This window comes from Lepisosteus platostomus, chromosome 7 (assembly GCF_059453375.1).
Source record: "Lepisosteus platostomus isolate fLepPlt1 chromosome 7, fLepPlt1.hap1, whole genome shotgun sequence".
Lineage (NCBI taxonomy): Eukaryota > Metazoa > Chordata > Actinopteri > Semionotiformes > Lepisosteidae > Lepisosteus > Lepisosteus platostomus.
This window is the reverse complement of record NC_142617.1, coordinates 44,161,252-44,301,439: the sequence shown is the minus strand read 5'-3', so window position 1 is coordinate 44,301,439 and position 140,188 is coordinate 44,161,252.

Sequence of the window (140,188 nt, the reverse complement as noted above, 5' to 3'; positions counted from 1 at the left end):
GGTTAGGTTGAAAACAACACCTAGACATTTTGGGATGCCTTGGTTGTGTTTAGGGTTGCATTTGAAATTCTGGGTGAGTGTTGTTTTCTTGTTTCTCGAAAAAGAATTTTGGCCCAATTTTGTGATTTTTGATAAGCCACGCGCCTGTCAAATAGTGTCCGAGCTAGGGTTAGGGTTAGGTTGAAAATAACACCTGGACATTTTGGGATGCCTTGGTTTTGTTTAGGGTTGCATTTGAAATTCTGGGTGAGTGTTGTTTTCTTGTTTCCTCGAAAAAGAATTTTAGCCCAATTTTGTGATTTTTGCTAAGCCGCGCGCCTGTCAAAAGGTGTCCGAGCTAGGGTTAGGGTTAGGTTGATAATAACACCTGGACATTTTGGGATGCCTTGGTTGTGTTTAGGATTGCATTTGAAATTCTGGAAGAGTGTTGTTTTCTTGTTTCTAGAACAAGAAATTTGGCCCAATTTTGTGATTTTTGATAAGCCGCACGCGTGTCAAATAGTGCTCGAGCTAGGGTTAGGGTTAGGTTGAAAACAACACCTAGACATTTTGGGATGCCTTGGTTGTGTTTCAGTTTGTATTTGAATTTCTGGACGAGTGTTATTTTCTTGTTTCCTCGAATAACAAATTTTGCCCAATTTTGTGATTTTTGCTAATCCGCGCGCCTGTCAAATAGTGCTCGAGCTAGGGTTAGGGTTAGGTTGAAAATAACACCTAGACATTTTGGGATGCCTTGGTTGTGTTTAGGGTTGCATTTGAAATTCTGGGTGAATGTTGTTTTCTTGTTTCCTCAAAAAATAATTTTGGCCCAATTTTGTGATTTTTTATAAGCCGCGCGCCTGTCAGATAGTGTCCGAGCTAGGGTTAGGGTTAGGTTGAAAATAACACCTGGACATATTGGGATGCCTTGGTTGTGTTTAGGGTGGCATTTGAAATTCTGGAAGAGTCTTGTTTTCTTGTTTCCTCGAAAAAGAATTTTGGCCCAATTTTGTGATTTTTTATAAGCCGCGTGCCTGTCGAATAGTGTCCGAGCTAGGGTTAGGGTTAGGTTGAAAACAACACCTAGACATTTTGGGATGCCTTGTTTGTGTTTAGGGTTGCATTTGAAATTCTGGGTGAGTGTTGTTTTCTTGTATCCACAAAAAATAATTTTGGCCCAATTTTGTGATTTTTTATAAGCCGCACGCCTGTCAGATAGTGTAAGAGCTAAGGTTAGGTTTAGGTTGAAAACAACACCTAGACATTTTGGGATGCCTTGTTTGTGTTAAGGGTTGCATTTGAAATTCTGGAAAAGTTTTGTTTTCTTGTTTCCTCGAAAAACAAATTTGGCACAATTTTGTGATTTTTTATAAGCCGCGCGCCTGTCAGATAGTGTAAGAGCTAAGGTTAGGGTTAGGTTGAAAACAACACCTAGACATTTTGGGATGCCTTGTTTGTGTTTAGGGTTGCATTTGAAATTCTGGGTGAGTGTCGTTTTCTTGTATCCACGAAAAAGAATTTTAGCCCAATTTTGTGATTTTTGCTAAGCCGCGCGCCTGTCAAATAGTGTCCGAGCTAGGGTTAGGGTTAGGTTGAAAATAACACCTAGACATTTTGGGATGCCTTGGTTGTGTTTAGGGTTGCATTTGAAATTCTTGGTGAGTGTTGTTTTCTTGTTTCCTCGAAAAATAATTTTGGCCCAATTTTGTGATTTTTTATAAGCCGCGCGCCTGTCAGATAGTGTCCGAGCTAGGGTTAGGGTTAGGTTGAAAATAACACCTGGACATATTGGGATGCCTTGGTTGTGTTTAGGGTGGCATTTGAAATTCTGGAAGAGTCTTGTTTTCTTGTTTCCTCGAAAAAGAATTTTGGCCCAATTTTGTGATTTTTTATAAGCTGCGTGCCTGTCGAATAGTGTCCGAGCTAGGGTTAGGGTTAGGTTGAAAACAACACCTAGACATTTTGGGATGCCTTGTTTGTGTTTAGGGTTGCATTTGAAATTCTGGGTGAGTGTTGTTTTCTTGTATCCACAAAAAAGAATTTTAGCCCAATTTTGTGATTTTTGCTAAGCTGCGCGCCTGTCAAATAGTGTCCGAGCTAGGGTTAGGGTTAGGTTGAAAATAACACCTATACATTTTGGGATGCCTTGGTTGTGTTTAGGGTTGCATTTGAAATTCTGGAAGAGTTTTGTTTTCTTGTTTCCTCGAAAAACAAATTTGGCCCAATATTGTGATTTTTGCTAAGCCGCGCGCCTGTCAAATAGTGTCCGAGCTAGGGTTAGGGTTAGGTTGAAAACAACACCTAGACATTTTGGGATGCCTTGGTTGTGTTTAGGGTTGCATTTGAAATTCTGGGTGAGTGTTGTTTTCTTGTTTCCTCGAAAAAGAATTTTAGCCCAGTTTTGTGATTTTTGCTAAGCCGCGCGCCTGTCAAATAGTGTCCGAGCTATGGTTAGGGTTAGATTGAAAATAACACCTAGACATTTTGGGATGCCTTGGTTGTGTTTAGGGTTGCATTTGAAATTCTGGGTGAATGTTGTTTTCTTGTTTCCTCAAAAAATAATTTTGGCCCAATTTTGTGATTTTTTATAAGCCGCACGCCTGTCAGATAGTGTAAGAGCTAAGGTTAGGTTTAGGTTGAAAACAACACCTAGACATTTTGGGATGCCTTGTTTGTGTTAAGGGTTGCATTTGAAATTCTGGAAAAGTTTTGTTTTCTTGTTTCCTCGAAAAACAAATTTGGCACAATTTTGTGATTTTTTATAAGCCGCGCGCCTGTCAGATAGTGTAAGAGCTAAGGTTAGGGTTAGGTTGAAAACAACACCTAGACATTTTGGGATGCCTTGTTTGTGTTTAGGGTTGCATTTGAAATTCTGGGTGAGTGTCGTTTTCTTGTATCCACGAAAAAGAATTTTAGCCCAATTTTGTGATTTTTGCTAAGCCGCGCGCCTGTCAAATAGTGTCCGAGCTAGGGTTAGGGTTAGGTTGAAAATAACACCTAGACATTTTGGGATGCCTTGGTTGTGTTTAGGGTTGCATTTGAAATTCTTGGTGAGTGTTGTTTTCTTGTTTCCTCGAAAAATAATTTTGGCCCAATTTTGTGATTTTTTGCTAAGCCGCGCGCCTGTCAGATAGTGTCCGAGCTAGGGTTAGGGTTAGGTTGAAAATAACACCTAGACATTTTGGGATGCCTTGGTTGTGTTTAGGGTTGCAAATGAAATTCTGGAAGAGTGTTGTTTTCTTGTTTCCTCGAAAAAGAATTTTGGCCCAATTATGTGATTTTTGATAAGCCGCGTGCCTGTCAGATAGTGTCCGAGCTAGGGTTAGGGTTAGGTTGAAAATAACACCTAGACATTTTGGGATGCCTTGGTTGTGTTTAGGGTTGCATTTGAAATTCTGGGTGAGTGTTGTTTTCTTGTTTCTCGAAAAAGAATTTTGGCCCAATTTTGTGATTTTTGATAAGACACGCGCCTGTCAAATAGTGCTCGAGCTAGGGTTAGGGTTAGGTTGAAAACAACACCTAGACATTTTGGGATGCCTTGGTTGTGTTTCAGTTTGTATTTGAATTTCTGGACGAGTGTTATTTTCTTGTTTCCTCGAATAACAAATTTTGCCCAATTTTGTGATTTTTGCTAATCCGCGCGCCTGTCAAATAGTGCTCGAGCTAGGGTTAGGGTTAGGTTGAAAATAACACCTAGACATTTTGGGATGCCTTGGTTGTGTTTAGGGTTGCATTTGAAATTCTGGGTGAATGTTGTTTTCTTGTTTCCTCAAAAAATAATTTTGGCCCAATTTTGTGATTTTTTATAAGCCGCGCGCCTGTCAGATAGTGTCCGAGCTAGGGTTAGGGTTAGGTTGAAAATAACACCTGGACATTTTGGGATGCCTTGGTTGTGTTTAGGGTTGCATTTGAAATTCTGGGTGAGTGTTGTTTTCTTGTTTCCTCGAAAAAGAATTTTAGCCCAATTTTGTGATTTTTGCTAAGCCGCGCGCCTGTCAAATAGTGTCCGAGCTAGGCTTAGGGTTAGGTTGAAAATAACACCTGGACATTTTTGGATGCCTTGGTTGTGTTTAGGGTTGCATTTGAAATTCTGGAAGAGTGTTGTTTTCTTGTTTCCTCGAAAAAGAATTTTGGCCCAATTTTGTGATTTTTTATAAGCCGCGTGCCTGTCGAATAGTGTCCGAGCTAGGGTTAGGGTTAGGTTGAAATAACACCTAGACATTTTGGGATGCCTTGGTTGTGTTTAGGGTTGCATTTGAAATTCTGGAAGAGTGTTGTTTTCTTGTTTCCTCAAAAAAGAATTTTGGCCCAATTTTGTGAATTTTTATAAGCCGCGCGCCTGTCAAATAGTGTCCGAGCTAGGGTAAGGGTTAGGTTGAAAATAACATCTAGACATTTTGGGATGCCTTGGTTGTGTTTAGGGTTGCATTTGAAATTCTGGAAGAGTTTTGTTTTCTTGTTTCCTCGAAAAACAAATTTGGCCCAATATTGTGATTTTTGCTAAGCCGCGCGCCTGTCAAATAGTGTCCGAGGTAGGGTTAGGGTTAGGTTGAAAATAACATCTAGACATTTTGGGATGCCTTGGTTGTGTTTAGGGTTGCATTTGAAATTCTGGGTGAGTGTTGTTTTCTTGTTTCCTCGAAAAAGAATTTTGGCCCAATTTTGTGATTTTTTGCTAAGCCGCGCGCCTGTCAGATAGTGTCCGAGCTAGGGTTAGGGTTAGGTTGAAAATAACACCTAGACATTTTGGGATGCCTTGGTTGTGTTTAGGGTTGCAAATGAAATTCTGGAAGAGTATTGTTTTCTTGTTTCCTCGAAAAAGAATTTTGGCCCAATTTTGTGATTTCTTATAAGCCGCGCGCCTGTCAAATAGTGTCCGAGCTAGGGTTAGGGTTAGGTTGAAAATAACACCTAGACATTTTGGGATGCCTTGGTTGTGTTTAGGGTTGCATTTGAAATTCTGGGTGAGTGTTGTTTTCTTGTTTCCTCGAAAAAGAATTTTGGCCCAATTTTGTGATTTTTTGCTAAGCCGCGCGCCTGTCAGATAGTGTCCGAGCTAGGGTTAGGGTTAGGTTGAAAATAACACCTAGACATTTTGGGATGCCTTGGTTGTGTTTAGGGTTGCAAATGAAATTCTGGAAGAGTGTTGTTTTCTTCTTTCCTCGAAAAAGAATTTTGGCCCAATTTTGTTATTTTTGATAAGCCGCGTGCCTGTCAGATAGTGTCCGAGCTAGGGTTAGGGCTAGGTTGAAAACAACACCTAGACATTTTGGGATGCCTTGGTTGTGTTTAGGGTTGCATTTGAAATTCTGGGTGAGTGTTGTTTTCTTGTTTCCTCGAAAAACAAATTTGGCCCAATATTGTGATTTTTGCTAAGCCGCGCGCCTGTCAAATAGTGTCCGAGGTAGGGTTAGGGTTAGGTTGAAAATAACATCTAGACATTTTGGGATGCCTTGGTTGTGTTTAGGGTTGCATTTGAAATTCTGGGTGAGTGTTGTTTTCTTGTTTCCTCGAAAAAGAATTTTGGCCCAATTTTGTGATTTTTTGCTAAGCCGCGCGCCTGTCAGATAGTGTCCGAGCTAGGGTTAGGGTTAGGTTGAAAATAACACCTAGACATTTTGGGATGCCTTGGTTGTGTTTATGGTTGCATTTGAAATTCTGGAAGAGTATTGTTTTCTTGTTTCCTCGAAAAAGAATTTTGGCCCAATTTTGTGATTTCTTATAAGCCGCGCGCCTGTCAAATAGTGTCCGAGCTAGGGTTAGGGTTAGGTTGAAAATAACACCAAGACATTTTGGGATGCCTTGGTTGTGTTTAGGGTTGCATTTGAAATTCTGGGTGAGTGTTGTTTTCTTGTTTCCTCGAAAAAGAATTTTGGCCCAATTTTGTGATTTTTTGCTAAGCCGCGCGCCTGTCAAATAGTGTCCGAGCTAGGGTTAGGGTTAGGTTGAAAATAACACCTAGACATTTTGGGATGCCTTGGTTGTGTTTAGGGTTGCAAATGAAATTCTGGAAGAGTGTTGTTTTTTTCTTTCCTCGAAAAAGAATTTTGGCCCAATTTTGTTATTTTTGATAAGCCGCGTGCCTGTCAGATAGTGTCCGAGCTAGGGTTAGGGTTAGGTTGAAAACAACACCTAGACATTTTGGGATGCCTTGGTTGTGTTTAGGGTTGCATTTGAAATTCTGGAAGAGTATTGTTTTCTTGTTTCCTCGAAAAAGAATTTTGGCCCAATTTTGTGATTTCTTAAAAGCCGCGCGCCTGTCAAATAGTGTCCGAGCTAGGGTTAGGGTTAGGTTGAAAATAACACCTAGACATTTTGGGATGCCTTGGTTGTGTTTAGGGTTGCATTTGAAATTCTGGGTGAGTGTTGTTTTCTTGTTTCCTCGAAAAAGAATTTTGTGATTTTTTGCTAAGCCGCGCGCCTGTCAGATAGTGTCCGAGCTAGGGTTAGGGTTAGGTTGAAAATAACACCTAGACATTTTGGGATGCCTTGGTTGTGTTTAGGGTTGCAAATGAAATTCTGGAAGAGTGTTGTTTTCTTGTTTCCTCGAAAAAGAATTTTGGCCCAATTTTGTGATTTTTGATAAGCCACGTGCCTGTCAGATAGTGTCCGAGCTAGGGTTAGGGTTAGGTTGAAAACAACACCTAGACATTTTGGGATGCCTTGGTTGTGTTTAGGGTTGCATTTGAAATTCTGGGTGAGTGTTGTTTTCTTGTTTCTCGAAAAAGAATTTTGGCCCAATTTTGTGATTTTTAATAAGCCACGCGCCTGTCAAATAGTGTCCGAGCTAGGGTTCGGGTTAGGTTGAAAATAACACCTGGACATTTTGGGATGCCTTGGTTTTGTTTAGGGTTGCATTTGAAATTCTGGGTGAGTGTTGTTTTCTTGTTTCTCGAAAAAGAATTTTGGCCCAATTTTGTGATTTTTGATAAGCCACGCGCCTGTCAAATAGTGTCCGAGCTAGGGTTAGGGTTAGGTTGAAAATAAAACCTGGACATTTTGGGATGCCTTGGTTTTGTTTAGGGTTGCATTTGAAATTCTGGGTGAGTGTTGTTTTCTTGTTTCCTCGAAAAAGAATTTTAGCCCAATTTTGTGATTTTTGCTAAGCCGCGCGCCTGTCAAAAGGTGTCCGAGCTAGGGTTAGGGTTAGGTTGAAAATAACACCTGGACATTTTGGGATGCCTTGGTTGTGTTTAGGATTGCATTTGAAATTCTGGAAGAGTGTTGTTTTCTTGTTTCTAGAACAAGAAATTTTTCCCAATTTTGTGATTTTTACTAATCCGCGCGCCTGTCAAATAGTGCTCGAGCTAGGGTTAGGGTTAGGTTGAAAATAACACCTATACATTTTGGGATGCCTTGGTTGTGTTTAGGGTTGCATTTGAAATTCTGGGTGAATGTTGTTTTCTTGTTTCCTCAAAAAATAATTTTGGCCCAATTTTGTGATTTTTTATAAGCCGCGCGCCTGTCAAATAGTGTCCGAGCTAGGGTTAGGGTTAAGATGAAAATATCACCTAGACATTTTGGGATGCCTTGTTTGTGTTAAGGGTTGCATTTGAAATTCTGGAAAAGTTTTGTTTTCTTGTTTCCTCGAAAAACAAATTTGGCCCAATTTTGTGATTTTTTATAAGCCGCGCGCCTGTCAGATAGTGTAAGAGCTAAGGTTAGGGTTAGGTTGAAAACAACACCTAGACATTTTGGGATGCCTTGTTTGTGTTAAGGGTTGCATTTGAAATTCTGGAAAAGTTTTGTTTTCTTGTTTCCTCGAAAAACAAATTTGGCCCAATATTGTGATTTTTGCTAAGCCGCGCTCCTGTCAAATAGTGTCCGAGCTAGGGTTAGGGTTAGGTTGAAAATAACACCTGGACATTTTGGGATGCCTTGGTTTTGTTTAGGGTTGCATTTGAAATTCTGGGTGAGTGTTGTTTTCTTGTTTCCTCGAAAAAGAATTTTAGCCCAATTTTGTGATTTTTGCTAAGCCGCGCTCCTGTCAAATATTGTCCGAGCTAGGGTTAGGGTTAGGTTGAAAATAACACCTGGACATTTTTGGATGCCTTGGTTGTGTTTAGGGTGGCATTTGAAATTCTGGAAGAGTCTTGTTTTCTTGTTTCCTCGAAAAAGAATTTTGGCTCAATTTTGTGATTTTTTATAAGCCGCGTGCCTGTCGAATAGTGTCCGAGCTAGGGTTAGGGTTAGGTTGAAAATAACACCTAGACATTTTGGGATACCTTGGTTGTGTTTAGGGTTGCATTTGAAATTCTGGGTGAGTGTTGTTTTCTTGTTTCCTCAAAAAAGAATTTTGGCCCAATTTTGTGATTTTTTATAAGCCGCGCGCCTGTCAGATAGTGTAAGAGCTAAGGTTAGGGTTAGGTTGAAAACAACACCTAGACATTTTGGGATGCCTTGTTTGTGTTTAGGGTTGCATTTGAAATTCTGGGTGAGTGTTGTTTTCTTGTATCCACGAAAAAGAATTTTAGCCCAATTTTGTGATTTTTGCTAAGCCGCGCGCCTGTCAAATAGTGTCCGAGCTAGGGTTAGGGTTAGGTTGAAAATAACACCTGGACATTTTGGGATGCCTTGGTTGTGTTAAGGGTTGCATATGAAATTCTGGAAGAGTGTTGTTTTCTTGTTTCCTCGAAAAAGAATTTTGGCCCAATTTTGTGATTTTTGATAAGCCGCGTAACTGTCAGATAGTGTCCGAGCTACGGTTAGGGTTCCGTTGAAAACAACACCTAGACATTTTGGGATGCCTTGTTTGTGTTTAGGGTTGCATTTGAAATTCTGTAAGAGTTTTGTTTTCTTGTTTCCTCGAAAAACAAATTTGGCCCAATATTGTGATTTTTGCTAAGCCGCGCGCCTGTCAAATAGTGTCCGAGCTAGGGTTAGGGTTAGGTTGAAAATAACACCTAGACATTTTGGGATGCCTTGGTTTTGTTTAGGGTTGCATTTGAAATTCTGGAAGAGTATTGTTTTCTTGTTTCCTCGAAAAATAATTTTAGCCCAATTTTGTAATTTTTTATAAGCCGCGCGCCTGTCAAATAGTGTCCGAGCTAGGGTTAGGGTTAGGTTGAAAATAACACCTGGACATTTTGGGATGCCTTGGTTGTGTTTAGGGTTTCATTTGAAATTCTAGAAGAGTCTTGTTTTCTTGTTTCCTCGAAAAAGAATTTTGGCCCAATTTTGTGATTTTTTATAAGCCGCGCGCCTGTCAAATAGTGTCCGAGCTAGGGTTAGGGTTAGGTTGAAAATAACACCTGGACATTTTGGGATGCCTTGGTTTTGTTTAGGGTTGCATTTGAAATTCTGGGTGAGTGTTGTTTCTTGTTTCCTCGAAAAAGAATTTTAGCCCAATTTTGTGATTTTTGCTAAGCCGCGCGCCTGTCAAATAGTGTCCGAGCTAGGGTTAGGGTTAGGTTGAAAACAACACCTAGACATTTTGGGATGCCTTGGTTGTGTTTAGGGTTGCATTTGAAATTCTGGAAGAGTATTGTTTTCTTGTTTCCTCGAAAAAGAATTTTGGCCCAATTTTGTGATTTCTTATAAGCCGCGCGCCTGTCAAATAGTGTCCGAGCTAGGGGTAGGGTTAGGTTGAAAATAACACCTAGACATTTTGGGATGCCTTGTTTGTGTTAAGGGTTGCATTTGAAATTCTGGAAAAGTTTTGTTTTCTTGTTTCCTCGAAAAACAAATTTGGCCCAATTTTGTGATTTTTTATAAGCCGCGCGCCTGTCAGATAGTGTAAGAGCTAAGGTTAGGGTTAGGTTGAAAACAACACCTAGACATTTTGGGATGCCTTGTTTGTGTTAAGGGTTGCATTTGAAATTCTGGAAAAGTTTTGTTTTCTTGTTTCCTCGAAAAACAAATTTGGCCCAATATTGTGATTTTTGCTAAGCCGCGCTCCTGTCAAATAGTGTCCGAGCTAGGGTTAGGGTTAGGTTGAAAATAACACCTGGACATTTTGGGATGCCTTGGTTTTGTTTAGGGTTGCATTTGAAATTCTGGGTGAGTGTTGTTTTCTTGTTTCCTCGAAAAAGAATTTTAGCCCAATTTTGTGATTTTTGCTAAGCCGCGCTCCTGTCAAATATTGTCCGAGCTAGGGTTAGGGTTAGGTTGAAAATAACACCTGGACATTTTTGGATGCCTTGGTTGTGTTTAGGGTGGCATTTGAAATTCTGGAAGAGTCTTGTTTTCTTGTTTCCTCGAAAAAGAATTTTGGCCCAATTTTGTGATTTTTTATAAGCCGCGTGCCTGTCGAATAGTGTCCGAGCTAGGGTTAGGGTTAGGTTGAAAATAACACCTAGACATTTTGGGATACCTTGGTTGTGTTTAGGGTTGCATTTGAAATTCTGGGTGAGTGTTGTTTTCTTGTTTCCTCAAAAAAGAATTTTGGCCCAATTTTGTGATTTTTTATAAGCTGCGCGCCTGTCAGATAGTGTAAGAGCTAAGGTTAGGGTTAGGTTGAAAACAACACCTAGACATTTTGGGATGCCTTGTTTGTGTTTAGGGTTGCATTTGAAATTCTGGGTGAGTGTTGTTTTCTTGTATCCACGAAAAAGAATTTTAGCCCAATTTTGTGATTTTTGCTAAGCCGCGCGCCTGTCAAATAGTGTCCGAGCTAGGGTTAGGGTTAGGTTGAAAATAACACCTGGACATTTTGGGATGCCTTGGTTGTGTTAAGGGTTGCATATGAAATTCTGGAAGAGTGTTGTTTTCTTGTTTCCTCGAAAAAGAATTTTGGCCCAATTTTGTGATTTTTGATAAGCCGCGTAACTGTCAGATAGTGTCCGAGCTACGGTTAGGGTTCCGTTGAAAACAACACCTAGACATTTTGGGATGCCTTGTTTGTGTTTAGGGTTGCATTTGAAATTCTGTAAGAGTTTTGTTTTCTTGTTTCCTCGAAAAACAAATTTGGCCCAATATTGTGATTTTTGCTAAGCCGCGCGCCTGTCAAATAGTGTCCGAGCTAGGGTTAGGGTTAGGTTGAAAATAACACCTAGACATTTTGGGATGCCTTGGTTTTGTTTAGGGTTGCATTTGAAATTCTGGAAGAGTATTGTTTTCTTGTTTCCTCGAAAAATAATTTTAGCCCAATTTTGTAATTTTTTATAAGCCGCGCGCCTGTCAGATAGTGTCCGAGCTAGGGTTAGGGCTAGGTTGAAAACAACACCTAGACATTTTGGGATGCCTTGGTTGTGTTTAGGGTTGCATTTGAAATTCTGGGTGAGTGTTGTTTTCTTGTTTCCTCGAAAAACAAATTTGGCCCAATATTGTGATTTTTGCTAAGCCGCGCGCCTGTCAAATAGTGTCCGAGGTAGGGTTAGGGTTAGGTTGAAAATAACATCTAGACATTTTGGGATGCCTTGGTTGTGTTTAGGGTTGCATTTGAAATTCTGGGTGAGTGTTGTTTTCTTGTTTCCTCGAAAAAGAATTTTGGCCCAATTTTGTGATTTTTTGCTAAGCCGCGCGCCTGTCAGATAGTGTCCGAGCTAGGGTTAGGGTTAGGTTGAAAATAACACCTAGACATTTTGGGATGCCTTGGTTGTGTTTATGGTTGCATTTGAAATTCTGGAAGAGTATTGTTTTCTTGTTTCCTCGAAAAAGAATTTTGGCCCAATTTTGTGATTTCTTATAAGCCGCGCGCCTGTCAAATAGTGTCCGAGCTAGGGTTAGGGTTAGGTTGAAAATAACACCAAGACATTTTGGGATGCCTTGGTTGTGTTTAGGGTTGCATTTGAAATTCTGGGTGAGTGTTGTTTTCTTGTTTCCTCGAAAAAGAATTTTGGCCCAATTTTGTGATTTTTTGCTAAGCCGCGCGCCTGTCAGATAGTGTCCGAGCTAGGGTTAGGGTTAGGTTGAAAATAACACCTAGACATTTTGGGATGCCTTGGTTGTGTTTAGGGTTGCAAATGAAATTCTGGAAGAGTGTTGTTTTTTTCTTTCCTCGAAAAAGAATTTTGGCCCAATTTTGTTATTTTTGATAAGCCGCGTGCCTGTCAGATAGTGTCCGAGCTAGGGTTAGGGTTAGGTTGAAAACAACACCTAGACATTTTGGGATGCCTTGGTTGTGTTTAGGGTTGCATTTGAAATTCTGGAAGAGTATTGTTTTCTTGTTTCCTCGAAAAAGAATTTTGGCCCAATTTTGTGATTTCTTAAAAGCCGCGCGCCTGTCAAATAGTGTCCGAGCTAGGGTTAGGGTTAGGTTGAAAATAACACCTAGACATTTTGGGATGCCTTGGTTGTGTTTAGGGTTGCATTTGAAATTCTGGGTGAGTGTTGTTTTCTTGTTTCCTCGAAAAAGAATTTTGGCCCAATTTTGTGATTTTTTGCTAAGCCGCGCGCCTGTCAGATAGTGTCCGAGCTAGGGTTAGGGTTAGGTTGAAAATAACACCTAGACATTTTGGGATGCCTTGGTTGTGTTTAGGGTTGCAAATGAAATTCTGGAAGAGTGTTGTTTTCTTGTTTCCTCGAAAAAGAATTTTGGCCCAATTTTGTGATTTTTGATAAGCCACGTGCCTGTCAGATAGTGTCCGAGCTAGGGTTAGGGTTAGGTTGAAAACAACACCTAGACATTTTGGGATGCCTTGGTTGTGTTTAGGGTTGCATTTGAAATTCTGGGTGAGTGTTGTTTTCTTGTTTCTCGAAAAAGAATTTTGGCCCAATTTTGTGATTTTTAATAAGCCACGCGCCTGTCAAATAGTGTCCGAGCTAGGGTTCGGGTTAGGTTGAAAATAACACCTGGACATTTTGGGATGCCTTGGTTTTGTTTAGGGTTGCATTTGAAATTCTGGGTGAGTGTTGTTTTCTTGTTTCCTCGAAAAAGAATTTTAGCCCAATTTTGTGATTTTTGCTAAGCCGCGCGCCTGTCAAAAGGTGTCCGAGCTAGGGTTAGGGTTAGGTTGAAAATAACACCTGGACATTTTGGGATGCCTTGGTTGTGTTTAGGATTGCATTTGAAATTCTGGAAGAGTGTTGTTTTCTTGTTTCTAGAACAAGAAATTTTTCCCAATTTTGTGATTTTTGCTAATCCGCGCGCCTGTCAAATAGTGCTCGAGCTAGGGTTAGGGTTAGGTTGAAAATAACACCTATACATTTTGGGATGCCTTGGTTGTGTTTAGGGTTGCATTTGAAATTCTGGGTGAATGTTGTTTTCTTGTTTCCTCAAAAAATAATTTTGGCCCAATTTTGTGATTTTTTATAAGCCGCGCGCCTGTCAAATAGTGTCCGAGCTAGGGTTAGGGTTAAGATGAAAATATCACCTAGACATTTTGGGATGCCTTGTTTGTGTTAAGGGTTGCATTTGAAATTCTGGAAAAGTTTTGTTTTCTTGTTTCCTCGAAAAACAAATTTGGCCCAATTTTGTGATTTTTTATAAGCCGCGCGCCTGTCAGATAGTGTAAGAGCTAAGGTTAGGGTTAGGTTGAAAACAACACCTAGACATTTTGGGATGCCTTGTTTGTGTTAAGGGTTGCATTTGAAATTCTGGAAAAGTTTTGTTTTCTTGTTTCCTCGAAAAACAAATTTGGCCCAATATTGTGATTTTTGCTAAGCCGCGCTCCTGTCAAATAGTGTCCGAGCTAGGGTTAGGGTTAGGTTGAAAATAACACCTGGACATTTTGGGATGCCTTGGTTTTGTTTAGGGTTGCATTTGAAATTCTGGGTGAGTGTTGTTTTCTTGTTTCCTCGAAAAAGAATTTTAGCCCAATTTTGTGATTTTTGCTAAGCCGCGCTCCTGTCAAATATTGTCCGAGCTAGGGTTAGGGTTAGGTTGAAAATAACACCTGGACATTTTTGGATGCCTTGGTTGTGTTTAGGGTGGCATTTGAAATTCTGGAAGAGTCTTGTTTTCTTGTTTCCTCGAAAAAGAATTTTGGCTCAATTTTGTGATTTTTTATAAGCCGCGTGCCTGTCGAATAGTGTCCGAGCTAGGGTTAGGGTTAGGTTGAAAATAACACCTAGACATTTTGGGATACCTTGGTTGTGTTTAGGGTTGCATTTGAAATTCTGGGTGAGTGTTGTTTTCTTGTTTCCTCAAAAAAGAATTTTGGCCCAATTTTGTGATTTTTTATAAGCCGCGCGCCTGTCAGATAGTGTAAGAGCTAAGGTTAGGGTTAGGTTGAAAACAACACCTAGACATTTTGGGATGCCTTGTTTGTGTTTAGGGTTGCATTTGAAATTCTGGGTGAGTGTTGTTTTCTTGTATCCACGAAAAAGAATTTTAGCCCAATTTTGTGATTTTTGCTAAGCCGCGCGCCTGTCAAATAGTGTCCGAGCTAGGGTTAGGGTTAGGTTGAAAATAACACCTGGACATTTTGGGATGCCTTGGTTGTGTTAAGGGTTGCATATGAAATTCTGGAAGAGTGTTGTTTTCTTGTTTCCTCGAAAAAGAATTTTGGCCCAATTTTGTGATTTTTGATAAGCCGCGTAACTGTCAGATAGTGTCCGAGCTACGGTTAGGGTTCCGTTGAAAACAACACCTAGACATTTTGGGATGCCTTGTTTGTGTTTAGGGTTGCATTTGAAATTCTGTAAGAGTTTTGTTTTCTTGTTTCCTCGAAAAACAAATTTGGCCCAATATTGTGATTTTTGCTAAGCCGCGCGCCTGTCAAATAGTGTCCGAGCTAGGGTTAGGGTTAGGTTGAAAATAACACCTAGACATTTTGGGATGCCTTGGTTTTGTTTAGGGTTGCATTTGAAATTCTGGAAGAGTATTGTTTTCTTGTTTCCTCGAAAAATAATTTTAGCCCAATTTTGTAATTTTTTATAAGCCGCGCGCCTGTCAAATAGTGTCCGAGCTAGGGTTAGGGTTAGGTTGAAAATAACACCTGGACATTTTGGGATGCCTTGGTTGTGTTTAGGGTTTCATTTGAAATTCTAGAAGAGTCTTGTTTTCTTGTTTCCTCGAAAAAGAATTTTGGCCCAATTTTGTGATTTTTTATAAGCCGCGCGCCTGTCAAATAGTGTCCGAGCTAGGGTTAGGGTTAGGTTGAAAATAACACCTGGACATTTTGGGATGCCTTGGTTTTGTTTAGGGTTGCATTTGAAATTCTGGGTGAGTGTTGTTTCTTGTTTCCTCGAAAAAGAATTTTAGCCCAATTTTGTGATTTTTGCTAAGCCGCGCGCCTGTCAAATAGTGTCCGAGCTAGGGTTAGGGTTAGGTTGAAAACAACACCTAGACATTTTGGGATGCCTTGGTTGTGTTTAGGGTTGCATTTGAAATTCTGGAAGAGTATTGTTTTCTTGTTTCCTCGAAAAAGAATTTTGGCCCAATTTTGTGATTTCTTATAAGCCGCGCGCCTGTCAAATAGTGTCCGAGCTAGGGGTAGGGTTAGGTTGAAAATAACACCTAGACATTTTGGGATGCCTTGTTTGTGTTAAGGGTTGCATTTGAAATTCTGGAAAAGTTTTGTTTTCTTGTTTCCTCGAAAAACAAATTTGGCCCAATTTTGTGATTTTTTATAAGCCGCGCGCCTGTCAGATAGTGTAAGAGCTAAGGTTAGGGTTAGGTTGAAAACAACACCTAGACATTTTGGGATGCCTTGTTTGTGTTAAGGGTTGCATTTGAAATTCTGGAAAAGTTTTGTTTTCTTGTTTCCTCGAAAAACAAATTTGGCCCAATATTGTGATTTTTGCTAAGCCGCGCTCCTGTCAAATAGTGTCCGAGCTAGGGTTAGGGTTAGGTTGAAAATAACACCTGGACATTTTGGGATGCCTTGGTTTTGTTTAGGGTTGCATTTGAAATTCTGGGTGAGTGTTGTTTTCTTGTTTCCTCGAAAAAGAATTTTAGCCCAATTTTGTGATTTTTGCTAAGCCGCGCTCCTGTCAAATATTGTCCGAGCTAGGGTTAGGGTTAGGTTGAAAATAACACCTGGACATTTTTGGATGCCTTGGTTGTGTTTAGGGTGGCATTTGAAATTCTGGAAGAGTCTTGTTTTCTTGTTTCCTCGAAAAAGAATTTTGGCCCAATTTTGTGATTTTTTATAAGCCGCGTGCCTGTCGAATAGTGTCCGAGCTAGGGTTAGGGTTAGGTTGAAAATAACACCTAGACATTTTGGGATACCTTGGTTGTGTTTAGGGTTGCATTTGAAATTCTGGGTGAGTGTTGTTTTCTTGTTTCCTCAAAAAAGAATTTTGGCCCAATTTTGTGATTTTTTATAAGCCGCGCGCCTGTCAGATAGTGTAAGAGCTAAGGTTAGGGTTAGGTTGAAAACAACACCTAGACATTTTGGGATGCCTTGTTTGTGTTTAGGGTTGCATTTGAAATTCTGGGTGAGTGTTGTTTTCTTGTATCCACGAAAAAGAATTTTAGCCCAATTTTGTGATTTTTGCTAAGCCGCGCGCCTGTCAAATAGTGTCCGAGCTAGGGTTAGGGTTAGGTTGAAAATAACACCTGGACATTTTGGGATGCCTTGGTTGTGTTAAGGGTTGCATATGAAATTCTGGAAGAGTGTTGTTTTCTTGTTTCCTCGAAAAAGAATTTTGGCCCAATTTTGTGATTTTTGATAAGCCGCGTAACTGTCAGATAGTGTCCGAGCTACGGTTAGGGTTCCGTTGAAAACAACACCTAGACATTTTGGGATGCCTTGTTTGTGTTTAGGGTTGCATTTGAAATTCTGTAAGAGTTTTGTTTTCTTGTTTCCTCGAAAAACAAATTTGGCCCAATATTGTGATTTTTGCTAAGCCGCGCGCCTGTCAAATAGTGTCCGAGCTAGGGTTAGGGTTAGGTTGAAAATAACACCTAGACATTTTGGGATGCCTTGGTTTTGTTTAGGGTTGCATTTGAAATTCTGGAAGAGTATTGTTTTCTTGTTTCCTCGAAAAATAATTTTAGCCCAATTTTGTAATTTTTTATAAGCCGCGCGCCTGTCAAATAGTGTCCGAGCTAGGGTTAGGGTTAGGTTGAAAATAACACCTGGACATTTTGGGATGCCTTGGTTGTGTTTAGGGTTTCATTTGAAATTCTAGAAGAGTCTTGTTTTCTTGTTTCCTCGAAAAAGAATTTTGGCCCAATTTTGTGATTTTTTATAAGCCGCGCGCCTGTCAAATAGTGTCCGAGCTAGGGTTAGGGTTAGGTTGAAAATAACACCTGGACATTTTGGGATGCCTTGGTTTTGTTTAGGGTTGCATTTGAAATTCTGGGTGAGTGTTGTTTCTTGTTTCCTCGAAAAAGAATTTTAGCCCAATTTTGTGATTTTTGCTAAGCCGCGCGCCTGTCAAATAGTGTCCGAGCTAGGGTTAGGGTTAGGTTGAAAATAACACCTAGACATTTTTGGATGCCTTGGTTGTGTTTAGGGTTGCATTTGAAATTGTGGAAGAGTTTTGTTTTCTTGTTTCCTCGAAAAACAAATTTGGCCCAATATTGTGATTTTTGATAAGCCGCGTAACTGTCAGATAGTGTCCGAGCTACGGTTAGGGTTCCGTTGAAAACAACACCTAGACATTTTGGGATGCCTTGGTTGTGTTTAGGGTTGCATTTGAAATTCTGGGTGAGTGTTTTTTTCTTGTTTCCTCAAAAAATAATTTTGGCCCAATTTTGTGATTTTTTATAAGCCGCGCGCCTGTCAGATAGTGTAAGAGCTAAGGTTAGGGTTAGGTTGAAAACAACACCTAGACATTTTGGGATTCCTTGTTTGTGTTTAGGGTTGCATTTGAAATTCTGGAAGAGTATTGTTTTCTTGTTTCCTCGAAAAAGAATTTAGCCCAATTTTGTAATTTTTTATAAGCCGCGCGCCTGTCAAATAGTGTCAGAGCTAGGGTTAGGGTTAGGTTGAAAATAACATCTAGACATTTTGGGATGCCTTGTTTGTGTTTAGGGTTGCATTTGAAATTCTGGAAGAGTTTTGTTTTCTTGTTTCCTTGAAAAACAAATTTGGCCCAATATTGTGATTTTTGCTAAGCCGCGCGCCTTTCAAATAGTGTCCGAGCTAGGGTTAGGGTTAGGTTGAAAATAACACCTAGACATTTTGTGATGCCTTGGTTGTGTTTAGGGTTGCTTTTGAAATTCTGGAAGAGTATTGTTTTCTTGTTTCCTCGAAAAAGAATTTTAGCCCAATTTTGTAATTTTTTATAAGCTGCGCGCCTGTCAAATAGTGTCCGAGCTAGGGTTAGGGTTAGGTTGAAAATAACATCTAGACATTTTGGGATGCCTTGGTTGTGTTTAGGGTTGCATTTGAAATTCTGGAAGAGTTTTGTTTTCTTGTTTCCTCGAAAAACAAATTTGGCCCAATATTGTGATTTTTGCTAAACCGGGCGCCTGTCAAATAGTGTCCGAGCTAGGGTTAGGGTTAGGTTGAAAACAACACCTAGACATTTTGGGATGCCTTGGTTGTGTTTAGGGTTGCATTTGAAATTCTGGGTGAGTTTTGTTTTCTTGTTTCTCGAAAAGAATTTTGGCCCAATTTTGTGATTTTTTATAAGCCGCGCGCCTGTCAGATAGTGAAAGAGCTAAGGTTAGGGTTAGGTTGAAAACAACACCTAGACATTTTGGGATGCCTTGGTTGTGTTTAGGGTTGCATTTGAAATTTTGGGTGAGTGTTGTTTCCTTGTTTCCTCAAAAAAGAATTTTGGCCCAATTTTGTGATTTTTTGCTAAGCCGCGCACCTGTCAAATAGTGTCCGAGCTAGGGTTAGGGTTAGCTTGAAAATAACATCTAGACATTTTGGGATGCCTTGGTTGTGTTTAGGGTTGCATTTGAAATTCTGGAAGAGTTTTGTTTTCTTGTTTCCTCGAAAAACAAATTTGGCCCAGTATTGTGATTTTTGCTAAGCCGGGCGCCTGTCAAATAGTGTCCGAGCTAGGGTTAGGGTTAGGTTGAAAATAACATCTAGACATTTTGGGATGCCTTGGTTGTGTTTAGGGTTGCATTTGAAATTCTGGAAGAGTTTTGTTTTCTTGTTTCCTTGAAAAACAAATTTGGCCCAATATTGTGATTTTTGCTAAGCCGCGCGCCTGTCAAATAGTGTCCGAGCTAGGGTTAGGGTTAGGTTGAAAACAACACCTAGACATTTTGGGATGCCTTGGTTGTGTTTAGGGTTGCATTTGAAATTCTGGGTGAGTGTTGTTTCCTTGTTTCCTCAAAAAAGAATTTTGGCCCAATTTTGTGATTTTTTGCTAAGCCGCGCACCTGTCAAATAGTGTCCGAGCTAGGGTTAGGGTTAGGTTTAAAAATAACACCTAGACATTTTGGGATGCCTTGGTTGTGTTTAGGGTTGCATATGAAATTCTGGAAGAGCGTTGTTTTCTTGTTTCCTCGAAAAAGAATTTTGGCCCAATTTTGTGATTTTTGATAAGCCGCGTGCCTGTCAGATAGTGTCCGAGCTAGGGTTAGGGTTAGGTTCAAAACAACACATAGACATTTTGGGATGCCTTGGTTGTGTTTAGGGTTGCATTTGAAATTCTGGGTGAGTGTTGTTTTCTTGTTTCTCGAAAAGAATTTTGGCCCAATTTTGTGATTTTTTATAAGCCGCGCGCCTGTCAGATAGTGAAAGAGCTAAGGTTAGGGTTAGGTTGAAAACAACACCTAGACATTTTGGGATGCCTTGTTTGTGTTTAGGGTTGCATTTGAAATTCTGGAAAAGTTTTGTTTTCTTGTTTCCTCGAAAAACAAATTTGGCCCAATATTGTGATTTTTGCTAAGCCGCGCACCTGTCAAATAGTGTCCGAGCTAGGGTTAGGGTTAGGTTGAAAATAACACCTAGACATTTTGGGATGCCTTGGTTGTGTTTAGGGTTGAATTTGAAATTCTGGGTGAGTGTTGTTTTCTTGTTTCCTCGAAAAAGAATTTTGGCCCAATTTTGTGATTTTTGCTAAGCCGCGCGCCTGTCAAGTAGTGTCCGAGCTAGGGTTAGGGTTAGGTTGAAAACAACACCTAGACATTTTGGGATGCCTTGGTTGTGTTTCAGTTTGCATTTGAATTTCTGGACGAGTGTTATTTTCTTGTTTCCTCGAATAACAAATTTGGCCCAATTGTGTGATTTTTGCTAATCCGCGCGCCTGTCAAATAGAGCTCGAGCTAGGGTTAGGGTTAGGTTGAAAATAACACCTAGACATTTTGGGATGCCTTGGTTGTGTTTAGGGTTGCATTTGAAATTCTGGGTGAGTGTTGTTTTCTTGTTTCCTCAAAAAAGAATTTTGGCCCAATTTTGTGATTTTTTATAAGCCGCGCGCCTGTCAAATAGTGTCCGAGCTAGGGTTAGGGTTAGGTTGAAAATAACACCTAGACATTTTGGGATGCCTTGGTTGTGTTTAGGGTTGCATTTGAAATTCTGGAAGAGTATTGTTTTCTTGTTTCCTCGAAAAAGAATTTTAGCCCAATTTTGTAATTTTTTATAAGCCGCGCGCCTGTCAAATAGTGTCCGAGCTAGGGTTAGGGTTAGGTTGAAAATAACACCTAGACATTTTGGGATGCCTTGGTTGTGTTTAGGGTTGCATTTGAAATTCTGGGTGAGTGTTTTTTTCTTGTTTCCTCAAAAAATAATTTTGGCCCAATTTTGTGATTTTTTATAAGCCGCGCGCCTGTCAGATACTGTAAGAGCTAAGGTTAGGGTTAGGTTGAAAACAACACCTAGACATTTTGGGATGCCTTGTTTGTGTTTAGGGTTGCATTTGAAATTCTGGAAAAGTTTTGTTTTCTTGTTTCCTCGAAAAACAAATTTGGCCCAATATTGTGATTTTTGCTAAGCCGCGCGCCTGTCAAATAGTGTCCGAGCTAGGGTTAGGGTTAGGTTGAAAATAACACCTAGACATTTTGGGATGCCTTGGTTGTGTTTAGGGTTGCATTTGAAATTCTTGGTGAGTGTTGTTTTCTTGTTTCTTCGAAAAAGAATTTTGGCCCAATTTTGTGATTTTTTGCTAAGCCCCACGCCTGTCAAATAGTGTCCGAGCTAGGGTTAGGGTTCGGTTGAAAATAACACCTAGACATTTTGGGATGCCTTGGTTGTGTTTAGGGTTGCATTTGAAATTCTGGGTGAGTGTTTTTTTCTTGTTTCCTCAAAAAATAATTTTGGCCCAATTTTGTGATTTTTGCTAAGCCGCGCGCCTGTCAGATACTGTAAGAGCTAAGGTTAGGGTTAGGTTGAAAACAACACCTAGACATTTTGGGATGCCTTGTTTGTGTTTAGGGTTGCATTTGAAATTCTGGAAAAGTTTTGTTTTCTTGTTTCCTCGAAAAACAAATTTGGCCCAATATTGTGATTTTTGCTAAGCCGCGCGCCTGTCAAATAGTGTCCGAGCTAGGGTTAGGGTTAGGTTGAAAATAACACCTAGACATTTTGGGATGCCTTGGTTGTGTTTAGGGTTGCATTTGAAATTCTGGACGAGTGTTGTTTTCTTGTTTCCTCGAAAAACAAATTTGGCCCAATATTGTGATTTTTGCTAAGCCGCGCGCCTGTCAAGTAGTGTCCGAGCTAGGGTTAGGGTTAGGTTGAAAATAACACCTAGACATTTTGGGATGCCTTGGTTGTGTTTAGGGTTGCATTTGAAATTCTGGAAGAGTCTTGTTTTCTTGTTTCCTCGAAAAAGAATTTTGGCCCAATTTTGTGATTTTTTATAAGCCGCGTGCCTGTCGAATAGTGTCCGAGCTAGGGTTAGGGTTAGGTTGAAAATAACACCTAGACATTTTGGGATGCCTTGGTTGTGTTTAGGGTTGCATTTGAAATTCTGGAAGAGTGTTGTTTTCTTGTTTCCTCAAAAAAGAATTTGGCCCAATTTTGTGAATTTTTATAAGCCGCGCGCCTGTCAAATAGTGTCCGAGCTAGGGTAAGGGTTAGGTTGAAAATAACATCTAGACATTTTGGGATGCCTTGGTTGTGTTTAGGGTTGCATTTGAAATTCTGGAAGAGTTTTGTTTTCTTGTTTCCTCGAAAAACAAATTTGGCCCAATATTGTGATTTTTGCTAAGCCGCGCGCCTGTCAAATAGTGTCCGAGGTAGGGTTAGGGTTAGGTTGAAAATAACATCTAGACATTTTGGGATGCCTTGGTTGTGTTTAGGGTTGCATTTGAAATTCTGGGTGAGTGTTGTTTTCTTGTTTCTCGAAAAGAATTTTGGCCCAATTTTGTGATTTTTTATAAGCCGCGCGCCTGTCAGATAGTGAAAGAGCTAAGGTTAGGGTTAGGTTGAAAACAACACCTAGACATTTTGGGATGCCTTGTTTGTGTTTAGGGTTGCATTTGAAATTCTGGAAAAGTTTTGTTTTCTTGTTTCCTCGAAAAACAAATTTGGCCCAATATTGTGATTTTTGCTAAGCCGCGCACCTGTCAAATAGTGTCCGAGCTAGGGTTAGGGTTAGGTTGAAAATAACACCTAGACATTTTGGGATGCCTTGGTTGTGTTTAGGGTTGCATTTGAAATTCTGGGTGAGTGTTGTTTTCTTGTTTCCTCGAAAAAGAATTTTAGCCCAATTTTGTGATTTTTGCTAAGCCGCGCGCCTGTCAAATAGTGTGCGAGCTAGGGTTAGGGTTAGGTTGAAAATAACACCTGGACATTTTGGGATGCCTTGGTTGTGTTTAGGCTTGCATTTGAAATTCTGGAAGAGTGTTGTTTTCTTGTTTCTAGAACAAGAAATTTGGCCCAATTTTGTGATTTTTGATAAGCCGCACGCCTGTCAAACAGTGCTCGAGCTAGGGTTAGGGTTAGGTTGAAAACAACACCTAGACATTTTGGGATGCCTTGGTTGTGTTTCAGTTTGCATTTGAATTTCTGGACGAGTGTTATTTTCTTGTTTCCTCGAATAACAAATTGGGCCCAATTTTGTGATTTTTGCTAATCCGCGCGCCTGTCAAATAGAGCTCGAGCTAGGGTTAGGGTTAGGTTGACAATAACACCTAGACATTTTGGGATGCCTTGGTTGTGTTTAGGGTTGCATTTGAAATTCTGGGTGAGTGTTGTTTTCTTGTTTCCTCAAAAAAGAATTTTGGCCCAATTTTGTGATTTTTTATAAGCCGCGCGCCTGTCAAATAGTGTCCGAGCTAGGGTTAGGGTTAGGTTGAAAATAACACCTAGACATTTTGGGATGCCTTGGTTGTGTTTAGGGTTGCATTTGAAATTCTGGAAGAGTATTGTTTTCTTGTTTCCTCGAAAATGAATTTTAGCCCAATTTTGTAATTTTTTATAAGCCGCGCGCCTGTCAAATAGTGTCCGAGCTAGGGTTAGGGTTAGGTTGAAAATAACACCTAGACATTTTGGGATGCCTTGGTTGTGTTTAGGGTTGCATTTGAAATTCTGGGTGAGTGTTTTTTTCTTGTTTCCTCAAAAAATAATTTTGGCCCAATTTTGTGATTTTTTATAAGCCGCGCGCCTGTCAGATACTGTAAGAGCTAAGGTTAGGGTTAGGTTGAAAACAACACCTAGACATTTTGGGATGCCTTGTTTGTGTTTAGGGTTGCATTTGAAATTCTGGAAAAGTTTTGTTTTCTTGTTTCCTCGAAAAACAAATTTGGCCCAATATTGTGATTTTTGCTAAGCCGCGCGCCTGTCAAATAGTGTCCGAGCTAGGGTTAGGGTTAGGTTGAAAATAACACCTAGACATTTTGGGATGCCTTGGTTGTGTTTAGGGTTGCATTTGAAATTCTTGGTGAGTGTTGTTTTCTTGTTTCTTCGAAAAAGAATTTTGGCCCAATTTTGTGATTTTTTGTTAAGCCCCGCGCCTGTCAAATAGTGTCCGAGCTAGGGTTAGGGTTCGGTTGAAAATAACACCTAGACATTTTGGGATGCCTTGGTTATGTTTAGGGTTGCATTTGAAATTCTGGGTGAGTGTTTTTTTCTTGTTTCCTCAAAAAATAATTTTGGCCCAATTTTGTGATTTTTTATAAGCCGCGCGCCTGTCAGATACTGTAAGAGCTAAGGTTAGGGTTAGGTTGAAAACAACACCTAGACATTTTGGGATGCCTTGTTTGTGTTTAGGGTTGCATTTGAAATTCTGGAAAAGTTTTGTTTTCTTGTTTCCTCGAAAAACAAATTTGGCCCAATATTGTGATTTTTGCTAAGCCGCGCGCCTGTCAAATAGTGTCCGAGCTAGGGTTAGGGTTAGGTTGAAAATAACACCTAGACATTTTGGGATGCCTTGGTTGTGTTTAGGGTTGCATTTGAAATTCTTGGTGAGTGTTGTTTTCTTGTTTCCTCGAAAAAGAATTTTGGCCCAATTTTGTGATTTTTTGCTAAGCCCCGCGCCTGTCAAATAGTGTCCGAGCTAGGGTTAGGGTTCGGTTGAAAATAACACCTAGACATTTTGGGATGCCTTGGTTGTGTTTAGGGTTGCATTTGAAATTCTGGACGAGTGTTGTTTTCTTGTTTCCTCGAAAAACAAATTTGGCCCAATATTGTGATTTTTGCTAAGCCGCGCGCCTGTCAAGTAGTGTCCGAGCTAGGGTTAGGGTTAGGTTGAAAATAACACCTAGACATTTTGGGATGCCTTGGTTGTGTTTAGGGTTGCATTTGAAATTCTGGAAGAGTCTTGTTTTCTTGTTTCCTCGAAAAAGAATTTTGACCCAATTTTGTGATTTTTTATAAGCCGCGTGCCTGTCGAATAGTGTCCGAGCTAGGGTTAGGGTTAGGTTGAAAATAACACCTAGACATTTTGGGATGCCTTGGTTGTGTTTAGGGTTGCATTTGAAATTCTGGAAGAGTGTTGTTTTCTTGTTTCCTCAAAAAAGAATTTTGGCCCAATTTTGTGAATTTTTATAAGCCGCGCGCCTGTCAAATAGTGTCCGAGCTAGGGTAAGGGTTAGGTTGAAAATAACATCTAGACATTTTGGGATGCCTTGGTTGTGTTTAGGGTTGCATTTGAAATTCTGGAAGAGTTTTGTTTTCTTGTTTCCTCGAAAAACAAATTTGGCCCAATATTGTGATTTTTGCTAAGCCGCGCGCCTGTCAAATAGTGTCCGAGGTAGGGTTAGGGTTAGGTTGAAAATAACATCTAGACATTTTGGGATGCCTTGGTTGTGTTTAGGGTTGCATTTGAAATTCTGGGTGAGTGTTGTTTTCTTGTTTCCTCGAAAAAGAATTTTGGCCCAATTTTGTGATTTTTTGCTAAGCCGCGCGCCTGTCAGATAGTGTCCGAGCTAGGGTTAGGGTTAGGTTGAAAATAACACCTAGACATTTTGGGATGCCTTGGTTGTGTTTAGGGTTGCAAATGAAATTCTGGAAGAGTATTGTTTTCTTGTTTCCTCGAAAAAGAATTTTGGCCCAATTTTGTGATTTCTTATAACCCGCACGCCTGTCAAATAGTGTCCGAGCTAGGGTTAGGGTTAGGTTGAAAATAACACCTAGACATTTTGGGATGCCTTGGTTGTGTTTAGGGTTGCATTTGAAATTCTGGGTGAGTGTTGTTTTCTTGTTTCCTCAAAAAATAATTTTGGCCCAATTTTGTGATTTTTTATAAGCCGCGCGCCTGTCAGATACTGTAAGAGCTAAGGTTAGGGTTAGGTTGAAAACAACACCTAGACATTTTGGGATGCCTTGTTTGTGTTTAGGGTTGCATTTGAAATTCTGGAAAAGTTTTGTTTTCTTGTTTCCTCGAAAAACAAATTTGGCCCAATATTGTGATTTTTGCTAAGCCGCGCGCCTGTCAAATAGTGTCCGAGCTAGGGTTAGGGTTAGGTTGAAAATAACACCTAGACATTTTGGGATGCCTTGGTTGTGTTTAGGGTTGCATTTGAAATTCTTGGTGAGTGTTGTTTTCTTGTTTCCTCGAAAAAGAATTTTGGCCCAATTTTGTGATTTTTTGCTAAGCCCCGCGCCTGTCAAATAGTGTCCGAGCTAGGGTTAGGGTTCGGTTGAAAATAACACCTAGACATTTTGGGATGCCTTGGTTGTGTTTAGGGTTGCATTTGAAATTCTGGGTGAGTGTTTTTTTCTTGTTTCCTCAAAAAATAATTTTGGCCCAATTTTGTGATTTTTTATAAGCCGCGCGCCTGTCAGATACTGTAAGAGCTAAGGTTAGGGTTAGGTTGAAAACAACACCTAGACATTTTGGGATGCCTTGTTTGTCTTTAGGGTTGCATTTGAAATTCTGGAAAAGTTTTGTTTTCTTGTTTCCTCGAAAAACAAATTTGGCCCAATATTGTGATTTTTGCTAAGCCGCGCGCCTGTCAAATAGTGTCCGAGCTAGGGTTAGGGTTAGGTTGAAAATAACACCTAGACATTTTGGGATGCCTTGGTTGTGTTTAGGGTTGCATTTGAAATTCTTGGTGAGTGTTGTTTTCTTGTTTCCTCGAAAAAGAATTTTGGCCCAATTTTGTGATTTTTTGCTAAGCCCCGCGCCTGTCAAATAGTGTCCGAGCTAGGGTTAGGGTTCGGTTGAAAATAACACCTAGACATTTTGGGATGCCTTGGTTGTGTTTAGGGTTGCATTTGAAATTCTGGACGAGTGTTGTTTTCTTGTTTCCTCGAAAAACAAATTTGGCCCAATATTGTGATTTTTGCTAAGCCGCGCGCCTGTCAAGTAGTGTCCGAGCTAGGGTTAGGGTTAGGTTGAAAATAACACCTAGACATTTTGGGATGCCTTGGTTGTGTTTAGGGTTGCATTTGAAATTCTGGAAGAGTCTTGTTTTCTTGTTTCCTCGAAAAAGAATTTTGGCCCAATTTTGTGATTTTTTATAAGCCGCGTGCCTGTCGAATAGTGTCCGAGCTAGGGTTAGGGTTAGGTTGAAAATAACACCTAGACATTTTGGGATGCCTTGGTTGTGTTTAGGGTTGCATTTGAAATTCTGGAAGAGTGTTGTTTTCTTGTTTCCTCAAAAAAGAATTTTGGCCCAATTTTGTGAATTTTTATAAGCCGCGCGCCTGTCAAATAGTGTCCGAGCTAGGGTAAGGGTTAGGTTGAAAATAACATCTAGACATTTTGGGATGCCTTGGTTGTGTTTAGGGTTGCATTTGAAATTCCTGAAGAGTTTTGTTTTCTTGTTTCCTCGAAAAACAAATTTGGCCCAATATTGTGATTTTTGCTAAGCCGCGCGCCTGTCAAATAGTGTCCGAGGTAGGGTTAGGGTTAGGTTGAAAATAACATCTAGACATTTTGGGATGCCTTGGTTGTGTTTAGGGTTGCATTTGAAATTCTGGGTGAGTGTTGTTTTCTTGTTTCCTCGAAAAAGAATTTTGGCCCAATTTTGTGATTTTTTGCTAAGCCGCGCGCCTGTCAGATAGTGTCCGAGCTAGGGTTAGGGTTAGGTTGAAAATAACACCTAGACATTTTGGGATGCCTTGGTTGTGTTTAGGGTTGCAAATGAAATTCTGGAAGAGTATTGTTTTCTTGTTTCCTCGAAAAAGAATTTTGGCCCAATTTTGTGATTTCTTATAAGCCGCACGCCTGTCAAATAGTGTCCGAGCTAGGGTTAGGGTTAGGTTGAAAATAACACCTAGACATTTTGGGATGCCTTGGTTGTGTTTAGGGTTGCATTTGAAATTCTGGGTGAGTGTTGTTTTCTTGTTTCCTCAAAAAATAATTTTGGCCCAATTTTGTGATTTTTTATAAGCCGCGCGCCTGTCAGATACTGTAAGAGCTAAGGTTAGGGTTAGGTTGAAAACAACACCTAGACATTTTGGGATGCCTTGTTTGTGTTTAGGGTTGCATTTGAAATTCTGGAAAAGTTTTGTTTTCTTGTTTCCTCGAAAAACAAATTTGGCCCAATATTGTGATTTTTGCTAAGCCGCGCGCCTGTCAAATAGTGTCCGAGCTAGGGTTAGGGTTAGGTTGAAAATAACACCTAGACATTTTGGGATGCCTTGGTTGTGTTTAGGGTTGCATTTGAAATTCTTGGTGAGTGTTGTTTTCTTGTTTCCTCGAAAAAGAATTTTGGCCCAATTTTGTGATTTTTTGCTAAGCCCCGCGCCTGTCAAATAGTGTCCGAGCTAGGGTTAGGGTTCGGTTGAAAATAACACCTAGACATTTTGGGATGCCTTGGTTGTGTTTAGGGTTGCATTTGAAATTCTGGGTGAGTGTTTTTTTCTTGTTTCCTCAAAAAATAATTTTGGCCCAATTTTGTGATTTTTTATAAGCCGCGCGCCTGTCAGATACTGTAAGAGCTAAGGTTAGGGTTAGGTTGAAAACAACACCTAGACATTTTGGGATGCCTTGTTTGTGTTTAGGGTTGCATTTGAAATTCTGGAAAAGTTTTGTTTTCTTGTTTCCTCGAAAAACAAATTTATCCCAATATTGTGATTTTTGCTAAGCCGCGCGCCTGTCAAATAGTGTCCGAGCTAGGGTTAGGGTTAGGTTGAAAATAACACCTAGACATTTTGGGATGCCTTGGTTGTGTTTAGGGTTGCATTTGAAATTCTTGGTGAGTGTTGTTTTCTTGTTTCCTCGAAAAAGAATTTTGGCCCAATTTTGTGATTTTTTGCTAAGCCCCGCGCCTGTCAAATAGTGTCCGAGCTAGGGTTAGGGTTCGGTTGAAAATAACACCTAGACATTTTGGGATGCCTTGGTTGTGTTTAGGGTTGCATTTGAAATTCTGGACGAGTGTTGTTTTCTTGTTTCCTCGAAAAACAAATTTGGCCCAATATTGTGATTTTTGCTAAGCCGCGCGCCTGTCAAGTAGTGTCCGAGCTAGGGTTAGGGTTAGGTTGAAAATAACACCTAGACATTTTGGGATGCCTTGGTTGTGTTTAGGGTTGCATTTGAAATTCTGGAAGAGTCTTGTTTTCTTGTTTCCTCGAAAAAGAATTTTGGCCCAATTTTGTGATTTTTTATAAGCCGCGTGCCTGTCGAATAGTGTCCGAGCTAGGGTTAGGGTTAGGTTGAAAATAACACCTAGACATTTTGGGATGCCTTGGTTGTGTTTAGGGTTGCATTTGAAATTCTGGAAGAGTGTTGTTTTCTTGTTTCCTCAAAAAAGAATTTTGGCCCAATTTTGTGAATTTTTATAAGCCGCGCGCCTGTCAAATAGTGTCCGAGCTAGGGTAAGGGTTAGGTTGAAAATAACATCTAGACATTTTGGGATGCCTTGGTTGTGTTTAGGGTTGCATTTGAAATTCTGGAAGAGTTTTGTTTTCTTGTTTCCTCGAAAAACAAATTTGGCCCAATATTGTGATTTTTGCTAAGCCGCGCGCCTGTCAAATAGTGTCCGAGGTAGGGTTAGGGTTAGGTTGAAAATAACATCTAGACATTTTGGGATGCCTTGGTTGTGTTTAGGGTTGCATTTGAAATTCTGGGTGAGTGTTGTTTTCTTGTTTCCTCGAAAAAGAATTTTGGCCCAATTTTGTGATTTTTTGCTAAGCCGCGCGCCTGTCAGATAGTGTCCGAGCTAGGGTTAGGGTTAGGTTGAAAATAACACCTAGACATTTTGGGATGCCTTGGTTGTGTTTAGGGTTGCAAATGAAATTCTGGAAGAGTATTGTTTTCTTGTTTCCTCGAAAAAGAATTTTGGCCCAATTTTGTGATTTCTTATAAGCCGCGCGCCTGTCAAATAGTGTCCGAGCTAGGGTTAGGGTTAGGTTGAAAATAACACCTAGACATTTTGGGATGCCTTGGTTGTGTTTAGGGTTCCATTTGAAATTCTGGGTGAGTGTTGTTTTCTTGTTTCCTCGAAAAAGAGTTTTGGCCCAATATTGTGATTTTTTGCTAAGCCGCGCGCCTGTCAGATAGTGTCCGAGCTAGGGTTAGGGTTAGGTTGAAAATAACACCTAGACATTTTGGGATGCCTTGGTTGTGTTTAGGGTTGCAAATGAAATTCTGGAAGAGTGTTGTTTTCTTCTTTCCTCGAAAAAGAATTTTGGCCCAATTTTGTTATTTTTGATAAGCCGCGTGCCTGTCAGATAGTGTCCGAGCTAGGGTTAGGGCTAGGTTGAAAACAACACCTAGACATTTTGGGATGCCTTGGTTGTGTTTAGGGTTGCATTTGAAAATCTGGAAGAGTATTGTTTTCTTGTTTCCTCGAAAAAGAATTTTGGCCCAATTTTGTGATTTTTTGCTAAGCCGCGCGCCTGTCAGATAGTGTCCGAGCTAGGGTTAGGGTTAGGTTGAAAATAACACCTAGACATTTTGGGATGCCTTGGTTGTGTTTAGGGTTGCAAATGAAATTCTGGAATAGTATTGTTTTCTTGTTTCCTCGAAAAAGAATTTTGGCCCAATTTTGTGATTTCTTATAAGCCGCGCGCCTGTCAAATAGTGTCCGAGCTAGGGTTAGGGTTAGGTTGAAAATAACACCTAGACATTTTGGGATGCCTTGGTTGTGTTTAGGGTTGCATTTGAAATTCTGGGTGAGTGTTGTTTTTTTGTTTCCTCGAAAAAGAATTTTGGCCCAATTTTGTGATTTTTTGCTAAGCCGCGCGCCTGTCAGATAGTGTCCGAGCTAGGGTTAGAGTTAGGTTGAAAATAACACCTAGACATTTTGGGATGCCTTGGTTGTGTTTAGGGTTGCATTTGAAATTCTGGGTGAGTGTTGTTTTCTTGTTTCTCGAAAAGAATTTTGGCCCAATTTTGTGATTTTTTATAAGCCGCGCGCCTGTCAGATAGTGAAAGAGCTAAGGTTAGGGTTAGGTTGAAAACAACACCTAGACATTTTGGGATGCCTTGGTTGTGTTTAGGGTTGCATTTGAAATTTTGGGTGAGTGTTGTTTCCTTGTTTCCTCAAAAAAGAATTTTGGCCCAATTTTGTGATTTTTTGCTAAGCCGCGCACCTGTCAAATAGTGTCCGAGCTAGGGTTAGGGTTAGGTTGAAAATAACATCTAGACATTTTGGGATGCCTTGGTTGTGTTTAGGGTTGCATTTGAAATTCTGGAAGAGTTTTGTTTTCTTGCTTCCTCGAAAAACAAATTTGGCCCAGTATTGTGATTTTTGCTAAGCCGGGCGCCTGTCAAATAGTGTCCGAGCTAGGGTTAGGGTTAGGTTGAAAATAACATCTAGACATTTTGGGATGCCTTGGTTGTGTTTAGGGTTGCATTTGAAATTCTGGAAGAGTTTTGTTTTCTTGTTTCCTTGAAAAACAAATTTGGCCCAATATTGTGATTTTTGCTAAGCCGCGCTCCTGTCAAATAGTGTCCGAGCTAGGGTTAGGGTTAGGTTGAAAACAACACCTAGACATTTTGGGATGCCTTGGTTGTGTTTAGGGTTGCATTTGAAATTCTGGGTGAGTGTTGTTTTCTTGTTTCTCGAAAAGAATTTTGGCCCAATTTTGTGATTTTTTATAAGCCGCGCGCCTGTCAGATAGTGAAAGAGCTAAGGTTAGGGTTAGGTTGAAAACAACACCTAGACATTTTGGGATGCCTTGGTTGTGTTTAGGGTTGCATTTGAAATTTTGGGTGAGTGTTGTTTCCTTGTTTCCTCAAAAAAGAATTTTGGCCCAATTTTGTGATTTCTTATAAGCCGCGCGCCTGTCAAATAGTGTCCGAGCTAGGGTTAGGGTTAGGTTGAAAATAACACCTAGACATTTTGGGATGCCTTGGTTGTGTTTAGGGTTGCATATGAAATTCTGGAAGAGCGTTGTTTTCTTGTTTCCTCGAAAAAGAATTTTGGCCCAATTTTGTGATTTTTGATAAGCCGCGTGCCTGTCAGATAGTGTCCGAGCTAGGGTTAGGGTTAGGTTCAAAACAACACATAGACATTTTGGGATGCCTTGGTTGTGTTTAGGGTTGCATTTGAAATTCTGGGTGAGTGTTGTTTTCTTGTTTCTCGAAAATAATTTTGGCCCAATTTTGTGATTTTTTATAAGCCGCGCGCCTGTCAGATAGTGAAAGAGCTAAGGTTAGGGTTAGGTTGAAAACAACACCTAGACATTTTGGGATGCCTTGTTTGTGTTTAGGGTTGCATTTGAAATTCTGGAAAAGTTTTGTTTTCTTGTTTCCTCGAAAAACAAATTTGGCCCAATATTTTGATTTTTGCTAAGCCGCGCACCTGTCAAATAGTGTCCGAGCTAGGGTTAGGGTTAGGTTGAAAATAACACCTAGACATTTTGGGATGCCTTGGTTGTGTTTAGGGTTGCATTTGAAATTCTGGGTGAGTGTTGTTTTCTTGTTTCCTCGAAAAAGAATTTTAGCCCAATTTTGTGATTTTTGCTAAGCCGCGCGCCTGTCAAATAGTGTGCGAGCTAGGGTTAGGGTTAGGTTGAAAATAACACCTGGACATTTTGGGATGCCTTAGTTGTGTTTAGGCTTGCATTTGAAATTCTGGAAGAGTGTTGTTTTCTTGTTTCTAGAACAAGAAATTTGGCCCAATTTTGTGATTTTTGATAAGCCGCACGCCTGTCAAACAGTGCTCGAGCTAGGGTTAGGGTTAGGTTGAAAACAACACCTAGACATTTTGGGATGCCTTGGTTGTGTTTCAGTTTGCATTTGAATTTCTGGACGAGTGTTATTTTCTTGTTTCCTCGAATAACAAATTTGGCCCAATTTTGTGATTTTTGCTAATCCGCGCGCCTGTCAAATAGTGCTCGAGCTAGGGTTAGGGTTAGGTTGAAAATAACACCTAGACATTTTGGGATGCCTTGGTTGTGTTTAGGGTTGCATTTGAAATTCTGGGTGAGTGTTGTTTTCTTGTTTCCTCAAAAAAGAATTTTGGCCCAATTTTGTGATTTTTTATAAGCCGCGCGCCTGTCAAATAGTGTCTGAGCTAGGGTTAGGGTTAGGTTGAAAATAACACCTAGACATTTTGGGATGCCTTGGTTGTGTTTAGGGTTGCATTTGAAATTCTGGAAGAGTATTGTTTTCTTGTTTCCTCGAAAAAGAATTTTAGCCCAATTTTGTAATTTTTTATAAGCCGCGCGCCTGTCAAATAGTGTCCGAGCTAGGGTTAGGGTTAGGTTGAAAATAACACCTAGACATTTTGGGATGCCTTGGTTGTGTTTAGGGTTGCATTTGAAATTCTGGGTGAGTGTTTTTTTCTTGTTTCCTCAAAAAATAATTTTGGCCCAATTTTGTGATTTTTTATAAGCCGCGCGCCTGTCAGATACTGTAAGAGCTAAGGTTAGGGTTAGGTTGAAAACAACACCTAGACATTTTGGGATGCCTTGTTTGTGTTTAGGGTTGCATTTGAAATTCTGGAAAAGTTTTGTTTTCTTGTTTCCTCGAAAAACAAATTTGGCCCAATATTGTGATTTTTGCTAAGCCGCGCGCCTGTCAAATAGTGTCCGAGCTAGGGTTAGGGTTAGGTTGAAAATAACACCTAGACATTTTGGGATGCCTTGGTTGTGTTTAGGGTTGCATTTGAAATTCTTGGTGAGTGTTGTTTTCTTCTTTCCTCGAAAAAGAATTTTGGCCCAATTTTGTGATTTTTTGCTAAGCCCCGCGCCTGTCAAATAGTGTCCGAGCTAGGGTTAGGGTTCGGTTGAAAATAACACCTAGACATTTTGGGATGCCTTGGTTGTGTTTAGGGTTGCATTTGAAATTCTGGGTGAGTGTTTTTTTCTTGTTTCCTCAAAAAATAATTTTGGCCCAATTTTGTGATTTTTTATAAGCCGCGCGCCTGTCAGATACTGTAAGAGCTAAGGTTAGGGTTAGGTTGAAAACAACACCTAGACATTTTGGGATGCCTTGTTTGTGTTTAGGGTTGCATTTGAAATTCTGGAAAAGTTTTGTTTTCTTGTTTCCTCGAAAAACAAATTTGGCCCAATATTGTGATTTTTGCTAAGCCGCGCGCCTGTCAAATAGTGTCCGAGCTAGGGTTAGGGTTAGGTTGAAAATAACACCTAGACATTTTGGGATGCCTTGGTTGTGTTTAGGGTTGCATTTGAAATTCTTGGTGAGTGTTGTTTTCTTGTTTCCTCGAAAAAGAATTTTGGCCCAATTTTGTGATTTTTTGCTAAGCCCCGCGCCTGTCAAATAGTGTCCGAGCTAGGGTTAGGGTTCGGTTGAAAATAACACCTAGACATTTTGGGATGCCTTGGTTGTGTTTAGGGTTGCAATTGAAATTCTGGACGAGTGTTGTTTTCTTGTTTCCTCGAAAAACAAATTTGGCCCAATATTGTGATTTTTGCTAAGCCGCGCGCCTGTCAAGTAGTGTCCGAGCTAGGGTTAGGGTTAGGTTGAAAATAACACCTAGACATTTTGGGATGCCTTGGTTGTGTTTAGGGTTGCATTTGAAATTCTGGAAGAGTCTTGTTTTCTTGTTTCCTCGAAAAAGAATTTTGGCCCAATTTTGTGATTTTTTATAAGCCGCGTGCCTGTCGAATAGTGTCCGAGCTAGGGTTAGGGTTAGGTTGAAAATAACACCTAGACATTTTGGGATGCCTTGGTTGTGTTTAGGGTTGCATTTGAAATTCTGGAAGAGTGTTGTTTTCTTGTTTCCTCAAAAAAGAATTTTGGCCCAATTTTGTGAATTTTTATAAGCCGCGCGCCTGTCAAATAGTGTCCGAGCTAGGGTAAGGGTTAGGTTGAAAATAACATCTAGACATTTTGGGATGCCTTGGTTGTGTTTAGGGTTGCATTTGAAATTCTGGAAGAGTTTTGTTTTCTTGTTTCCTCGAAAAACAAATTTGGCCCAATATTGTGATTTTTGCTAAGCCGCGCGCCTGTCAAATAGTGTCCGAGGTAGGGTTAGGGTTAGGTTGAAAAAAACATCTAGACATTTTGGGATGCCTTGGTTGTGTTTAGGGTTGCATTTGAAATTCTGGGTGAGTGTTGTTTTCTTGTTTCCTCGAAAAAGAATTTTGGCCCAATTTTGTGATTTTTTGCTAAGCCGCGCGCCTGTCAGATAGTGTCCGAGCTAGGGTTAGGGTTAGGTTGAAAATAACACCTAGACATTTTGGGATGCCTTGGTTGTTTTTAGGGTTGCAAATGAAATTCTGGAAGAGTATTGTTTTCTTGTTTCCTCGAAAAAGAATTTTGGCCCAATTTTGTGATTTCTTATAAGCCGCGCGCCTGTCAAATAGTGTCCGAGCTAGGGTTAGGGTTAGGTTGAAAATAACACCTAGACATTTTGGGATGCCTTGGTTGTGTTTAGGGTTGCATTTGAAATTCTGGGTGAGTGTTGTTTTCTTGTTTCCTCGAAAAAGAATTTTGGCCCAATTTTGTGATTTTTTGCTAAGCCGCGCGCCTGTCAGATAGTGTCCGAGCTAGGGTTAGGGTTAGGTTGAAAATAACACCTAGACATTTTGGGATGCCTTGGTTGTGTTTAGGGTTGCAAATGAAATTCTGGAAGAGTGTTGTTTTCTTCTTTCCTCGAAAAAGAATTTTGGCCCAATTTTGTTATTTTTGATAAGCCGCGTGCCTGTCAGATAGTGTCCGAGCTAGGGTTAGGGCTAGGTTGAAAACAACACCTAGACATTTTGGGATGCCTTGGTTGTGTTTAGGGTTGCATTTGAAATTCTGGAAGAGTATTGTTTTCTTGTTTCCTCGAAAAAGAATTTTTGCCCACTTTTGTGATTTCTTATAAGCCGCGCGCCTGTCAAATAGTGTCCGAGCTAGGGTTAGGGTTAGGTTGAAAATAACACCTAGACATTTTGGGATGCCTTGGTTGTGTTTAGGGTTGCATTTGAAATTCTGGGTGAGTGTTGTTTTCTTGTTTCCTCGAAAAAGAATTTTGGCCCAATTTTGTGATTTTTTGCTAAGCCGCGCGCCTGTCAGATAGTGTCCGAGCTAGGGTTAGGGTTAGGTTGAAAATAACACCTAGACATTTTGGGATGCCTTGGTTGTGTTTAGGGTTGCAAATGAAATTCTGGAAGAGTGTTGTTTTCTTGTTTCCTCGAAAAAGAATTTTGGCCCAATTTTGTGATTTTTGATAAGCCACGTGCCTGTCAGATAGTGTCCGAGCTAGGGTTAGGGCTAGGTTGAAAACAACACCTAGACATTTTGGGATGCCTTGGTTGTGTTTATGGTTGCATTTGAAATTCTGGAAGAGTATTGTTTTCTTGTTTCCTCGAAAAAGAATTTTGGCCCAATTTTGTGATTTCTTATAAGCCGCGCGCCTGTCAAATAGTGTCCGAGCTAGGGTTAGGGTTAGGTTGAAAATAACACCAAGACATTTTGGGATGCCTTGGTTGTGTTTAGGGTTGCATTTGAAATTCTGGGTGAGTGTTGTTTTCTTGTTTCCTCGAAAAAGAATTTTGGCCCGATTTTGTGATTTTTTGCTAAGCCGCGCGCCTGTCAGATAGTGTCCGAGCTAGGGTTAGGGTTAGGTTGAAAATAACACCTAGACATTTTGGGATGCCTTGGTTGTGTTTAGGGTTGCAAATGAAATTCTGGAAGAGTGTTGTTTTTTTCTTTCCTCGAAAAAGAATTTTGGCCCAATTTTGTTATTTTTGATAAGCCGCGTGCCTGTCAGATAGTGTCCGAGCTAGGGTTAGGGTTAGGTTGAAAACAACACCTAGACATTTTGGGATGCCTTGGTTGTGTTTAGGGTTGCATTTGAAATACTGGAAGAGTATTGTTTTCTTGTTTCCTCGAAAAAGAATTTTGGCCCAATTTTGTGATTTCTTATAAGCCGCGCGCCTGTCAAATAGTGTCCGAGCTAGGGTTAGGGTTAGGTTGAAAATAACACCTAGACATTTTGGGATGCCTTGGTTGTGTTTAGGGTTGCATTTGAAATTCTGGGTGAGTGTTGTTTTCTTGTTTCCTCGAAAAAGAATTTTGGCCCAATTTTGTGATTTTTTGCTAAGCCGCGCGCCTGTCAGATAGTGTCCGAGCTAGGGTTAGGGTTAGGTTGAAAATAACACCTAGACATTTTGGGATGCCTTGGTTGTGTTTAGGGTTGCAAATGAAATTCTGGAAGAGTGTTGTTTTCTTGTTTCCTCGAAAAAGAATTTTGGCCCAATTTTGTGATTTTTGATAAGCCACGTGCCTGTCAGATAGTGTCCGAGCTAGGGTTAGGGTTAGGTTGAAAACAACACCTAGACATTTTGGGATGCCTTGGTTGTGTTTAGGGTTGCATTTGAAATTCTGGGTGAGTGTTGTTTTCTTGTTTCTCGAAAAAGAATTTTGGCCCAATTTTGTGATTTTTGATAAGCCACGCGCCTGTCAAATAGTGTCCGAGCTAGGGTTCGGGTTAGGTTGAAAATAACACCTGGACATTTTGGGATGCCTTGGTTTTGTTTAGGGTTGCATTTGAAATTCTGGGTGAGTGTTGTTTTCTTGTTTCTCGAAAAAGAATTTTGGCCCAATTTTGTGATTTTTGATAAGCCACGCGCCTGTCAAATAGTGTCCGAGCTAGGGTTAGGGTTAGGTTGAAAATAAAACCTGGACATTTTGGGATGCCTTGGTTTTGTTTAGGGTTGCATTTGAAATTCTGGGTGAGTGTTGTTTTCTTGTTTCCTCGAAAAAGAATTTTAGCCCAATTTTGTGATTTTTGCTAAGCCGCGCGCCTGTCAAAAGGTGTCCGAGCTAGGGTTAGGGTTAGGTTGAAAATAACACCTGGACATTTTGGGATGCCTTGGTTGTGTTTAGGATTGCATTTGAAATTCTGGAAGAGTGTTGTTTTCTTGTTTCTAGAACAAGAAATTTTTCCCAATTTTGTGATTTTTGCTAATCCGCGCGCCTGTCAAATAGTGCTCGAGCTAGGGTTAGGGTTAGGTTGAAAATAACACCTATACATTTTGGGATGCCTTGGTTGTGTTTAGGGTTGCATTTGAAATTCTGGGTGAATGTTGTTTTCTTGTTTCCTCAAAAAATAATTTTGGCCCAATTTTGTGATTTTTTATAAGCCGCGCGCCTGTCAAATAGTGTCCGAGCTAGGGTTAGGGTTAGGATGAAAATAACACCTAGACATTTTGGGATGCCTTGTTTGTGTTAAGGGTTGCATTTGAAATTCTGGAAAAGTTTTGTTTTCTTGTTTCCTCGAAAAACAAATTTGGCCCAATTTTGTGATTTTTTATAAGCCGCGCGCCTGTCAGATAGTGTAAGAGCTAAGGTTAGGGTTAGGTTGAAAACAACACCTAGACATTTTGGGATGCCTTGTTTGTGTTAAGGGTTGCATTTGAAATTCTGGAAAAGTTTTGTTTTCTTGTTTCCTCGAAAAACAAATTTGGCCCAATATTGTGATTTTTGCTAAGCCGCGCTCCTGTCAAATAGTGTCCGAGCTAGGGTTAGGGTTAGGTTGAAAATAACACCTGGACATTTTGGGATGCCTTGGTTGTGTTTAGGGTTGCATTTGAAATTCTTGGTGAGTGTTGTTTTCTTGATTCCTCGAAAAAGAATTTTAGCCCAATTTTGTGATTTTTGCTAAGCCGCGCTCCTGTCAAATATTGTCCGAGCTAGGGTTAGGGTTAGGTTGAAAATAACACCTGGACATTTTTGGATGCCTTGGTTGTGTTTAGGGTGGCATTTGAAATTCTGGAAGAGTCTTGTTTTCTTGTTTCCTCGAAAAAGAATTTTGGCCCAATTTTGTGATTTTTTATAAGCCGCGTGCCTGTCGAATAGTGTCCGAGCTAGGGTTAGGGTTAGGTTGAAAATAACACCTAGACATTTTGGGATACCTTGGTTGTGTTTAGGGTTGCATTTGAAATTCTGGGTGAGTGTTGTTTTCTTGTTTCCTCAAAAAAGAATTTTGGCCCAATTTTGTGATTTTTTATAAGCCGCGCGCCTGTCAGATAGTGTAAGAGCTAAGGTTAGGGTTAGGTTGAAAACAACACCTAGACATTTTGGGATGCCTTGGTTGTGTTTAGGGTTGCATTTGAAATTCTGGGTGAGTGTTGTTTTCTTGTATCCACGAAAAAGAATTTTAGCCCAATTTTGTGATTTTTGCTAAGCCGCGCGCCTGTCAAAAAGTGTCCGAGCTAGGGTTAGGGTTAGGTTGAAAATAACACCTGGACATTTTGGGATGCCTTGGTTGTGTTAAGGGTTGCATATGAAATTCTGGAAGAGTGTTGTTTTCTTGTTTCCTCGAAAAAGAATTTTGGCCCAATTTTGTGATTTTTGATAAGCCGCGTAACTGTCAGATAGTGTCCGAGCTACGGTTAGGGTTCCGTTGAAAACAACACCTAGACATTTTGGGATGCCTTGGTTGTGTTTAGGGTTGCATTTGAAATTCTGGAAGAGTATTGTTTTCTTGTTTCCTCGAAAAACAAATTTGGCCCAATATTGTGATTTTTGCTAAGCCGCGCGCCTGTCAAATAGTGTCCGAGCTAGGGTTAGGGTTAGGTTGAAAATAACACCTAGACATTTTGGGATGCCTTGGTTGTGTTTAGGGTTGCATTTGAAATTCTTGGTGAGTGTTGTTTTCTTGTTTCCTCGAAAAAGAATTTTGGCCCAATTTTGTGATTTTTTGCTAAGCCCCGCGCCTGTCAAATAGTGTCCGAGCTAGGGTTAGGGTTCGGTTGAAAATAACACCTAGACATTTTGGGATGCCTTGGTTGTGTTTAGGGTTGCATTTGAAATTCTGGACGAGTGTTGTTTTCTTGTTTCCTCGAAAAACAAATTTGGCCCAATATTGTGATTTTTGCTAAGCCGCGCGCCTGTCAAGTAGTGTCCGAGCTAGGGTTAGGGTTAGGTTGAAAATAACACCTAGACATTTTGGGATGCCTTGGTTGTGTTTAGGGTTGCATTTGAAATTCTGGAAGAGTCTTGTTTTCTTGTTTCCTCGAAAAAGAATTTTGGCCCAATTTTGTGATTTTTTATAAGCCGCGTGCCTGTCGAATAGTGTCCGAGCTAGGGTTAGGGTTAGGTTGAAAATAACACCTAGACATTTTGGGATGCCTTGGTTGTGTTTAGGGTTGCATTTGAAATTCTGGAAGAGTGTTGTTTTCTTGTTTCCTCAAAAAAGAATTTTGGCCCAATTTTGTGAATTTTTATAAGCCGCGCGCCTGTCAAATAGTGTCCGAGCTAGGGTAAGGGTTAGGTTGAAAATAACATCTAGACATTTTGGGATGCCTTGGTTGTGTTTAGGGTTGCATTTGAAATTCTGGAAGAGTTTTGTTTTCTTGTTTCCTCGAAAAACAAATTTGGCCCAATATTGTGATTTTTGCTAAGCCGCGCGCCTGTCAAATAGTGTCCGAGGTAGGGTTAGGGTTAGGTTGAAAATAACATCTAGACATTTTGGGATGCCTTGGTTGTGTTTAGGGTTGCATTTGAAATTCTGGGTGAGTGTTGTTTTCTTGTTTCCTCGAAAAAGAATTTTGGCCCAATTTTGTGATTTTTTGCTAAGCCGCGCGCCTGTCAGATAGTGTCCGAGCTAGGGTTAGGGTTAGGTTGAAAATAACACCTAGACATTTTGGGATGCCTTGGTTGTTTTTAGGGTTGCAAATGAAATTCTGGAAGAGTATTGTTTTCTTGTTTCCTCGAAAAAGAATTTTGGCCCAATTTTGTGATTTCTTATAAGCCGCGCGCCTGTCAAATAGTGTCCGAGCTAGGGTTAGGGTTAGGTTGAAAATAACACCTAGACATTTTGGGATGCCTTGGTTGTGTTTAGGGTTGCATTTGAAATTCTGGGTGAGTGTTGTTTTCTTGTTTCCTCGAAAAAGAATTTTGGCCCAATTTTGTGATTTTTTGCTAAGCCGCGCGCCTGTCAGATAGTGTCCGAGCTAGGGTTAGGGTTAGGTTGAAAATAACACCTAGACATTTTGGGATGCCTTGGTTGTGTTTAGGGTTGCAAATGAAATTCTGGAAGAGTGTTGTTTTCTTCTTTCCTCGAAAAAGAATTTTGGCCCAATTTTGTTATTTTTGATAAGCCGCGTGCCTGTCAGATAGTGTCCGAGCTAGGGTTAGGGCTAGGTTGAAAACAACACCTAGACATTTTGGGATGCCTTGGTTGTGTTTAGGGTTGCATTTGAAATTCTGGAAGAGTATTGTTTTCTTGTTTCCTCGAAAAAGAATTTTGGCCCAATTTTGTGATTTCTTATAAGCCGCGCGCCTGTCAAATAGTGTCCGAGCTAGGGTTAGGGTTAGGTTGAAAATAACACCTAGACATTTTGGGATGCCTTGGTTGTGTTTAGGGTTGCATTTGAAATTCTGGGTGAGTGTTGTTTTCTTGTTTCCTCGAAAAAGAATTTTGGCCCAATTTTGTGATTTTTTGCTAAGCCGCGCGCCTGTCAGATAGTGTCCGAGCTAGGGTTAGGGTTAGGTTGAAAATAACACCTAGACATTTTGGGATGCCTTGGTTGTGTTTAGGGTTGCAAATGAAATTCTGGAAGAGTGTTGTTTTCTTGTTTCCTCGAAAAAGAATTTTGGCCCAATTTTGTGATTTTTGATAAGCCACGTGCCTGTCAGATAGTGTCCGAGCTAGGGTTAGGGCTAGGTTGAAAACAACACCTAGACATTTTGGGATGCCTTGGTTGTGTTTATGGTTGCATTTGAAATTCTGGAAGAGTATTGTTTTCTTGTTTCCTCGAAAAAGAATTTTGGCCCAATTTTGTGATTTCTTATAAGCCGCGCGCCTGTCAAATAGTGTCCGAGCTAGGGTTAGGGTTAGGTTGAAAATAACACCAAGACATTTTGGGATGCCTTGGTTGTGTTTAGGGTTGCATTTGAAATTCTGGGTGAGTGTTGTTTTCTTGTTTCCTCGAAAAAGAATTTTGGCCCAATTTTGTGATTTTTTGCTAAGCCGCGCGCCTGTCAGATAGTGTCCGAGCTAGGGTTAGGGTTAGGTTGAAAATAACACCTAGACATTTTGGGATGCCTTGGTTGTGTTTAGGGTTGCAAATGAAATTCTGGAAGAGTGTTGTTTTTTTCTTTCCTCGAAAAAGAATTTTGGCCCAATTTTGTTATTTTTGATAAGCCGCGTGCCTGTCAGATAGTGTCCGAGCTAGGGTTAGGGTTAGGTTGAAAACAACACCTAGACATTTTGGGATGCCTTGGTTGTGTTTAGGGTTGCATTTGAAATTCTGGAAGAGTATTGTTTTCTTGTTTCCTCGAAAAAGAATTTTGGCCCAATTTTGTGATTTCTTATAAGCCGCGCGCCTGTCAAATAGTGTCCGAGCTAGGGTTAGGGTTAGGTTGAAAATAACACCTAGACATTTTGGGATGCCTTGGTTGTGTTTAGGGTTGCATTTGAAATTCTGGGTGAGTGTTGTTTTCTTGTTTCCTCGAAAAAGAATTTTGGCCCAATTTTGTGATTTTTTGCTAAGCCGCGCGCCTGTCAGATAGTGTCCGAGCTAGGGTTAGGGTTAGGTTGAAAATAACACCTAGACATTTTGGGATGCCTTGGTTGTGTTTAGGGTTGCAAATGAAATTCTGGAAGAGTGTTGTTTTCTTGTTTCCTCGAAAAAGAATTTTGGCCCAATTTTGTGATTTTTGATAAGCCACGTGCCTGTCAGATAGTGTCCGAGCTAGGGTTAGGGTTAGGTTGAAAACAACACCTAGACATTTTGGGATGCCTTGGTTGTGTTTAGGGTTGCATTTGAAATTCTGGGTGAGTGTTGTTTTCTTGTTTCTCGAAAAAGAATTTTGGCCCAATTTTGTGATTTTTGATAAGCCACGCGCCTGTCAAATAGTGTCCGAGCTAGGGTTCGGGTTAGGTTGAAAATAACACCTGGACATTTTGGGATGCCTTGGTTTTGTTTAGGGTTGCATTTGAAATTCTGGGTGAGTGTTGTTTTCTTGTTTCTCGAAAAAGAATTTTGGCCCAATTTTGTGATTTTTGATAAGCCACGCGCCTGTCAAATAGTGTCCGAGCTAGGGTTAGGGTTAGGTTGAAAATAAAACCTGGACATTTTGGGATGCCTTGGTTTTGTTTAGGGTTGCATTTGAAATTCTGGGTGAGTGTTGTTTTCTTGTTTCCTCGAAAAAGAATTTTAGCCCAATTTTGTGATTTTTGCTAAGCCGCGCGCCTGTCAAAAGGTGTCCGAGCTAGGGTTAGGGTTAGGTTGAAAATAACACCTGGACATTTTGGGATGCCTTGGTTGTGTTTAGGGTTTCATTTGAAATTCTGGAAGAGTGTTGTTTTCTTGTTTCCTCGAAAAAGAATTTTGGCCCAATTTTGTGATTTTTTATAAGCCGCGCGCCTGTCAAATAGTGTCCGAGCTAAGGTTAGGGTTAGGTTGAAAATAACACCTGGACATTTTGGGATGCCTTGGTTTTGTTTAGGGTTGCATTTGAAATTCTGGGTGAGTGTTGTTTCTTGTTTCCTCGAAAAAGAATTTTAGCCCAATTTTGTGATTTTTGCTAAGCCGCGCGCCTGTCAAATAGTGTCCGAGCTAGGGTTAGGGTTAGGTTGAAAATAACACCTAGACATTTTTGGATGCCTTGGTTGTGTTTAGGGTTGCATTTGAAATTGTGGAAGAGTTTTGTTTTCTTGTTTCCTCGAAAAACAAATTTGGCCCAATATTGTCATTTTTGCTAAGCCGCGCGCCTGTCAAATAGTGTCCGAGCTAGGGTTAGGGTTAGGTTGAAAATAACACCTAGACATTTTTGGATGCCTTGTTGTGTTTAGGGTTGCATTTGAAATTCTGGGTGAGTGTTGTTTTCTTGTATCCACGAAAAAGAATTTTAGCCCAATTTTGTGATTTTTGCTAAGCCGCGCGCCTGTCAAATAGTGTCCGAGATAGGGTTAGGGTTAGGTTGAAAATAACACCTAGACATTTTGGGATGCCTTGGTTGTTTTTAGGGTTGCAAATGAAATTCTGGAAGAGTATTGTTTTCTTGTTTCCTCGAAAAAGAATTTTGGCCCAATTTTGTGATTTCTTATAAGCCGCGCGCCTGTCAAATAGTGTCCGAGCTAGGGTTAGGGTTAGGTTGAAAATAACACCTAGACATTTTGGGATGCCTTGGTTGTGTTTAGGGTTGCATTTGAAATTCTGGGTGAGTGTTGTTTTCTTGTTTCCTCGAAAAAGAATTTTGGCCCAATTTTGTGATTTTTTGCTAAGCCGCGCGCCTGTCAGATAGTGTCCGAGCTAGGGTTAGGGTTAGGTTGAAAATAACACCTAGACATTTTGGGATGCCTTGGTTGTGTTTAGGGTTGCAAATGAAATTCTGGAAGAGTGTTGTTTTCTTCTTTCCTCGAAAAAGAATTTTGGCCCAATTTTGTTATTTTTGATAAGCCGCGTGCCTGTCAGATAGTGTCCGAGCTAGGGTTAGGGCTAGGTTGAAAACAACACCTAGACATTTTGGGATGCCTTGGTTGTGTTTAGGGTTGCATTTGAAATTCTGGAAGAGTATTGTTTTCTTGTTTCCTCGAAAAAGAATTTTGGCCCAATTTTGTGATTTCTTATAAGCCGCGCGCCTGTCAAATAGTGTCCGAGCTAGGGTTAGGGTTAGGTTGAAAATAACACCTAGACATTTTGGGATGCCTTGGTTGTGTTTAGGGTTGCATTTGAAATTCTGGGTGAGTGTTGTTTTCTTGTTTCCTCGAAAAAGAATTTTGGCCCAATTTTGTGATTTTTTGCTAAGCCGCGCGCCTGTCAGATAGTGTCCGAGCTAGGGTTAGGGTTAGGTTGAAAATAACACCTAGACATTTTGGGATGCCTTGGTTGTGTTTAGGGTTGCAAATGAAATTCTGGAAGAGTGTTGTTTTCTTGTTTCCTCGAAAAAGAATTTTGGCCCAATTTTGTGATTTTTGATAAGCCACGTGCCTGTCAGATAGTGTCCGAGCTAGGGTTAGGGCTAGGTTGAAAACAACACCTAGACATTTTGGGATGCCTTGGTTGTGTTTATGGTTGCATTTGAAATTCTGGAAGAGTATTGTTTTCTTGTTTCCTCGAAAAAGAATTTTGGCCCAATTTTGTGATTTCTTATAAGCCGCGCGCCTGTCAAATAGTGTCCGAGCTAGGGTTAGGGTTTAGGTGAAAATAACACCAAGACATTTTGGGATGCCTTGGTTGTGTTTAGGGTTGCATTTGAAATTCTGGGTGAGTGTTGTTTTCTTGTTTCCTCGAAAAAGAATTTTGGCCCAATTTTGTGATTTTTTGCTAAGCCGCGCGCCTGTCAGATAGTGTCCGAGCTAGGGTTAGGGTTAGGTTGAAAATAACACCTAGACATTTTGGGATGCCTTGGTTGTGTTTAGGGTTGCAAATGAAATTCTGGAAGAGTGTTGTTTTTTTCTTTCCTCGAAAAAGAATTTTGGCCCAATTTTGTTATTTTTGATAAGCCGCGTGCCTGTCAGATAGTGTCCGAGCTAGGGTTAGGGTTAGGTTGAAAACAACACCTAGACATTTTGGGATGCCTTGGTTGTGTTTAGGGTTGCATTTGAAATTCTGGAAGAGTATTGTTTTCTTGTTTCCTCGAAAAAGAATTTTGGCCCAATTTTGTGATTTCTTATAAGCCGCGCGCCTGTCAAATAGTGTCCGAGCTAGGGTTAGGGTTAGGTTGAAAATAACACCTAGACATTTTGGGATGCCTTGGTTGTGTTTAGGGTTGCATTTGAAATTCTGGGTGAGTGTTGTTTTCTTGTTTCCTCGAAAAAGAATTTTGGCCCAATTTTGTGATTTTTTGCTAAGCCGCGCGCCTGTCAGATAGTGTCCGAGCTAGGGTTAGGGTTAGGTTGAAAATAACACCTAGACATTTTGGGATGCCTTGGTTGTGTTTAGGGTTGCAAATGAAATTCTGGAAGAGTGTTGTTTTCTTCTTTCCTCGAAAAAGAATTTTGGCCCAATTTTGTTATTTTTGATAAGCCGCGTGCCTGTCAGATAGTGTCCGAGCTAGGGTTAGGGCTAGGTTGAAAACAACACCTAGACATTTTGGGATGCCTTGGTTGTGTTTAGGGTTGCATTTGAAATTCTGGAAGAGTATTGTTTTCTTGTTTCCTCGAAAAAGAATTTTGGCCCAATTTTGTGATTTCTTATAAGCCGCGCGCCTGTCAAATAGTGTCCGAGCTAGGGTTAGGGTTAGGTTGAAAATAACACCTAGACATTTTGGGATGCCTTGGTTGTGTTTAGGGTTGCATTTGAAATTCTGGGTGAGTGTTGTTTTCTTGTTTCCTCGAAAAAGAATTTTGGCCCAATTTTGTGATTTTTTGCTAAGCCGCGCGCCTGTCAGATAGTGTCCGAGCTAGGGTTAGGGTTAGGTTGAAAATAACACCTAGACATTTTGGGATGCCTTGGTTGTGTTTAGGGTTGCAAATGAAATTCTGGAAGAGTGTTGTTTTCTTGTTTCCTCGAAAAAGAATTTTGGCCCAATTTTGTGATTTTTGATAAGCCACGTGCCTGTCAGATAGTGTCCGAGCTAGGGTTAGGGCTAGGTTGAAAACAACACCTAGACATTTTGGGATGCCTTGGTTGTGTTTATGGTTGCATTTGAAATTCTGGAAGAGTATTGTTTTCTTGTTTCCTCGAAAAAGAATTTTGGCCCAATTTTGTGATTTCTTATAAGCCGCGCGCCTGTCAAATAGTGTCCGAGCTAGGGTTAGGGTTAGGTTGAAAATAACACCAAGACATTTTGGGATGCCTTGGTTGTGTTTAGGGTTGCATTTGAAATTCTGGGTGAGTGTTGTTTTCTTGTTTCCTCGAAAAAGAATTTTGGCCCAATTTTGTGATTTTTTGCTAAGCCGCGCGCCTGTCAGATAGTGTCCGAGCTAGGGTTAGGGTTAGGTTGAAAATAACACCTAGACATTTTGGGATGCCTTGGTTGTGTTTAGGGTTGCAAATGAAATTCTGGAAGAGTGTTGTTTTCTTCTTTCCTCGAAAAAGAATTTTGGCCCAATTTTGTTATTTTTGATAAGCCGCGTGCCTGTCAGATAGTGTCCGAGCTAGGGTTAGGGCTAGGTTGAAAACAACACCTAGACATTTTGGGATGCCTTGGTTGTGTTTAGGGTTGCATTTGAAATTCTGGAAGAGTATTGTTTTCTTGTTTCCTCGAAAAAGAATTTTGGCCCAATTTTGTGATTTCTTATAAGCCGCGCGCCTGTCAAATAGTGTCCGAGCTAGGGTTAGGGTTAGGTTGAAAATAACACCTAGACATTTTGGGATGCCTTGGTTGTGTTTAGGGTTGCATTTGAAATTCTGGGTGAGTGTTGTTTTCTTGTTTCCTCGAAAAAGAATTTTGGCCCAATTTTGTGATTTTTTGCTAAGCCGCGCGCCTGTCAGATAGTGTCCGAGCTAGGGTTAGGGTTAGGTTGAAAATAACACCTAGACATTTTGGGATGCCTTGGTTGTGTTTAGGGTTGCAAATGAAATTCTGGAAGAGTGTTGTTTTCTTGTTTCCTCGAAAAAGAATTTTGGCCCAATTTTGTGATTTTTGATAAGCCACGTGCCTGTCAGATAGTGTCCGAGCTAGGGTTAGGGCTAGGTTGAAAACAACACCTAGACATTTTGGGATGCCTTGGTTGTGTTTATGGTTGCATTTGAAATTCTGGAAGAGTATTGTTTTCTTGTTTCCTCGAAAAAGAATTTTGGCCCAATTTTGTGATTTCTTATAAGCCGCGCGCCTGTCAAATAGTGTCCGAGCTAGGGTTAGGGTTAGGTTGAAAATAACACCAAGACATTTTGGGATGCCTTGGTTGTGTTTAGGGTTGCATTTGAAATTCTGGGTGAGTGTTGTTTTCTTGTTTCCTCGAAAAAGAATTTTGGCCCAATTTTGTGATTTTTTGCTAAGCCGCGCGCCTGTCAGATAGTGTCCGAGCTAGGGTTAGGGTTAGGTTGAAAATAACACCTAGACATTTTGGGATGCCTTGGTTGTGTTTAGGGTTGCAAATGAAATTCTGGAAGAGTGTTGTTTTTTTCTTTCCTCGAAAAAGAATTTTGGCCCAATTTTGTTATTTTTGATAAGCCGCGTGCCTGTCAGATAGTGTCCGAGCTAGGGTTAGGGTTAGGTTGAAAACAACACCTAGACATTTTGGGATGCCTTGGTTGTGTTTAGGGTTGCATTTGAAATTCTGGAAGAGTATTGTTTTCTTGTTTCCTCGAAAAAGAATTTTGGCCCAATTTTGTGATTTCTTATAAGCCGCGCGCCTGTCAAATAGTGTCCGAGCTAGGGTTAGGGTTAGGTTGAAAATAACACCTAGACATTTTGGGATGCCTTGGTTGTGTTTAGGGTTGCATTTGAAATTCTGGGTGAGTGTTGTTTTCTTGTTTCCTCGAAAAAGAATTTTGGCCCAATTTTGTGATTTTTTGCTAAGCCGCGCGCCTGTCAGATAGTGTCGAGCTAGGGTTAGGGTTAGGTTGAAAATAACACCTAGACATTTTGGGATGCCTTGGTTGTGTTTAGGGTTGCAAATGAAATTCTGGAAGAGTGTTGTTTTCTTGTTTCCTCGAAAAAGAATTTTGGCCCAATTTTGTGATTTTTGATAAGCCACGTGCCTGTCAGATAGTGTCCGAGCTAGGGTTAGGGTTAGGTTGAAAACAACACCTAGACATTTTGGGATGCCTTGGTTGTGTTTAGGGTTGCATTTGAAATTCTGGGTGAGTGTTGTTTTCTTGTTTCTCGAAAAAGAATTTTGGCCCAATTTTGTGATTTTTGATAAGCCACGCGCCTGTCAAATAGTGTCCGAGCTAGGGTTCGGGTTAGGTTGAAAATAACACCTGGACATTTTGGGATGCCTTGGTTTTGTTTAGGGTTGCATTTGAAATTCTGGGTGAGTGTTGTTTTCTTGTTTCTCGAAAAAGAATTTTGGCCCAATTTTGTGATTTTTGATAAGCCACGCGCCTGTCAAATAGTGTCCGAGCTAGGGTTAGGGTTAGGTTGAAAATAAAACCTGGACATTTTGGGATGCCTTGGTTTTGTTTAGGGTTGCATTTGAAATTCTGGGTGAGTGTTGTTTTCTTGTTTCCTCGAAAAAGAATTTTAGCCCAATTTTGTGATTTTTGCTAAGCCGCGCGCCTGTCAAAAGGTGTCCGAGCTAGGGTTAGGGTTAGGTTGAAAATAACACCTGGACATTTTGGGATGCCTTGGTTGTGTTTAGGGTTTCATTTGAAATTCTGGAAGAGTGTTGTTTTCTTGTTTCCTCGAAAAAGAATTTTGGCCCAATTTTGTGATTTTTTATAAGCCGCGCGCCTGTCAAATAGTGTCCGAGCTAAGGTTAGGGTTAGGTTGAAAATAACACCTGGACATTTTGGGATGCCTTGGTTTTGTTTAGGGTTGCATTTGAAATTCTGGGTGAGTGTTGTTTCTTGTTTCCTCGAAAAAGAATTTTAGCCCAATTTTGTGATTTTTGCTAAGCCGCGCGCCTGTCAAATAGTGTCCGAGCTAGGGTTAGGGTTAGGTTGAAAATAACACCTAGACATTTTTGGATGCCTTGGTTGTGTTTAGGGTTGCATTTGAAATTGTGGAAGAGTTTTGTTTTCTTGTTTCCTCGAAAAACAAATTTGGCCCAATATTGTCATTTTTGCTAAGCCGCGCGCCTGTCAAATAGTGTCCGAGCTAGGGTTAGGGTTAGGTTGAAAATAACACCTAGACATTTTTGGATGCCTTGTTGTGTTTAGGGTTGCATTTGAAATTCTGGGTGAGTGTTGTTTTCTTGTATCCACGAAAAAGAATTTTAGCCCAATTTTGTGATTTTTGCTAAGCCGCGCGCCTGTCAAATAGTGTCCGAGATAGGGTTAGGGTTAGGTTGAAAATAACATCTAGACATTTTGGGATGCCTTGGTTGTGTTTAGGTTTGCATTTGAAATTCTGGAAGAGTTTTGTTTTCTTGTTTCCTCGAAAAACAAATTTGGCCCAATATTGTGATTTTTGCTAAGCCGCGCGCCTGTCAAATAGTGTCCGAGCTAGGGTTAGGGTTAGGTTGAAAATAACACCTAGACATTTTGGGATGCCTTGGTTGTGTTTAGGGTTGCATTTGAAATTCTGGGTGAGTGTTTTTTTCTTGTTTCCTCAAAAAATAATTTTGGCCCTATTTTGTGATTTTTTATAAGCCACGCGCCTGTCAGATAGTGTAAGAGCTAAGGTTAGGGTTAGGTTGAAAACAACACCTAGACATTTTGGGATGCCTTGTTTGTGTTTAGGGTTGCATTTGAAATTCTGGAAGAGTATTGTTTTCTTGTTTCCTCGAAAAAGAATTTAGCCCAATTTTGTAATTTTTTATAAGCCGCGCGCCTGTCAAATAGTGTCCGAGCTAGGGTTAGGGTTAGGTTGAAAATAACATCTAGACATTTTGGGATGCCTTGTTTGTGTTTAGGGTTGCATTTGAAATTCTGGAAGAGTTTTGTTTTCTTGTTTCCTTGAAAAACAAATTTGGCCCAATATTGTGATTTTTGCTAAGCCGCGCGCCTGTCAAATAGTGTCCGAGCTAGGGTTAGGGTTAGGTTGAAAATAACACCTAGACATTTTGGGATGCCTTGGTTGTGTTAAGGGTTGCATTTGAAATTCTGGAAGAGTATTGTTTTCTTGTTTCCTCGAAAAAGAATTTTAGCCCAATTTTGTAATTTTTTATAAGCCGCGCGCCTCTCAAATAGTGTCCGAGCTAGGGTTAGGGTTAGGTTGAAAATAACATCTAGACATTTTGGGATGCCTTGGTTGTGTTTAGGGTTGCATTTGAAATTCTGGAAGAGTTTTGTTTTCTTGTTTCCTCGAAAAACAAATTTGGCCCAATATTGTGATTTTTGCTAAGCCGGGCGCCTGTCAAATAGTGTCCGAGCTAGGGTTAGGGTTAGGTTGAAAACAACACCTAGACATTTTGGGATGCCTTGGTTGTGTTTAGGGTTGCATTTGAAATTCTGGGTGAGTGTTGTTTTCTTGTTTCTCGAAAAGAATTTTGGCCCAATTTTGTGATTTTTTATAAGCCGCGCGCCTGTCAGATAGTGAAAGAGCTAAGGTTAGGGTTAGGTTGAAAACAACACCTAGACATTTTGGGATGCCTTGGTTGTGTTTAGGGTTGCATTTGAAATTTTGGGTGAGTGTTGTTTCCTTGTTTCCTCAAAAAAGAATTTTGGCCCAATTTTGTGATTTTTTGCTAAGCCGCGCACCTGTCAAATAGTGTCCGAGCTAGGGTTAGGGTTAGGTTGAAAATAACATCTAGACATTTTGGGATGCCTTGGTTGTGTTTAGGGTTGCATTTGAAATTCTGGAAGAGTTTTGTTTTCTTGTTTCCTCGAAAAACAAATTTGGCCCAGTATTGTGATTTTTGCTAAGCCGGGCGCCTGTCAAATAGTGTCCGAGCTAGGGTTAGGGTTAGGTTGAAAATAACATCTGGACATTTTGGGATGCCTTGGTTGTGTTTAGGGTTGCATTTGAAATTCTGGGTGAGTGTTGTTTTCTTGTTTCTCGAAAAGAATTTTGGCCCAATTTTGTGATTTTTTATAAGCCGCGCGCCTGTCAGATAGTGAAAGAGCTAAGGTTAGGGTTAGGTTGAAAACAACACCTAGACATTTTGGGATGCCTTGGTTGTGTTTAGGGTTGCATTTGAAATTTTGGGTGAGTGTTGTTTCCTTGTTTCCTCAAAAAAGAATTTTGGCCCAATTTTGTGATTTTTTGCTAAGCCGCACACCTGTCAAATAGTGTCCGAGCTAGGGTTAGGGTTAGGTTTAAAAATAACACCTAGACATTTTGGGATGCCTTGGTTGTGTTTAGGGTTGCATATGAAATTCTGGAAGAGCGTTGTTTTCTTGTTTCCTCGAAAAAGAATTTTGGCCCAATTTTGTGATTTTTGATAAGCCGCGTGCCTGTCAGATAGTGTCCGAGCTAGGGTTAGGGTTAGGTTCAAAACAACACATAGACATTTTGGGATGCCTTGGTTGTGTTTAGGGTTGCATTTGAAATTCTGGGTGAGTGTTGTTTTCTTGTTTCTCGAAAAGAATTTTGGCCCAATTTTGTGATTTTTTATAAGCCGCGCGCCTGTCAGATAGTGTCCGAGCTAGGGTTAGGGTTAGGTTGAAAATAACACTTAGACATTTTGGGATGCCTTGGTTGTGTTTAGGGTTGCATTTGAAATTCTGGGTGAGTGTTGTTTTCTTGTTTCTAGAAAAAGAAATTTGGCCCAATTTTGTGATTTTTGATAAGCCGCGCGCCTGTCAAATAGTGTCCGAGCTAGGGTTAGGGTTAGGTTGGAAACAACACCTAGACATTTTGGGATGCCTTGGTCGTGTTTCGGTTTGCATTTGAAATTCTGGACGAGTGTTGTTTTCTTGTTTCCTCGAATAAGAAATTTTGCCCAATTTTGTGATTTTTACTAAGCCGCGCGCCTGTCAAATAGTGCTCGAGCTAAGGTTAGGGTTAGGTTGAAAACAACACCTAGACATTTTGGGATGCCTTGGTTGTGTTTAGGGTTAGGTGAGTGTTGTTTTCTTGTTTCCTCGAAAAAGAATTTTAGCCCATTTTTGTGATTTTTGAAAAGCCGCGCGCCTGTAAGATAGTGTAGAGCTAGGGTTAGGGTAAGGTTGAAAATAACACCTAGACATTTTGGGATGCCTTGTTTGTGTTTAGGTTTGCATTTGAAATTCTGGGTGAGTGTTGTTTTTCTTGTTTCCTCGAAAAACAAATTTGGCCCAATTTTGTGATTTTTGCTAAGCCGCGCGCCTGTCAAATAGTGTCCGAGCTACGGTTAGGGTTAGGTTGAAAACAACACCTAGACATTTTGGGATGCCTTGGTTGTGTTTAGGGTTGCATTTGAAATTCTGGACGAATGTTGTTTTCTTGTTTCCTCGAAAAACAAATTTGGCCCAATTTTGTGATTTTTGCTAAGCGGCGCGCCTGTCAAATAGTGTCCGAGCTAGGGTTAGGGTTAGGTTGAAAACAACACCTAGACATTTTGGGATGCCTTGTTTTTGTTTAGGGTTGCATTTGAAATACTGGAAGAGTTTTGTTTTCTTGTTTCCTCGAAAAACAAAATTGGCCCAATTTTGTGATTTTTGCTAAGCCGCGCGCCTGTCAAATAGTGTCCGAGCTAGGGTTAGGTTTAGGTTGAAAATAACACCTAGACATTTTGGGATGCCTTGGTTGTGTTTAGGGTTGCATTTGAAATTCTGGGTGAGTGTTGTTTTCTTGTTTCCTCGAAAAAGAATTTTAGCCCATTTTTGAGATTTTTGAAAAGCCGCGCGCCTGTAAGATAGTGTAGAGCTAGGGTTAGGGTAAGGTTGAAAATAACACCTAGACATTTTGGGATGCCTTGGTTGTGTTTAGGGTTGCATTTGAAATTCTGGAAGAGTATTGTTTTCTTGTTTCCTCGAAAAAGAATTTTGGCCCAATTTTGTGATTTCTTATAAGCCGCGCGCCTGTCAAATAGTGTCCGAGCTAGGGTTAGGGTTAGGTTGAAAATAACACCTAGACATTTTGGGATGCCTTGGTTGTGTTTAGGGTTGCATTTGAAATTCTGGGTGAGTGTTGTTTTCTTGTTTCTAGAACAAGAAATTTTGCCCAATTTTGTGATTTTTGCTAATCCGCGCGCCTGTCAAATAGTGCTCGAGCTAGGGTTAGGGTTAGGTTGAAAATAACACCTAGACATTTTGGGATGCCTTGGTTGTGTTTAGGGTTGCATTTGAAATTCTGGGTGAATGTTTTTTTCTTGTTTCCTCAAAAAATAATTTTGGCCCAATTTTGTGATTTTTTATAAGCCGCACGCCTGTCAGATAGTGTAAGAGCTAAGGTTAGGTTTAGGTTGAAAACAACACCTAGACATTTTGGGATGCCTTGTTTGTGTTAAGGGTTGCATTTGAAATTCTGGAAAAGTTTTGTTTTCTTGTTTCCTCGAAAAACAAATTTGGCACAATTTTGTGATTTTTTATAAGCCGCGCGGCTGTCAGATAGTGTAAGAGCTAAGGTTAGGGTTAGGTTGAAAACAACACCTAGACATTTTGGGATGCCTCGTTTGTGTTAAGGGTTGCATTTGAAATTCTGGAAAAGTTTTGTTTTCTTGTTTCCTCGAAAAACAAATTTGGCCCAATATTGTGATTTTTGCTAAGCCGCGCTCCTGTCAAATAGTGTCCGAGCTAGGGTTAGGGTTAGGTTGAAAATAACACCTGGACATTTTGGGATGGCTTGGTTTTGTTTAGGGTTGCATTTGTAATTCTGGGTGAGTGTTGTTTTCTTGTTTCCTCGAAAAAGAATTTTAGCCCAATTTTGTGATTTTTGCTAAGCCGCGCGCCTGTCAAATAGTGTCCGAGCTAGGGTTAGGGTTAGGTTGAAAATAACACCTGGACATTTTTGGATGCCTTGGTTGTGTTTAGGGTGGCATTTGAAATTCTGGAAGAGTCTTGTTTTCTTGTTTCCTCGAAAAAGAATTTTGGCCCAATTTTGTGATTTTTTATAAGCCGCGTGCCTGTCGAATAGTGTCCGAGCTAGGGTTAGGGTTAGGTTGAAAATAACACCTAGACATTTTGGGATACCTTGGTTGTGTTTAGGGTTGCATTTGAAATTCTGGGTGAGTGTTGTTTTCTTGTTTCCTCAAAAAATAATTTTGGCCCAATTTTGTGATTTTTTATAAGCCGCGCGCCTGTCAGATAGTGTAAGAGCTAAGGTTAGGGTTAGGTTGAAAACAACACCTAGACATTTTGGGATGCCTTGTTTGTGTTTAGGGTTGCATTTGAAATTCTGGGTGAGTGTTGTTTTCTTGTATCCACGAAAAAGAATTTTAGCCCAATTTTGTGATTTTTGCTAAGCCGCGCGCCTGTCAAATAGTGTCCGAGCTAGGGTTAGGGTTAGGTTGAAAATAACACCTAGACATTTTGGGATGCCTTGGTTGTGTTTAGGGTTGCATTTGAAATTCTTGGTGAGTGTTGTTTTCTTGTTTCCTCGAAAAATAATTTTGGCCCAATTTTGTGATTTTTTGCTAAGCCGCGCGCCTGTCAGATAGTGTCCGAGCTAGGGTTAGGGTTAGGTTGAAAATAACACCTAGACAGTTTGGGATGCCTTGGTTGTGTTTAGGGTTGCAAATGAAATTCTGGAAGAGTGTTGTTTTCTTGTTTACTCGAAAAAGAATTTTGGCCCAATTTTGTGATTTTTGATAAGCCGCGTGCCTGTCAGATAGTGTCCGAGCTAGGGTTAGGGTTAGGTTGAAAACAACACCTAGACATTTTGGGATGCCTTGGTTGTGTTTAGGGTTGCATTTGAAATTCTGGGTGAGTGTTGTTTTCTTGTTTCTCGAAAAAGAATTTTGGCCCAATTTTGTGATTTTTGATAAGCCACGCGCCTGTCAAATAGTGTCCGAGCTAAGGTTAGGGTTAGGTTGAAAATAACACCTGGACATTTTGGGATGCCTTGGTTTTGTTTAGGGTTGCATTTGAAATTCTGGGTGAGTGTTGTTTTCTTGTTTCCTCGAAAAAGAATTTTAGCCCAATTTTGTGATTTTTGCTAAGCCGCGCGCCTGTCAAAAGGTGTCCGAGCTAGGGTTAGGGTTAGGTTGATAATAACACCTGGACATTTTGGGATGCCTTGGTTGTGTTTAGGATTGCATTTGAAATTCTGGAAGAGTGTTGTTTTCTTGTTTCTAGAACAAGAAATTTGGCCCAATTTTGTGATTTTTGATAAGCCGCACGCGTGTCAAATAGTGCTCGAGCTAGGGTTAGGGTTAGGTTGAAAACAACACCTAGACATTTTGGGATGCCTTGGTTGTGTTTCAGTTTGTATTTGAATTTCTGGACGAGTGTTATTTTCTTGTTTCCTCGAATAACAAATTTTGCCCAATTTTGTGATTTTTGCTAATCCGCGCGCCTGTCAAATAGTGCTCGAGCTAGGGTTAGGGTTAGGTTGAAAATAACACCTAGACATTTTGGGATGCCTTGGTTGTGTTTAGGGTTGCATTTGAAATTCTGGAAGAGTTTTGTTTTCTTGTTTCCTCGAAAAACAAATTTGGCCCAATATTGTGATTTTTGCTAAGCCGCGCGCCTGTCAAATAGTGTCCGAGCTAGGGTTAGGGTTAGGTTGAAAACAACACCTAGACATTTTGGGATGCCTTGGTTGTGTTTAGGGTTGCATTTGAAATTCTGGGTGAGTGTTGTTTTCTTGTTTCTCGAAAAAGAATTTAGGCCCAATTTTGTGATTTTTGATAAGCCACGCGCCTGTCAAATAGTGTCCGAGCTAGGGTTAGGGTTAGGTTGAAAATAACACCTGGACATTTTGGGATGCCTTGGTTTTGTTTAGGGTTGCATTTGAAATTCTGGGTGAGTGTTGTTTTCTTGTTTCCTCGAAAAAGAATTTTAGCCCAATTTTGTGATTTTTGCTAAGCCGCGCGCCTGTCAAAAGGTGTCCGAGCTAGGGTTAGGGTTAGGTTGATAATAACACCTGGACATTTTGGGATGCCTTGGTTGTGTTTAGGATTGCATTTGAAATTCTGGAAGAGTGTTGTTTTCTTGTTTCTAGAACAAGAAATTTGGCCCAATTTTGTGATTTTTGATAAGCCGCACGCGTGTCAAATAGTGCTCGAGCTAGGGTTAGGGTTAGGTTGAAAACAACACCTAGACATTTTGGGATGCCTTGGTTGTGTTTCAGTTTGTATTTGAATTTCTGGACGAGTGTTATTTTCTTGTTTCCTCGAATAACAAATTTTGCCCAATTTTGTGATTTTTGCTAATCCGCGCGCCTGTCAAATAGTGCTCGAGCTAGGGTTAGGGTTAGGTTGAAAATAACACCTAGACATTTTGGGATGCCTTGGTTGTGTTTAGGGTTGCATTTGAAATTCTGGGTGAATGTTGTTTTCTTGTTTCCTCAAAAAATAATTTTGGCCCAATTTTGTGATTTTTTATAAGCCGCGCGCCTGTCAGATAGTGTCCGAGCTAGGGTTAGGGTTAGGTTGAAAATAACACCTGGACATTTTGGGATGCCTTGGTTGTGTTTAGGGTTGCATTTGAAATTCTGGGTGAGTGTTGTTTTCTTGTTTCCTCGAAAAAGAATTTTTGCCCAATTTTGTGATTTTTGCTAAGCCGCGCGCCTGTCAAATAGTGTCCGAGCTTGGGTTAGGGTTAGGTTGAAAATAACACCTGGACATTTTTGGATGCCTTGGTTGTGTTTAGGGTTGCATTTGAAATTCTGGAAGAGTCTTGTTTTCTTGTTTCCTCGAAAAAGAATTTTAGCCCAATTTTGTGATTTTTTATAAGCCGCGCGCCTGTCAAATAGTGTCCGAGCTAGGGTTAGGGTTAGGTTGAAAACAACACCTAGACATTTTGGGATGCCTTGGTTGTGTTTAGGGTTGCATTTGAAATTCTGGAAGAGTCTTGTTTTCTTGTTTCCTCGAAAAAGAATTTTACCCCAATTTTGTGATTTTTTATAAGCCGCGCGCCTGTCAAATAGTGTCCGAGCTAGGGTTAGGGTTAGGTTGAAAATAACACCTGGACATTTTTGGATGCCTTGGTTGTGTTTAGGGTGGCATTTGAAATTCTGGAAGAGTCTTGTTTTCTTGTTTCCTCGAAAAAGAATTTTGGCCCAATTTTGTGATTTTTTATAAGCCGCGTGCCTGTCGAATAGTGTCCGAGCTAGGGTTAGGGTTAGGTTGAAAACAACACCTAGACATTTTGGGATGCCTTGTTTGTGTTTAGGGTTGCATTTGAAATTCTGGGTGAGTGTTGTTTTCTTGTATCCACGAAAAAGAATTTTAGCCCAATTTTGTGATTTTTGCTAAGCCGCGCGCCTGTCAAATAGTGTCCGAGCTAGGGTTAGGGTTAGGTTGAAAATAACACCTATACATTTTGGGATGCCTTGGTTGTGTTTAGGGTTGCATTTGAAATTCTGGAAGAGTTTTGTTTTCTTGTTTCCTCGAAAAACAAATTTGGCCCAATATTGTGATTTTTGCTAAGCCGCGCGCCTGTCAAATAGTGTCCGAGCTAGGGTTAGGGTTAGGTTGAAAATAACACCTAGACATTTTGGGATGCCTTGGTTGTGTTTAGGGTTGCATTTGAAATTCTGGAAGAGTATTGTTTTCTTGTTTCCTCGAAAAAGAATTTTGGCCCAATTTTGTGATTTCTTATAAGCCGCGCGCCTGTCAAATAGTGTCCGAGCTAGGGTTAGGGTTAGGTTGAAAATAACACCTAGACATTTTGGGATGCCTTGGTTGTGTTTAGGGTTGCATTTGAAATTCTGGGTGAGTGTTGTTTTCTTGTTTCCTCAAAAAATAATTTTGGCCCAATTTTGTGAGTTTTTATAAGCCGCGCGCCTGTCAAATAGTGTCCGAGCTAGGGTTAGGGTTAGGTTGAAAATAACACCTAGACATTTTGGGATGCCTTGGTTGTGTTTAGGGTTGCATTTGAAATTCTTGGTGAGTGTTGTTTTCTTGTTTCCTCGAAAAATAATTTTGGCCCAATTTTGTGATTTTTTGCTAAGCCGCGCGCCTGTCAGATAGTGTCCGAGCTAGGGTTAGGGTTAGGTTGAAAATAACACCTAGACAGTTTGGGATGCCTTGGTTGTGTTTAGGGTTGCAAATGAAATTCTGGAAGAGTGTTGTTTTCTTGTTTACTCGAAAAAGAATTTTGGCCCAATTTTGTGATTTTTGATAAGCCGCGTGCCTGTCAGATAGTGTCCGAGCTAGGGTTAGGGTTAGGTTGAAAACAACACCTAGACATTTTGGGATGCCTTGGTTGTGTTTAGGGTTGCATTTGAAATTCTGGGTGAGTGTTGTTTTCTTGTTTCTCGAAAAAGAATTTTGGCCCAATTTTGTGATTTTTGATAAGCCACGCGCCTGTCAAATAGTGTCCGAGCTAAGGTTAGGGTTAGGTTGAAAATAACACCTGGACATTTTGGGATGCCTTGGTTTTGTTTAGGGTTGCATTTGAAATTCTGGGTGAGTGTTGTTTTCTTGTTTCCTCGAAAAAGAATTTTAGCCCAATTTTGTGATTTTTGCTAAGCCGCGCGCCTGTCAAAAGGTGTCCGAGCTAGGGTTAGGGTTAGGTTGATAATAACACCTGGACATTTTGGGATGCCTTGGTTGTGTTTAGGATTGCATTTGAAATATGGAAGAGTGTTGTTTTCTTGTTTCTAGAACAAGAAATTTGGCCCAATTTTGTGATTTTTGATAAGCCGCACGCGTGTCAAATAGTGCTCGAGCTAGGGTTAGGGTTAGGTTGAAAACAACACCTAGACATTTTGGGATGCCTTGGTTGTGTTTCAGTTTGTATTTGAATTTCTGGACGAGTGTTATTTTCTTGTTTCCTCGAATAACAAATTTTGCCCAATTTTGTGATTTTTGCTAATCCGCGCGCCTGTCAAATAGTGCTCGAGCTAGGGTTAGGGTTAGGTTGAAAATAACACCTAGACATTTTGGGATGCCTTGGTTGTGTTTAGGGTTGCATTTGAAATTCTGGGTGAATGTTGTTTTCTTGTTTCCTCAAAAAATAATTTTGGCCCAATTTTGTGATTTTTTATAAGCCGCGCGCCTGTCAGATAGTGTCCGAGCTAGGGTTAGGGTTAGGTTGAAAATAACACCTGGACATTTTGGGATGCCTTGGTTGTGTTTAGGGTTGCATTTGAAATTCTGGGTGAGTGTTGTTTTCTTGTTTCCTCGAAAAAGAATTTTTGCCCAATTTTGTGATTTTTGCTAAGCCGCGCGCCTGTCAAATAGTGTCCGAGCTAGGGTTAGGGTTAGGTTGAAAATAACACCTGGACATTTTTGGATGCCTTGGTTGTGTTTAGGGTTGCATTTGAAATTCTGGAAGAGTCTTGTTTTCTTGTTTCCTCGAAAAAGAATTTTAGCCCAATTTTGTGATTTTTTATAAGCCGCGCGCCTGTCAAATAGTGTCCGAGCTAGGGTTAGGGTTAGGTTGAAAATAACACCTGGACATTTTTGGATGCCTTGGTTGTGTTTAGGGTGGCATTTGAAATTCTGGAAGAGTCTTGTTTTCTTGTTTCCTCGAAAAAGAATTTTGGCCCAATTTTGTGATTTTTTATAAGCCGCGTGCCTGTCGAATAGTGTCCGAGCTAGGGTTAGGGTTAGGTTGAAAACAACACCTAGACATTTTGGGATGCCTTGTTTGTGTTTAGGGTTGCATTTGAAATTCTGGGTGAGTGTTGTTTTCTTGTATCCACGAAAAAGAATTTTAGCCCAATTTTGTGATTTTTGCTAAGCCGCGCGCCTGTCAAATAGTGTCCGAGCTAGGGTTAGGGTTAGGTTGAAAATAACACCTATACATTTTGGGATGCCTTGGTTGTGTTTAGAGTTGCATTTGAAATTCTGGAAGAGTTTTGTTTTCTTGTTTCCTCGAAAAACAAATTTGGCCCAATATTGTGATTTTTGCTAAGCCGCGCGCCTGTCAAATAGTGTCCGAGCTAGGGTTAGGGTTAGGTTGAAAACAACACCTAGACATTTTGGGATGCCTTGGTTGTGTTTAGGGTTGCATTTGAAATTCTGGAAGAGTCTTGTTTTCTTGTTTCCTCGAAAAAGAATTTTAGCCCAATTTTGTGATTTTTTATAAGCCGCGCGCCTGTCAAATAGTGTCCGAGCTAGGGTTAGGGTTAGGTTGAAAATAACACCTGGACATTTTTGGATGCCTTGGTTGTGTTTAGGGTGGCATTTGAAATTCTGGAAGAGTCTTGTTTTCTTGTTTCCTCGAAAAAGAATTTTGGCCCAATTTTGTGATTTTTTATAAGCCGCGTGCCTGTCGAATAGTGTCCGAGCTAGGGTTAGGGTTAGGTTGAAAACAACACCTAGACATTTTGGGATGCCTTGTTTGTGTTTAGGGTTGCATTTGAAATTCTGGGTGAGTGTTGTTTTCTTGTATCCACGAAAAAGAATTTTAGCCCAATTTTGTGATTTTTGCTAAGCCGCGCGCCTGTCAAATAGTGTCCGAGCTAGGGTTAGGGTTAGGTTGAAAATAACACCTATACATTTTGGGATGCCTTGGTTGTGTTTAGGGTTGCATTTGAAATTCTGGAAGAGTTTTGTTTTCTTGTTTCCTCGAAAAACAAATTTGGCCCAATATTGTGATTTTTGCTAAGCCGCGCGCCTGTCAAATAGTGTCCGAGCTAGGGTTAGGGTTAGGTTGAAAACAACACCTAGACATTTTGGGATGCCTTGGTTGTGTTTAGGGTTGCATTTGAAATTCTGGGTGAGTGTTGTTTTCTTGTTTCCTCGAAAAAGAATTTTAGCCCAGTTTTGTGATTTTTGCTAAGCCGCGCGCCTGTCAAATAGTGTCCGAGCTATGGTTAGGGTTAGGTTGAAAATAACACCTAGACATTTTGGGATGCCTTGGTTGTGTTTAGGGTTGCATTTGAAATTCTGGAAGAGTATTGTTTTCTTGTTTCCTCGAAAAAGAATTTTGGCCCAATTTTGTGATTTCTTATAAGCCGCGCGCCTGTCAAATAGTGTCCGAGCTAGGGTTAGGGTTAGGTTGAAAATAACACCTAGACATTTTGGGATGCCTTGGTTGTGTTTAGGGTTGCATTTGAAATTCTGGGTGAGTGTTGTTTTCTTGTTTCCTCAAAAAATAATTTTGGCCCAATTTTGTGATTTTTTATAAGCCGCGCGCCTGTCAGATAGTGTCCGAGCTAGGGTTAGGGTTAGGTTGAAAATAACACCTAGACAGTTTGGGATGCCTTGGTTGTGTTTAGGGTTGCAAATGAAATTCTGGAAGAGTGTTGTTTTCTTGTTTACTCGAAAAAGAATTTTGGCCCAATTTTGTGATTTTTGATAAGCCGCGTGCCTGTCAGATAGTGTCCGAGCTAGGGTTAGGGTTAGGTTGAAAACAACACCTAGACATTTTGGGATGCCTTGGTTGTGTTTAGGGTTGCATTTGAAATTCTGGGTGAGTGTTGTTTTCTTGTTTCCTCGAAAAAGAATTTTAGCCCAATTTTGTGATTTTTGCTAAGCCGCGCGCCTGTCAAAAGGTGTCCGAGCTAGGGTTAGGGTTAGGTTGATAATAACACCTGGACATTTTGGGATGCCTTGGTTGTGTTTAGGATTGCATTTGAAATTCTGGAAGAGTGTTGTTTTCTTGTTTCTAGAACAAGAAATTTGGCCCAATTTTGTGATTTTTGATAAGCCGCACGCGTGTCAAATAGTGCTCGAGCTAGGGTTAGGGTTAGGTTGAAAACAACACCTAGACATTTTGGGATGCCTTGGTTGTGTTTCAGTTTGTATTTGAATTTCTGGACGAGTGTTATTTTCTTGTTTCCTCGAATAACAAATTTTGCCCAATTTTGTGATTTTTGCTTATCCGCGCGCCTGTCAAATAGTGCTCGAGCTAGGGTTAGGGTTAGGTTGAAAATAACACCTAGACATTTTGGGATGCCTTGGTTGTGTTTAGGGTTGCATTTGAAATTCTGGGTGAATGTTGTTTTCTTGTTTCCTCAAAAAATAATTTTGGCCCAATTTTGTGATTTTTTATAAGCCGCGCGCCTGTCAGATAGTGTCCGAGCTAGGGTTAGGGTTAGGTTGAAAATAACACCTGGACATTTTGGGATGCCTTGGTTGTGTTTAGGGTTGCATTTGAAATTCTGGGTGAGTGTTGTTTTCTTGTTTCCTCGAAAAAGAATTTTTGCCCAATTTTGTGATTTTTGCTAAGCCGCGCGCCTGTCAAATAGTGTCCGAGCTAGGGTTAGGGTTAGGTTGAAAATAACACCTGGACATTTTTGGATGCCTTGGTTGTGTTTAGGGTTGCATTTGAAATTCTGGAAGAGTCTTGTTTTCTTGTTTCCTCGAAAAAGAATTTTAGCCCAATTTTGTGATTTTTTATAAGCCGCGCGCCTGTCAAATAGTGTCCGAGCTAGGGTTAGGGTTAGGTTGAAAATAACACCTGGACATTTTTGGATGCCTTGGTTGTGTTTAGGGTGGCATTTGAAATTCTGGAAGAGTCTTGTTTTCTTGTTTCCTCGAAAAAGAATTTTGACCCAATTTTGTGATTTTTTATAAGCCGCGTGCCTGTCGAATAGTGTCCGAGCTAGGGTTAGGGTTAGGTTGAAAACAACACCTAGACATTTTGGGATGCCTTGTTTGTGTTTAGGGTTGCATTTGAAATTCTGGGTGAGTGTTGTTTTCTTGTATCCACGAAAAAGAATTTTAGCCCAATTTTGTGATTTTTGCTAAGCCGCGCGCCTGTCAAATAGTGTCCGAGCTAGGGTTAGGGTTAGGTTGAAAATAACACCTATACATTTTGGGATGCCTTGGTTGTGTTTAGGGTTGCATTTGAAATTCTGGAAGAGTTTTGTTTTCTTGTTTCCTCGAAAAACAAATTTGGCCCAATATTGTGATTTTTGCTAAGCCGCGCGCCTGTCAAATAGTGTCCGAGCTAGGGTTAGGGTTAGGTTGAAAACAACACCTAGACATTTTGGGATGCCTTGGTTGTGTTTAGGGTTGCATTTGAAATTCTGGGTGAGTGTTGTTTTCTTGTTTCCTCGAAAAAGAATTTTAGCCCAGTTTTGTGATTTTTGCTAAGCCGCGCGCCTGTCAAATAGTGTCCGAGCTATGGTTAGGGTTAGGTTGAAAATAACACCTAGACATTTTGGGATGCCTTGGTTGTGTTTAGGGTTGCATTTGAAATTCTGGAAGAGTATTGTTTTCTTGTTTCCTCGAAAAAGAATTTTGGCCCAATTTTGTGATTTCTTATAAGCCGCGCGCCTGTCAAATAGTGTCCGAGCTAGGGTTAGGGTTAGGTTGAAAATAACACCTAGACATTTTGGGATGCCTTGGTTGTGTTTAGGGTTGCATTTGAAATTCTTGGTGAGTGTTGTTTTCTTGTTTCCTCGAAAAATAATTTTGGCCCAATTTTGTGATTTTTTGCTAAGCCGCGCGCCTGTCAGATAGTGTCCGAGCTAGGGTTAGGGTTAGGTTGAAAATAACACCTAGACATTTTGGGATGCCTTGGTTGTGTTTAGGGTTGCAAATGAAATTCTGGAAGAGTGTTGTTTTCTTGTTTCCTCGAAAAAGAATTTTGGCCCAATTTTGTGATTTTTGATAAGCCGCGTGCCTGTCAGATAGTGTCCGAGCTAGGGTTAGGGTTAGGTTGAAAATAACACCTGGACATTTTGGGATGCCTTGGTTTTGTTTAGGGTTGCATTGGAAATTCTGGGTGAGTGTTGTTTTCTTGTTTCCTCGAAAAAGAATTTTAGCCCAATTTTGTGATTTTTGCTAAGCCGCGCGCCTGTCAAAAGGTGTCCGAGCTAGGGTTAGGGTTAGGTTGATAATAACACCTGGACATTTTGGGATGCCTTGGTTGTGTTTAGGATTGCATTTGTAATTCTGGAAGAGTGTTGTTTTCTTGTTTCTAGAACAAGAAATTTTGCCCAATTTTGTGATTTTTGCTAATCCGCGCGCCTGTCAAATAGTGCTCGAGCTAGGGTTAGGGTTAGGTTGAAAATAACACCTAGACATTTTGGGATGCCTTGGTTGTGTTTAGGGTTGCATTTGAAATTCTGGGTGAATGTTGTTTTCTTGTTTCCTCAAAAAATAATTTTGGCCCAATTTTGTGATTTTTTATAAGCCGCACGCCTGTCAGATAGTGTAAGAGCTAAGGTTAGGTTTAGGTTGAAAACAACACCTAGACATTTTGGGATGCCTTGTTTGTGTTAAGGGTTGCATTTGAAATTCTGGAAAAGTTTTGTTTTCTTGTTTCCTCGAAAAACAAATTTGGCACAATTTTGTGATTTTTTATAAGCCGCGCGCCTGTCAGATAGTGTAAGAGCTAAGGTTAGGGTTAGGTTGAAAACAACACCTAGACATTTTGGGATGCCTTGTTTGTGTTTAGGGTTGCATTTGAAATTCTGGGTGAGTGTCGTTTTCTTGTATCCACGAAAAAGAATTTTAGCCCAATTTTGTGATTTTTGCTAAGCCGCGCGCCTGTCAAATAGTGTCCGAGCTAGGGTTAGGGTTAGGTTGAAAATAACACCTAGACATTTTGGGATGCCTTGGTTGTGTTTAGGGTTGCATTTGAAATTCTTGGTGAGTGTTGTTTTCTTGTTTCCTCGAAAAATAATTTTGGCCCAATTTTGTGATTTTTTGCTAAGCCGCGCGCCTGTCAGATAGTGTCCGAGCTAGGGTTAGGGTTAGGTTGAAAATAACACCTAGACATTTTGGGATGCCTTGGTTGTGTTTAGGGTTGCAAATGAAATTCTGGAAGAGTGTTGTTTTCTTGTTTCCTCGAAAAAGAATTTTGGCCCAATTATGTGATTTTTGATAAGCCGCGTGCCTGTCAGATAGTGTCCGAGCTAGGGTTAGGGTTAGGTTGAAAACAACACCTAGACATTTTGGGATGCCTTGGTTGTGTTTAGGGTTGCATTTGAAATTCTGGGTGAGTGTTGTTTTCTTGTTTCTCGAAAAAGAATTTTGGCCCAATTTTGTGATTTTTGATAAGCCACGCGCCTTTCAAATAGTGTCCGAGCTAGGGTTAGGGTTAGGTTGAAAATAACACCTGGACATTTTGGGATGCCTTGGTTTTGTTTAGGGTTGCATTTGAAATTCTGGGTGAGTGTTGTTTTCTTGTTTCCTCGAAAAAGAATTTTAGCCCAATTTTGTGATTTTTGCTAAGCCGCGCGCCTGTCAAAAGGTGTCCGAGCTAGGGTTAGGGTTAGGTTGATAATAACACCTGGACATTTTGGGATGCCTTGGTTGTGTTTAGGATTGCATTTGAAATTCTGGAAGAGTGTTGTTTTCTTGTTTCTAGAACAAGAAATTTGGCCCAATTTTGTGATTTTTGATAAGCCGCACGCGTGTCAAATAGTGCTCGAGCTAGGGTTAGGGTTAGGTTGAAAACAACACCTAGACATTTTGGGATGCCTTGGTTGTGTTTCAGTTTGTATTTGAATTTCTGGACGAGTGTTATTTTCTTGTTTCCTCGAATAACAAATTTTGCCCAATTTTGTGATTTTTGCTAATCCGCGCGCCTGTCAAATAGTGCTCGAGCTAGGGTTAGGGTTAGGTTGAAAATAACACCTAGACATTTTGGGATGCCTTGGTTGTGTTTAGGGTTGCATTTGAAATTCTGGGTGAATGTTGTTTTCTTGTTTCCTCGAAAAAGAATTTTGGCCCAATTTTGTGATTTTTTATAAGCCGCGCGCCTGTCAGATAGTGTCCGAGCTAGGGTTAGGGTTAGGTTGAAAATAACACCTGGACATTTTGGGATGCCTTGGTTGTGTTTAGGGTTGCATTTGAAATTCTGGGTGAGTGTTGTTTTCTTGTTTCCTCGAAAAAGAATTTTAGCCCAATTTTGTGATTTTTGCTAAGCCGCGCGCCTGTCAAATAGTGTCCGAGCTAGGCTTAGGGTTAGGTTGAAAATAACACCTGGACATTTTTGGATGCCTTGGTTGTGTTTAGGGTTGCATTTGAAATTCTGGAAGAGTCTTGTTTTCTTGTTTCCTCGAAAAAGAATTTTGGCCCAATTTTGTGATTTTTTATAAGCCGCGTGCCTGTCGAATAGTGTCCGAGCTAGGGTTAGGGTTAGGTTGAAAATAACACCTAGACATTTTGGGATGCCTTGGTTGTGTTTAGGGTTGCATTTGAAATTCTGGAAGAGTGTTGTTTTCTTGTTTCCTCAAAAAAGAATTTTGGCCCAATTTTGTGAATTTTTATAAGCCGCGCGCCTGTCAAATAGTGTCCGAGCTAGGGTAAGGGTTAGGTTGAAAATAACATCTAGACATTTTGGGATGCCTTGGTTGTGTTTAGGGTTGCATCTGAAATTCTGGAAGAGTTTTGTTTTCTTGTTTCCTCGAAAAACAAATTTGGCCCAATATTGTGATTTTTGCTAAGCCGCGCGCCTGTCAAATAGTGTCCGAGGTAGGGTTAGGGTTAGGTTGAAAATAACATCTAGACATTTTGGGATGCCTTGGTTGTGTTTAGGGTTGCATTTGAAATTCTGGGTGAGTGTTGTTTTCTTGTTTCCTCGAAAAAGAATTTTGGCCCAATTTTGTGATTTTTTGCTAAGCCGCGCGCCTGTCAGATAGTGTCCGAGCTAGGGTTAGGGTTAGGTTGAAAATAACACCTAGACATTTTGGGATGCCTTGGTTGTGTTTAGGGTTGCAAATGAAATTCTGGAAGAGTATTGTTTTCTTGTTTCCTCGAAAAAGAATTTTGGCCCAATTTTGTGATTTCTTATAAGCCGCGCGCCTGTCAAATAGTGTCCGAGCTAGGGTTAGGGTTAGGTTGAAAATAACACCTAGACATTTTGGGATGCCTTGGTTGTGTTTAGGGTTGCATTTGAAATTCTGGGTGAGTGTTGTTTTCTTGTTTCCTCGAAAAAGAATTTTGGCCCAATTTTGTGATTTTTTGCTAAGCCGCGCGCCTGTCAGATAGTGTCCGAGCTAGGGTTAGGGTTAGGTTGAAAATAACACCTAGACATTTTGGGATGCCTTGGTTGTGTTTAGGGTTGCAAATGAAATTCTGGAAGAGTGTTGTTTTCTTCTTTCCTCGAAAAAGAATTTTGGCCCAATTTTGTTATTTTTGATAAGCCGCGTGCCTGTCAGATAGTGTCCGAGCTAGGGTTAGGGCTAGGTTGAAAACAACACCTAGACATTTTGGGATGCCTTGGTTGTGTTTAGGGTTGCATTTGAAATTCTGGAAGAGTATTGTTTTCTTGTTTCCTCGAAAAAGAATTTTGGCCCAATTTTGTGATTTCTTATAAGCCGCGCGCCTGTCAAATAGTGTCCGAGCTAGGGTTAGGGTTAGGTTGAAAATAACACCTAGACATTTTGGGATGCCTTGGTTGTGTTTAGGGTTGCATTTGAAATTCTGGGTGAGTGTTGTTTTCTTGTTTCCTCAAAAAATAATTTTGGCCCAATTTTGTGATTTTTTATAAGCCGCGCGCCTGTCAAATAGTGTCCGAGCTAGGGTTAGGGTTAGGTTGAAAATAACACCTAGACATTTTGGGATGCCTTGGTTGTGTTTAGGGTTGCATTTGAAATTCTTGGTGAGTGTTGTTTTCTTGTTTCCTCGAAAAATAATTTTGGCCCAATTTTGTGATTTTTTGCTAAGCCGCGCGCCTGTCAGATAGTGTCCGAGCTAGGGTTAGGGTTAGGTTGAAAATAACACCTAGACAGTTTGGGATGCCTTGGTTGTGTTTAGGGTTGCAAATGAAATTCTGGAAGAGTGTTGTTTTCTTGTTTACTCGAAAAAGAATTTTGGCCCAATTTTGTGATTTTTGATAAGCCGCGTGCCTGTCAGATAGTGTCCGAGCTAGGGTTAGGGTTAGGTTGAAAACAACACCTAGACATTTTGGGATGCCTTGGTTGTGTTTAGGGTTGCATTTGAAATTCTGGGTGAGTGTTGTTTTCTTGTTTCTCGAAAAAGAATTTTGGCCCAATTTTGTGATTTTTGATAAGCCACGCGCCTGTCAAATAGTGTCCGAGCTAAGGTTAGGGTTAGGTTGAAAATAACACCTGGACATTTTGGGATGCCTTGGTTTTGTTTAGGGTTGCATTTGAAATTCTGGGTGAGTGTTGTTTTCTTGTTTCCTCGAAAAAGAATTTTAGCCCAATTTTGTGATTTTTGCTAAGCCGCGCGCCTGTCAAAAGGTGTCCGAGCTAGGGTTAGGGTTAGGTTGATAATAACACCTGGACATTTTGGGATGCCTTGGTTGTGTTTAGGATTGCATTTGAAATTCTGGAAGAGTGTTGTTTTCTTGTTTCTAGAACAAGAAATTTGGCCCAATTTTGTGATTTTTGATAAGCCGCACGCGTGTCAAATAGTGCTCGAGCTAGGGTTAGGGTTAGGTTGAAAACAACACCTAGACATTTTGGGATGCCTTGGTTGTGTTTCAGTTTGTATTTGAATTTCTGGACGAGTGTTATTTTCTTGTTTCCTCGAATAACAAATTTTGCCCAATTTTGTGATTTTTGCTAATCCGCGCGCCTGTCAAATAGTGCTCGAGCTAGGGTTAGGGTTAGGTTGAAAATAACACCTAGACATTTTGGGATGCCTTGGTTGTGTTTAGGGTTGCATTTGAAATTCTGGAAGAGTTTTGTTTTCTTGTTTCCTCGAAAAACAAATTTGGCCCAATATTGTGATTTTTGCTAAGCCGCGCGCCTGTCAAATAGTGTCCGAGCTAGGGTTAGGGTTAGGTTGAAAACAACACCTAGACATTTTGGGATGCCTTGGTTGTGTTTAGGGTTGCATTTGAAATTCTGGGTGAGTGTTGTTTTCTTGTTTCTCGAAAAAGAATTTAGGCCCAATTTTGTGATTTTTGATAAGCCACGCGCCTGTCAAATAGTGTCCGAGCTAGGGTTAGGGTTAGGTTGAAAATAACACCTGGACATTTTGGGATGCCTTGGTTTTGTTTAGGGTTGCATTTGAAATTCTGGGTGAGTGTTGTTTTCTTGTTTCCTCGAAAAAGAATTTTAGCCCAATTTTGTGATTTTTGCTAAGCCGCGCGCCTGTCAAAAGGTGTCCGAGCTAGGGTTAGGGTTAGGTTGATAATAACACCTGGACATTTTGGGATGCCTTGGTTGTGTTTAGGATTGCATTTGAAATTCTGGAAGAGTGTTGTTTTCTTGTTTCTAGAACAAGAAATTTGGCCCAATTTTGTGATTTTTGATAAGCCGCACGCGTGTCAAATAGTGCTCGAGCTAGGGTTAGGGTTAGGTTGAAAACAACACCTAGACATTTTGGGATGCCTTGGTTGTGTTTCAGTTTGTATTTGAATTTCTGGACGAGTGTTATTTTCTTGTTTCCTCGAATAACAAATTTTGCCCAATTTTGTGATTTTTGCTTATCCGCGCGCCTGTCAAATAGTGCTCGAGCTAGGGTTAGGGTTAGGTTGAAAATAACACCTAGACATTTTGGGATGCCTTGGTTGTGTTTAGGGTTGCATTTGAAATTCTGGGTGAATGTTGTTTTCTTGTTTCCTCAAAAAATAATTTTGGCCCAATTTTGTGATTTTTTATAAGCCGCGCGCCTGTCAGATAGTGTCCGAGCTAGGGTTAGGGTTAGGTTGAAAATAACACCTGGACATTTTGGGATGCCTTGGTTGTGTTTAGGGTTGCATTTGAAATTCTGGGTGAGTGTTGTTTTCTTGTTTCCTCGAAAAAGAATTTTTGCCCAATTTTGTGATTTTTGCTAAGCCGCGCGCCTGTCAAATAGTGTCCGAGCTAGGGTTAGGGTTAGGTTGAAAACAACACCTAGACATTTTGGGATGCCTTGGTTGTGTTTAGGGTTGCATTTGAAATTCTGGAAGAGTCTTGTTTTCTTGTTTCCTCGAAAAAGAATTTTAGCCCAATTTTGTGATTTTTTATAAGCCGCGCGCCTGTCAAATAGTGTCCGAGCTAGGGTTAGGGTTAGGTTGAAAATAACACCTGGACATTTTTGGATGCCTTGGTTGTGTTTAGGGTGGCATTTGAAATTCTGGAAGAGTCTTGTTTTCTTGTTTCCTCGAAAAAGAATTTTGGCCCAATTTTGTGATTTTTTATAAGCCGCGTGCCTGTCGAATAGTGTCCGAGCTAGGGTTAGGGTTAGGTTGAAAACAACACCTAGACATTTTGGGATGCCTTGTTTGTGTTTAGGGTTGCATTTGAAATTCTGGGTGAGTGTTGTTTTCTTGTATCCACGAAAAAGAATTTTAGCCCAATTTTGTGATTTTTGCTAAGCCGCGCGCCTGTCAAATAGTGTCCGAGCTAGGGTTAGGGTTAGGTTGAAAATAACACCTATACATTTTGGGATGCCTTGGTTGTGTTTAGGGTTGCATTTGAAATTCTGGAAGAGTTTTGTTTTCTTGTTTCCTCGAAAAACAAATTTGGCCCAATATTGTGATTTTTGCTAAGCCGCGCGCCTGTCAAATAGTGTCCGAGCTAGGGTTAGGGTTAGGTTGAAAACAACACCTAGACATTTTGGGATGCCTTGGTTGTGTTTAGGGTTGCATTTGAAATTCTGGGTGAGTGTTGTTTTCTTGTTTCCTCGAAAAAGAATTTTAGCCCAGTTTTGTGATTTTTGCTAAGCCGCGCGCCTGTCAAATAGTGTCCGAGCTATGGTTAGGGTTAGGTTGAAAATAACACCTAGACATTTTGGGATGCCTTGGTTGTGTTTAGGGTTGCATTTGAAATTCTGGAAGAGTATTGTTTTCTTGTTTCCTCGAAAAAGAATTTTGGCCCAATTTTGTGATTTCTTATAAGCCGCGCGCCTGTCAAATAGTGTCCGAGCTAGGGTTAGGGTTAGGTTGAAAATAACACCTAGACATTTTGGGATGCCTTGGTTGTGTTTAGGGTTGCATTTGAAATTCTTGGTGAGTGTTGTTTTCTTGTTTCCTCGAAAAATAATTTTGGCCCAATTTTGTGATTTTTTGCTAATCCGCGCGCCTGTCAGATAGTGTCCGAGCTAGGGTTAGGGTTAGGTTGAAAATAACACCTAGACATTTTGGGATGCCTTGGTTGTGTTTAGGGTTGCAAATGAAATTCTGGAAGAGTGTTGTTTTCTTGTTTCCTCGAAAAAGAATTTTGGCCCAATTTTGTGATTTTTGATAAGCCGCGTGCCTGTCAGATAGTGTCCGAGCTAGGGTTAGGGTTAGGTTGAAAATAACACCTGGACATTTTGGGATGCCTTGGTTTTGTTTAGGGTTGCATTGGAAATTCTGGGTGAGTGTTGTTTTCTTGTTTCCTCGAAAAAGAATTTTAGCCCAATTTTGTGATTTTTGCTAAGCCGCGCGCCTGTCAAAAGGTGTCCGAGCTAGGGTTAGGGTTAGGTTGATAATAACACCTGGACATTTTGGGATGCCTTGGTTGTGTTTAGGATTGCATTTGTAATTCTGGAAGAGTGTTGTTTTCTTGTTTCTAGAACAAGAAATTTTGCCCAATTTTGTGATTTTTGCTAATCCGCGCGCCTGTCAAATAGTGCTCGAGCTAGGGTTAGGGTTAGGTTGAAAATAACACCTAGACATTTTGGGATGCCTTGGTTGTGTTTAGGGTTGCATTTGAAATTCTGGGTGAATGTTGTTTTCTTGTTTCCTCAAAAAATAATTTTGGCCCAATTTTGTGATTTTTTATAAGCCGCACGCCTGTCAGATAGTGTAAGAGCTAAGGTTAGGTTTAGGTTGAAAACAACACCTAGACATTTTGGGATGCCTTGTTTGTGTTAAGGGTTGCATTTGAAATTCTGGAAAAGTTTTGTTTTCTTGTTTCCTCGAAAAACAAATTTGGCACAATTTTGTGATTTTTTATAAGCCGCGCGCCTGTCAGATAGTGTAAGAGCTAAGGTTAGGGTTAGGTTGAAAACAACACCTAGACATTTTGGGATGCCTTGTTTGTGTTTAGGGTTGCATTTGAAATTCTGGGTGAGTGTCGTTTTCTTGTATCCACGAAAAAGAATTTTAGCCCAATTTTGTGATTTTTGCTAAGCCGCGCGCCTGTCAAATAGTGTCCGAGCTAGGGTTAGGGTTAGGTTGAAAATAACACCTAGACATTTTGGGATGCCTTGGTTGTGTTTAGGGTTGCATTTGAAATTCTTGGTGAGTGTTGTTTTCTTGTTTCCTCGAAAAATAATTTTGGCCCAATTTTGTGATTTTTTGCTAAGCCGCGCGCCTGTCAGATAGTGTCCGAGCTAGGGTTAGGGTTAGGTTGAAAATAACACCTAGACATTTTGGGATGCCTTGGTTGTGTTTAGGGTTGCAAATGAAATTCTGGAAGAGTGTTGTTTTCTTGTTTCCTCGAAAAAGAATTTTGGCCCAATTATGTGATTTTTGATAAGCCGCGTGCCTGTCAGATAGTGTCCGAGCTAGGGTTAGGGTTAGGTTGAAAACAACACCTAGACATTTTGGGATGCCTTGGTTGTGTTTAGGGTTGCATTTGAAATTCTGGGTGAGTGTTGTTTTCTTGTTTCTCGAAAAAGAATTTTGGCCCAATTTTGTGATTTTTGATAAGCCACGCGCCTTTCAAATAGTGTCCGAGCTAGGGTTAGGGTTAGGTTGAAAATAACACCTGGACATTTTGGGATGCCTTGGTTTTGTTTAGGGTTGCATTTGAAATTCTGGGTGAGTGTTGTTTTCTTGTTTCCTCGAAAAAGAATTTTAGCCCAATTTTGTGATTTTTGCTAAGCCGCGCGCCTGTCAAAAGGTGTCCGAGCTAGGGTTAGGGTTAGGTTGATAATAACACCTGGACATTTTGGGATGCCTTGGTTGTGTTTAGGATTGCATTTGAAATTCTGGAAGAGTGTTGTTTTCTTGTTTCTAGAACAAGAAATTTGGCCCAATTTTGTGATTTTTGATAAGCCGCACGCGTGTCAAATAGTGCTCGAGCTAGGGTTAGGGTTAGGTTGAAAACAACACCTAGACATTTTGGGATGCCTTGGTTGTGTTTCAGTTTGTATTTGAATTTCTGGACGAGTGTTATTTTCTTGTTTCCTCGAATAACAAATTTTGCCCAATTTTGTGATTTTTGCTAATCCGCGCGCCTGTCAAATAGTGCTCGAGCTAGGGTTAGGGTTAGGTTGAAAATAACACCTAGACATTTTGGGATGCCTTGGTTGTGTTTAGGGTTGCATTTGAAATTCTGGGTGAATGTTGTTTTCTTGTTTCCTCGAAAAAGAATTTTGGCCCAATTTTGTGATTTTTTATAAGCCGCGCGCCTGTCAGATAGTGTCCGAGCTAGGGTTAGGGTTAGGTTGAAAATAACACCTGGACATTTTGGGATGCCTTGGTTGTGTTTAGGGTTGCATTTGAAATTCTGGGTGAGTGTTGTTTTCTTGTTTCCTCGAAAAAGAATTTTAGCCCAATTTTGTGATTTTTGCTAAGCCGCGCGCCTGTCAAATAGTGTCCGAGCTAGGCTTAGGGTTAGGTTGAAAATAACACCTGGACATTTTTGGATGCCTTGGTTGTGTTTAGGGTTGCATTTGAAATTCTGGAAGAGTCTTGTTTTCTTGTTTCCTCGAAAAAGAATTTTGGCCCAATTTTGTGATTTTTTATAAGCCGCGTGCCTGTCGAATAGTGTCCGAGCTAGGGTTAGGGTTAGGTTGAAAATAACACCTAGACATTTTGGGATGCCTTGGTTGTGTTTAGGGTTGCATTTGAAATTCTGGAAGAGTGTTGTTTTCTTGTTTCCTCAAAAAAGAATTTTGGCCCAATTTTGTGAATTTTTATAAGCCGCGCGCCTGTCAAATAGTGTCCGAGCTAGGGTAAGGGTTAGGTTGAAAATAACATCTAGACATTTTGGGATGCCTTGGTTGTGTTTAGGGTTGCATCTGAAATTCTGGAAGAGTTTTGTTTTCTTGTTTCCTCGAAAAACAAATTTGGCCCAATATTGTGATTTTTGCTAAGCCGCGCGCCTGTCAAATAGTGTCCGAGGTAGGGTTAGGGTTAGGTTGAAAATAACATCTAGACATTTTGGGATGCCTTGGTTGTGTTTAGGGTTGCATTTGAAATTCTGGGTGAGTGTTGTTTTCTTGTTTCCTCGAAAAAGAATTTTGGCCCAATTTTGTGATTTTTTGCTAAGCCGCGCGCCTGTCAGATAGTGTCCGAGCTAGGGTTAGGGTTAGGTTGAAAATAACACCTAGACATTTTGGGATGCCTTGGTTGTGTTTAGGGTTGCAAATGAAATTCTGGAAGAGTATTGTTTTCTTGTTTCCTCGAAAAAGAATTTTGGCCCAATTTTGTGATTTCTTATAAGCCGCGCGCCTGTCAAATAGTGTCCGAGCTAGGGTTAGGGTTAGGTTGAAAATAACACCTAGACATTTTGGGATGCCTTGGTTGTGTTTAGGGTTGCATTTGAAATTCTGGGTGAGTGTTGTTTTCTTGTTTCCTCGAAAAAGAATTTTGGCCCAATTTTGTGATTTTTTGCTAAGCCGCGCGCCTGTCAGATAGTGTCCGAGCTAGGGTTAGGGTTAGGTTGAAAATAACACCTAGACATTTTGGGATGCCTTGGTTGTGTTTAGGGTTGCAAATGAAATTCTGGAAGAGTGTTGTTTTCTTCTTTCCTCGAAAAAGAATTTTGGCCCAATTTTGTTATTTTTGATAAGCCGCGTGCCTGTCAGATAGTGTCCGAGCTAGGGTTAGGGCTAGGTTGAAAACAACACCTAGACATTTTGGGATGCCTTGGTTGTGTTTAGGGTTGCATTTGAAATTCTGGAAGAGTATTGTTTTCTTGTTACCTCGAAAAAGAATTTTGGCCCAATTTTGTGATTTCTTATAAGCCGCGCGCCTGTCAAATAGTGTCCGAGCTAGGGTTAGGGTTAGGTTGAAAATAACACCTAGACATTTTGGGATGCCTTGGTTGTGTTTAGGGTTGCATTTCAAATTCTGGGTGAGTGTTGTTTTCTTGTTTCCTCGAAAAAGAATTTTGGCCCAATTTTGTGATTTTTTGCTAAGCCGCGCGCCTGTCAGATAGTGTCCGAGCTAGGGTTAGGGTTAGGTTGAAAACAACACCTAGACATTTTGGGATGCCTTGGTTGTGTTTAGGGTTGCATTTGAAATTCTGGGTGAGTGTTGTTTTCTTGTTTCCTCGAAAAACAAATTTGGCCCAATATTGTGATTTTTGCTAAGCCGCGCGCCTGTCAAATAGTGTCCGAGGTAGGGTTAGGGTTAGGTTGAAAATAACATCTAGACATTTTGGGATGCCTTGGTTGTGTTTAGGGTTGCATTTGAAATTCTGGGTGAGTGTTGTTTTCTTGTTTCCTCGAAAAAGAATTTTGGCCCAATTTTGTGATTTTTTGCTAAGCCGCGCGCCTGTCAGATAGTGTCCGAGCTAGGGTTAGGGTTAGGTTGAAAATAACACCTAGACATTTTGGGATGCCTTGGTTGTGTTTATGGTTGCATTTGAAATTCTGGAAGAGTATTGTTTTCTTGTTTCCTCGAAAAAGAATTTTGGCCCAATTTTGTGATTTCTTATAAGCCGCGCGCCTGTCAAATAGTGTCCGAGCTAGGGTTAGGGTTAGGTTGAAAATAACACCAAGACATTTTGGGATGCCTTGGTTGTGTTTAGGGTTGCATTTGAAATTCTGGGTGAGTGTTGTTTTCTTGTTTCCTCGAAAAAGAATTTTGGCCCAATTTTGTGATTTTTTGCTAAGCCGCGCGCCTGTCAGATAGTGTCCGAGCTAGGGTTAGGGTTAGGTTGAAAATAACACCTAGACATTTTGGGATGCCTTGGTTGTGTTTAGGGTTGCAAATGAAATTCTGGAAGAGTGTTGTTTTTTTCTTTCCTCGAAAAAGAATTTTGGCCCAATTTTGTTATTTTTGATAAGCCGCGTGCCTGTCAGATAGTGTCCGAGCTAGGGTTAGGGTTAGGTTGAAAACAACACCTAGACATTTTGGGATGCCTTGGTTGTGTTTAGGGTTGCATTTGAAATTCTGGAAGAGTATTGTTTTCTTGTTTCCTCGAAAAAGAATTTTGGCCCAATTTTGTGATTTCTTATAAGCCGAGCGCCTGTCAAATAGTGTCCGAGCTAGGGTTAGGGTTAGGTTGAAAATAACACCTAGACATTTTGGGATGCCTTGGTTGTGTTTAGGGTTGCATTTGAAATTCTGGGTGAGTGTTGTTTTCTTGTTTCCTCGAAAAAGAATTTTGGCCCAATTTTGTGATTTTTTGCTAAGCCGCGCGCCTGTCAGATAGTGTCCGAGCTAGGGTTAGGGTTAGGTTGAAAATAACACCTAGACATTTTGGGATGCCTTGGTTGTGTTTAGGGTTGCAAATGAAATTCTGGAAGAGTGTTGTTTTCTTGTTTCCTCGAAAAAGAATTTTGGCCCAATTTTGTGATTTTTGATAAGCCACGTGCCTGTCAGATAGTGTCCGAGCTAGGGTTAGGGTTAGGTTGAAAACAACACCTAGACATTTTGGGATGCCTTGGTTGTGTTTAGGGTTGCATTTGAAATTCTGGGTGAGTGTTGTTTTCTTGTTTCTCGAAAAAGAATTTTGGCCCAATTTTGTGATTTTTGATAAGCCACGCGCCTGTCAAATAGTGTCCGAGCTAGGGTTCGGGTTAGGTTGAAAATAACACCTGGACATTTTGGGATGCCTTGGTTTTGTTTAGGGTTGCATTTGAAATTCTGGGTGAGTGTTGTTTTCTTGTTTCTCGAAAAAGAATTTTGGCCCAATTTTGTGATTTTTGATAAGCCACGCGCCTGTCAAATAGTGTCCGAGCTAGGGTTAGGGTTAGGTTGAAAATAAAACCTGGACATTTTGGGATGCCTTGGTTTTGTTTAGGGTTGCATTTGAAATTCTGGGTGAGTGTTGTTTTCTTGTTTCCTCGAAAAAGAATTTTAGCCCAATTTTGTGATTTTTGCTAAGCCGCGCGCCTGTCAAAAGGTGTCCGAGCTAGGGTTAGGGTTAGGTTGAAAATAACACCTGGACATTTTGGGATGCCTTGGTTGTGTTTAGGATTGCATTTGAAATTCTGGAAGAGTGTTGTTTTCTTGTTTCTAGAACAAGAAATTTTTCCCAATTTTGTGATTTTTGCTAATCCGCGCGCCTGTCAAATAGTGCTCGAGCTAGGGTTAGGGTTAGGTTGAAAATAACACCTATACATTTTGGGATGCCTTGGTTGTGTTTAGGGTTGCATTTGAAATTCTGGGTGAATGTTGTTTTCTTGTTTCCTCAAAAAATAATTTTGGCCCAATTTTGTGATTTTTTATAAGCCGCGCGCCTGTCAAATAGTGTCCGAGCTAGGGTTAGGGTTAAGATGAAAATAACACCTAGACATTTTGGGATGCCTTGTTTGTGTTAAGGGTTGCATTTGAAATTCTGGAAAAGTTTTGTTTTCTTGTTTCCTCGAAAAACAAATTTGGCCCAATTTTGTGATTTTTTATAAGCCGCGCGCCTGTCAGATAGTGTAAGAGCTAAGGTTAGGGTTAGGTTGAAAACAACACCTAGACATTTTGGGATGCCTTGTTTGTGTTAAGGGTTGCATTTGAAATTCTGGAAAAGTTTTGTTTTCTTGTTTCCTCGAAAAACAAATTTGGCCCAATATTGTGATTTTTGCTAAGACGCGCTCCTGTCAAATAGTGTCCGAGCTAGGGTTAGGGTTAGGTTGAAAATAACACCTGGACATTTTGGGATGCCTTGGTTTTGTTTAGGGTTGCATTTGAAATTCTGGGTGAGTGTTGTTTTCTTGTTTCCTCGAAAAAGAATTTTAGCCCAATTTTGTGATTTTTGCTAAGCCGCGCTCCTGTCAAATATTGTCCGAGCTAGGGTTAGGGTTAGGTTGAAAATACCACCTGGACATTTTTGGATGCCTTGGTTGTGTTTAGGGTGGCATTTGAAATTCTGGAAGAGTCTTGTTTTCTTGTTTCCTCGAAAAAGAATTTTGGCCCAATTATGTGATTTTTGATAAGCCGCGTGCCTGTCAGATAGTGTCCGAGCTAGGGTTAGGGTTAGGTTGAAAACAACACCTAGACATTTTGGGATGCCTTGGTTGTGTTTAGGGTTGCATTTGAAATTCTGGGTGAGTGTTGTTTTCTTGTTTCTCGAAAAAGAATTTTGGCCCAATTTTGTGATTTTTGATAAGCCACGCGCCTTTCAAATAGTGTCCGAGCTAGGGTTAGGGTTAGGTTGAAAATAACACCTGGACATTTTGGGATGCCTTGGTTTTGTTTAGGGTTGCATTTGAAATTCTGGGTGAGTGTTGTTTTCTTGTTTCCTCGAAAAAGAATTTTAGCCCAATTTTGTGATTTTTGCTAAGCCGCGCGCCTGTCAAAAGGTGTCCGAGCTAGGGTTAGGGTTAGGTTGATAATAACACCTGGACATTTTGGGATGCCTTGGTTGTGTTTAGGATTGCATTTGAAATTCTGGAAGAGTGTTGTTTTCTTGTTTCTAGAACAAGAAATTTGGCCCAATTTTGTGATTTTTGATAAGCCGCACGCGTGTCAAATAGTGCTCGAGCTAGGGTTAGGGTTAGGTTGAAAACAGCACCTAGACATTTTGGGATGCCTTGGTTGTGTTTCAGTTTGTATTTGAATTTCTGGACGAGTGTTATTTTCTTGTTTCCTCGAATAACAAATTTTGCCCAATTTTGTGATTTTTGCTAATCCGCGCGCCTGTCAAATAGTGCTCGAGCTAGGGTTAGGGTTAGGTTGAAAATAACACCTAGACATTTTGGGATGCCTTGGTTGTGTTTAGGGTTGCATTTGAAATTCTGGGTGAATGTTGTTTTCTTGTTTCCTCAAAAAATAATTTTGGCCCAATTTTGTGATTTTTTATAAGCCGCGCGCCTGTCAGATAGTGTCCGAGCTAGGGTTAGGGTTAGGTTGAAAATAACACCTGGACATTTTGGGATGCCTTGGTTGTGTTTAGGGTTGCATTTGAAATTCTGGGTGAGTGTTGTTTTCTTGTTTCCTCGAAAAAGAATTTTGGCCCAATTTTGTGAATTTTTATAAGCCGCGCGCCTGTCAAATAGTGTCCGAGCTAGGGTAAGGGTTAGGTTGAAAATAACACCTGGACATTTTTGGATGCCTTGGTTGTGTTTAGGGTTGCATTTGAAATTCTGGAAGAGTGTTGTTTTCTTGTTTCCTCAAAAAAGAATTTTGGCCCAATTTTGTGAATTTTTATAAGCCGCGCGCCTGTCAAATAGTGTCCGAGCTAGGGTAAGGGTTAGGTTGAAAATAACATCTAGACATTTTGGGATGCCTTGGTTGTGTTTAGGGTTGCATTTGAAATTCTGGAAGAGTTTTGTTTTCTTGTTTCCTCGAAAAACAAATTTGGCCCAATATTGTGATTTTTGCTAAGCCGCGCGCCTGTCAAATAGTGTCCGAGGTAGGGTTAGGGTTAGGTTGAAAATAACATCTAGACATTTTGGGATGCCTTGGTTGTGTTTAGGGTTGCATTTGAAATTCTGGGTGAGTGTTGTTTTCTTGTTTCCTCGAAAAAGAATTTTGGCCCAATTTTGTGATTTTTTGCTAAGCCGCGCGCCTGTCAGATAGTGTCCGAGCTAGGGTTAGGGTTAGGTTGAAAATAACACCTAGACATTTTGGGATGCCTTGGTTGTGTTTAGGGTTGCAAATGAAATTCTGGAAGAGTATTGTTTTCTTGTTTCCTCGAAAAAGAATTTTGGCCCAATTTTGTGATTTCTTATAAGCCGCGCGCCTGTCAAATAGTGTCCGAGCTAGGGTTAGGGTTAGGTTGAAAATAACACCTAGACATTTTGGGATGCCTTGGTTGTGTTTAGGGTTGCATTTGAAATTCTGGGTGAGTGTTGTTTTCTTGTTTCCTCGAAAAAGAATTTTGGCCCAATTTTGTGATTTTTTGCTAAGCCGCGCGCCTGTCAGATAGTGTCCGAGCTAGGGTTAGGGTTAGGTTGAAAATAACACCTAGACATTTTGGGATGCCTTGGTTGTGTTTAGGGTTGCAAATGAAATTCTGGAAGAGTGTTGTTTTCTTCTTTCCTCGAAAAAGAATTTTGGCCCAATTTTGTTATTTTTGATAAGCCGCGTGCCTGTCAGATAGTGTCCGAGCTAGGGTTAGGGCTAGGTTGAAAACAACACCTAGACATTTTGGGATGCCTTGGTTGTGTTTAGGGTTGCATTTGAAATTCTGGAAGAGTATTGTTTTCTTGTTTCCTCGAAAAAGAATTTTGGCCCAATTTTGTGATTTCTTATAAGCCGCGCGCCTGTCAAATAGTGTCCGAGCTAGGGTTAGGGTTAGGTTGAAAATAACACCTAGACATTTTGGGATGCCTTGGTTGTGTTTAGGGTTGCATTTCAAATTCTGGGTGAGTGTTGTTTTCTTGTTTCCTCGAAAAAGAATTTTGGCCCAATTTTGTGATTTTTTGCTAAGCCGCGCGCCTGTCAGATAGTGTCCGAGCTAGGGTTAGGGTTAGGTTGAAAATAACACCTAGACATTTTGGGATGCCTTGGTTGTGTTTAGGGTTGCAAATGAAATTCTGGAAGAGTGTTGTTTTCTTCTTTCCTCGAAAAAGAATTTTGGCCCAATTTTGTTATTTTTGATAAGCCGCGTGCCTGTCAGATAGTGTCCGAGCTAGGGTTAGGGCTAGGTTGAAAACAACACCTAGACATTTTGGGATGCCTTGGTTGTGTTTAGGGTTGCATTTGAAATTCTGGAAGAGTATTGTTTTCTTGTTTCCTCGAAAAAGAATTTTGGCCCAATTTTGTGATTTCTTATAAGCCGCGCGCCTGTCAAATAGTGTCCGAGCTAGGGTTAGGGTTAGGTTGAAAATAACACCTAGACATTTTGGGATGCCTTGGTTGTGTTTAGGGTTGCATTTCAAATTCTGGGTGAGTGTTGTTTTCTTGTTTCCTCGAAAAAGAATTTTGGCCCAATTTTGTGATTTTTTGCTAAGCCGCGCGCCTGTCAGATAGTGTCCGAGCTAGGGTTAGGGTTAGGTTGAAAATAACACCTAGACATTTTGGGATGCCTTGGTTGTGTTTAGGGTTGCAAATGAAATTCTGGAAGAGTGTTGTTTTCTTGTTTCCTCGAAAAAGAATTTTGGCCCAATTTTGTGATTTTTGATAAGCCACGTGCCTGTCAGATAGTGTCCGAGCTAGGGTTAGGGTTAGGTTGAAAACAACACCTAGACATTTTGGGATGCCTTGGTTGTGTTTAGGGTTGCATTTGAAATTCTGGGTGAGTGTTGTTTTCTTGTTTCCTCGAAAAACAAATTTGGCCCAATATTGTGATTTTTGCTAAGCCGCGCGCCTGTCAAATAGTGTCCGAGGTAGGGTTAGGGTTAGGTTGAAAATAACATCTAGACATTTTGGGATGCCTTGGTTGTGTTTAGGGTTGCATTTGAAATTCTGGGTGAGTGTTGTTTTCTTGTTTCCTCGAAAAAGAATTTTGGCCCAATTTTGTGATTTTTTGCTAAGCCGCGCGCCTGTCAGATAGTGTCCGAGCTAGGGTTAGGGTTAGGTTGAAAATAACACCTAGACATTTTGGGATGCCTTGGTTGTGTTTATGGTTGCATTTGAAATTCTGGAAGAGTATTGTTTTCTTGTTTCCTCGAAAAAGAATTTTGGCCCAATTTTGTGATTTCTTATAAGCCGCGCGCCTGTCAAATAGTGTCCGAGCTAGGGTTAGGGTTAGGTTGAAAATAACACCAAGACATTTTGGGATGCCTTGGTTGTGTTTAGGGTTGCATTTGAAATTCTGGGTGAGTGTTGTTTTCTTGTTTCCTCGAAAAAGAATTTTGGCCCAATTTTGTGATTTTTTGCTAAGCCGCGCGCCTGTCAGATAGTGTCCGAGCTAGGGTTAGGGTTAGGTTGAAAATAACACCTAGACATTTTGGGATGCCTTGGTTGTGTTTAGGGTTGCAAATGAAATTCTGGAAGAGTGTTGTTTTTTTCTTTCCTCGAAAAAGAATTTTGGCCCAATTTTGTTATTTTTGATAAGCCGCGTGCCTGTCAGATAGTGTCCGAGCTAGGGTTAGGGTTAGGTTGAAAACAACACCTAGACATTTTGGGATGCCTTGGTTGTGTTTAGGGTTGCATTTGAAATTCTGGAAGAGTATTGTTTTCTTGTTTCCTCGAAAAAGAATTTTGGCCCAATTTTGTGATTTCTTATAAGCCGCGCGCCTGTCAAATAGTGTCCGAGCTAGGGTTAGGGTTAGGTTGAAAATAACACCTAGACATTTTGGGATGCCTTGGTTGTGTTTAGGGTTGCATTTGAAATTCTGGGTGAGTGTTGTTTTCTTGTTTCCTCGAAAAAGAATTTTGGCCCAATTTTGTGATTTTTTGCTAAGCCGCGCGCCTGTCAGATAGTGTCCGAGCTAGGGTTAGGATTAGGTTGAAAATAACACCTAGACATTTTGGGATGCCTTGGTTGTGTTTAGGGTTGCAAATGAAATTCTGGAAGAGTGTTGTTTTCTTGTTTCCTCGAAAAAGAATTTTGGCCCAATTTTGTGATTTTTGATAAGCCACGTGCCTGTCAGATAGTGTCCGAGCTAGGGTTAGGGTTAGGTTGAAAACAACACCTAGACATTTTGGGATGCCTTGGTTGTGTTTAGGGTTGCATTTGAAATTCTGGGTGAGTGTTGTTTTCTTGTTTCTCGAAAAAGAATTTTGGCCCAATTTTGTGATTTTTGATAAGCCACGCGCCTGTCAAATAGTGTCCGAGCTAGGGTTAGGGTTAGGTTGAAAATAAAACCTGGACATTTTGGGATGCCTTGGTTTTGTTTAGGGTTGCATTTGAAATTCTGGGTGAGTGTTGTTTTCTTGTTTCCTCGAAAAAGAATTTTAGCCCAATTTTGTGATTTTTGCTAAGCCGCGCGCCTGTCAAAAGGTGTCCGAGCTAGGGTTAGGGTTAGGTTGAAAATAACACCTGGACATTTTGGGATGCCTTGGTTGTGTTTAGGATTGCATTTGAAATTCTGGAAGAGTGTTGTTTTCTTGTTTCTAGAACAAGAAATTTTTCCCAATTTTGTGATTTTTGCTAATCCGCGCGCCTGTCAAATAGTGCTCGAGCTAGGGTTAGGGTTAGGTTGAAAATAACACCTATACATTTTGGGATGCCTTGGTTGTGTTTAGGGTTGCATTTGAAATTCTGGGTGAATGTTGTTTTCTTGTTTCCTCAAAAAATAATTTTGGCCCAATTTTGTGATTTTTTATAAGCCGCGCGCCTGTCAAATAGTGTCCGAGCTAGGGTTAGGGTTAAGATGAAAATAACACCTAGACATTTTGGGATGCCTTGTTTGTGTTAAGGGTTGCATTTGAAATTCTGGAAAAGTTTTGTTTTCTTGTTTCCTCGAAAAACAAATTTGGCCCAATTTTGTGATTTTTTATAAGCCGCGCGCCTGTCAGATAGTGTAAGAGCTAAGGTTAGGGTTAGGTTGAAAACAACACCTAGACATTTTGGGATGCCTTGTTTGTGTTAAGGGTTGCATTTGAAATTCTGGAAAAGTTTTGTTTTCTTGTTTCCTCGAAAAACAAATTTGGCCCAATTTTGTGATTTTTGCTAAGCCGCGCTCCTGTCAAATATTGTCCGAGCTAGGGTTAGGGTTAGGTTGAAAATACCACCTGGACATTTTTGGATGCCTTGGTTGTGTTTAGGGTGGCATTTGAAATTCTGGAAGAGTCTTGTTTTCTTGTTTCCTCGAAAAAGAATTTTGGCCCAATTTTGTGATTTTTTATAAGCCGCGTGCCTGTCGAATAGTGTCCGAGCTAGGGTTAGGGTTAGGTTGAAAATAACACCTAGACATTTTGGGATACCTTGGTTGTGTTAATGGTTGCATTTGAAATTCTGGGTGAGTGTTGTTTTCTTGTTTCCTCAAAAAAGAATTTTGGCCCAATTTTGTGATTTTTTATAAGCCGCGCGCCTGTCAGATAGTGTAAGAGCTAAGGTTAGGGTTAGGTTGAAAACAACACCTAGACATTTTGGGATGCCTTGTTTGTGTTTAGGGTTGCATTTGAAATTCTGGGTGAGTGTTGTTTTCTTGTATCCACGAAAAAGAATTTTAGCCCAATTTTGTGATTTTTGCTAAGCCGCGCGCCTGTCAAATAGTGTCCGAGCTAGGGTTAGGGTTAGGTTGAAAATAACACCTGGACATTTTGGGATGCCTTGGTTGTGTTAAGGGTTGCATATGAAATTCTGGAAGAGTGTTGTTTTCTTGTTTCCTCGAAAAAGAATTTTGGCCCAATTTTGTGATTTTTGATAAGCCGCGTAACTGTCAGATAGTGTCCGAGCTACGGTTAGGGTTCCGTTGAAAACAAAACCTAGACATTTTGGGATGCCTTGTTTGTGTTTAGGGTTGCATTTGAAATTCTGTAAGAGTTTTGTTTTCTTGTTTCCTCGAAAAACAAATTTGGCCCAATATTGTGATTTTTGCTAAGCCGCGCGCCTGTCAAATAGTGTCCGAGCTAGGGTTAGGGTTAGGTTGAAAATAACACCTAGACATTTTGGGATGCCTTGGTTTTGTTTAGGGTTGCATTTGAAATTCTGGAAGAGTATTGTTTTCTTGTTTCCTCGAAAAATAATTTTAGCCCAATTTTGTAATTTTTTATAAGCCGCGCGCCTGTCAAATAGTGTCCGAGCTAGGGTTAGGGTTAGGTTGAAAATAACACCTGGACATTTTGGGATGCCTTGGTTGTGTTTAGGGTTTCATTTGAAATTCTAGAAGAGTCTTGTTTTCTTGTTTCCTCGAAAAAGAATTTTGGCCCAATTTTGTGATTTTTTATAAGCCGCGCGCCTGTCAAATAGTGTCCGAGCTAGGGTTAGGGTTAGGTTGAAAATAACACCTGGACATTTTGGGATGCCTTGGTTTTGTTTAGGGTTGCATTTGAAATTCTGGGTGAGTGTTGTTTCTTGTTTCCTCGAAAAAGAATTTTAGCCCAATTTTGTGATTTTTGCTAAGCCGCGCGCCTGTCAAATAGTGTCCGAGCTAGGGTTAGGGTTAGGTTGAAAACAACACCTAGACATTTTGGGATGCCTTGGTTGTGTTTAGGGTTGCATTTGAAATTCTGGAAGAGTATTGTTTTCTTGTTTCCTCGAAAAAGAATTTTGGCCCAATTTTGTGATTTCTTATAAGCCGCGCGCCTGTCAAATAGTGTCCGAGCTAGGGGTAGGGTTAGGTTGAAAATAACACCTAGACATTTTGGGATGCCTTGTTTGTGTTAAGGGTTGCATTTGAAATTCTGGAAAAGTTTTGTTTTCTTGTTTCCTCGAAAAACAAATTTGGCCCAATTTTGTGATTTTTTATAAGCCGCGCGCCTGTCAGATAGTGTAAGAGCTAAGGTTAGGGTTAGGTTGAAAACAACACCTAGACATTTTGGGATGCCTTGTTTGTGTTAAGGGTTGCATTTGAAATTCTGGAAAAGTTTTGTTTTCTTGTTTCCTCGAAAAACAAATTTGGCCCAATATTGTGATTTTTGCTAAGCCGCGCTCCTGTCAAATAGTGTCCGAGCTAGGGTTAGGGTTAGGTTGAAAATAACACCTGGACATTTTGGGATGCCTTGGTTTTGTTTAGGGTTGCATTTGAAATTCTGGGTGAGTGTTGTTTTCTTGTTTCCTCGAAAAAGAATTTTAGCCCAATTTTGTGATTTTTGCTAAGCCGCGCTCCTGTCAAATATTGTCCGAGCTAGGGTTAGGGTTAGGTTGAAAATAACACCTGGACATTTTTGGATGCCTTGGTTGTGTTTAGGGTGGCATTTGAAATTCTGGAAGAGTCTTGTTTTCTTGTTTCCTCGAAAAAGAATTTTGGCCCAATTTTGTGATTTTTTATAAGCCGCGTGCCTGTCAGATAGTGTCCGAGCTAGGGTTAGGGTTAGGTTGAAAATAACATCTAGACATTTTGGGATGCCTTGTTTGTGTTTAGGGTTGCATTTGAAATTCTGGAAGAGTTTTGTTTTCTTGTTTCCTCGAAAAACAAATTTGGCCCAATATTGTGATTTTTGCTAAGCCGCGCGCCTGTCAAATAGTGTCCGAGCTAGGGTTAGGGTTAGGTTGAAAATAACACCTAGACATTTTGGGATGCCTTGTTGTGTTTAGGGTTGCATTTGAAATTCTGGGTGAGTGTTGTTTTCTTGTATCCACGAAAAAGAATTTTAGCCCAATTTTGTGATTTTTGCTAAGCCGCGCGCCTGTCAAATAGTGTCCGAGCTAGGGTTAGGGTTAGGTTGAAAATAACATCTAGACATTTTGGGATGCCTTGGTTGTGTTTTGGGTTGCATTTGAAATTCTGGAAGAGTTTTGTTTTCTTGTTTCCTCGAAAAACAAATTTGGCCCAATATTGTGATTTTTGCTAAGCCGCGCGCCTGTCAAATAGTGTCCGAGCTAGGGTTAGGGTTAGGTTGAAAATAACACCTAGACATTTTGGGATGCCTTGGTTGTGTTTAGGGTTGCATTTGAAATTCTGGGTGAGTGTTTTTTTCTTGTTTCCTCAAAAAATAATTTTGGCCCAATTTTGTGATTTTTTATAAGCCGCGCGCCTGTCAGATAGTGTAAGAGCTAATGTTAGGGTTAGGTTGAAAACAACACCTAGACATTTTGGGATGCCTTGTTTGTGTTTAGGGTTGCATTTGAAATTCTGGAAGAGTATTGTTTTCTTGTTTCCTCGAAAAAGAATTTAGCCCAATTTTGTAATTTTTTATAAGCCGCGCGCCTGTCAAATAGTGTCCGAGCTAGGGTTAGGGTTAGGTTGAAAATAACATCTAGACATTTTGGGATGCCTTGTTTGTGTTTAGGGTTCCATTTGAAATTCTGGAAGAGTTTTGTTTTCTTGTTTCCTTGAAAAACAAATTTGGCCCAATATTGTGATTTTTGCTAAGCCGCGCGCCTTTCAAATAGTGTCCGAGCTAGGGTTAGGGTTAGGTTGAAAATAACACCTAGACATTTTGTGATGCCTTGGTTGTGTTTAGGGTTGCATTTGAAATTCTGGAAGAGTATTGTTTTCTTGTTTCCTCGAAAAAGAATTTTAGCCCAATTTTGTAATTTTTTATAAGCCGCGCGCCTGTCAAATAGTGTCCGAGCTAGGGTTAGGGTTAGGTTGAAAATAACATCTAGACATTTTGGGATGCCTTGGTTGTGTTTAGGGTTGCATTTGAAATTCTGGAAGAGTTTTGTTTTCTTGTTTCCTCGAAAAACAAATTTGGCCCAATATTGTGATTTTTGCTAAACCGGGCGCCTGTCAAATAGTGTCCGAGCTAGGGTTAGGGTTAGGTTGAAAACAACACCTAGACATTTTGGGATGCCTTGGTTGTGTTTAGGGTTGCATTTGAAATTCTGGGTGAGTGTTGTTTTCTTGTTTCTCGAAAAGAATTTTGGCCCAATTTTGTGATTTTTTATAAGCCGCGCGCCTGTCAGATAGTGAAAGAGCTAAGGTTAGGGTTAGGTTGAAAACAACACCTAGACATTTTGGGATGCCTTGGTTGTGTTTAGGGTTGCATTTGAAATTTTGGGTGAGTGTTGTTTCCTTGTTTCCTCAAAAAAGAATTTTGGCCCAATTTTGTGATTTTTTGCTAAGCCGCGCACCTGTCAAATAGTGTCCGAGCTAGGGTTAGGGTTAGGTTGAAAATAACATCTAGACATTTTGGGATGCCTTGGTTGTGTTTAGGGTTGCATTTGAAATTCTGGAAGAGTTTTGTTTTCTTGTTTCCTCGAAAAACAAATTTGGCCCAGTATTGTGATTTTTGCTAAGCCGGGCGCCTGTCAAATAGTGTCCAAGATAGGGTTAGGGTTAGGTTGAAAATAACATCTAGACATTTTGGGATGCCTTGGTTGTGTTTAGGGTTGCATTTGAAATTCTGGAAGAGTTTTGTTTTCTTGTTTCCTTGAAAAACAAATTTGGCCCAATATTGTGATTTTTGCTAAGCCGCGCTCCTGTCAAATAGTGTCCGAGCTAGGGTTAGGGTTAGGTTGAAAACAACACCTAGACATTTTGGGATGCCTTGGTTGTGTTTAGGGTTGCATTTGAAATTCTGGGTGAGTGTTGTTTTCTTGTTTCTCGAAAAGAATTTTGGCCCAATTTTGTGATTTTTTATAAGCCGCGCGCCTGTCAGATAGTGAAAGAGCTAAGGTTAGGGTTAGGTTGAAAACAACACCTAGACATTTTGGGATGCCTTGGTTGTGTTTAGGGTTGCATTTGAAATTTTGGGTGAGTGTTGTTTCCTTGTTTCCTCAAAAAAGAATTTTGGCCCAATTTTGTGATTTTTTGCTAAGCCGCGCACCTGTCAAATAGTGTCCGAGCTAGGGTTAGGGTTAGGTTTAAAAATAACACCTAGACATTTTGGGATGCCTTGGTTGTGTTTAGGGTTGCATATGAAATTCTGGAAGAGCGTTGTTTTCTTGTTTCCTCGAAAAAGAATTTTGGCCCAATTTTGTGATTTTTGATAAGCCGCGTGCCTGTCAGATAGTGTCCGAGCTAGGGTTAGGGTTAGGTTCAAAACAACACATAGACATTTTGGGATGCCTTGGTTGTGTTTAGGGTTGCATTTGAAATTCTGGGTGAGTGTTGTTTTCTTGTTTCTCGAAAAGAATTTTGGCCCAATTTTGTGATTTTTTATAAGCCGCGCGCCTGTCAGATAGTGAAAGAGCTAAGGTTAGGGTTAGGTTGAAAACAACACCTAGACATTTTGGGATGCCTTGTTTGTGTTTAGGGTTGCATTTGAAATTCTGGAAAAGTTTTGTTTTCTTGTTTCCTCGAAAAACAAATTTGGCCCAATATTGTGATTTTTGCTAAGCCGCGCACCTGTCAAATAGTGTCCGAGCTAGGGTTAGGGTTAGGTTGAAAATAACACCTAGACATTTTGGGATGCCTTGGTTGTGTTTAGGGTTGCATTTGAAATTCTGGGTGAGTGTTGTTTTCTTGTTTCCTCGAAAAAGAATTTTAGCCCAATTTTGTGATTTTTGCTAAGCCGCGCGCCTGTCAAATAGTGTGCGAGCTAGGGTTAGGGTTAGGTTGAAAATAACACCTGGACATTTTGGGATGCCTTTGTTGTGTTTAGGCTTGCATTTGAAATTCTGGAAGAGTGTTGTTTTCTTGTTTCTAGAACAAGAAATTTGGCCCAATTTTGTGATTTTTGAAAAGCCGCACGCCTGTCAAACAGTGCTCGAGCTAGGGTTAGGGTTAGGTTGAAAACAACACCTAGACATTTTGGGATGCCTTGGTTGTGTTTCAGTTTGCATTTGAATTTCTGGACGAGTGTTATTTTCTTGTTTCCTCGAATAACAAATTTGGCCCAATTTTGTGATTTTTGCTAATCCGCGCGCCTGTCAAATAGAGCTCGAGCTAGGGTTAGGGTTAGGTTGAAAATAACACCTAGACATTTTGGGATGCCTTGGTTGTGTTTAGGGTTGCATTTGAAATTCTGGGTGAGTGTTGTTTTCTTGTTTCCTCAAAAAAGAATTTTGGCCCAATTTTGTGATTTTTTATAAGCCGCGCGCCTGTCAAATAGTGTCCGAGCTAGGGTTAGGGTTAGGTTGAAAATAACACCTAGACATTTTGGGATGCCTTGGTTGTGTTTAGGGTTGCATTTGAAATTCTGGAAGAGTATTGTTTTCTTGTTTCCTCGAAAAAGAATTTTAGCCCAATTTTGTAATTTTTTATAAGCCGCGCGCCTGTCAAATAGTGTCCGAGCTAGGGTTAGGGTTAGGTTGAAAATAACACCTGGACATTTTGGGATGCCTTTGTTGTGTTTAGGCTTGCATTTGAAATTCTGGAAGAGTGTTGTTTTCTTGTTTCTAGAACAAGAAATTTGGCCCAATTTTGTGATTTTTGATAAGCCGCACGCCTGTCAAACAGTGCTCGAGCTAGGGTTAGGGTTAGGTTGAAAACAACACCTAGACATTTTGGGATGCCTTGGTTGTGTTTCAGTTTGCATTTGAATTTCTGGACGAGTGTTATTTTCTTGTTTCCTCGAATAACAAATTTGGCCCAATTTTGTGATTTTTGCTAATCCGCGCGCCTGTCAAATAGAGCTCGAGCTAGGGTTAGGGTTAGGTTGAAAATAACACCTAGACATTTTGGGATGCCTTGGTTGTGTTTAGGGTTGCATTTGAAATTCTGGGTGAGTGTTGTTTTCTTGTTTCCTCAAAAAAGAATTTTGGCCCAATTTTGTGATTTTTTATAAGCCGCGCGCCTGTCAAATAGTGTCCGAGCTAGGGTTAGGGTTAGGTTGAAAATAACACCTAGACATTTTGGGATGCCTTGGTTGTGTTTAGGGTTGCATTTGAAATTCTGGAAGAGTATTGTTTTCTTGTTTCCTCGAAAAAGAATTTTAGCCCAATTTTGTAATTTTTTATAAGCCGCGCGCCTGTCAAATAGTGTCCGAGCTAGGGTTAGGGTTAGGTTGAAAATAACACCTAGACATTTTGGGATGCCTTGGTTGTGTTTAGGGTTGCATTTGAAATTCTGGGTGAGTGTTTTTTTCTTGTTTCCTCAAAAAATAATTTTGGCCCAATTTTGTGATTTTTTATAAGCCGCGCGCCTGTCAGATACTGTAAGAGCTAAGGTTAGGGTTAGGTTGAAAACAACACCTAGACATTTTGGGATGCCTTGTTTGTGTTTAGGGTTGCATTTGAAATTCTGGAAAAGTTTTGTTTTCTTGTTTCCTCGAAAAACAAATTTGGCCCAATATTGTGATTTTTGCTAAGCCGCGCGCCTGTCAAATAGTGTCAGAGCTAGGGTTAGGGTTAGGTTGAAAATAACACCTAGACATTTTGGGATGCCTTGGTTGTGTTTAGGGTTGCATTTGAAATTCTTGGTGAGTGTTGTTTTCTTGTTTCTTCGAAAAAGAATTTTGGCCCAATTTTGTGATTTTTTGCTAAGCCCCGCGCCTGTCAAATAGTGTCCGAGCTAGGGTTAGGGTTCGGTTGAAAATAACACCTAGACATTTTGGGATGCCTTGGTTGTGTTTAGGGTTGCATTTGAAATTCTGGGTGAGTGTTTTTTTCTTGTTTCCTCAAAAAATAATTTTGGCCCAATTTTGTGATTTTTTATAAGCCGCGCGCCTGTCAGATACTGTAAGAGCTAAGGTTAGGGTTAGGTTGAAAACAACACCTAGACATTTTGGGATGCCTTGTTTGTGTTTAGGGTTGCATTTGAAATTCTGGAAAAGTTTTGTTTTCTTGTTTCCTCGAAAAACAAATTTGGCCCAATATTGTGATTTTTGCTAAGCCGCACGCCTGTCAAATAGTGTCCGAGCTAGGGTTAGGGTTAGGTTGAAAATAACACCTAGACATTTTGGGATGCCTTGGTTGTGTTTAGGGTTGCATTTGAAATTCTTGGTGAGTGTTGTTTTCTTGTTTCCTCGAAAAAGAATTTTGGCCCAATTTTGTGATTTTTTGCTAAGCCCCGCGCCTGTCAAATAGTGTCCGAGCTAGGGTTAGGGTTCGGTTGAAAATAACACCTAGACATTTTGGGATGCCTTGGTTGTGTTTAGGGTTGCATTTGAAATTCTGGACGAGTGTTGTTTTCTTGTTTCCTCGAAAAACAAATTTGGCCCAATATTGTGATTTTTGCTAAGCCGCGCGCCTGTCAAGTAGTGTCCGAGCTAGGGTTAGGGTTAGGTTGAAAATAACACCTAGACATTTTGGGATGCCTTGGTTGTGTTTAGGGTTGCATTTGAAATTCTGGAAGAGTCTTGTTTTCTTGTTTCCTCGAAAAAGAATTTTGGCCCAATTTTGTGATTTTTTATAAGCCGCGTGCCTGTCGAATAGTGTCCGAGCTAGGGTTAGGGTTAGGTTGAAAATAACACCTAGACATTTTGGGATGCCTTGGTTGTGTTTAGGGTTGCATTTGAAATTCTGGAAGAGTGTTGTTTTCTTGTTTCCTCAAAAAAGAATTTGGCCCAATTTTGTGAATTTTTATAAGCCGCGCGCCTGTCAAATAGTGTCCGAGCTAGGGTAAGGGTTAGGTTGAAAATAACATCTAGACATTTTGGGATGCCTTGGTTGTGTTTAGGGTTGCATTTGAAATTCTGGAAGAGTTTTGTTTTCTTGTTTCCTCGAAAAACAAATTTGGCCCAATATTGTGATTTTTGCTAAGCCGCGCGCCTGTCAAATAGTGTCCGAGGTAGGGTTAGGGTTAGGTTGAAAATAACATCTAGACATTTTGGGATGCCTTGGTTGTGTTTAGGGTTGCATTTGAAATTCTGGGTGAGTGTTGTTTTCTTGTTTCTCGAAGAGAATTTTGGCCCAATTTTGTGATTTTTTATAAGCCGCGCGCCTGTCAGATAGTGAAAGAGCTAAGGTTAGGGTTAGGTTGAAAACAACACCTAGACATTTTGGGATGCCTTGTTTGTGTTTAGGGTTGCATTTGAAATTCTGGAAAAGTTTTGTTTTCTTGTTTCCTCGAAAAACAAATTTGGCCCAATATTGTGATTTTTGCTAAGCCGCGCACCTGTCAAATAGTGTCCGAGCTAGGGTTAGGGTTAGGTTGAAAATAACACCTAGACATTTTGGGATGCCTTGGTTGTGTTTAGGGTTGCATTTGAAATTCTGGGTGAGTGTTGTTTTCTTGTTTCCTCGAAAAAGAATTTTAGCCCAATTTTGTGATTTTTGCTAAGCCGCGCGCCTGTCAAATAGTGTGCGAGCTAGGGTTAGGGTTAGGTTGAAAATAACACCTGGACATTTTGGGATGCCTTGGTTGTGTTTAGGCTTGCATTTGAAATTCTGGAAGAGTGTTGTTTTCTTGTTTCTAGAACAAGAAATTTGGCCCAATTTTGTGATTTTTGATAAGCCGCACGCCTGTCAAACAGTGCTCGAGCTAGGGTTAGGGTTAGGTTGAAAACAACACCTGGACATTTTGGGATGCCTTGGTTGTGTTTCAGTTTGCATTTGAATTTCTGGACGAGTGTTATTTTCTTGTTTCCTCGAATAACAAATTGGGCCCAATTTTGTGATTTTTGCTAATCCGCGCGCCTGTCAAATAGAGCTCGAGCTAGGGTTAGGGTTAGGTTGAAAATAACACCTAGACATTTTGGGATGCCTTGGTTGTGTTTAGGGTTGCATTTGAAATTCTGGGTGAGTGTTGTTTTCTTGTTTCCTCAAAAAAGAATTTTGGCCCAATTTTGTGATTTTTTATAAGCCGCGCGCCTGTCAAATAGTGTCCGAGCTAGGGTTAGGGTTAGGCTGAAAATAACACCTAGACATTTTGGGATGCCTTGGTTGTGTTTAGGGTTGCATTTGAAATTCTGGGTGAGTGTTTTTTTCTTGTTTCCTCAAAAAATAATTTTGGCCCAATTTTGTGATTTTTTATAAGCCGCGCGCCTGTCAGATACTGTAAGAGCTAAGGTTAGGGTTAGGTTGAAAACAACACCTAGACATTTTGGGATGCCTTGTTTGTGTTTAGGGTTGCATTTGAAATTCTGGAAAAGTTTTGTTTTCTTGTTTCCTCGAAAAACAAATTTGGCCCAATATTGTGATTTTTGCTAAGCCGCGCGCCTGTCAAATAGTGTCCGAGCTAGGGTTAGGGTTAGGTTGAAAATAACACCTAGACATTTTGGGATGCCTTGGTTGTGTTTAGGGTTGCATTTGAAATTCTTGGTGAGTGTTGTTTTCTTGTTTCTTCGAAAAAGAATTTTGGCCCAATTTTGTGATTTTTTGCTAAGCCCCGCGCCTGTCAAATAGTGTCCGAGCTAGGGTTAGGGTTCGGTTGAAAATAACACCTAGACATTTTGGGATGCCTTGGTTGTGTTTAGGGTTGCATTTGAAATTCTGGGTGAGTGTTTTTTTCTTGTTTCCTCAAAAAATAATTTTGGCCCAATTTTGTGATTTTTTATAAGCCGCGCGCCTGTCAGATACTGTAAGAGCTAAGGTAAGGGTTAGGTTGAAAACAACACCTAGACATTTTGGGATGCCTTGTTTGTGTTTAGGGTTGCATTTGAAATTCTGGAAAAGTTTTGTTTTCTTGTTTCCTCGAAAAACAAATTTGGCCCAATATTGTGATTTTTGCTAAGCCGCGCGCCTGTCAAATAGTGTCCGAGCTAGGGTTAGGGTTAGGTTGAAAATAACACCTAGACATTTTGGGATGCCTTGGTTGTGTTTAGGGTTGCATTTGAAATTCTTGGTGAGTGTTGTTTTCTTGTTTCCTCGAAAAAGAATTTTGGCCCAATTTTGTGATTTTTTGCTAAGCCCCGCGCCTGTCAAATAGTGTCCGAGCTAGGGTTAGGGTTCGGTTGAAAATAACACCTAGACATTTTGGGATGCCTTGGTTGTGTTTAGGGTTGCATTTGAAATTCTGGACGAGTGTTGTTTTCTTGTTTCCTCGAAAAACAAATTTGGCCCAATATTGTGATTTTTGCTAAGCCGCGCGCCTGTCAAGTAGTGTCCGAGCTAGGGTTAGGGTTAGGTTGAAAATAACACCTAGACATTTTGGGATGCCTTGGTTGTGTTTAGGGTTGCATTTGAAATTCTGGAAGAGTCTTGTTTTCTTGTTTCCTCGAAAAAGAATTTTGGCCCAATTTTGTGATTTTTTATAAACCGCGTGCCTGTCGAATAGTGTCCGAGCTAGGGTTAGGGTTAGGTTGAAAATAACACCTAGACATTTTGGGATGCCTTGGTTGTGTTTAGGGTTGCATTTGAAATTCTGGAAGAGTGTTGTTTTCTTGTTTCCTCAAAAAAGAATTTTGGCCCAATTTTGTGAATTTTTATAAGCCGCGCGCCTGTCAAATAGTGTCCGAGCTAGGGTAAGGGTTAGGTTGAAAATAACATCTAGACATTTTGGGATGCCTTGGTTGTGTTTAGGGTTGCATTTGAAATTCTGGAAGAGTTTTGTTTTCTTGTTTCCTCGAAAAACAAATTTGGCCCAATATTGTGATTTTTGCTAAGCCGCGCGCCTGTCAAATAGTGTCCGAGGTAGGGTTAGGGTTAGGTTGAAAATAACATCTAGACATTTTGGGATGCCTTGGTTGTGTTTAGGGTTGCATTTGAAATTCTGGGTGAGTGTTGTTTTCTTGTTTCCTCAAAAAATAATTTTGGCCCAATTTTGTGATTTTTTATAAGCCGCGCGCCTGTCAGATACTGTAAGAGCTAAGGTTAGGGTTAGGTTGAAAACAACACCTAGACATTTTGGGATGCCTTGTTTGTGTTTAGGGTTGCATTTGAAATTCTGGAAAAGTTTTGTTTTCTTGTTTCCTCGAAAAACAAATTTGGCCCAATATTGTGATTTTTGCTAATCCGCGCGCCTGTCAAATAGTGTCCGAGCTAGGGTTAGGGTTAGGTTGAAAATAACACCTAGACATTTTGGGATGCCTTGGTTGTGTTTAGGGTTGCATTTGAAATTCTTGGTGAGTGTTGTTTTCTTGTTTCCTCGAAAAAGAATTTTGGCCCAATTTTGTGATTTTTTGCTAAGCCCCGCGCCTGTCAAATAGTGTCCGAGCTAGGGTTAGGGTTCGGTTGAAAATAACACCTAGACATTTTGGGATGCCTTGGTTGTGTTTAGGGTTGCATTTGAAATTCTGGGTGAGTGTTTTTTTCTTGTTTCCTCAAAAAATAATTTTGGCCCAATTTTGTGATTTTTTATAAGCCGCGCGCCTGTCAGATACTGTAAGAGCTAAGGTTAGGGTTAGGTTGAAAACAACACCTAGACATTTTGGGATGCCTTGTTTGTGTTTAGGGTTGCATTTGAAATTCTGGAAAAGTTTTGTTTTCTTGTTTCCTCGAAAAACAAATTTGGCCCAATATTGTGATTTTTGCTAAGCCGCGCGCCTGTCAAATAGTGTCCGAGCTAGGGTTAGGGTTAGGTTGAAAATAACACCTAGACATTTTGGGATGCCTTGGTTGTGTTTAGGGTTGCATTTGAAATTCTTGGTGAGTGTTGTTTTCTTGTTTCCTCGAAAAAGAATTTTGGCCCAATTTTGTGATTTTTTGCTAAGCCCCGCGCCTGTCAAATAGTGTCCGAGCTAGGGTTAGGGTTCGGTTGAAAATAACACCTAGAGATTTTGGGATGCCTTGGTTGTGTTTAGGGTTGCATTTGAAAATCTGGACGAGTGTTGTTTTCTTGTTTCCTCGAAAAACAAATTTGGCCCAATATTGTGATTTTTGCTAAGCCGCGCGCCTGTCAAGTAGTGTCCGAGCTAGGGTTAGGGTTAGGTTGAAAATAACACCTAGACATTTTGGGATGCCGTGGTTGTGTTTAGGGTTGCATTTGAAATTCTGGAAGAGTCTTGTTTTCTTGTTTCCTCGAAAAAGAATTTTGGCCCAATTTTGTGATTTTTTATAAGCCGCGTGCCTGTCGAATAGTGTCCGAGCTAGGGTTAGGGTTAGGTTGAAAATAACACCTAGACATTTTGGGATGCCTTGGTTGTGTTTAGGGTTGCATTTGAAATTCTGGAAGAGTGTTGTTTTCTTGTTTCCTCAAAAAAGAATTTTGGCCCAATTTTGTGAATTTTTATAAGCCGCGCGCCTGTCAAATAGTGTCCGAGCTAGGGTAAGGGTTAGGTTGAAAATAACATCTAGACATTTTGGGATGCCTTGGTTGTGTTTAGGGTTGCATTTGAAATTCTGGAAGAGTTTTGTTTTCTTGTTTCCTCGAAAAACAAATTTGGCCCAATATTGTGATTTTTGCTAAGCCGCGCGCCTGTCAAATAGTGTCCGAGGTAGGGTTAGGGTTAGGTTGAAAATAACATCTAGACATTTTGGGATGCCTTGGTTGTGTTTAGGGTTGCATTTGAAATTCTGGGTGAGTGTTGTTTTCTTGTTTCCTCGAAAAAGAATTTTGGCCCAATTTTGTGATTTTTTGCTAAGCCGCGCGCCTGTCAGATAGTGTCCGAGCTAGGGTTAGGGTTAGGTTGAAAATAACACCTAGACATTTTGGGATGCCTTGGTTGTGTTTAGGGTTGCATTTGAAATTCTTGGTGAGTGTTGTTTTCTTGTTTCCTCGAAAAAGAATTTTGGCCCAATTTTGTGATTTTTTGCTAAGCCCCGCGCCTGTCAAATAGTGTCCGAGCTAGGGTTAGGGTTCGGTTGAAAATAACACCTAGACATTTTGGGATGCCTTGGTTGTGTTTAGGGTTGCATTTGAAATTCTGGACGAGTGTTGTTTTCTTGTTTCCTCGAAAAACAAATTTGGATCAATATTGTGATTTTTGCTAAGCCGCGCGCCTGTCAAGTAGTGTCCGAGCTAGGGTTAGGGTTAGGTTGAAAATAACACCTAGACATTTTGGGATGCCTTGGTTGTGTTTAGGGTTGCATTTGAAATTCTGGAAGAGTCTTGTTTTCTTGTTTCCTCGAAAAAGAATTTTGGCCCAATTTTGTGATTTTTTATAAGCCGCGTGCCTGTCGAATAGTGTCCGAGCTAGGGTTAGGGTTAGGTTGAAAATAACACCTAGACATTTTGGGATGCCTTGGTTGTGTTTAGGGTTGCATTTGAAATTCTGGAAGAGTGTTGTTTTCTTGTTTCCTCAAAAAAGAATTTTGGCCCAATTTTGTGAATTTTTATAAGCCGCGCGCCTGTCAAATAGTGTCCGAGCTAGGGTAAGGGTTAGGTTGAAAATAACATCTAGACATTTTGGGATGCCTTGGTTGTGTTTAGGGTTGCATTTGAAATTCTGGAAGAGTTTTGTTTTCTTGTTTCCTCGAAAAACAAATTTGGCCCAATATTGTGATTTTTGCTAAGCCGCGCGCCTGTCAAATAGTGTCCGAGGTAGGGTTAGGGTTAGGTTGAAAATAACATCTAGACATTTTGGGATGCCTTGGTTGTGTTTAGGGTTGCATTTGAAATTCTGGGTGAGTGTTGTTTTCTTGTTTCCTCGAAAAACAAATTTGGCCCAATTTTGTGATTTCTTATAAGCCGCACGCCTGTCAAATAGTGTCCGAGCTAGGGTTAGGGTTAGGTTGAAAATAACACCTAGACATTTTGGGATGCCTTGGTTGTGTTTAGGGTTGCATTTGAAATTCTGGGTGAGTGTTGTTTTCTTGTTTCCTCAAAAAATAATTTTGGCCCAATTTTGTGATTTTTTATAAGCCGCGCGCCTGTCAGATACTGTAAGAGCTAAGGTTAGGGTTAGGTTGAAAACAACACCTAGACATTTTGGGATGCCTTGTTTGTGTTTAGGGTTGCATTTGAAATTCTGGAAAAGTTTTGTTTTCTTGTTTCCTCGAAAAACAAATTTGGCCCAATATTGTGATTTTTGCTAAGCCGCGCGCCTGTCAAATAGTGTCCGAGATAGGGTTAGGGTTAGGTTGAAAATAACACCTAGACATTTTGGGATGCCTTGGTTGTGTTTAGGGTTGCATTTGAAATTCTTGGTGAGTGTTGTTTTCTTGTTTCCTCGAAAAATAATTTTGGCCCAATTTTGTGATTTTTTGCTAAGCCCCGCGCCTGTCAAATAGTGTCCGAGCTAGGGTTAGGGTTCGGTTGAAAATAACACCTAGACATTTTGGGATGCCTTGGTTGTGTTTAGGGTTGCATTTGAAATTCTGGGTGAGTGTTTTTTTCTTGTTTCCTCAAAAAATAATTTTGGCCCAATTTTGTGATTTTTTATAAGCCGCGCGCCTGTCAGATACTGTAAGAGCTAAGGTTAGGGTTAGGTTGAAAACAACACCTAGACATTTTGGGATGCCTTGTTTGTGTTTAGGGTTGCATTTGAAATTCTGGAAAAGTTTTGTTTTCTTGTTTCCTCGAAAAACAAATTTGGCCCAATATTGTGATTTTTGCTAAGCCGCGCGCCTGTCAAATAGTGTCCGAGCTAGGGTTAGGGTTAGGTTGAAAATAACACCTAGACATTTTGGGATGCCTTGGTTGTGTTTAGGGTTGCATTTGAAATTCTTGGTGAGTGTTGTTTTCTTGTTTCCTCGAAAAAGAATTTTGGCCCAATTTTGTGATTTTTTGCTAAGCCCCGCGCCTGTCAAATAGTGTCCGAGCTAGGGTTAGGGTTCGGTTGAAAATAACACCTAGACATTTTGGGATGCCTTGGTTGTGTTTAGGGTTGCATTTGAAATTCTGGACGAGTGTTGTTTTCTTGTTTCCTCGAAAAACAAATTTGGCCCAATATTGTGATTTTTGCTAAGCCGCGCGCCTGTCAAGTAGTGTCCGAGCTAGGGTTAGGGTTAGGTTGAAAATAACACCTAGACATTTTGGGATGCCTTGGTTGTGTTTAGGGTTGCATTTGAAATTCTGGAAGAGTCTTGTTTTCTTGTTTCCTCGAAAAAGAATTTTGGCCCAATTTTGTGATTTTTTATAAGCCGCGTGCCTGTCGAATAGTGTCCGAGCTAGGGTTAGGGTTAGGTTGAAAATAACACCTAGACATTTTGGGATGCCTTGGTTGTGTTTAGGGTTGCATTTGAAATTCTGGAAGAGTGTTGTTTTCTTGTTTCCTCAAAAAAGAATTTTGGCCCAATTTTGTGAATTTTTATAAGCCGCGCGCCTGTCAAATAGTGTCCGAGCTAGGGTAAGGGTTAGGTTGAAAATAACATCTAGACATTTTGGGATGCCTTGGTTGTGTTTAGGGTTGCATTTGAAATTCTGGAAGAGTTTTGTTTTCTTGTTTCCTCGAAAAACAAATTTGGCCCAATATTGTGATTTTTGCTAAGCCGCGCGCCTGTCAAATAGTGTCCGAGGTAGGGTTAGGGTTAGGTTGAAAATAACATCTAGACATTTTGGGATGCCTTGGTTGTGTTTAGGGTTGCATTTGAAATTCTGGGTGAGTGTTGTTTTCTTGTTTCCTCGTAAAAGAATTTTGGCCCAATTTTGTGATTTTTTGCTAAGCCGCGCGCCTGTCAGATAGTGTCCGAGCTAGGGTTAGGGTTAGGTTGAAAATAACACCTAGACATTTTGGGATGCCTTGGTTGTGTTTAGGGTTGCAAATGAAATTCTGGAAGAGTATTGTTTTCTTGTTTCCTCGAAAAAGAATTTTGGCCCAATTTTGTGATTTCTTATAAGCCGCGCGCCTGTCAAATAGTGTCCGAGCTAGGGTTAGGGTTAGGTTGAAAATAACACCTAGACATTTTGGGATGCCTTGGTTGTGTTTAGGGTTGCATTTGAAATTCTGGGTGAGTGTTGTTTTCTTGTTTCCTCGAAAAAGAATTTTGGCCCAATTTTGTGATTTTTTGCTAAGCCGCGCGCCTGTCAGATAGTGTCCGAGCTAGGGTTAGGGTTAGGTTGAAAATAACACCTAGACATTTTGGGATGCCTTGGTTGTGTTTAGGGTTGCAAATGAAATTCTGGAAGAGTGTTGTTTTCTTCTTTCCTCGAAAAAGAATTTTGGCCCAATTTTGTTATTTTTGATAAGCCGCGTGCCTGTCAGATAGTGTCCGAGCTAGGGTTAGGGCTAGGTTGAAAACAACACCTAGACATTTTGGGATGCCTTGGTTGTGTTTAGGGTTGCATTTGAAATTCTGGAAGAGTATTGTTTTCTTGTTTCCTCGAAAAAGAATTTTGGCCCAATTTTGTGATTTTTTGCTAAGCCGCGCGCCTGTCAGATAGTGTCCGAGCTAGGGTTAGGGTTAGGTTGAAAATAACACCTAGACATTTTGGGATGCCTTGGTTGTGTTTAGGGTTGCAAATGAAATTCTGGAATAGTATTGTTTTCTTGTTTCCTCGAAAAAGAATTTTGGCCCAATTTTGTGATTTTTTGCTAAGCCGCGCGCCTGTCAGATAGTGTCCGAGCTAGGGTTAGAGTTAGGTTGAAAATAACACCTAGACATTTTGGGATGCCTTGGTTGTGTTTAGGGTTGCATTTGAAATTCTGGGTGAGTGTTGTTTTCTTGTTTCTCGAAAAGAATTTTGGCCCAATTTTGTGATTTTTTATAAGCCGCGCGCCTGTCAGATAGTGAAAGAGCTAAGGTTAGGGTTAGGTTGAAAACAACACCTAGACATTTTGGGATGCCTTGGTTGTGTTTAGGGTTGCATTTGAAATTTTGGGTGAGTGTTGTTTCCTTGTTTCCTCAAAAAAGAATTTTGGCCCAATTTTGTGATTTTTTGCTAAGCCGCGCACCTGTCAAATAGTGTCCGAGCTAGGGTTAGGGTTAGGTTGAAAATAACATCTAGACATTTTGGGATGCCTTGGTTGTGTTTAGGGTTGCATTTGAAATTCTGGAAGAGTTTTGTTTTCTTGTTTCCTCGAAAAACAAATTTGGCCCAGTATTGTGATTTTTGCTAAGCCGGGCGCCTGTCAAATAGTGTCCGAGCTAGGGTTAGGGTTAGGTTGAAAATAACATCTAGACATTTTGGGATGCCTTGGTTGTGTTTAGGGTTGCATTTGAAATTCTGGAAGAGTTTTGTTTTCTTGTTTCCTTGAAAAACAAATTTGGCCCAATATTGTGATTTTTGCTAAGCCGCGCTCCTGTCAAATAGTGTCCGAGCTAGGGTTAGGGTTAGGTTGAAAACAACACCTAGACATTTTGGGATGCCTTGGTTGTGTTTAGGGTTGCATTTGAAATTCTGGGTGAGTGTTGTTTTCTTGTTTCTCGAAAAGAATTTTGGCCCAATTTTGTGATTTTTTATAAGCCGCGCGCCTGTCAGATAGTGAAAGAGCTAAGGTTAGGGTTAGGTTGAAAACAACACCTAGACATTTTGGGATGCCTTGGTTGTGTTTAGGGTTGCATTTGAAATTTTGGGTGAGTGTTGTTTCCTTGTTTCCTCAAAAAAGAATTTTGGCCCAATTTTGTGATTTTTTGCTAAGCCGCGCACCTGTCAAATAGTGTCCGAGCTAGGGTTAGGGTTAGGTTTAAAAATAACACCTAGACATTTTGGGATGCCTTGGTTGTGTTTAGGGTTGCATATGAAATTCTGGAAGAGCGTTGTTTTCTTGTTTCCTCGAAAAAGAATTTTGGCCCAATTTTGTGATTTTTGATAAGCCGCGTGCCTGTCAGATAGTGTCCGAGCTAGGGTTAGGGTTAGGTTCAAAACAACACATAGACATTTTGGGATGCCTTGGTTGTGTTTAGGGTTGCATTTGAAATTCTGGGTGAGTGTTGTTTTCTTGTTTCTCGAAAAGAATTTTGGCCCAATTTTGTGATTTTTTATAAGCGGCGCGCCTGTCAGATAGTGAAAGAGCTAAGGTTAGGGTTAGGTTGAAAACAACACCTAGACATTTTGGGATGCCTTGTTTGTGTTTAGGGTTGCATTTGAAATTCTGGAAAAGTTTTGTTTTCTTGTTTCCTCGAAAAACAAATTTGGCCCAATATTTTGATTTTTGCTAAGCCGCGCACCTGTCAAACAGTTTCCGAGCTAGGGTTAGGGTTAGGTTGAAAATAACACCTAGACATTTTGGGATGCCTTGGTTGTGTTTAGGGTTGCATTTGAAATTCTGGGTGAGTGTTGTTTTCTTGTTTCCTCGAAAAAGAATATTAGCCCAATTTTGTGATTTTTGCTAAGCCGCGCGCCTGTCAAATAGTGTGCGAGCTAGGGTTAGGGTTAGGTTGAAAATAACACCTGGACATTTTGGGATGCCTTGGTTGTGTTTAGGCTTGCATTTGAAATTCTGGAAGAGTGTTGTTTTCTTGTTTCTAGAACAAGAAATTTGGCCCAATTTTGTGATTTTTGATAAGCCGCACGCCTGTCAAACAGTGCTCGAGCTAGGGTTAGGGTTAGGTTGAAAATAACATCTAGACATTTTGGGATGCCTTGGTTGTGTTTAGGGTTGCATTTGAAATTCTGGAAGAGTATTGTTTTCTTGTTTCCTCGAAAAAGAATTTTAGCCCAATTTTGTAATTTTTTATAAGCCGCGCGCCTGTCAAATAGTGTCCGAGCTAGGGTTAGGGTTAGGCTGAAAATAACACCTAGACATTTTGGGATGCCTTGGTTGTGTTTAGGGTTGCATTTGAAATTCTGGGTGAGTGTTTTTTTCTTGTTTCCTCAAAAAATAATTTTGGCCCAATTTTGTGATTTTTTATAAGCCGCGCGCCTGTCAGATACTGTAAGAGCTAAGGTTAGGGTTAGGTTGAAAACAACACCTAGACATTTTGGGATGCCTTGTTTGTGTTTAGGGTTGCATTTGAAATTCTGGAAAAGTTTTGTTTTCTTGTTTCCTCGAAAAACAAATTTGGCCCAATATTGTGATTTTTGCTAAGCCGCGCGCCTGTCAAATAGTGTCCGAGCTAGGGTTAGGGTTAGGTTGAAAATAACACCTAGACATTTTGGGATGCCTTGGTTGTGTTTAGGGTTGCATTTGAAATTCTTGGTGAGTGTTGTTTTCTTGTTTCCTCGAAAAAGAATTTTGGCCCAATTTTGTGATTTTTTGCTAAGCCCCGCGCCTGTCAAATAGTGTCCGAGCTAGGGTTAGGGTTCGGTTGAAAATAACACCTAGACATTTTGGGATGCCTTGGTTGTGTTTAGGGTTGCATTTGAAATTCTGGGTGAGTGTTTTTTTCTTGTTTCCTCAAAAAATAATTTTGGCCCAATTTTGTGATTTTTTATAAGCCGCGCGCCTGTCAGATACTGTAAGAGCTAAGGTTAGGGTTAGGTTGAAAACAACACCTAGACATTTTGGGATGCCTTGTTTGTGTTTAGGGTTGCATTTGAAATTCTGGAAAAGTTTTGTTTTCTTGTTTCCTCGAAAAACAAATTTGGCCCAATATTGTGATTTTTGCTAAGCCGCGCGCCTGTCAAATAGTGTCCGAGCTAGGGTTAGGGTTAGGTTGAAAATAACACCTAGACATTTTGGGATGCCTTGGTTGTGTTTAGGGTTGCATTTGAAATTCTTGGTGAGTGTTGTTTTCTTGTTTCCTCGAAAAAGAATTTTGGCCCAATTTTGTGATTTTTTGCTAAGCCCCGCGCCTGTCAAATAGTGTCCGAGCTAGGGTTAGGGTTCGGTTGAAAATAACACCTAGACATTTTGGGATGCCTTGGTTGTGTTTAGGGTTGCATTTGAAATTCTGGACGAGTGTTGTTTTCTTGTTTCCTCGAAAAACAAATTTGGCCCAATATTGTGATTTTTGCTAAGCCGCGCGCCTGTCAAGTAGTGTCCGAGCTAGGGTTAGGGTTAGGTTGAAAATAACACCTAGACATTTTGGGATGCCTTGGTTGTGTTTAGGGTTGCATTTGAAATTCTGGAAGAGTCTTGTTTTCTTGTTTCCTCGAAAAAGAATTTTGGCCCAATTTTGTGATTTTTTATAAGCCGCGTGCCTGTCGAATAGTGTCCGAGCTAGGGTTAGGGTTAGGTTGAAAATAACACCTAGACATTTTGGGATGCCTTGGTTGTGTTTAGGGTTGCATTTGAAATTCTGGAAGAGTGTTGTTTTCTTGTTTCCTCAAAAAACAAATTTGGCCCAATATTGTGATTTTTGCTAAGCCGCGCGCCTGTCAAATAGTGTCCGAGGTAGGGTTAGGGTTAGGTTGAAAATAACATCTAGACATTTTGGGATGCCTTGGTTGTGTTTAGGGTTGCATTTGAAATTCTGGGTGAGTGTTGTTTTCTTGTTTCCTCGAAAAAGAATTTTGGCCCAATTTTGTGATTTTTTGCTAAGCCGCGCGCCTGTCAGATAGTGTCCGAGCTAGGGTTAGGGTTAGGTTGAAAATAACACCTAGACATTTTGGGATGCCTTGGTTGTGTTTAGGGTTGCATTTGAAATTCTGGGTGAGTGTTGTTTTCTTGTTTCCTCGAAAAAGAATTTTAGCCCAATTTTGTGATTTTTGCTAAGCCGCGCGCCTGTCAAATAGTGTGCGAGCTAGGGTTAGGGTTAGGTTGAAAATAACACCTGGACATTTTGGGATGCCTTGGTTGTGTTTAGGCTTGCATTTGAAATTCTGGAAGAGTGTTGTTTTCTTGTTTCTAGAACAAGAAATTTGGCCCAATTTTGTGATTTTTGATAAGCCGCACGCCTGTCAAACAGTGCTCGAGCTAGGGTTAGGGTTAGGTTGAAAACAACACCTAGACATTTTGGGATGCCTTGGTTGTGTTTCAGTTTGCATTTGAATTTCTGGACGAGTGTTATTTTCTTGTTTCCTCGAATAACAAATTTGGCCCAATTTTGTGATTTTTGCTAATCCGCGCGCCTGTCAAATAGTGCTCGAGCTAGGGTTAGGGTTAGGTTGAAAATAACACCTAGACATTTTGGGATGCCTTTTTTTGTGTTTAGGGTTGCATTTGAAATTCTGGGTGAGTGTTGTTTTCTTGTTTCCTCAAAAAAGAATTTTGGCCCAATTTTGTGATTTTTTATAAGCCGCGCGCCTGTCAAATAGTGTCCGAGCTAGGGTTAGGGTTAGGTTGAAAATAACACCTAGACATTTTGGGATGCCTTGGTTGTGTTTAGGGTTGCATTTGAAATTCTGGAAGAGTATTGTTTTCTTGTTTCCTCGAAAAAGAATTTTAGCCCAATTTTGTAATTTTTTATAAGCCGCGCGCCTGTCAAATAGTGTCCGAGCTAGGGTTAGGGTTAGGTTGAAAATAACACCTAGACATTTTGGGATGCCTTGGTTGTGTTTAGGGTTGCATTTGAAATTCTGGGTGAGTGTTTTTTTCTTGTTTCCTCAAAAAATAATTTTGGCCCAATTTTGTGATTTTTTATAAGCCGCGCGCCTGTCAGATACTGTAAGAGCTAAGGTTAGGGTTAGGTTGAAAACAACACCTAGACATTTTGGGATGCCTTGTTTGTGTTTAGGGTTGCATTTGAAATTCTGGAAAAGTTTTGTTTTCTTGTTTCCTCGAAAAACAAATTTGGCCCAATATTGTGATTTTTGCTAAGCCGCGCGCCTGTCAAATAGTGTCCGAGCTAGGGTTAGGGTTAGGTTGAAAATAACACCTAGACATTTTGGGATGCCTTGGTTGTGTTTAGGGTTGCATTTGAAATTCTTGGTGAGTGTTGTTTTCTTGTTTCCTCGAAAAAGAATTTTGGCCCAATTTTGTGATTTTTTGCTAAGCCCCGCGCCTGTCAAATAGTGTCCGAGCTAGGGTTAGGGTTCGGTTGAAAATAACACCTAGACATTTTGGGATGCCTTGGTTGTGTTTAGGGTTGCATTTGAAATTCTGGGTGAGTGTTTTTTTCTTGTTTCCTCAAAAAATAATTTTGGCCCAATTTTGTGATTTTTTATAAGCCGCGCGCCTGTCAGATACTGTAAGAGCTAAGGTTAGGGTTAGGTTGAAAACAACACCTAGACATTTTGGGATGCCTTGTTTGTGTTTAGGGTTGCATTTGAAATTCTGGAAAAGTTTTGTTTTCTTGTTTCCTCGAAAAACAAATTTGGCCCAATATTGTGATTTTTGCTAAGCCGCGCGCCTGTCAAATAGTGTCCGAGCTAGGGTTAGGGTTAGGTTGAAAATAACACCTAGACATTTTGGGATGCCTTGGTTGTGTTTAGGGTTGCATTTGAAATTCTTGGTGAGTGTTGTTTTCTTGTTTCCTCGAAAAAGAATTTTGGCCCAATTTTGTGATTTTTTGCTAAGCCCCGCGCCTGTCAAGTAGTGTCCGAGCTAGGGTTAGGGTTCGGTTGAAAATAACACCTAGACATTTTGGGATGCCTTGGTTGTGTTTAGGGTTGCATTTGAAATTCTGGACGAGTGTTGTTTTCTTGTTTCCTCGAAAAACAAATTTGGCCCAATATTGTGATTTTTGCTAAGCCGCGCGCCTGTCAAGTAGTGTCCGAGCTAGGGTTAGGGTTAGGTTGAAAATAACACCTAGACATTTTGGGATGCCTTGGTTGTGTTTAGGGTTGCATTTGAAATTCTGGAAGAGTCTTGTTTTCTTGTTTCCTCGAAAAAGAATTTTGGCCCAATTTTGTGATTTTTTATAAGCCGCGTGCCTGTCGAATAGTGTCCGAGCTAGGGTTAGGGTTAGGTTGAAAATAACACCTAGACATTTTGGGATGCCTTGGTTGTGTTTAGGGTTGCATTTGAAATTCTGGAAGAGTGTTGTTTTCTTGTTTCCTCAAAAAAGAATTTTGGCCCAATTTTGTGAATTTTTATAAGCCGCGCGCCTGTCAAATAGTGTCCGAGCTAGGGTAAGGGTTAGGTTGAAAATAACATCTAGACATTTTGGGATGCCTTGGTTGTGTTTAGGGTTGCATTTGAAATTCTGGAAGAGTTTTGTTTTCTTGTTTCCTCGAAAAACAAATTTGGCCCAATATTGTGATTTTTGCTAGGCCGCGCGCCTGTCAAATAGTGTCCGAGGTAGGGTTAGGGTTAGGTTGAAAATAACATCTAGACATTTTGGGATGCCTTGGTTGTGTTTAGGGTTGCATTTGAAATTCTGGGTGAGTGTTGTTTTCTTGTTTCCTCGAAAAAGAATTTTGGCCCAATTTTGTGATTTTTTGCTAAGCCGCGCGCCTGTCAGATAGTGTCCGAGCTAGGGTTAGGGTTAGGTTGAAAATAACACCTAGACATTTTGGGATGCCTTGGTTGTTTTTAGGGTTGCAAATGAAATTCTGGAAGAGTATTGTTTTCTTGTTTCCTCGAAAAAGAATTTTGGCCCAATTTTGTGATTTCTTATAAGCCGCGCGCCTGTCAAATAGTGTCCGAGCTAGGGTTAGGGTTAGGTTGAAAATAACACCTAGACATTTTGGGATGCCTTGGTTGTGTTTAGGGTTGCATTTGAAATTCTGGGTGAGTGTTGTTTTCTTGTTTCCTCGAAAAAGAATTTTGGCCCAATTTTGTGATTTTTTGCTAAGCCGCGCGCCTGTCAGATAGTGTCCGAGCTAGGGTTAGGGTTAGGTTGAAAATAACACCTAGACATTTTGGGATGCCTTGGTTGTGTTTAGGGTTGCAAATGAAATTCTGGAAGAGTGTTGTTTTCTTCTTTCCTCGAAAAAGAATTTTGGCCCAATTTTGTTATTTTTGATAAGCCGCGTGCCTGTCAGATAGTGTCCGAGCTAGGGTTAGGGCTAGGTTGAAAACAACACCTAGACATTTTGGGATGCCTTGGTTGTGTTTAGGGTTGCATTTGAAATTCTGGAAGAGTATTGTTTTCTTGTTTCCTCGAAAAAGAATTTTGGCCCAATTTTGTGATTTCTTATAAGCCGCGCGCCTGTCAAATAGTGTCCGAGCTAGGGTTAGGGTTAGGTTGAAAATAACACCTAGACATTTTGGGATGCCTTGGTTGTGTTTAGGGTTGCATTTGAAATTCTGGGTGAGTGTTGTTTTCTTGTTTCCTCGAAAAAGAATTTTGGCCCAATTTTGTGATTTTTTGCTAAGCCGCGCGCCTGTCAGATAGTGTCCGAGCTAGGGTTAGGGTTAGGTTGAAAATAACACCTAGACATTTTGGGATGCCTTGGTTGTGTTTAGGGTTGCAAATGAAATTCTGGAAGAGTGTTGTTTTCTTCTTTCCTCGAAAAAGAATTTTGGCCCAATTTTGTTATTTTTGATAAGCCGCGTGCCTGTCAGATAGTGTCCGAGCTAGGGTTAGGGCTAGGTTGAAAACAACACCTAGACATTTTGGGATGCCTTGGTTGTGTTTAGGGTTGCATTTGAAATTCTGGAAGAGTATTGTTTTCTTGTTTCCTCGAAAAAGAATTTTGGCCCAATTTTGTGATTTCTTATAAGCCGCGCGCCTGTCAAATAGTGTCCGAGCTAGGGTTAGGGTTAGGTTGAAAATAACACCTAGACATTTTGGGATGCCTTGGTTGTGTTTAGGGTTGCATTTGAAATTCTGGGTGAGTGTTGTTTTCTTGTTTCCTCGAAAAAGAATTTTGGCCCAATTTTGTGATTTTTTGCTAAGCCGCGCGCCTGTCAGATAGTGTCCGAGCTAGGGTTAGGGTTAGGTTGAAAATAACACCTAGACATTTTGGGATGCCTTGGTTGTGTTTAGGGTTGCAAATGAAATTCTGGAAGAGTGTTGTTTTCTTGTTTCCTCGAAAAAGAATTTTGGCCCAATTTTGTGATTTTTGATAAGCCACGTGCCTGTCAGATAGTGTCCGAGCTAGGGTTAGGGCTAGGTTGAAAACAACACCTAGACATTTTGGGATGCCTTGGTTGTGTTTATGGTTGCATTTGAAATTCTGGAAGAGTATTGTTTTCTTGTTTCCTCGAAAAAGAATTTTGGCCCAATTTTGTGATTTCTTATAAGCCGCGCGCCTGTCAAATAGTGTCCGAGCTAGGGTTAGGGTTAGGTTGAAAATAACACCAAGACATTTTGGGATGCCTTGGTTGTGTTTAGGGTTGCATTTGAAATTCTGGGTGAGTGTTGTTTTCTTGTTTCCTCGAAAAAGAATTTTGGCCCAATTTTGTGATTTTTTGCTAAGCCGCGCGCCTGTCAGATAGTGTCCGAGCTAGGGTTAGGGTTAGGTTGAAAATAACACCTAGACATTTTGGGATGCCTTGGTTGTGTTTAGGGTTGCAAATGAAATTCTGGAAGAGTGTTGTTTTTTTCTTTCCTCGAAAAAGAATTTTGGCCCAATTTTGTTATTTTTGATAAGCCGCGTGCCTGTCAGATAGTGTCCGAGCTAGGGTTAGGGTTAGGTTGAAAACAACACCTAGACATTTTGGGATGCCTTGGTTGTGTTTAGGGTTGCATTTGAAATTCTGGAAGAGTATTGTTTTCTTGTTTCCTCGAAAAAGAATTTTGGCCCAATTTTGTGATTTCTTATAAGCCGCGCGCCTGTCAAATAGTGTCCGAGCTAGGGTTAGGGTTAGGTTGAAAATAACACCTAGACATTTTGGGATGCCTTGGTTGTGTTTAGGGTTGCATTTGAAATTCTGGGTGAGTGTTGTTTTCTTGTTTCCTCGAAAAAGAATTTTGGCCCAATTTTGTGATTTTTTGCTAAGCCGCGCGCCTGTCAGATAGTGTCCGAGCTAGGGTTAGGGTTAGGTTGAAAATAACACCTAGACATTTTGGGATGCCTTGGTTGTGTTTAGGGTTGCAAATGAAATTCTGGAAGAGTGTTGTTTTCTTGTTTCCTCGAAAAAGAATTTTGGCCCAATTTTGTGATTTTTGATAAGCCACGTGCCTGTCAGATAGTGTCCGAGCTAGGGTTAGGGTTAGGTTGAAAACAACACCTAGACATTTTGGGATGCCTTGGTTGTGTTTAGGGTTGCATTTGAAATTCTGGGTGAGTGTTGTTTTCTTGTTTCTCGAAAAAGAATTTTGGCCCAATTTTGTGATTTTTGATAAGCCACGCGCCTGTCAAATAGTGTCCGAGCTAGGGTTCGGGTTAGGTTGAAAATAACACCTGGACATTTTGGGATGCCTTGGTTTTGTTTAGGGTTGCATTTGAAATTCTGGGTGAGTGTTGTTTTCTTGTTTCTCGAAAAAGAATTTTGGCCCAATTTTGTGATTTTTGATAAGCCACGCGCCTGTCAAATAGTGTCCGAGCTAGGGTTAGGGTTAGGTTGAAAATAAAACCTGGACATTTTGGGATGCCTTGGTTTTGTTTAGGGTTGCATTTGAAATTCTGGGTGAGTGTTGTTTTCTTGTTTCCTCGAAAAAGAATTTTAGCCCAATTTTGTGATTTTTGCTAAGCCGCGCGCCTGTCAAAAGGTGTCCGAGCTAGGGTTAGGGTTAGGTTGAAAATAACACCTGGACATTTTGGGATGCCTTGGTTGTGTTTAGGATTGCATTTGAAATTCTGGAAGAGTGTTGTTTTCTTGTTTCTAGAACAAGAAATTTTTCCCAATTTTGTGATTTTTGCTAATCCGCGCGCCTGTCAAATAGTGCTCGAGCTAGGGTTAGGGTTAGGTTGAAAATAACACCTATACATTTTGGGATGCCTTGGTTGTGTTTAGGGTTGCATTTGAAATTCTGGGTGAATGTTGTTTTCTTGTTTCCTCAAAAAATAATTTTGGCCCAATTTTGTGATTTTTTATAAGCCGCGCGCCTGTCAAATAGTGTCCGAGCTAGGGTTAGGGTTAGGATGAAAATAACACCTAGACATTTTGGGATGCCTTGTTTGTGTTAAGGGTTGCATTTGAAATTCTGGAAAAGTTTTGTTTTCTTGTTTCCTCGAAAAACAAATTTGGCCCAATTTTGTGATTTTTTATAAGCCGCGCGCCTGTCAGATAGTGTAAGAGCTAAGGTTAGGGTTAGGTTGAAAACAACACCTAGACATTTTGGGATGCCTTGTTTGTGTTAAGGGTTGCATTTGAAATTCTGGAAAAGTTTTGTTTTCTTGTTTCCTCGAAAAACAAATTTGGCCCAATATTGTGATTTTTGCTAAGCCGCGCTCCTGTCAAATAGTGTCCGAGCTAGGGTTAGGGTTAGGTTGAAAATAACACCTGGACATTTTGGGATGCCTTGGTTTTGTTTAGGGTTGCATTTGAAATTCTGGGTGAGTGTTGTTTTCTTGATTCCTCGAAAAAGAATTTTAGCCCAATTTTGTGATTTTTGCTAAGCCGCGCTCCTGTCAAATATTGTCCGAGCTAGGGTTAGGGTTAGGTTGAAAATAACACCTGGACATTTTTGGATGCCTTGGTTGTGTTTAGGGTGGCATTTGAAATTCTGGAAGAGTCTTGTTTTCTTGTTTCCTCGAAAAAGAATTTTGGCCCAATTTTGTGATTTTTTATAAGCCGCGTGCCTGTCGAATAGTGTCCGAGCTAGGGTTAGGGTTAGGTTGAAAATAACACCTAGACATTTTGGGATACCTTGGTTGTGTTTAGGGTTGCATTTGAAATTCTGGGTGAGTGTTGTTTTCTTGTTTCCTCAAAAAAGAATTTTGGCCCAATTTTGTGATTTTTTATAAGCCGCGCGCCTGTCAGATAGTGTAAGAGCTAAGGTTAGGGTTAGGTTGAAAACAACACCTAGACATTTTGGGATGCCTTGGTTGTGTTTAGGGTTGCATTTGAAATTCTGGGTGAGTGTTGTTTTCTTGTATCCACGAAAAAGAATTTTAGCCCAATTTTGTGATTTTTGCTAAGCCGCGCGCCTGTCAAATAGTGTCCGAGCTAGGGTTAGGGTTAGGTTGAAAATAACACCTGGACATTTTGGGATGCCTTGGTTGTGTTAAGGGTTGCATATGAAATTCTGGAAGAGTGTTGTTTTCTTGTTTCCTCGAAAAAGAATTTTGGCCCAATTTTGTGATTTTTGATAAGCTGCGTAACTGTCAGATAGTGTCCGAGCTACGGTTAGGGTTCCGTTGAAAACAACACCTAGACATTTTGGGATGCCTTGTTTGTGTTTAGGGTTGCATTTGAAATTCTGTAAGAGTTTTGTTTTCTTGTTTCCTCGAAAAACAAATTTGGCCCAATATTGTGATTTTTGCTAAGCCGCGCGCCTGTCAAATAGTGTCCGAGCTAGGGTTAGGGTTAGGTTGAAAATAACACCTAGACATTTTGGGATGCCTTGGTTTTGTTTAGGGTTGCATTTGAAATTCTGGAAGAGTATTGTTTTCTTGTTTCCTCGAAAAATAATTTTAGCCCAATTTTGTAATTTTTTATAAGCCGCGCGCTTGTCAAATAGTGTCCGAGCTAGGGTTAGGGTTAGGTTGAAAATAACACCTGGACATTTTGGGATGCCTTGGTTGTGTTTAGGGTTTCATTTGAAATTCTAGAAGAGTCTTGTTTTCTTGTTTCCTCGAAAAAGAATTTTGGCCTAATTTTGTGATTTTTTATAAGCCGCGCGCCTGTCAAATAGTGTCCGAGCTAAGGTTAGGGTTAGGTTGAAAATAACACCTGGACATTTTGGGATGCCTTGGTTTTGTTTAGGGTTGCATTTGAAATTCTGGGTGAGTGTTGTTTCTTGTTTCCTCGAAAAAGAATTTTAGCCCAATTTTGTGATTTTTGCTAAGCCGCGCGCCTGTCAAATAGTGTCCGAGCTAGGGTTAGGGTTAGGTTGAAAACAACACCTAGACATTTTGGGATGCCTTGGTTGTGTTTATGGTTGCATTTGAAATTCTGGAAGAGTATTGTTTTCTTGTTTCCTCGAAAAAGAATTTTGGCCCAATTTTGTGATTTCTTATAAGCCGCGCGCCTGTCAAATAGTGTCTGAGCTAGGGTTAGGGTTAGGTTGAAAATAACACCAAGACATTTTGGGATGCCTTGGTTGTGTTTAGGGTTGCATTTGAAATTCTGGGTGTGTGTTGTTTTCTTGTTTCCTCGAAAAAGAATTTTGGCCCAATTTTGTGATTTTTTGCTAAGCCGCGCGCCTGTCAGATAGTGTCCGAGCTAGGGTTAGGGTTAGGTTGAAAATAACACCTAGACATTTTGGGATGCCTTGGTTGTGTTTAGGGTTGCAAATGAAATTCTGGAAGAGTGTTGTTTTTTTCTTTCCTCGAAAAAGAATTTTGGCCCAATTTTGTTATTTTTGATAAGCCGCGTGCCTGTCAGATAGTGTCCGAGCTAGGGTTAGGGTTAGGTTGAAAACAACACCTAGACATTTTGGGATGCCTTGGTTGTGTTTAGGGTTGCATTTGAAATTCTGGGTGAGTGTTGTTTTCTTGTTTCCTCGAAAAAGAATTTTGGCCCAATTTTGTGATTTTTTGCTAAGCCGCGCGCCTGTCAGATAGTGTCCGAGCTAGGGTTAGGGTTAGGTTGAAAATAACACTTAGACATTTTGGGATGCCTTGGTTGTGTTTAGGGTTGCAAATGAAATTCTGGAAGAGTGTTGTTTTCTTGTTTCCTCGAAAAAGAATTTTGGCCCAATTTTGTGATTTTTGATAAGCCACGTGCCTGTCAGATAGTGTCCGAGCTAGGGTTAGGGTTAGGTTGAAAATAACACCAAGACATTTTGGGATGCCTTGGTTGTGTTTAGGGTTGCATTTGAAATTCTGGGTGAGTGTTGTTTTCTTGTTTCCTCGAAAAAGAATTTTGGCCCAATTTTGTGATTTCTTATAAGCCGCGCGCCTGTCAAATAGTGTCCGAGCTAGGGTTAGGGTTAGGTTGAAAATAACACCAAGACATTTTGGGATGCCTTGGTTGTGTTTAGGGTTGCATTTGAAATTCTGGGTGTGTGTTGTTTTCTTGTTTCCTCGAAAAAGAATTTTGGCCCAATTTTGTGATTTTTTGCTAAGCCGCGCGCCTGTCAGATAGTGTCCGAGCTAGGGTTAGGGTTAGGTTGAAAATAACACCTAGACATTTTGGGATGCCTTGGTTGTGTTTAGGGTTGCAAATGAAATTCTGGAAGAGTGTTGTTTTTTTCTTTCCTCGAAAAAGAATTTTGGCCCAATTTTGTTATTTTTGATAAGCCGCGTGCCTGTCAGATAGTGTCCGAGCTAGGGTTAGGGTTAGGTTGAAAACAACACCTAGACATTTTGGGATGCCTTGGTTGTGTTTAGGGTTGCATTTGAAATTCTGGGTGAGTGTTGTTTTCTTGTTTCCTCGAAAAAGAATTTTGGCCCAATTTTGTGATTTTTTGCTAAGCCGCGCGCCTGTCAGATAGTGTCCGAGCTAGGGTTAGGGTTAGGTTGAAAATAACACTTAGACATTTTGGGATGCCTTGGTTGTGTTTAGGGTTGCAAATGAAATTCTGGAAGAGTGTTGTTTTCTTGTTTCCTCGAAAAAGAATTTTGGCCCAATTTTGTGATTTTTGATAAGCCACGTGCCTGTCAGATAGTGTCCGAGCTAGGGTTAGGGTTAGGTTGAAAATAACACCAAGACATTTTGGGATGCCTTGGTTGTGTTTAGGGTTGCATTTGAAATTCTGGGTGAGTGTTGTTTTCTTGTTTCCTCGAAAAAGAATTTTGGCCCAATTTTGTGATTTTTTGCTAAGCCACGTGCCTGTCAGATAGTGTCCGAGCTAGGGTTAGGGTTAGGTTGAAAATAACACCTAGACATTTTGGGATGCCTTGGTTGTGTTTAGGGTTGCAAATGAAATTCTGGAAGAGTGTTGTTTTTTTCTTTCCTCGAAAAAGAATTTTGGCCCAATTTTGTTATTTTTGATAAGCCGCGTGCCTGTCAGATAGTGTCCGAGCTAGGGTTAGGGTTAGGTTGAAAACAACACCTAGACATTTTGGGATGCCTTGGTTGTGTTTAGGGTTGCATTTGAAATTCTAGAAGAGTATTGTTTTCTTGTTTCCTCGAAAAAGAATTTTGGCCCAATTTTGTGATTTCTTATAAGCCGCGCGCCTGTCAAATAGTGTCCGAGCTAGGGTTAGGGTTAGGTTGAAAATAACACCTAGACATTTTGGGATGCCTTGGTTGTGTTTAGGGTTGCATTTGAAATTCTGGGTGAGTGTTGTTTTCTTGTTTCCTCGAAAAAGAATTTTGGCCCAATTTTGTGATTTTTTGCTAAGCCGCGCGCCTGTCAGATAGTGTCCGAGCTAGGGTTAGGGTTAGGTTGAAAATAACACTTAGACATTTTGGGATGCCTTGGTTGTGTTTAGGGTTGCAAATGAAATTCTGGAAGAGTGTTGTTTTCTTGTTTCCTCGAAAAAGAATTTTGGCCCAATTTTGTGATTTTTGATAAGCCATGTGCCTGTCAGATAGTGTCCGAGCTAGGGTTAGGGTTAGGTTGAAAACAACACGTAGACATTTTGGGATGCCTTGGTTGTGTTTAGGGTTGCATTTGAAATTCTGGGTGAGTGTTGTTTTCTTGTTTCTCGAAAAAGAATTTTGGCCCAATTTTGTGATTTTTGATAAGCCACGCGCCTGTCAAATAGTGTCCGAGCTAGGGTTCGGGTTAGGTTGAAAATAACACCTGGACATTTTGGGATGCCTTGGTTTTGTTTAGGGTTGCATTTGAAATTCTGGGTGAGTGTTGTTTTCTTGTTTCTCGAAAAAGAATTTTGGCCCAATTTTGTGATTTTTGATAAGCCACGCGCCTGTCAAATAGTGTCCGAGCTAGGGTTAGGGTTAGGTTGAAAATAAAACCTGGACATTTTGGGATGCCTTGGTTTTGTTTAGGGTTGCATTTGAAATTCTGGGTGAGTGTTGTTTTCTTGTTTCCTCAAAAAATAATTTTGGCCCAATTTTGTGATTTTTTATAAGCCGCGCGCCTGTCAAATAGTGTCCGAGCTAGGGTTAGGGTTAGGATGAAAATAACACCTAGACATTTTGGGATGCCTTGTTTGTGTTAAGGGTTGCATTTGAAATTCTGGAAAAGTTTTGTTTTCTTGTTTCCTCGAAAAACAAATTTGGCCCAATTTTGTGATTTTTTATAAGCCGCGCGCCTGTCAGATAGTGTAAGAGCTAAGGTTAGGGTTAGGTTGAAAACAACACCTAGACATTTTGGGATGCCTTGTTTGTGTTAAGGGTTGCATTTGAAATTCTGGAAAAGTTTTGTTTTCTTGTTTCCTCGAAAAACAAATTTGGCCCAATATTGTGATTTTTGCTAAGCCGCGCTCCTGTCAAATAGTGTCCGAGCTAGGGTTAGGGTTAGGTTGAAAATAACACCTGGACATTTTGGGATGCCTTGGTTTTGTTTAGGGTTGCATTTGAAATTCTGGGTGAGTGTTGTTTTCTTGATTCCTCGAAAAAGAATTTTAGCCCAATTTTGTGATTTTTGCTAAGCCGCGCTCCTGTCAAATATTGTCCGAGCTAGGGTTAGGGTTAGGTTGAAAATAACACCTGGACATTTTTGGATGCCTTGGTTGTGTTTAGGGTGGCATTTGAAATTCTGGAAGAGTCTTGTTTTCTTGTTTCCTCAAAAAAGAATTTTGGCCCAATTTTGTGATTTTTTATAAGCCGCGTGCCTGTCGAATAGTGTCCGAGCTAGGGTTAGGGTTAGGTTGAAAATAACACCTAGACATTTTGGGATACCTTGGTTGTGTTTAGGGTTGCATTTGAAATTCTGGGTGAGTGTTGTTTTCTTGTTTCCTCAAAAAAGAATTTTGGCCCAATTTTGTGATTTTTTATAAGCCGCGCGCCTGTCAGATAGTGTAAGAGCTAAGGTTAGGGTTAGGTTGAAAACAACACCTAGACATTTTGGGATGCCTTGGTTGTGTTTAGGGTTGCATTTGAAATTCTGGGTGAGTGTTGTTTTCTTGTATCCACGAAAAAGAATTTTAGCCCAATTTTGTGATTTTTGATAAGCCGCGTAACTGTCAGATAGTGTCCGAGCTACGGTTAGGGTTCCGTTGAAAACAACACCTAGACATTTTGGGATGCCTTGTTTGTGTTTAGGGTTGCATTTGAAATTCTGTAAGAGTTTTGTTTTCTTGTTTCCTCGAAAAACAAATTTGGCCCAATATTGTGATTTTTGCTAAGCCGCGCGCCTGTCAAATAGTGTCCGAGCTAGGGTTAGGGTTAGGTTGAAAATATCACCTAGACATTTTGGGATGCCTTGGTTTTGTTTAGGGTTGCATTTGAAATTCTGGAAAAGTTTTGTTTTCTTGTTTCCTCGAAAAACAAATTTGGCCCAATTTTGTGATTTTTTATAAGCCGCGCGCCTGTCAGATAGTGTAAGAGCTAAGGTTAGGGTTAGGTTGAAAACAACACCTAGACATTTTGGGATGCCTTGTTTGTGTTAAGGGTTGCATTTGAAATTCTGGAAAAGTTTTGTTTTCTTGTTTCCTCGAAAAACAAATTTGGCCCAATATTGTGATTTTTGCTAAGCCGCGCTCCTGTCAAATAGTGTCCGAGCTAGGGTTAGGGTTAGGTTGAAAATAACACCTGGACATTTTGGGATGCCTTGGTTTTGTTTAGGGTTGCATTTGAAATTCTGGGTGAGTGTTGTTTTCTTGATTCCTCGAAAAAGAATTTTAGCCCAATTTTGTGATTTTTGCTAAGCCGCGCTCCTGTCAAATATTGTCCGAGCTAGGGTTAGGGTTAGGTTGAAAATAACACCTGGACATTTTTGGATGCCTTGGTTGTGTTTAGGGTGGCATTTGAAATTCTGGAAGAGTCTTGTTTTCTTGTTTCCTCGAAAAAGAATTTTGGCCCAATTTTGTGATTTTTTATAAGCCGCGTGCCTGTCGAATAGTGTCCGAGCTAGGGTTAGGGTTAGGTTGAAAATAACACCTAGACATTTTGGGATACCTTGGTTGTGTTTAGGGTTGCATTTGAAATTCTGGGTGAGTGTTGTTTTCTTGTTTCCTCAAAAAAGAATTTTGGCCCAATTTTGTGATTTTTTATAAGCCGCGCGCCTGTCAGATAGTGTAAGAGCTAAGGTTAGGGTTAGGTTGAAAACAACACCTAGACATTTTGGGATGCCTTGGTTGTGTTTAGGGTTGCATTTGAAATTCTGGGTGAGTGTTGTTTTCTTGTATCCACGAAAAAGAATTTTAGCCCAATTTTGTGATTTTTGATAAGCCGCGTAACTGTCAGATAGTGTCCGAGCTACGGTTAGGGTTCCGTTGAAAACAACACCTAGACATTTTGGGATGCCTTGTTTGTGTTTAGGGTTGCATTTGAAATTCTGTAAGAGTTTTGTTTTCTTGTTTCCTCGAAAAACATATTTGGCCCAATATTGTGATTTTTGCTAAGCCGCGCGCCTGTCAAATAGTGTCCGAGCTAGGGTTAGGGTTAGGTTGAAAATATCACCTAGACATTTTGGGATGCCTTGGTTTTGTTTAGGGTTGCATTTGAAATTCTGGAAGAGTATTGTTTTCTTGTTTCCTCGAAAAATAATTTTAGCCCAATTTTGTAATTTTTTATAAGCCGCGCGCCTGTCAAATAGTGTCCGAGCTAGGGTTAGGGTTAGGTTGAAAATAACACCTGGACATTTTGGGATGCCTTGGTTGTGTTTAGGGTTTCATTTGAAATTCTAGAAGAGTCTTGTTTTCTTGTTTCCTCGAAAAAGAATTTTGGCCCAATTTTGTGATTTTTTATAAGCCGCGCGCCTGTCAAATAGTGTCCGAGCTAAGGTTAGGGTTAGGTTGAAAATAACACCTGGACATTTTGGGATGCCTTGGTTTTGTTTAGGGTTGCATTTGAAATTCTGGGTGAGTGTTGTTTCTTGTTTCCTCGAAAAAGAATTTTAGCCCAATTTTGTGATTTTTGCTAAGCCGCGCGCCTGTCAAATAGTGTCCGAGCTAGGGTTAGGGTTAGGTTGAAAATAACACCTAGACATTTTGGGATGCCTTGTTGTGTTTAGGGTTGCATTTGAAATTCTGGGTGAGTGTTGTTTTCTTGTATCCACGAAAAAGAATTTTAGCCCAATTTTGTGATTTTTGCTAAGCCGCGCGCCTGTCAAATAGTGTCCGAGCTAGGGTTAGGGTTAGGTTGAAAATAACATCTAGACATTTTGGGATGCCTTGGTTGTGTTTAGGGTTGCATTTGAAATTCTGGAAGAGTTTTGTTTTCTTGTTTCCTCGAAAAACAAATTTGGCCCAATATTGTGATTTTTGGTAAGCCGCGCGCCTGTCAAATAGTGTCCGAGCTAGGGTTAGGGTTAGGTTGAAAATAACACCTAGACATTTTGGGATGCCTTGGTTGTGTTTAGGGTTGCATTTGAAATTCTGGAAGAGTATTGTTTTCTTGTTTCCTCGAAAAAGAATTTAGCCCAATTTTGTAATTTTTTATAAGCCGCGCGCCTGTCAAATAGTGTCCGAGCTAGGGTTAGGGTTAGGTTGAAAATAACATCTAGACATTTTGGGATGCCTTGTTTGTGTTTAGGGTTGCATTTGAAATTCTGGAAGAGTTTTGTTTTCTTGTTTCCTTGAAAAACAAATTTGGCCCAATATTGTGATTTTTGCTAAGCCGCGCGCCTGTCAAATAGTGTCCGAGCTAGGGTTAGGGTTAGGTTGAAAATAACACCTAGACATTTTGGGATGCCTTGGTTGTGTTTAGGGTTGCATTTGAAATTCTGGAAGAGTATTGTTTTCTTGTTTCCTCGAAAAAGAATTTTAGCCCAATTTTGTAATTTTTTATAAGCCGCGCGCCTGTCAAATAGTGTCCGAGCTAGGGTTAGGGTTAGGTTGAAAATAACATCTAGACATTTTGGGATGCCTTGGTTGTGTTTAGGGTTGCATTTGAAATTCTGGAAGAGTTTTGTTTTCTTGTTTCCTCGAAAAACAAATTTGGCCCAATATTGTGATTTTTGCTAAGCCGGGCGCCTGTAAAATAGTGTCCGAGCTAGGGTTAGGGTTAGGTTGAAAACAACACCTAGACATTTTGGGATGCCTTGGTTGTGTTTAGGGTTGCATTTGAAATTCTGGGTGAGTTTTGTTTTCTTGTTTCCTCGAAAAACAAATTTGGCCCAATATTGTGATTTTTGCTAAGCCGCGCGCCTGTCAAATAGTGTCCGAGCTAGGGTTAGGGTTAGGTTGAAAATAACACCTAGACATTTTGGGATGCCTTGGTTGTGTTTAGGGTTGCATTTGAAATTCTGGGTGAGTGTTTTTTTCTTGTTTCCTCAAAAAATAATTTTGGCCCAATTTTGTGATTTTTTATAAGCCGCGCGCCTGTCAGATAGTGTAAGAGCTAAGGTTAGGGTTAGGTTGAAAACAACACCTAGACATTTTGGGATGCCTTGTTTGTGTTTAGGGTTGCATTTGAAATTCTGGAAGAGTATTGTTTTCTTGTTTCCTCGAAAAAGAATTTAGCCCAATTTTGTAATTTTTTATAAGCCGCGCGCCTGTCAAATAGTGTCCGAGCTAGGGTTAGGGTTAGGTTGAAAATAACATCTAGACATTTTGGGATGCCTTGTTTGTGTTTAGGGTTGCATTTGAAATTCTGGAAGAGTTTTGTTTTCTTGTTTCCTTGAAAAACAAATTTGGCCCAATATTGTGATTTTTGCTAAGCCGCGCGCCTGTCAAATAGTGTCCGAGCTAGGGTTAGGGTTAGGTTGAAAATAACACCTAGACATTTTGGGATGCCTTGGTTGTGTTTAGGGTTGCATTTGAAATTCTGGGTGAGTGTTGTTTTCTTGTTTCCTCGAAAAAGAATTTTGGCCCAATTTTGTGATTTTTTGCTAAGCCGCGCGCCTGTCAGATAATGTCCGAGCTAGGGTTAGGGTTAGGTTGAAAATAACACCTAGACATTTTGGGATGCCTTGGTTGTGTTTAGGGTTGCAAATGAAATTCTGGAAGAGTGTTGTTTTCTTGTTTCCTCGAAAAAGAATTTTGGCCCAATTTTGTGATTTTTGATAAGCCACGTGCCTGTCAGATAGTGTCCGAGCTAGGGTTAGGGCTAGGTTGAAAACAACACCTAGACATTTTGGGATGCCTTGGTTGTGTTTATGGTTGCATTTGAAATTCTGGAAGAGTATTGTTTTCTTGTTTCCTCGAAAAAGAATTTTGGCCCAATTTTGTGATTTCTTATAAGCCGCGCGCCTGTCAAATAGTGTCCGAGCTAGGGTTAGGGTTAGGTTGAAAATAACACCAAGACATTTTGGGATGCCTTGGTTGTGTTTAGGGTTGCATTTGAAATTCTGGGTGAGTGTTGTTTTCTTGTTTCCTCGAAAAAGAATTTTGGCCCAATTTTGTGATTTTTTGCTAAGCCGCGCGCCTGTCAGATAGTGTCCGAGCTAGGGTTAGGGTTAGGTTGAAAATAACACCTAGACATTTTGGGATGCCTTGGTTGTGTTTAGGGTTGCAAATGAAATTCTGGAAGAGTGTTGTTTTCTTGTTTCCTCGAAAAAGAATTTTGGCCCAATTTTGTGATTTTTGATAAGCCACGTGCCTGTCAGATAGTGTCCGAGCTAGGGTTAGGGTTAGGTTGAAAACAACACCTAGACATTTTGGGATGCCTTGGTTGTGTTTAGGGTTGCATTTGAAATTCTGGGTGAGTGTTGTTTTCTTGTTTCTCGAAAAAGAATTTTGGCCCAATTTTGTGATTTTTGATAAGCCACGCGCCTGTCAAATAGTGTCCGAGCTAGGGTTCGGGTTAGGTTGAAAATAACACCTGGACATTTTGGGATGCCTTGGTTTTGTTTAGGGTTGCATTTGAAATTCTGGGTGAGTGTTGTTTTCTTGTTTCTCGAAAAAGAATTTTGGCCCAATTTTGTGATTTTTGATAAGCCACGCGCCTGTCAAATAGTGTCCGAGCTAGGGTTAGGGTTAGGTTGAAAATAAAACCTGGACATTTTGGGATGCCTTGGTTTTGTTTAGGGTTGCATTTGAAATTCTGGGTGAGTGTTGTTTTCTTGTTTCCTCGAAAAAGAATTTTAGCCCAATTTTGTGATTTTTGCTAAGCCGCGCGCCTGTCAAAAGGTGTCCGAGCTAGGGTTAGGGTTAGGTTGAAAATAACACCTGGACATTTTGGGATGCCTTGGTTGTGTTTAGGATTGCATTTGAAATTCTGGAAGAGTGTTGTTTTCTTGTTTCTAGAACAAGAAATTTTTCCCAATTTTGTGATTTTTGCTAATCCGCGCTCCTGTCAAATAGTGCTCGAGCTAGGGTTAGGGTTAGGTTGAAAATAACACCTATACATTTTGGGATGCCTTGGTTGTGTTTAGGGTTGCATTTGAAATTCTGGGTGAATGTTGTTTTCTTGTTTCCTCAAAAAATAATTTTGGCCCAATTTTGTGATTTTTTATAAGCCGCGCGCCTGTCAAATAGTGTCCGAGCTAGGGTTAGGGTTAGGATGAAAATAACACCTAGACATTTTGGGATGCCTTGTTTGTGTTAAGGGTTGCATTTGAAATTCTGGAAAAGTTTTGTTTTCTTGTTTCCTCGAAAAACAAATTTGGCCCAATTTTGTGATTTTTTATAAGCCGCGCGCCTGTCAGATAGTGTAAGAGCTAAGGTTAGGGTTAGGTTGAAAACAACACCTAGACATTTTGGGATGCCTTGTTTGTGTTAAGGGTTGCATTTGAAATTCTGGAAAAGTTTTGTTTTCTTGTTTCCTCGAAAAACAAATTTGGCCCAATATTGTGATTTTTGCTAAGCCGCGCTCCTGTCAAATAGTGTCCGAGCTAGGGTTAGGGTTAGGTTGAAAATAACACCTGGACATTTTGGGATGCCTTGGTTTTGTTTAGGGTTGCATTTGAAATTCTGGGTGAGTGTTGTTTTCTTGATTCCTCGAAAAAGAATTTTAGCCCAATTTTGTGATTTTTGCTAAGCCGCGCTCCTGTCAAATATTGTCCGAGCTAGGGTTAGGGTTAGGTTGAAAATAACACCTGGACATTTTTGGATGCCTTGGTTGTGTTTAGGGTGGCATTTGAAATTCTGGAAGAGTCTTGTTTTCTTGTTTCCTCGAAAAAGAATTTTGGCCCAATTTTGTGATTTTTTATAAGCCGCGTGCCTGTCGAATAGTGTCCGAGCTAGGGTTAGGGTTAGGTTGAAAATAACACCTAGACATTTTGGGATACCTTGGTTGTGTTTAGGGTTGCATTTGAAATTCTGGGTGAGTGTTGTTTTCTTGTTTCCTCAAAAAAGAATTTTGGCCCAATTTTGTGATTTTTTATAAGCCGCGCGCCTGTCAGATAGTGTAAGAGCTAAGGTTAGGGTTAGGTTGAAAACAACACCTAGACATTTTGGGATGCCTTGGTTGTGTTTAGGGTTGCATTTGAAATTCTGGGTGAGTGTTGTTTTCTTGTATCCACGAAAAAGAATTTTAGCCCAATTTTGTGATTTTTGCTAAGCCGCGCGCCTGTCAAATAGTGTCCGAGCTAGGGTTAGGGTTAGGTTGAAAATAACACCTGGACATTTTGGGATGCCTTGGTTGTGTTAAGGGTTGCATATGAAATTCTGGAAGAGTGTTGTTTTCTTGTTTCCTCGAAAAAGAATTTTGGCCCAATTTTGTGATTTTTGATAAGCTGCGTAACTGTCAGATAGTGTCCGAGCTACGGTTAGGGTTCCGTTGAAAACAACACCTAGACATTTTGGGATGCCTTGTTTGTGTTTAGGGTTGCATTTGAAATTCTGTAAGAGTTTTGTTTTCTTGTTTCCTCGAAAAACAAATTTGGCCCAATATTGTGATTTTTGCTAAGCCGCGCGCCTGTCAAATAGTGTCCGAGCTAGGGTTAGGGTTAGGTTGAAAATAACACCTAGACATTTTGGGATGCCTTGGTTTTGTTTAGGGTTGCATTTGAAATTCTGGAAGAGTATTGTTTTCTTGTTTCCTCGAAAAATAATTTTAGCCCAATTTTGTAATTTTTTATAAGCCGCGCGCTTGTCAAATAGTGTCCGAGCTAGGGTTAGGGTTAGGTTGAAAATAACACCTGGACATTTTGGGATGCCTTGGTTGTGTTTAGGGTTTCATTTGAAATTCTAGAAGAGTCTTGTTTTCTTGTTTCCTCGAAAAAGAATTTTGGCCTAATTTTGTGATTTTTTATAAGCCGCGCGCCTGTCAAATAGTGTCCGAGCTAAGGTTAGGGTTAGGTTGAAAATAACACCTGGACATTTTGGGATGCCTTGGTTTTGTTTAGGGTTGCATTTGAAATTCTGGGTGAGTGTTGTTTCTTGTTTCCTCGAAAAAGAATTTTAGCCCAATTTTGTGATTTTTGCTAAGCCGCGCGCCTGTCAAATAGTGTCCGAGCTAGGGTTAGGGTTAGGTTGAAAACAACACCTAGACATTTTGGGATGCCTTGGTTGTGTTTATGGTTGCATTTGAAATTCTGGAAGAGTATTGTTTTCTTGTTTCCTCGAAAAAGAATTTTGGCCCAATTTTGTGATTTCTTATAAGCCGCGCGCCTGTCAAATAGTGTCCGAGCTAGGGTTAGGGTTAGGTTGAAAATAACACCAAGACATTTTGGGATGCCTTGGTTGTGTTTAGGGTTGCATTTGAAATTCTGGGTGTGTGTTGTTTTCTTGTTTCCTCGAAAAAGAATTTTGGCCCAATTTTGTGATTTTTTGCTAAGCCGCGCGCCTGTCAGATAGTGTCCGAGCTAGGGTTAGGGTTAGGTTGAAAATAACACCTAGACATTTTGGGATGCCTTGGTTGTGTTTAGGGTTGCAAATGAAATTCTGGAAGAGTGTTGTTTTTTTCTTTCCTCGAAAAAGAATTTTGGCCCAATTTTGTTATTTTTGATAAGCCGCGTGCCTGTCAGATAGTGTCCGAGCTAGGGTTAGGGTTAGGTTGAAAACAACACCTAGACATTTTGGGATGCCTTGGTTGTGTTTAGGGTTGCATTTGAAATTCTGGGTGAGTGTTGTTTTCTTGTTTCCTCGAAAAAGAATTTTGGCCCAATTTTGTGATTTTTTGCTAAGCCGCGCGCCTGTCAGATAGTGTCCGAGCTAGGGTTAGGGTTAGGTTGAAAATAACACTTAGACATTTTGGGATGCCTTGGTTGTGTTTAGGGTTGCAAATGAAATTCTGGAAGAGTGTTGTTTTCTTGTTTCCTCGAAAAAGAATTTTGGCCCAATTTTGTGATTTTTGATAAGCCACGTGCCTGTCAGATAGTGTCCGAGCAAGGGTTAGGGTTAGGTTGAAAATAACACCAAGACATTTTGGGATGCCTTGGTTGTGTTTAGGGTTGCATTTGAAATTCTGGGTGAGTGTTGTTTTCTTGTTTCCTCGAAAAAGAATTTTGGCCCAATTTTGTGATTTTTTGCTAAGCCACGTGCCTGTCAGATAGTGTCCGAGCTAGGGTTAGGGTTAGGTTGAAAATAACACCTAGACATTTTGGGATGCCTTGGTTGTGTTTAGGGTTGCAAATGAAATTCTGGAAGAGTGTTGTTTTTTTCTTTCCTCGAAAAAGAATTTTGGCCCAATTTTGTTATTTTTGATAAGCCGCGTGCCTGTCAGATAGTGTCCGAGCTAGGGTTAGGGTTAGGTTGAAAACAACACCTAGACATTTTGGGATGCCTTGGTTGTGTTTAGGGTTGCATTTGAAATTCTAGAAGAGTATTGTTTTCTTGTTTCCTCGAAAAAGAATTTTGGCCCAATTTTGTGATTTCTTATAAGCCGCGCGCCTGTCAAATAGTGTCCGAGCTAGGGTTAGGGTTAGGTTGAAAATAACACCTAGACATTTTGGGATGCCTTGGTTGTGTTTAGGGTTGCATTTGAAATTCTGGGTGAGTGTTGTTTTCTTGTTTCCTCGAAAAAGAATTTTGGCCCAATTTTGTGATTTTTTGCTAAGCCGCGCGCCTGTCAGATAGTGTCCGAGCTAGGGTTAGGGTTAGGTTGAAAATAACACTTAGACATTTTGGGATGCCTTGGTTGTGTTTAGGGTTGCAAATGAAATTCTGGAAGAGTGTTGTTTTCTTGTTTCCTCGAAAAAGAATTTTGGCCCAATTTTGTGATTTTTGATAAGCCACGTGCCTGTCAGATAGTGTCCGAGCTAGGGTTAGGGTTAGGTTGAAAACAACACGTAGACATTTTGGGATGCCTTGGTTGTGTTTAGGGTTGCATTTGAAATTCTGGGTGAGTGTTGTTTTCTTGTTTCTCGAAAAAGAATTTTGGCCCAATTTTGTGATTTTTGATAAGCCACGCGCCTGTCAAATAGTGTCCGAGCTAGGGTTCGGGTTAGGTTGAAAATAACACCTGGACATTTTGGGATGCCTTGGTTTTGTTTAGGGTTGCATTTGAAATTCTGGGTGAGTGTTGTTTTCTTGTTTCTCGAAAAAGAATTTTGGCCCAATTTTGTGATTTTTGATAAGCCACGCGCCTGTCAAATAGTGTCCGAGCTAGGGTTAGGGTTAGGTTGAAAATAAAACCTGGACATTTTGGGATGCCTTGGTTTTGTTTAGGGTTGCATTTGAAATTCTGGGTGAGTGTTGTTTTCTTGTTTCCTCAAAAAATAATTTTGGCCCAATTTTGTGATTTTTTATAAGCCGCGCGCCTGTCAAATAGTGTCCGAGCTAGGGTTAGGGTTAGGATGAAAATAACACCTAGACATTTTGGGATGCCTTGTTTGTGTTAAGGGTTGCATTTGAAATTCTGGAAAAGTTTTGTTTTCTTGTTTCCTCGAAAAACAAATTTGGCCCAATTTTGTGATTTTTTATAAGCCGCGCGCCTGTCAGATAGTGTAAGAGCTAAGGTTAGGGTTAGGTTGAAAACAACACCTAGACATTTTGGGATGCCTTGTTTGTGTTAAGGGTTGCATTTGAAATTCTGGAAAAGTTTTGTTTTCTTGTTTCCTCGAAAAACAAATTTGGCCCAATATTGTGATTTTTGCTAAGCCGCGCTCCTGTCAAATAGTGTCCGAGCTAGGGTTAGGGTTAGGTTGAAAATAACACCTGGACATTTTGGGATGCCTTGGTTTTGTTTAGGGTTGCATTTGAAATTCTGGGTGAGTGTTGTTTTCTTGATTCCTCGAAAAAGAATTTTAGCCCAATTTTGTGATTTTTGCTAAGCCGCGCTCCTGTCAAATATTGTCCGAGCTAGGGTTAGGGTTAGGTTGAAAATAACACCTGGACATTTTTGGATGCCTTGGTTGTGTTTAGGGTGGCATTTGAAATTCTGGAAGAGTCTTGTTTTCTTGTTTCCTCAAAAAAGAATTTTGGCCCAATTTTGTGATTTTTTATAAGCCGCGTGCCTGTCGAATAGTGTCCGAGCTAGGGTTAGGGTTAGGTTGAAAATAACACCTAGACATTTTGGGATACCTTGGTTGTGTTTAGGGTTGCATTTGAAATTCTGGGTGAGTGTTGTTTTCTTGTTTCCTCAAAAAAGAATTTTGGCCCAATTTTGTGATTTTTTATAAGCCGCGCGCCTGTCAGATAGTGTAAGAGCTAAGGTTAGGGTTAGGTTGAAAACAACACCTAGACATTTTGGGATGCCTTGGTTGTGTTTAGGGTTGCATTTGAAATTCTGGGTGAGTGTTGTTTTCTTGTATCCACGAAAAAGAATTTTAGCCCAATTTTGTGATTTTTGATAAGCCGCGTAACTGTCAGATAGTGTCCGAGCTACGGTTAGGGTTCCGTTGAAAACAACACCTAGACATTTTGGGATGCCTTGTTTGTGTTTAGGGTTGCATTTGAAATTCTGTAAGAGTTTTGTTTTCTTGTTTCCTCGAAAAACAAATTTGGCCCAATATTGTGATTTTTGCTAAGCCGCGCGCCTGTCAAATAGTGTCCGAGCTAGGGTTAGGGTTAGGTTGAAAATATCACCTAGACATTTTGGGATGCCTTGGTTTTGTTTAGGGTTGCATTTGAAATTCTGGAAGAGTATTGTTTTCTTGTTTCCTCGAAAAATAATTTTAGCCCAATTTTGTAATTTTTTATAAGCCGCGCGCCTGTCAAATAGTGTCCGAGCTAGGGTTAGGGTTAGGTTGAAAATAACACCTGGACATTTTGGGATGCCTTGGTTGTGTTTAGGGTTTCATTTGAAATTCTAGAAGAGTCTTGTTTTCTTGTTTCCTCGAAAAAGAATTTTGGCCCAATTTTGTGATTTTTTATAAGCCGCGCGCCTGTCAAATAGTGTCCGAGCTAAGGTTAGGGTTAGGTTGAAAATAACACCTGGACATTTTGGGATGCCTTGGTTTTGTTTAGGGTTGCATTTGAAATTCTGGGTGAGTGTTGTTTCTTGTTTCCTCGAAAAAGAATTTTAGCCCAATTTTGTGATTTTTGCTAAGCCGCGCGTCTGTCAAATAGTGTCCGAGCTAGGGTTAGGGTTAGGTTGAAAATAACACCTAGACATTTTGGGATGCCTTGTTGTGTTTAGGGTTGCATTTGAAATTCTGGGTGAGTGTTGTTTTCTTGTATCCACGAAAAAGAATTTTAGCCCAATTTTGTGATTTTTGCTAAGCCGCGCGCCTGTCAAATAGTGTCCGAGCTAGGGTTAGGGTTAGGTTGAAAATAACATCTAGACATTTTGGGATGCCTTGGTTGTGTTTAGGGTTGCATTTGAAATTCTGGAAGAGTTTTGTTTTCTTGTTTCCTCGAAAAACAAATTTGGCCCAATATTGTGATTTTTGGTAAGCCGCGCGCCTGTCAAATAGTGTCCGAGCTAGGGTTAGGGTTAGGTTGAAAATAACACCTAGACATTTTGGGATGCCTTGGTTGTGTTTAGGGTTGCATTTGAAATTCTGGAAGAGTATTGTTTTCTTGTTTCCTCGAAAAAGAATTTAGCCCAATTTTGTAATTTTTTATAAGCCGCGCGCCTGTCAAATAGTGTCCGAGCTAGGGTTAGGGTTAGGTTGAAAATAACATCTAGACATTTTGGGATGCCTTGTTTGTGTTTAGGGTTGCATTTGAAATTCTGGAAGAGTTTTGTTTTCTTGTTTCCTTGAAAAACAAATTTGGCCCAATATTGTGATTTTTGCTAAGCCGCGCGCCTGTCAAATAGTGTCCGAGCTAGGGTTAGGGTTAGGTTGAAAATAACACCTAGACATTTTGGGATGCCTTGGTTGTGTTTAGGGTTGCATTTGAAATTCTGGAAGAGTATTGTTTTCTTGTTTCCTCGAAAAAGAATTTTAGCCCAATTTTGTAATTTTTTATAAGCCGCGCGCCTGTCAAATAGTGTCCGAGCTAGGGTTAGGGTTAGGTTGAAAATAACATCTAGACATTTTGGGATGCCTTGGTTGTGTTTAGGGTTGCATTTGAAATTCTGGAAGAGTTTTGTTTTCTTGTTTCCTCGAAAAACAAATTTGGCCCAATATTGTGATTTTTGCTAAGCCGGGCGCCTGTAAAATAGTGTCCGAGCTAGGGTTAGGGTTAGGTTGAAAACAACACCTAGACATTTTGGGATGCCTTGGTTGTGTTTAGGGTTGCATTTGAAATTCTGGGTGAGTTTTGTTTTCTTGTTTCCTCGAAAAACAAATTTGGCCCAATATTGTGATTTTTGCTAAGCCGCGCGCCTGTCAAATAGTGTCCGAGCTAGGGTTAGGGTTAGGTTGAAAATAACACCTAGACATTTTGGGATGCCTTGGTTGTGTTTAGGGTTGCATTTGAAATTCTGGGTGAGTGTTTTTTTCTTGTTTCCTCAAAAAATAATTTTGGCCCAATTTTGTGATTTTTTATAAGCCGCGCGCCTGTCAGATAGTGTAAGAGCTAAGGTTAGGGTTAGGTTGAAAACAACACCTAGACATTTTGGGATGCCTTGTTTGTGTTTAGGGTTGCATTTGAAATTCTGGAAGAGTATTGTTTTCTTGTTTCCTCGAAAAAGAATTTAGCCCAATTTTGTAATTTTTTATAAGCCGCGCGCCTGTCAAATAGTGTCCGAGCTAGGGTTAGGGTTAGGTTGAAAATAACATCTAGACATTTTGGGATGCCTTGTTTGTGTTTAGGGTTGCATTTGAAATTCTGGAAGAGTTTTGTTTTCTTGTTTCCTTGAAAAACAAATTTGGCCCAATATTGTGATTTTTGCTAAGCCGCGCGCCTGTCAAATAGTGTCCGAGCTAGGGTTAGGGTTAGGTTGAAAATAACACCTAGACATTTTGGGATGCCTTGGTTGTGTTTAGGGTTGCATTTGAAATTCTGGGTGAGTGTTGTTTTCTTGTTTCCTCGAAAAAGAATTTTGGCCCAATTTTGTGATTTTTTGCTAAGCCGCGCGCCTGTCAGATAGTGTCCGAGCTAGGGTTAGGGTTAGGTTGAAAATAACACCTAGACATTTTGGGATGCCTTGGTTGTGTTTAGGGTTGCAAATGAAATTCTGGAAGAGTGTTGTTTTCTTGTTTCCTCGAAAAAGAATTTTGGCCCAATTTTGTGATTTTTTGCTAAGCCGCGCGCCTGTCAGATAGTGTCCGAGCTAGGGTTAGGGTTAGGTTGAAAATAACACCTAGACATTTTGGGATGCCTTGGTTGTGTTTAGGGTTGCAAATGAAATTCTGGAAGAGTGTTGTTTTCTTGTTTCCTCGAAAAAGAATTTTGGCCCAATTTTGTGATTTTTGATAAGCCACGTGCCTGTCAGATAGTGTCCGAGCTAGGGTTAGGGCTAGGTTGAAAACAACACCTAGACATTTTGGGATGCCTTGGTTGTGTTTATGGTTGCATTTGAAATTCTGGAAGAGTATTGTTTTCTTGTTTCCTCGAAAAAGAATTTTGGCCCAATTTTGTGATTTCTTATAAGCCGCGCGCCTGTCAAATAGTGTCCGAGCTAGGGTTAGGGTTAGGTTGAAAATAACACCAAGACATTTTGGGATGCCTTGGTTGTGTTTAGGGTTGCATTTGAAATTCTGGGTGAGTGTTGTTTTCTTGTTTCCTCGAAAAAGAATTTTGGCCCAATTTTGTGATTTTTTGCTAAGCCGCGCGCCTGTCAGATAGTGTCCGAGCTAGGGTTAGGGTTAGGTTGAAAATAACACCTAGACATTTTGGGATGCCTTGGTTGTGTTTAGGGTTGCAAATGAAATTCTGGAAGAGTGTTGTTTTTTTCTTTCCTCGAAAAAGAATTTTGGCCCAATTTTGTTATTTTTGATAAGCCGCGTGCCTGTCAGATAGTGTCCGAGCTAGGGTTAGGGTTAGGTTGAAAACAACACCTAGACATTTTGGGATGCCTTGGTTGTGTTTAGGGTTGCATTTGAAATTCTGGAAGAGTATTGTTTTCTTGTTTCCTCGAAAAAGAATTTTGGCCCAATTTTGTGATTTCTTATAAGCCGCGCGCCTGTCAAATAGTGTCCGAGCTAGGGTTAGGGTTAGGTTGAAAATAACACCTAGACATTTTGGGATGCCTTGGTTGTGTTTAGGGTTGCATTTGAAATTCTGGGTGAGTGTTGTTTTCTTGTTTCCTCGAAAAAGAATTTTGGCCCAATTTTGTGATTTTTTGCTAAGCCGCGCGCCTGTCAGATAGTGTCCGAGCTAGGGTTAGGGTTAGGTTGAAAATAACACCTAGACATTTTGGGATGCCTTGGTTGTGTTTAGGGTTGCAAATGAAATTCTGGAAGAGTGTTGTTTTCTTGTTTCCTCGAAAAAGAATTTTGGCCCAATTTTGTGATTTTTGATAAGCCACGTGCCTGTCAGATAGTGTCCGAGCTAGGGTTAGGGTTAGGTTGAAAACAACACCTAGACATTTTGGGATGCCTTGGTTGTGTTTAGGGTTGCATTTGAAATTCTGGGTGAGTGTTGTTTTCTTGTTTCTCGAAAAAGAATTTTGGCCCAATTTTGTGATTTTTGATAAGCCACGCGCCTGTCAAATAGTGTCCGAGCTAGGGTTCGGGTTAGGTTGAAAATAACACCTGGACATTTTGGGATGCCTTGGTTTTGTTTAGGGTTGCATTTGAAATTCTGGGTGAGTGTTGTTTTCTTGTTTCTCGAAAAAGAATTTTGGCCCAATTTTGTGATTTTTGATAAGCCACGCGCCTGTCAAATAGTGTCCGAGCTAGGGTTAGGGTTAGGTTGAAAATAAAACCTGGACATTTTGGGATGCCTTGGTTTTGTTTAGGGTTGCATTTGAAATTCTGGGTGAGTGTTGTTTTCTTGTTTCCTCGAAGAAGAATTTTAGCCCAATTTTGTGATTTTTGCTAAGCCGCGCGCCTGTCAAAAGGTGTCCGAGCTAGGGTTAGGGTTAGGTTGAAAATAACACCTGGACATTTTGGGATGCCTTGGTTGTGTTTAGGATTGCATTTGAAATTCTGGAAGAGTGTTGTTTTCTTGTTTCTAGAACAAGAAATTTTTCCCAATTTTGTGATTTTTGCTAATCCGCGCTCCTGTCAAATAGTGCTCGAGCTAGGGTTAGGGTTAGGTTGAAAATAACACCTATACATTTTGGGATGCCTTGGTTGTGTTTAGGGTTGCATTTGAAATTCTGGGTGAATGTTGTTTTCTTGTTTCCTCAAAAAATAATTTTGGCCCAATTTTGTGATTTTTTATAAGCCGCGCGCCTGTCAAATAGTGTCCGAGCTAGGGTTAGGGTTAGGATGAAAATAACACCTAGACATTTTGGGATGCCTTGTTTGTGTTAAGGGTTGCATTTGAAATTCTGGAAAAGTTTTGTTTTCTTGTTTCCTCGAAAAACAAATTTGGCCCAATTTTGTGATTTTTTATAAGCCGCGCGCCTGTCAGATAGTGTAAGAGCTAAGGTTAGGGTTAGGTTGAAAACAACACCTAGACATTTTGGGATGCCTTGTTTGTGTTAAGGGTTGCATTTGAAATTCTGGAAAAGTTTTGTTTTCTTGTTTCCTCGAAAAACAAATTTGGCCCAATATTGTGATTTTTGCTAAGCCGCGCTCCTGTCAAATAGTGTCCGAGCTAGGGTTAGGGTTAGGTTGAAAATAACACCTGGACATTTTGGGATGCCTTGGTTTTGTTTAGGGTTGCATTTGAAATTCTGGGTGAGTGTTGTTTTCTTGATTCCTCGAAAAAGAATTTTAGCCCAATTTTGTGATTTTTGCTAAGCCGCGCTCCTGTCAAATATTGTCCGAGCTAGGGTTAGGGTTAGGTTGAAAATAACACCTGGACATTTTTGGATGCCTTGGTTGTGTTTAGGGTGGCATTTGAAATTCTGGAAGAGTCTTGTTTTCTTGTTTCCTCGAAAAAGAATTTTGGCCCAATTTTGTGATTTTTTATAAGCCGCGTGCCTGTCGAATAGTGTCCGAGCTAGGGTTAGGGTTAGGTTGAAAATAACACCTAGACATTTTGGGATACCTTGGTTGTGTTTAGGGTTGCATTTGAAATTCTGGGTGAGTGTTGTTTTCTTGTTTCCTCAAAAAAGAATTTTGGCCCAATTTTGTGATTTTTTATAAGCCGCGCGCCTGTCAGATAGTGTAAGAGCTAAGGTTAGGGTTAGGTTGAAAACAACACCTAGACATTTTGGGATGCCTTGGTTGTGTTTAGGGTTGCATTTGAAATTCTGGGTGAGTGTTGTTTTCTTGTATCCACGAAAAAGAATTTTAGCCCAATTTTGTGATTTTTGCTAAGCCGCGCGCCTGTCAAATAGTGTCCGAGCTAGGGTTAGGGTTAGGTTGAAAATAACACCTGGACATTTTGGGATGCCTTGGTTGTGTTAAGGGTTGCATATGAAATTCTGGAAGAGTGTTGTTTTCTTGTTTCCTCGAAAAAGAATTTTGGCCCAATTTTGTGATTTTTGATAAGCTGCGTAACTGTCAGATAGTGTCCGAGCTACGGTTAGGGTTCCGTTGAAAACAACACCTAGACATTTTGGGATGCCTTGTTTGTGTTTAGGGTTGCATTTGAAATTCTGTAAGAGTTTTGTTTTCTTGTTTCCTCGAAAAACAAATTTGGCCCAATATTGTGATTTTTGCTAAGCCGCGCGCCTGTCAAATAGTGTCCGAGCTAGGGTTAGGGTTAGGTTGAAAATAACACCTAGACATTTTGGGATTCCTTGGTTTTGTTTAGGGTTGCATTTGAAATTCTGGAAGAGTATTGTTTTCTTGTTTCCTCGAAAAATAATTTTAGCCCAATTTTGTAATTTTTTATAAGCCGCGCGCCTGTCAAATAGTGTCCGAGCTAGGGTTAGGGTTAGGTTGAAAATAACACCTGGACATTTTGGGATGCCTTGGTTGTGTTTAGGGTTTCATTTGAAATTCTAGAAGAGTCTTGTTTTCTTGTTTCCTCGAAAAAGAATTTTGGCCTAATTTTGTGATTTTTTATAAGCCGCGCGCCTGTCAAATAGTGTCCGAGCTAAGGTTAGGGTTAGGTTGAAAATAACACCTGGACATTTTGGGATGCCTTGGTTTTGTTTAGGGTTGCATTTGAAATTCTGGGTGAGTGTTGTTTCTTGTTTCCTCGAAAAAGAATTTTAGCCCAATTTTGTGATTTTTGCTAAGCCGCGCGCCTGTCAAATAGTGTCCGAGCTAGGGTTAGGGTTAGGTTGAAAACAACACCTAGACATTTTGGGATGCCTTGGTTGTGTTTATGGTTGCATTTGAAATTCTGGAAGAGTATTGTTTTCTTGTTTCCTCGAAAAAGAATTTTGGCCCAATTTTGTGATTTCTTATAAGCCGCGCGCCTGTCAAATAGTGTCCGAGCTAGGGTTAGGGTTAGGTTGAAAATAACACCAAGACATTTTGGGATGCCTTGGTTGTGTTTAGGGTTGCATTTGAAATTCTGGGTGAGTGTTGTTTTCTTGTTTCCTCGAAAAAGAATTTTGGCCCAATTTTGTGATTTTTTGCTAAGCCGCGCGCCTGTCAGATAGTGTCCGAGCTAGGGTTAGGGTTAGGTTGAAAATAACACCTAGACATTTTGGGATGCCTTGGTTGTGTTTAGGGTTGCAAATGAAATTCTGGAAGAGTGTTGTTTTCTTGTTTCCTCGAAAAAGAATTTTGGCCCAATTTTGTGATTTTTGATAAGCCACGTGCCTGTCAGATAGTGTCCGAGCTAGGGTTAGGGTTAGGTTGAAAACAACACGTAGACATTTTGGGATGCCTTGGTTGTGTTTAGGGTTGCATTTGAAATTCTGGGTGAGTGTTGTTTTCTTGTTTCTCGAAAAAGAATTTTGGCCCAATTTTGTGATTTTTGATAAGCCACGCGCCTGTCAAATAGTGTCCGAGCTAGGGTTCGGGTTAGGTTGAAAATAACACCTGGACATTTTGGGATGCCTTGGTTTTGTTTAGGGTTGCATTTGAAATTCTGGGTGAGTGTTGTTTTCTTGTTTCTCGAAAAAGAATTTTGGCCCAATTTTGTGATTTTTGATAAGCCACGCGCCTGTCAAATAGTGTCCGAGCTAGGGTTAGGGTTAGGTTGAAAATAAAACCTGGACATTTTGGGATGCCTTGGTTTTGTTTAGGGTTGCATTTGAAATTCTGGGTGAGTGTTGTTTTCTTGTTTCCTCAAAAAATAATTTTGGCCCAATTTTGTGATTTTTTATAAGCCGCGCGCCTGTCAAATAGTGTCCGAGCTAGGGTTAGGGTTAGGATGAAAATAACACCTAGACATTTTGGGATGCCTTGTTTGTGTTAAGGGTTGCATTTGAAATTCTGGAAAAGTTTTGTTTTCTTGTTTCCTCGAAAAACAAATTTGGCCCAATTTTGTGATTTTTTATAAGCCGCGCGCCTGTCAGATAGTGTAAGAGCTAAGGTTAGGGTTAGGTTGAAAACAACACCTAGACATTTTGGGATGCCTTGTTTGTGTTAAGGGTTGCATTTGAAATTCTGGAAAAGTTTTGTTTTCTTGTTTCCTCGAAAAACAAATTTGGCCCAATATTGTGATTTTTGCTAAGCCGCGCTCCTGTCAAATAGTGTCCGAGCTAGGGTTAGGGTTAGGTTGAAAATAACACCTGGACATTTTGGGATGCCTTGGTTTTGTTTAGGGTTGCATTTGAAATTCTGGGTGAGTGTTGTTTTCTTGATTCCTCGAAAAAGAATTTTAGCCCAATTTTGTGATTTTTGCTAAGCCGCGCTCCTGTCAAATATTGTCCGAGCTAGGGTTAGGGTTAGGTTGAAAATAACACCTGGACATTTTTGGATGCCTTGGTTGTGTTTAGGGTGGCATTTGAAATTCTGGAAGAGTCTTGTTTTCTTGTTTCCTCGAAAAAGAATTTTGGCCCAATTTTGTGATTTTTTATAAGCCGCGTGCCTGTCGAATAGTGTCCGAGCTAGGGTTAGGGTTAGGTTGAAAATAACACCTAGACATTTTGGGATACCTTGGTTGTGTTTAGGGTTGCATTTGAAATTCTGGGTGAGTGTTGTTTTCTTGTTTCCTCAAAAAAGAATTTTGGCCCAATTTTGTGATTTTTTATAAGCCGCGCGCCTGTCAGATAGTGTAAGAGCTAAGGTTAGGGTTAGGTTGAAAACAACACCTAGACATTTTGGGATGCCTTGGTTGTGTTTAGGGTTGCATTTGAAATTCTGGGTGAGTGTTGTTTTCTTGTATCCACGAAAAAGAATTTTAGCCCAATTTTGTGATTTTTGATAAGCCGCGTAACTGTCAGATAGTGTCCAAGCTACGGTTAGGGTTCCGTTGAAAACAACACCTAGACATTTTGGGATGCCTTGTTTGTGTTTAGGGTTGCATTTGAAATTCTGTAAGAGTTTTGTTTTCTTGTTTCCTCGAAAAACAAATTTGGCCCAATATTGTGATTTTTGCTAAGCCGCGCGCCTGTCAAATAGTGTCCGAGCTAGGGTTAGGGTTAGGTTGAAAATATCACCTAGACATTTTGGGATGCCTTGGTTTTGTTTAGGGTTGCATTTGAAATTCTGGAAAAGTTTTGTTTTCTTGTTTCCTCGAAAAACAAATTTGGCCCAATTTTGTGATTTTTTATAAGCCGCGCGCCTGTCAGATAGTGTAAGAGCTAAGGTTAGGGTTAGGTTGAAAACAACACCTAGACATTTTGGGATGCCTTGTTTGTGTTAAGGGTTGCATTTGAAATTCTGGAAAAGTTTTGTTTTCTTGTTTCCTCGAAAAACAAATTTGGCCCAATATTGTGATTTTTGCTAAGCCGCGCTCCTGTCAAATAGTGTCCGAGCTAGGGTTAGGGTTAGGTTGAAAATAACACCTGGACATTTTGGGATGCCTTGGTTTTGTTTAGGGTTGCATTTGAAATTCTGGGTGAGTGTTGTTTTCTTGATTCCTCGAAAAAGAATTTTAGCCCAATTTTGTGATTTTTGCTAAGCCGCGCTCCTGTCAAATATTGTCCGAGCTAGGGTTAGGGTTAGGTTGAAAATAACACCTGGACATTTTTGGATGCCTTGGTTGTGTTTAGGGTGGCATTTGAAATTCTGGAAGAGTCTTGTTTTCTTGTTTCCTCGAAAAAGAATTTTGGCCCAATTTTGTGATTTTTTATAAGCCGCGTGCCTGTCGAATAGTGTCCGAGCTAGGGTTAGGGTTAGGTTGAAAATAACACCTAGACATTTTGGGATACCTTGGTTGTGTTTAGGGTTGCATTTGAAATTCTGGGTGAGTGTTGTTTTCTTGTTTCCTCAAAAAAGAATTTTGGCCCAATTTTGTGATTTTTTATAAGCCGCGCGCCTGTCAGATAGTGTAAGAGCTAAGGTTAGGGTTAGGTTGAAAACAACACCTAGACATTTTGGGATGCCTTGGTTGTGTTTAGGGTTGCATTTGAAATTCTGGGTGAGTGTTGTTTTCTTGTATCCACGAAAAAGAATTTTAGCCCAATTTTGTGATTTTTGATAAGCCGCGTAACTGTCAGATAGTGTCCGAGCTACGGTTAGGGTTCCGTTGAAAACAACACCTAGACATTTTGGGATGCCTTGTTTGTGTTTAGGGTTGCATTTGAAATTCTGTAAGAGTTTTGTTTTCTTGTTTCCTCGAAAAACAAATTTGGCCCAATATTGTGATTTTTGCTAAGCCGCGCGCCTGTCAAATAGTGTCCGAGCTAGGGTTAGGGTTAGGTTGAAAATATCACCTAGACATTTTGGGATGCCTTGGTTTTGTTTAGGGTTGCATTTGAAATTCTGGAAGAGTATTGTTTTCTTGTTTCCTCGAAAAATAATTTTAGCCCAATTTTGTAATTTTTTATAAGCCGCGCGCCTGTCAAATAGTGTCCGAGCTAGGGTTAGGGTTAGGTTGAAAATAACACCTGGACATTTTGGGATGCCTTGGTTGTGTTTAGGGTTTCATTTGAAATTCTAGAAGAGTCTTGTTTTCTTGTTTCCTCGAAAAAGAATTTTGGCCCAATTTTGTGATTTTTTATAAGCCGCGCGCCTGTCAAATAGTGTCCGAGCTAAGGTTAGGGTTAGGTTGAAAATAACACCTGGACATTTTGGGATGCCTTGGTTTTGTTTAGGGTTGCATTTGAAATTCTGGGTGAGTGTTGTTTCTTGTTTCCTCGAAAAAGAATTTTAGCCCAATTTTGTGATTTTTGCTAAGCCGCGCGCCTGTCAAATAGTGTCCGAGCTAGGGTTAGGGTTAGGTTGAAAATAACACCTAGACATTTTGGGATGCCTTGTTGTGTTTAGGGTTGCATTTGAAATTCTGGGTGAGTGTTGTTTTCTTGTATCCACGAAAAAGAATTTTAGCCCAATTTTGTGATTTTTGCTAAGCCGCGCGCCTGTCAAATAGTGTCCGAGCTAGGGTTAGGGTTAGGTTGAAAATAACATCTAGACATTTTGGGATGCCTTGGTTGTGTTTAGGGTTGCATTTGAAATTCTGGAAGAGTTTTGTTTTCTTGTTTCCTCGAAAAACAAATTTGGCCCAATATTGTGATTTTTGGTAAGCCGCGCGCCTGTCAAATAGTGTCCGAGCTAGGGTTAGGGTTAGGTTGAAAATAACACCTAGACATTTTGGGATGCCTTGGTTGTGTTTAGGGTTGCATTTGAAATTCTGGAAGAGTATTGTTTTCTTGTTTCCTCGAAAAAGAATTTAGCCCAATTTTGTAATTTTTTATAAGCCGCGCGCCTGTCAAATAGTGTCCGAGCTAGGGTTAGGGTTAGGTTGAAAATAACATCTAGACATTTTGGGATGCCTTGTTTGTGTTTAGGGTTGCATTTGAAATTCTGGAAGAGTTTTGTTTTCTTGTTTCCTTGAAAAACAAATTTGGCCCAATATTGTGATTTTTGCTAAGCCGCGCGCCTGTCAAATAGTGTCCGAGCTAGGGTTAGGGTTAGGTTGAAAATAACACCTAGACATTTTGGGATGCCTTGGTTGTGTTTAGGGTTGCATTTGAAATTCTGGAAGAGTATTGTTTTCTTGTTTCCTCGAAAAAGAATTTTAGCCCAATTTTGTAATTTTTTATAAGCCGCGCGCCTGTCAAATAGTGTCCGAGCTAGGGTTAGGGTTAGGTTGAAAATAACATCTAGACATTTTGGGATGCCTTGGTTGTGTTTAGGGTTGCATTTGAAATTCTGGAAGAGTTTTGTTTTCTTGTTTCCTCGAAAAACAAATTTGGCCCAATATTGTGATTTTTGCTAAGCCGGGCGCCTGTAAAATAGTGTCCGAGCTAGGGTTAGGGTTAGGTTGAAAACAACACCTAGACATTTTGGGATGCCTTGGTTGTGTTTAGGGTTGCATTTGAAATTCTGGGTGAGTTTTGTTTTCTTGTTTCCTCGAAAAACAAATTTGGCCCAATATTGTGATTTTTGCTAAGCCGCGCGCCTGTCAAATAGTGTCCGAGCTAGGGTTAGGGTTAGGTTGAAAATAACACCTAGACATTTTGGGATGCCTTGGTTGTGTTTAGGGTTGCATTTGAAATTCTGGGTGAGTGTTGTTTTCTTGTATCCACGAAAAAGAATTTTAGCCCAATTTTGTGATTTTTGATAAGCCGCGTAACTGTCAGATAGTGTCCGAGCTACGGTTAGGGTTCCGTTGAAAACAACACCTAGACATTTTGGGATGCCTTGTTTGTGTTTAGGGTTGCATTTGAAATTCTGTAAGAGTTTTGTTTTCTTGTTTCCTCGAAAAACAAATTTGGCCCAATATTGTGATTTTTGCTAAGCCGCGCGCCTGTCAAATAGTGTCCGAGCTAGGGTTAGGGTTAGGTTGAAAATATCACCTAGACATTTTGGGATGCCTTGGTTTTGTTTAGGGTTGCATTTGAAATTCTGGAAGAGTATTGTTTTCTTGTTTCCTCGAAAAATAATTTTAGCCCAATTTTGTAATTTTTTATAAGCCGCGCGCCTGTCAAATAGTGTCCGAGCTAGGGTTAGGGTTAGGTTGAAAATAACACCTGGACATTTTGGGATGCCTTGGTTGTGTTTAGGGTTTCATTTGAAATTCTAGAAGAGTCTTGTTTTCTTGTTTCCTCGAAAAAGAATTTTGGCCCAATTTTGTGATTTTTTATAAGCCGCGCGCCTGTCAAATAGTGTCCGAGCTAAGGTTAGGGTTAGGTTGAAAATAACACCTGGACATTTTGGGATGCCTTGGTTTTGTTTAGGGTTGCATTTGAAATTCTGGGTGAGTGTTGTTTCTTGTTTCCTCGAAAAAGAATTTTAGCCCAATTTTGTGATTTTTGCTAAGCCGCGCGCCTGTCAAATAGTGTCCGAGCTAGGGTTAGGGTTAGGTTGAAAATAACACCTAGACATTTTGGGATGCCTTGTTGTGTTTAGGGTTGCATTTGAAATTCTGGGTGAGTGTTGTTTTCTTGTATCCACGAAAAAGAATTTTAGCCCAATTTTGTGATTTTTGCTAAGCCGCGCGCCTGTC